Genomic DNA, 144,179 nt, shown 5'->3' on the forward strand with positions numbered 1-144,179 from the left:
ATGCTACTTTCTGTATCACCTTCACCGCCCATGGGACAGGGGACTAGAGTAGTCACTCCTTGAAAAGCTAAACCACCCCCAAAAACCAACTGACTCACGTATGTTGGGGATCTTTTGATGAAGAAGCCAGAATGTTGGCTTGGTAGTAAAGGCCACTTCCAAGGCCACCCTCTACACACACACACCCACACACACACACACACCTTCCAATCAGTTTTTAATCGAAAGCCTCACTCTTATATATGAATAAACAACTCAGCATCATAAGTGCTTGAAAAGAAAGACTTCAACATAAAAAAGTAAATTTAAAACCAATAGCCCAGAAAAATAAAGTCGAGTAAGTAACACTCCAAACAAAGCCAATTGCAATTAATATCACTGGAGAGCTTAGATAAAGAAAGCACCTGTAAACCAAGAAGAGAATAGTATTTTTTTAACCAAGCAATAAGCAGAAGTTCTTAGAAATTAAAAATATAGTAACTAGGTTAAAACACTCAATAAAAGTGATAGAAATCCAAAGAAATCTTTCAAAGAGTATAACCAAAAAGTAAAGAGTTAAAAAGATGGAAAAATATTTAAAAATTAGAGGACCAATCTAAGGAATCCAATATCTGACAACTAGAGTTCTAAAAGAAGAACAAAGAAATAGAGGAGTGGAAATTACAATAGAAATAATATTAAAAGAAGGCTTTCAAAATTAAGAGTGAGTCTGAAGACTGAAAAAGCCCTCCAAACACCAACTTCAATAAATTCTTCTAAAAAAACTGCAAATCAAATAGTCATAAAGCCAAGTTCTGGGTATAAAAGAATAAGTCATAATTGCTCGCATCAGAATAGTATATGACATCCCGAAAGCAACACTGAACATGAGGAGGAAGTGGAACCCTGCTTATAAAATTCTACAGGGAAAGAATTTTCAACCTATAATTCTCCCATCAAACAAACTGGGTATCCTTGTATAAACACGTAATAATAACGCGTATGGCCACACGAGAACTAAAACTAGGTTGCTTCCCCAAAACACTTTCAAGGGAAGCTCCTACGTAGGATGTAAGAACTGAGAGGGAAGATTGAGAGGAAAACTTAGGACACAAAAGGAAAGACTTTTCTACACACAGCATCATGAAAGGGAGTCTAGGAGCAAGAGGATGGCTACAAGGAGAAGGTGTGACAAAGGATGGAATGTTCTGACGGTTTTGAATGTTTGACATTTTTTCCTGGGTGGCTGACAAATATGCTGAAGTATTTAGGAAAAATAGGTACCAGTTGGTACATTGAAAACTAAGAAATACAAAAGTGGGACAGTTGTTAATTATGAGGTGAATTATGACACAAAGACACAATCGTAGAGCAGTAGTTGGTTCGATTGTAAACCATCTTATAAAGTCAGGATAATGTAGTTCCTAATTAGTGATTTAAGTAAATATTATGATACAACTAAAGAGGAAGTGGGAGTGGGAGGGAGAAAGGGGGAGGGACAAGGAACCCACGACTGTAACAGGCAGTTATTCACTACTGACTAAAATCAACCAGTAGAGGTGTATAGTTTAATATGTGGAGACAAATATGAAAAGAAATAACTAAAATTGTTAAAAGTGGCTGCCTCTAGGAAGCACCTAGAACAGTGGCCAGCCTATTGTACATCAATCAGAGCTATTTCAGTTGCAAGTGACAGAAACTCAAACTAGCTTGAGCAAAAAGAGGGTTGTATCAGCTTATATACCTTAAGCAAAATCTATGGATCGAGATAGCTGAAGTTCATCTAATGTGTGCAAGAAATTGTCTCTGGTTCTCCATCTCTCAACCCTGCTTTCTTTCCCCTAGGTAGGCTCCATTTTTAAGTCAGCTCTCCCTATTCAGGGGCAAGGATGGCCCCGTGAAGCTCCAGGTTTACAGGCCTTTAGCACCCAGCCTCTGAGGATGAGACAAAACCTCAGTCCTGGGGGTTCTAACAGCCATCCCAGGCAAGGTTCTCATAGATCTGGATTTGGGTGTATGCCCACCCTTAAAGCAGGCTCGTTGGCCAGGATGAGTTGACGCCATGACTGGCCATACCTGTGTGGCATGCTCACTCTTGCTGCAGGAAACGAGGCCAGTCCCTCCTGATACATGTGGAGTAAGGGTTGGGAGGCCAGTTCTCAAAAAAAAAAGTTGGGGTACATGATAATTAATTCTTGATGTCAACTTGGCTAGGCCATGGTACCCAGATACTTGCTAAACACTAGTCTACATGTTGCTATGAAGTTATTTTAAGGCAAGATTAATATTTAAATCAGTAGACTTTACATAAAGCAGATTTACCTCCTACCCAGTATCCTCACCCAATCAGTTGAAAGCCACACAACAAAACGAAGAACCTGACATCTTCCTCAACTACATCTCACTGCACCTGAGAAACAGGGAAGTCTGCCAGTAGACTGTCTTCAGACTCAAACTGAAACGTAAACTCTTCCCCGGTCTCCAGCCCGCTGGCCCATTTGGTACTCACCAGCCTCCAACCACTGTGTGAGCCAATGCCCTAAAACCTCTCTTGAGGTAGAGAGAGCTAGAGATACCGGACTGGTTCTTTTTCTCTGGGGAACTCTAACTAATACAGGATATTTTTTTTACTTAAAGGAGGAAATAACCATAAGGGAAAGAAAAGGCAAAAAAATCACATCTATCCCTTGATAGATTAGTTTATTGCTACAGGAAGCAAACTGCTAGATTTTGGGAAGGAAGTTATCATTTCTACCTTAGACAGGAGAACAGGACACACGAGTGCTCATAAATTCTCAATAACAAACGCCCATGCAGGCGTGATTCATCCAACACGAATAAACAAGTATTTGTCTTTAAAATCCAGTTTTTGATTTTACTTCCAATAATGGAAGATAAAGTCAGGTTAGAGACTTCACCAGACCAGGAAATGGATGAAAGTGGGTTAAATGCACCTCATGGCTGACCAGAGACCTCTGAACTCCAAAGGGCCGAGGCTGGCCGCATAGACGCCGAGGGGGCTGATCGGATTCCCAGCCCCATGGAGGGTTCCGCGGCAACCCCAGTGGCACTGAACTTCCAGAGATCCTCACAGACAGACTTCATGGAGCTTTCCACTGTTCTAATCTTCCTCCAGCTAAAATCTAGTTCTTGTTTGGGTTTCTTTGACGAAACAACAGCCAGCATCTTTGCAAGTGAGAAAATCGCTGTCAACATTGTGGGTACCATGGGAACAGATTTATTCCAAGTCTTTGGACAAGAACCCAAACTGTTCGAAGTGATGCAGGCTTCAATTAACCCCGACCACTTCGGTCTGTTACAGAGATCACACAAACGAGGCTTGCTATGCAGAATCTCCCCAGGGCAGCTAAGAAGAAAACATTCCTCACCCACCCTAAACGACAATAATAATGATTTGTCTTCTACTTTTTTATTAAGATTGTTTTTCAACTGAAGTTTGCATTTAACATTATTTTGTACTAGTTTCAGATACACAGCACAGTGCTTACAGATTCATCTACTTTACAAAGTGATCCTCAATATTTGAAGTCTCCACCTGGCACCCTACATACTGATGACAATATTGTTGACTACGTATATTCCCTATGCTTTACTTTATTTACATCCCTGTGGCTATTTTGTCATTACCAGTTAGTGCTTCTTAATCCCTTTACCTTTCCCCCCAGCACCCTACCCCCAACACTCCCCTCCTCTAGTGTCCATCAGTCTGTTTTCTGTATAAGTCTCTTCTTATTTTCTTTCTTCATTTATTTTGTTCTTTAGATTCCTATATAAGTGAAATCATATGGTATTTTTCTTTCTGTGCCTGGCATATTTTGCTTAGCATAATGCCTTCTAGGTCCATCCTTGCCGTTGCAAATAGTTGAGATTTCATTCTTTTTTTTTTTAAATATACTAAGTAGTAGTCCATTGTATACATGTACCAGCATTTTTTATCCACTCTTCCAGTGATGGGCACTTGGGCTGCTCCCATATCTTGACTATTGTAAATAATGCTGCAATAAACATAAGGATGCCTATATTCTTTTGATTTAGTGCTTTATATTTCTTCAAATATATACCCAGAAGTGTAATTGCTGGGTCATAAGGCAGTTTCATTTTTAATTTTGGAGGAATCTCTATACTACTTTCCACAGTGGCTGCACCAGTCTGCATTCCCACCAACAGTGCATGAGGATTCCCTTTTCTGCACATCCTCACCAGCACTTGGTGTTTCTTGATATATTGATGATGGCCATTCTGACAGGTGTGAGGTGGTATCTCATTGTGGTTTTAATTTGTATGTCTCTGGTGATTACTGATGTTGAGCATGTTTTGATATGTCTATTGGCCATCTGTGTGTCCTCTCTAGACAAGAGTCTATTTAGGCCCTCTGCCCACCTTTTAACTGAGTTGTTTGTTTATTTGTTTGTTTGTTTTTGGTGTTGAGTTGTGTGAATTCTTCACAAATTTTGGATATTAACCTCTTATTGGATGGATCATTGTCGACCATTTTTTTCCATTCAATAGGTTGCCTTTTCATTTTGGTGATACTTTACTGTGCAAAAACTCGTTATTTTGATGTAGTCCCATTTGTTTATTTATTTATTTATTTATTGCTTCCCTTGCCTAAGGAGATATGTCTGAAAATATATTGCTAAGAAAGATCTCAGAGATTTTACTGCCTATATTTTCTTCTAGGAGTTTTATGGTTTCCAGCCTCACATTTAAGTCTTCAATTCATTTCAAAATTTATTCTTGTATTTGGTGTAAGAAGGTGGTCTAATTTCATTTTTTTGTGTGTATCTGTCCAACTTACCCAGCACCATTTATTGAATAGACTATCTTTACCCCATTTTACATTCTTGCCTCTTTTGTCATAGATTACTTGCCCATATAGGTGTGGGTTTGTTTCTGGGCTCTCTATTATGTTTCATTGATCTGTTATTATGCCAATACCGTACATGTTACCATAGTATTATACTATTGTTTGGTATTAGGTATCAACTTTGTTCTTTTTCAAGAGTGCTGTTACTATTCTGTGTTTTTGGTCTTTCCTTACACATTTTTGGATCATTTGCTGTAGTTCAGTGAGAAACACCATTGGTATTTTCATAGGAATTGCACTGAATCTATAGGTTGTTTGGGGGTACTTTGAACATTTTAACAATGTTAACTGTTCTGATCCATGATCACAGTGTATGCTTGTAATTTATTTGTATCTTCTTCAATTTTATTCTTCAATGTCTTGCAATGTCTTTTAACTCCTTAGTTAGATTTATTCCTAGGTATTTTTTGTGATATAATTATAAATGGAATTGTTTTCTTAGTTTCTCCTTATGATAGTTTATTATTAGGGTATAAAATGTAACCAATTTCTAACTATTTATTTTGTATCCTACTACTTTACAAATTCATTTATCAGTTCTCTTAATTTTGGTGGAATCTTTAGGGTTCTCTATTTATGGTATCATGTCATCTGCAAATAATGACACTTTCACCTCTTCGTTTCCAAGTTGGGTATCTTTTATTTCTCCTTCTTGTCTGATTGCTAGTGCTATGATTTCCAGTACTATGTTGAATAAGAGTAGTGACATTATGCCGGGCGTGGTGGCGCGCACCTGTAGTCCCAGCTACTCGGGAGGCTGAGGCTGGAGGATCGCTTGAGCCCAGGAGTTCTAGGCTGTAGTGCGCTATGCCAATCGGGTGTCCACACTAAGTTCGGCATCAATATGGTGACCTCCTGGGAGCGGGGGGCCACCAGGTTGCCTAAGGAGGGGTGAACCGGCCCAGGTCGGAAACGGAGCAGGTCAAAACTTCTGTGCTGATCAGTAGTGGGATCGCGCCTGTGAATAGCCACTGCACTCCAGCCTGGGCAACACAGCGAGACCCTGTCTCTTTTTTCACGCAGCAACATTTTTACTGATATGTCCCCTAGAGCAAGGACTATAAAGGAAAGAATAAACAAATGGGATCTCATCAAAATTAAAAGCTTCTGCGCAGCTAAAGAAAACAGCATTAAAATAAAAAGACAACCAGCTGTATGGGAAAACATATTTGCCAATGATACCTCAGACAAAGGTTTAATCTCCAAAATATACAAAGAACTCACACGACTTCACTCTAAGAAGACAACTAACCCAATTAAAAAATGGGGAAAGGACTTGAACAGACACTTCTGCAAGGAGGACATACAGAGGATCCAGAGACACATGAAAAGATGCTCAATATCACTAGCTATCAGAGAGATGCAAATTAAAACTACAATGAGATACCACTTTACACCGGTGAGAATGGCTATCATAAACAAAGCAATAAACAACAAATGTTGGAGAGGGTGTGGGGAAAAGGGGACTCTGGTCCACTGTTGGTGGGATTGCAGACTGGTACAACCATTATGGAAAACAGTATGGAATTTTCTCAGAAAACTAAAATTGGACTTGCCTTTTGACCCAGCAATTCCACTGCTGGGATTGTATCCTAAGAACCCTAAAACACCAATCCCAAAGAACCTATGCACCCCAATGTTCATAGCAGCACAATTTACAATAGCCAAGAGTTGGAAGCAACCTAGGTGCCCGTCAGTAAATGAATGGATCAAAAAACTATGGTACATATACACAATGGAATTTTATGCTGCAGAAAGAAAGAAGGAGCTCCTACCTTTTGCAACAACATGGATGGAACTGGAAAGCATTATGCTGAGTGAAATAAGCCAGGTGTTGAAGGACAAATACCATATGATCTCACCTCTAACAGGAAGCTAAACAACAAAGCAAACAAGCAAGCAAAATATAACCAAAGACACTGAAATAGAGAACAGGCTGACAGTGACCAGAGGGGAGAGGGGAGGGAATTTCAGGGGAAATAAGGGAGGGATTTAGAGGAACCTATATAAAGGATACATGGACAACAACTGAGAAGGGTGGAAATGGGAGGGAGGGGGGAGTGTGGGGGGTGGGCTGGGATGGGAGTAATAGACAGAAAACTGTACTTGAAAAATAATTAAATAATAAAAAAAAGAGTAGTGACATTATGGTGATTTTTAGTATTATATACGTCTAGACTTTTACTGAGGCACACACAATTTTTTAAAGTAATAATGACAATTTTAGCAGTTTGAAGTTACCGGCCTTCTGGTCATCTTGTAGTTCAGTCCATACAGAAAACACTGACATGCCGGCACCTTGCCCACACTTGCCTGAGCAGAGCTCGCTTCCCATAAAACTTCCCCCAGAACAGCATATAGTGCAGAGTTTGGGTATCAAATAGCTCTCGAATGAAACATGCTTTTTATTAAGAAAATATAAACAGGGAGCTGAGGTGATGGCAAAGCAAGTCCTAAAAACTGGTACAATCAATCTAACTTGACAGTAATTTTCCTATACCAAACAAAAATGCAAAGAGTTCACCCAAAATTCAATGTTACTGTTTATAAAAATGAGTACCTATGAAATGACCAAAGTTCAAAGATAGATTGCTTTAAAATGAAGCCCGATTAAATAGACATATTAAATCAAAACAATGATAAAATGGTAAACTAAGAGTGTTAAAATGATGAAAATGAGCAATAGGTAAGAGAATACCTTAGAAGAACTAAGAAGTATGAGAATAGTTCAAAATAGAAACAAATCAATTAAGAGAATACCAGGGGGAAAAAGATAAAATTACACTGGTCCTAGAAATTCAGAAGTCCTGTGATTAACACACCATTGAAAAGTAATTAGGGTCTCTTGTGGCAAGATGATGGATGGTTCTCCCCAAAGTTGAGGTCACTGCTGCATTGTTGTGAGGCTTGTTACCCCCAAGCAAATACCTTTAAATAGATGCAGGTGGTCCCTTGAGTGTGTCTCCAAGTAAGGTTGGTAGAACATATTTCCAACTACTAACCAAAACTAAATCATCACACCATGGATACAACACCATCTCAGAAGCCAAGCAAATTCTTGGTAGACTGCTTGGGGAGGAAAAACAAGACTCTATCAGCGACTTGTCTGAATCCTTAAACTCCTCGAGGGCTGGATCCCCAGTGTGAAGCACAGAGCCTGAGAGTAACCCTCTGTTGAACTGGACAGGGCTGATCCAAACCATAATACATCTCTAGCCTTATCGAAAGTTCATGCTAATGACATAATTAGGATGTCCCTTTCATCTCCAAACACCTCCTTAACTCCATCCTCTTCCTCATCATGGGACATGGGAGGCACCTTATCACCAGCTGTGAGCGCAGGGTTCCTTTAGGTGTTCAGCACCTCAATGAGGGTAATAAGGACAGAAATTGGGAGTGGACTGCCACATACTGGAGTGAGCTTAAGCAGGGGATATGGAGTCGTTCTTGGAGGGGTTTTTCAAAGTAAGGTCCGTGGGCCACCTTCCTGGAATCTCTGGGGCTGCTTGTTCAAAGTGAGACTCCTGGGCCACATTAGACACCTAACACCTCAGAATCTCTAAGGTGCAGCCCAGGAGGCTGCAGTTGGAACAAGCTCCACTCCCCACCTTCAAGTGATTGGTACTGACTAATGCTAGAGGTGTATTAACTTCAAGGGAAATTGGAATCAGGGAAAATGGGAGTTAATAGGCCAAATAATGCCTCCTCTGGGCAGGAGCAATGATGGAAGACAGAGGTTATAGGGGAATCTAGCAGCAACAGCAGGGACACAGAGGACAAGGCCACAGAACCAGAAAGGGGAAGTCAGAGTCTCGGTACATTTTCTGGGCCTGGGTAGCGCCTCTTTGGTGGAGCTGGAGCCCCCTTTTCCCCCAACAGGCATGCCTCTGCAGCTATTAAAGCCATGGCATGCTGACACATTACAGCTCCCTTACTAATTAAATCATAAATCTTGTTTCAACTGTTTAAAGAAACCAAAGACACTAAAATGCAGGTAGCTCCCAACTAGACTAGAACAGATGTCTTTATCGTGAAAGAACACAGCACCCCGACCAAATCTACATCAGAGGGGCAGCCAAGAGTCCTTGAGAGCTGGAGAAGAGAGCTGTTAGCGTGACAGAGTGCAGCTAAATGGGACCAGGACGAAATGTACCGAGCAGAGCCCGGAGTCTCAACAACAACCTGAACACCTCTCCAGATTGATAGCCTACTCAGGAGGTAGGCTATTATCCACTGCCTCATCTCCAACACTGTACTCAAGTCTAGACGTCTTTGAAGACCTGGGAGCCTCACATTGTTGAAACCATAACATCAGTGTTCCTCCAATCCACTAATGGAGGACAGTAATGTAGAATCACAGATTAGGAGGTTCCCAGAAGAATGCAGTCATACACATCGTGTTCATGGAAGGCAAGCTGCTTGCTTTACCAGCTCATGCTAGGGACTCAAACACAAATGGTCCCAAGACTGCTTTCGCCCAGGTGTCAGTTTCCTAGGGTGAGGAAGAGGAGTGACAAGTGTCTGACTCGGAGTTGGTGGGGGGCAATCTTAGCTGGCGTTAGGATTCGATGGGACGTCATCAGTGTGGTACGGATGACCTCTGCTCCCACACATATTTTATCCCGTGGCGGGTGGGATGATTCATACGACTCGTGTGCACTTCCACCTCATGTCTTATTCCTCTGCCTGCCCACAGAGAGCTCTGGTCTGGTCCTCCATCTCCTTAGGTTTACAGAGAAGCCCATGGGTTTCTAGCTCTTCCTAAACTGGTAGGTGAGCTCCCCTGGTGTGGGGATAAGGAACTGGGGAGTTTGGGGTTTCCTCAAGCCCACGCCACATTCCCCAAACTAGTCTTTATTATTAATAAAGGTTATTCAAATTCCATTTGCCTTATTCTTTCTCTGGCTCTTCATTGATTCAAAACTCCATAGAAACGAGAGTGGAATGTATGTTGGCTGTTCTCAAGTCTCCTACATACAGTTCCTACTCTCAGTCCAGAAAAGAGTGAGTAGAAACCCCTCTGGTTGGAGAAATGGAGGGCTCCCTATACCCAACCCTAGTGATTCAGACCCAGGTGGAGAATGGCTTCCCAATGTGGCTACAGTATTTACGTTTCAGGGTGGTTGTGGGTAGAAACACAAACGCAACCCCAAACTGTACCAGCTGCATAGGACTTACGTAGGCACCTAGGTGGGGATTTCTACTGGATTGTAGGTGCCATTGCTCTGTAAACACCCCTCCCTTTGTGGTTCTGGAGGGACTCGATACAGTGCCCCGTTTGCCATTTCCACGGCATTCGATATTTTCTCATCTCTGCAGCTTCGCATGAGCTATCCCTACTTCACTGGCCTCTCCCCTGGCCCCACCTGTGGTCGTTTGGGAAACTCCTGCTTATGCTTAAAGATGTAATTCACATTCCACTCATCCTGATCTTCGCAGACAGAGTTAAATACTTCTTTGTGTTGCTGTCCCATCTTGTTTATATCTCGACAAATTGCTATCCCTATACCTTCCATGGCATTTCCTTGGAAATGTTGTCCCCATCCCGTGCTGGCAACTCTGGAAAGCATCAACTGTCTTCTTTGTAATCTTTATCGTCTCCAAGCCCTAATCCAGTGCCTGGCAGGTGGTAACACGCAATAAATACGCAAAGAGACAGGCAGATGGAAAAAGAAAAGAGGAGACAGAGAGCTGTGAACACAGCAAGCCAGATAGAAGAGAGAAGGAGATGAATAGGAACCAAGACACACAAAAATACAGACCAGGAAAGGGAGGAGAAGCCATGGAGAAGGGAAAAAGGGAAGAAGAGAAAGATTCAATCATGAACTTAACTGCATAGCTTCCCTGCTCCCCGCAAAAAGATTAGCCCAATGCCAACTGAATGCCGACCATAGCTACCGATGGGAGAAAGCTAGACCGCACAACCGGGAACCGTGGCAGACACAAGTGATTAAAAAGCAAAGCCGTTGCTTTGAAAAACTATCTAGGGTCTATCTAAGCAAACCCGCAGAACTGGGTTCTTATGGCTGGTCAAAGCGTAGAGTCGATCGAGAGTTTACTTGCTGAAAGCATCCATGACCTTCCCACGAGTGGAAACTTTCTATTTCAACTGCTGTGAATAAATGACTTAGCTGTGGGCTAATAGCATTTCCTAATCCTTTGTAACTGGTGTCATTGTTTAAGTAGAGAGTTTAAAAGGATTTGTTTTTAATTTTGACCTCTAAGCCACATGGCCTGCTTGGGGGACTTTTAGGAGAGCATTTAAACCTTAATGTTTGCAACTTAAAGCATTTTTTTTTTCCTGCGGGCCCACTGTAAATCTGCAAGATGACATGATTCACTCCCATATGAGTTCGTATGTGACTATGTAAGCATTGCCAATAATGAAAAAAGTTACCAGAAATGATGGCAAAGAACAAATGAAAGCAGCTGTATCTCTGAAAATGTTACATCTCCGCGTTAAAACAAAAGATGGTCTGTGTATAGAGGAGTCATGTAGAACAGTGTATAAGCAAATCAACATTTTTTAGACAATGATCAGCTATGACCATTGGTATATGACCACATACCAAACAGGGAAAAAAAAAAACGTAGCCACATAAACAGAAAGAACTCATTAGAGATTCTCCTCTTTATACTATTTCCTCTGATGAGTTGGATCATTTCTTTACACACGAGGAGGCCCATGGCACATGCAAAGCATTGCCTCTGTCTACCTCGGTGCGTCCACATCAGGCAGCCGAGTCCCAGAAATTAAGGACCAAAGCAATTCCTTGGTTAGCACTTAGGACAATAGCATAGGTACACATCAATGGGCTTTTCTGTTTCTTTCTTGTTGTTACTGGTGGTGGTCGTTTTGGGGGTTGTTGCTTTCGTTTTCTACGTATTGTTTCCAACTCCATCGACCTTTTGCTGAGTTCCGTCTTCATTGGCAAATACTGTGCTGAAGTGGGCAGACAGGTTTTAAAAAAATTCATAAGATTCAGGCCCTCTATTCGAGGATCTCATAGGTCTGTGGATTTGGGTGGAGCTTCAAGCCCATAGACAAAGACATTCTACTAGCCTGGGTGCCCAGNGACTACGTAAGCATTGCCAATAATGAAAAAAGTTACCGGAAATGATGGCAAAGATCAAATGAAAGCAGCTGTATCTCTGAAAATGTTACATCTCCACGTTAAAACAAAAGATGGTCTGTGTATAGAGGAGTCATGTAGAACAGTGTATAAGCAAATCAACATTTTTTAGACAATGATCAGCTATGACCATTGGTATATGACCACATACCAAACAGGGAAAAAAAAAAACGTAGCCACATAAACAGAAAGAACTCATTAGAGATTCTCCTCTTTATACTATTTCCTCTGATGAGTTGGATCATTTCTTTACACACGAGGAGGCCCATGGCACATGCAAAGCATTGCTTCTGTCTACCTCGGTGCGTCCACATCAGGCAGCCGAGACCCAGAAATTAAGGACCAAAGCAATTCCTTGGTTAGCACTTAGGACAATAGCATAGGTACACATCAGTGGGCTTTTCTGTTTCTTTCTTGTTGTTACTGGTGGTGGTTGTTTTGGGGGTTGTTGCTTTCGTTTTCTACGTATTGTTTCCAACTCCATCGACCTTTTGCTGAGTTCCGTCCTCATTGGCAAATACTGTGCTGAAGTGGGCAGACAGGTTTTAAAAAAATTCATAAGATTCAGGCCCTCTATTCGAGGATCTCATAGGTCTGTGGATTTGGGTGGAGCTTCAAGCCCATAGACAAAGACATTCTACTAGCCTGGGTGCCCAGATGGCCTCCGGGAGACTTAACAGAGCGAGCACGGAGGGCCAGTCTGCCACCCTCTCTCGCTTCCCCATGAAGCCTGTCTCACTGGGTTCATACCGCTCTTCCAGCACATTCCATGTGTCTCTGTGTCAATGCCGTTTATCTAACCTCAATATCCTCTTGGTGGATCCCAGGTGTTTGGAGTATAAAACTAGGTCTCGTTTTGGTGTCATTCAAAGCAAGGAGCCTGGATTAGTAAACTATTTTGTCTCATCTTCCTAATGGCACAGTGAGGTATCTGAAAAGGTGAACCACGCCTGTATTTTTTGGTGATAGCCAAAATACCCCAGGAGAGCACACTTACATTGTATACTTCCAGGAGAGATTTGTTGAATGACCATGAACTACCCAGAACAGAAGCACATCTGTCTGCTAGCCTAAGCCCATTCTCTTCCGGCGTTGGCATTTAGCTCTGCTGTTTTGTTTATTCCTCAGTAAATAAGAATGGTTTTTTATCTCAAAGTGTGTCAGAACCATGAAATCCTCTGAAGCGCTCTGCACAGGCCTGAACACTCAAAGATAGCGCTCCATTGTGGTAAATGTTATACAATGTAACTCTCAAGAGTAGAGGATTCCTCTTAGGTAAAGGAAGATCCTTAACTCTTACTCTGAGGGGTGAGAGGAATTGAACCCTTGTGTTGTGACCTTTAATGTTTCTTCTCCCTCAGAAAGGCTTGATTTGTCAAATCTGTAGATGGAAAGTGAAGGAATTTCCCAAGATCTATACAAGAGCATGGCAAAAGAGTGATTTTTAGCGTTAGGTCTATAAAGGAGCTTCAGCCAGCCCATTAACTTTTAAATGCACATTCAAAACACATGTGTATGTATGTATGTGCATTTGTCTATCCAAGGATTATGCAGCTTTGATGGGATGTCCAAAGGCATTGGCGGCTCAAAATAAAATGAAGACCTCCTGCCATTAAATATGCATAAGTTCTGCTTTTCCCTAAAAATCAACAGAGAGAATATTCTTCTACGAATTAAAATGTCTGGGAGGATCTTTGCCCCCAGGTCAAATATCATACTTCATAAAACCAAAGAATTAATCATGTAAAAAAAAAACCAGAGACCTGAGGAAGAAGATGAATATCGTATAATCAAAGGCACAAATAGCAATATGGCCTATGAGACGATCCAGTGCCAGGATTAAGACCTGACACATGCTCGCTTCAACACCTGGGCTTGAAATATATTAGAAGGAAATGTCAGAGCAATTAATAAGCTTCTGCCTCCTGCCCACATTCATTAGGAGAAAAATAAACAGAAGTTTAGCAATTATCAAAATCAGAGAGCAGAGTTTTTTTCCGTGCTGCAAGAAAGTCCCAGGAAAGCATATTTCTTTTTTAATAAAATATATACCGCTAGCAGCCAAAAGATAATACCGGGGCAATTTTGTGGCCATTCAAGAATATTATTGCACGGGGCCAACAATGTCAGTCTGATTTCAACACTTTCAGGTTTCAAAGATTCCTAAAATGTATTCACAGACATTCTTTGATCAGTTTTACTATTTCTAAACTGTCTGTTTCCTTAACTAAAATTCTACCACTCCTTCCCATGCCATTCAAATGACCAGAAAATATCACACCTCCATAAAGGAATGAGTGCTGATCTACAGCTGGGAACTGCCCTGCCTGGTTTCAGGAGCTGAAACCCCCCAGGGCTAAGGCTGAATGAGAGACCTTTGGACCATAAGCTACTAAGGAGACAAAGCTTATCTCCCTGGCAGGAGTCGCTGCTTCTGCTCCTTTTTCCATAACTGGCCTCCAGTGCTCTGTCGGTTAGCCAATGACGGGTAAGGCTCCTCAAGGGACGATTGACCTAAGACAGGCACAATCACATGGAGGCCCCAGGAAAGGACTTGGCGGCTATGGAGAAAGGGGGTGATGGACCCTCACCCCTCAGCTTTGATGAAGCCTGAGTCCTCCGTCTGTGTGCAAAAAGTCTCCGAAAATTCCTTGGCTATCTGCCTCCTCTGCCTGACTTAAGTCTGAAACAATGACAGAGGGCAGTGCAGCCCTGTGCTGGAAAGGGCGGGCCCCCCAGGTGATCAGGCCTAAGAAAGGATTATGTAAAATCCTGTGAAACCTGCTTTGCTAAAAATCCTCTTAGTTAAGTGATAAAGGCCCGAGCAGGAAATGAGTCTGTTTCCCAAAGTTTTGCAGCCTTTTAGCTGATAGACCCTGACTCAGAAGAAGCCCTAATAGTTCTTTGTATGCTATCTACTGTTTGATCCTTACTGTCTGACAATACAGCTGTACCTGTATTCCTGCACAAATTAAACCCAATGAAAGCACGTCTAGGCTAGGGTCAGCGTGCTCTCCCCTTGAGAAGGTGGCCAAGCCACTCCAAGGTGTTCCCCCCCTTGAGGGAGTAGCCATGCTGTCCCTTTTCCTCCACAGGACTCAGTAGTCCATGTGAATTTGTCTCCTATCTCATCCATGATGCCTTGGGCACCGCAAGCCACTGTCAGTGTCAATCTATTATCTTTGTAAAAACTAATTCATCCGGATGTCTTCTTATTCATAAGGCAAGTTGAGCCAGGCACTGTAATCGGCACTAACGGTAGACAAGCCAATAAAATAGATGTTGACCCTTACATCAGGGACCACTCAGTGCAGAGGCGATAAAGGTAAGGGGGGGTAATCATCAAATAAATAAAACAGTTTAATAGTTGTTTGTTGTATTTAATGCTGTTATGCACACAAGGAAGAGGCTTAAGGCTAGAATAACAAAGAGGACCTTCTGGCAGGCGAGGAAGACCTTTTCTCAGAAATGCCATGCAAGCCAAGATGAAAAGATAGACCAGTGTTTGTACACGGAGCCAGAGAAGAAAGAATGTAAGGTTAAGAAAGCAGCCTATGTAGAGACATCGCAGCAGGAAAGATCTTGGCGTTTTGAGAAAGGAGAAAGATACGGTGAATCCCACCCCTTGAAGGGGGGAGAAAGGCAAGAGATGAGGTTGGAGGAGAAGCGTCAGGTCGTGCTGTGGTTAGGGGTTCAGACTTCATTCTAACCTAATGGCAAGTCACTGAGGGTTTTAGGCAGGGGTAGGGGAGTTGACCTGATATAATGTCTGCATTCACACTATCACCTTGAATAATAGGCAAATAGGGAACTGGCTTGGGAAGACGAGAAGGTGCTGACTTGGAATAAGTGGGAGCAGTGGGGTTGGAGGGAAGAGAGACCGGGATACAGTTAAGAAATAAGAGTTAACAGAATTGTGTGGCAGACTAGACACACGGGAGAAGAGAAGGAAAAGAATGAAGTATTACTCTCTGCACTCTTGGTGAAGTACCCGAGAGGGTGGTGAGCCATTCCTGAGATTTGGGGATTTACACCAGGTGCCAGGAATCCCTTGGGAGCCCCCTGTGTGGCGTTCAGGTGGAGCCGTCACCTAGGAAGTGACCTACGTGTCAGCCTCCACGTCTGGAGTGCCGATGAGGGGTCAGAGCCGGACGCACTAATGGGGTCTGCAGCACGTCCGTGCAAGAAACGTCCAAACCGGGGAGAATTTTTATGAGTTTATTTGAGCCAAACTGACGACAATTGCCAGGAAGCAAAATCGCAGCGGGCTGAGAAAATTCTCCAGAGAATGGCAGTTTTGCCTCTTCTTTTATTCAGTACAATCAAAGGAGGAGGCGTAAGGGGGTTACATGAAATCCACTGGTGATGCATTAGGGAGACTTGAGAAAGCCAAGCAGGGGGATCTCTGAGAATGGATAAAAAGTAAAACAAGCCCTGGCTGGTGTAGCTCAGTGGATTGAGCACAGGCCTGCAAACCAGGCGATCGCGGTTCGATTCCCAGTCAGGGTACATGCCTGGGTTGTGGGCCAGTTCCCAGCAGGGGACCCACAAGAGGCAACCATACATTGATGTTTCTCTCCTTCTCTCCTTCCTTTCCCCTCTAAAGATAAATGAATAAAATCTTTAAAAAAAAAAGTAAAAGGAAAGATGCTTCTTTTGCATAGGCGGGTACAGTTAACAGTCAACAATTAACAGATAACAACAAACAATGAGGGGATTTGTGGTCCCTGCTCTGAGGCTGGTGGCTGTGCCCTGAAGGGGTAGAGTCAGACAAGGAAATCGCCCAACATTCCAAAGCTATGTTATCTTAGATGCAAAAGACAACGGACAGGCTCAGTGAAGGCAAAGATTGACCTTTGGCAGGGAAGACACCCGCCTAGGATGGGACTACCCACCATGACTTACTTTTCGCTCAACGTTTTCATTTCAGATCATCCTCTATGGTTACCTTAGGTCTCTGAGTTTGTACGGCCGCCTCCCAAGACCTCCCCAGAACTTGTCAGGTTAGCATGTGGCCCTTTTTCATCTACAAGCATTACAACAGTATTTGGATCCCTCAAAATGGATGAGATTCATCTAGGGAGAAAATTTGTAAGGGGAAACCCCTTCAGAGACCCCCCCCTCCCACCCCCACTGCAAATAATCAGAGGATGAGTTGAATAGGAGAAGCAAGTAAGGGGGTCTAACAAGGGGTGGGCAACCAGTGAAGTAGGATGCCAACGAAGGAAAGAAAAGACAGTAAAAGAAGAAAATGCTCTTTCTTCTAGTTCTAAATGTTACGCTCCAAGAAGCCTTAGCTAGAAGTCCAGTTGCCTCGGGCACATCAGCTTGTCGTGGTGCCCAAAGCTGATTTGACTTAGAGCATACAAACACTTAAACCAGTGTTTTCAAACCTTTTACATCCAGACGTTGCCGGAAATGATGACCTGTTTCATGGCCCGGTCTTCTTCGACTATACAAATGGATCCATATGGGGTCTTTTGGTTAAAACCAATAGGAAACCACCTGAGCCCATGTAAGCAAAAATCTGGAGAGTTTATTTCAACAATACAGGGGTAACACAAGGGGACACAGGGCTGGAAATTGGCCAGGCCAGGAGAAGGATTCGAGTGAAATGAGAAATGGAAACTCATCGAGCAAAAAGGACTCCTCTTGCATGTCTCATTGCTGCTTCTCTTGGTAACTGCTTTGTTATATTTTCTTGGCATTGTAGCCATTCTCTGGTACTCTATACGTACGGCATGCGGTCACCCCTCCCAACTTCAGAGGCACTTTCTCTATGTCCCAAGTCCAGGTTCCTGGGGAAGGCACTGGAGCCCAGCTTGAACCAAGGCTGCACACCTAGTCTGATCGACTGAGGCCAGAGGAAGAGCGTGACTTTCTGAAAAATGGCCACTGGGGAAGCCCTAGAACACAGGTGGCAAACACAAGGCCCTCAGTTATTTTGAATGCAATGGCCACACAGTACACATGCTCACTCAACAGCATCTACCGTCCCCACTGACTAGCACAGTGAAGTGGTCCTTGTTCGCACATGCGCATTCCAGTCCACTCTCCTTGGCTGCTGGGTTACATTGATGTCGTGCAAACCATTCTCGTTATGTTAACAATGGCTCCAGACAGAAAAGGTTGGCTTTCTCTGATGCCTTTAATTGCACTCATTGTCTGATGAGTGACAGGCAGTCTTCTGCATACACAATAGGTCTTTGTTTCAATGTTTCAGTATGGTGTAAATGTATTTAAAACTTTTTTGATGGCTTTTTACAATGACACTTCTAAATGTAATTTAAATGAGATGCAGCCCTGGCTGGTGTAGCTCAGTGGATTGAGCGCGGGCCTGCAAACCAGAGGATCGCGGTTCAATTCCCAGTCAGGGCACATGCCTGGGTTGTAGGCCGGTTCCTTGCAGGCCAACTACCAGCAGGGGATGCACGAAAGGCAACCATACATTGATGTTTCTCTCCCTCTCTCCTTCCCCTCTAAATATAAATAAATAAATAAATAAAATCTTAAAAAAAAAAAACGAGATGCACCCGTGGCGCTACCAATGGCGCTAACTCGACCGAGGTGAACACCTGCCTCCTGTACCGGCCAACGCTGGGAACATTTCTCTGGCTGCACCTGGATGGTCTCTTTGGAAAGGGGTTAAGACATGTCCCAATACCCGAAATCTCAAAATGTGGAAAATGTACGTCTTGCCATGGTATTCTTTTTTCTGAGACTCAGTATGTGCCAGACCTTTTTAACTAAGGGCTTCACATGGCTTAACTTATTTAATCCTCATAACAATCTAGGAAGCAATAGGTCTTATGTCCATTTTACAAATGAGGAAATGGGGTTGGTAAGATTAAGGGATTTCCCCAAAACCACTGAACTAGAACAATAATCAAGCCAGGGTTTGAGGCCAGCCTGCCTGACTTCAAACCCCGTGTATCTAATCGGGGTTAGATGTGCTTCCTAATTAAAAGGAAGCATTGTATCAAAACGCTTCCTAATTAACTTTATGGTAGCAAAAGTCATGAGATAAAATTAATAAGCAAGATAAAAATAAGATTGATTATCTAAAGTAACCCATCTTGCTAATTATTCAATTAGCTGAGCTATTGCTTATATGGACAAGGCTACGAAGTGGTCGGTGCATCCCATACGTCTCCGGTACCAAGTTAAATCACTGCCCATGGCTACTTGCTTTTCTCGTTTTGACATTCCGGGGACCAACTCAAATGATAATGACAATGGATGGACAACAACTGGAAGTTAGGGTTTCATGAGGTGCTGAGCTCTTTCCCTCTTCTCTTCGAGCCCAGGTGTCCAAAGCCCAGAACTGCGGAGTAGCTGCCTGAGCCGGTACAAGACAATGCCATCCTCACCATCACTTTCAAAGGACAAGAGTCAGAGCAAATGAACACAAAAAACGTCCTGCTCCCTTTGGCCCCGATCCTTTCATGTTGGGGTTCCACCTCTGGGAACAGCACCAAGGGGTGGAGGGCGCGACAGGAAGGTGTCTCCTCAAAATGTTTGAGGGCAACCCAAGGCCCTGCAGCTCTCCTTGGGAACATTAATATTGTCCAGGAGCCCATTTCCTTGATTAGGACACAGGGTTGCTTCCTCATCCTCACTTACCAGGATTTGGCAAGGACACCTTGTTCTAGTGCAACCAATAGCAAACTTCTTGCCTATTGATTAAAAGTCAGTTTAAAAGCTCTCAATTCATACTACAATTACAGCCAGAGGAAAACTGGCGGTCTGAATGAGGTAACTCCATCAAAGCACCAAAGCCATCAGGGGATTCCCTTCTCTGGTACTGAGAAAATCACCCTGAAAAACCCTCTGAAGGCTGTGGCTGGGGTTTTTTAAATAGATTATTTGAGGGACTGAAGACGAGAAACTCATTATTACTGTGTAGAAGACTAGGTAGCAGGCACACAGACATTTACAACAGAGGTTTTTAATGTGTTTGCTTTGCATCTCACTTCCTCCTGTGACTTTCGGGCTCAGGGGTTGCCTTTATGGCTTCCACCCCATTGACCTTATTTTCATTTCCCTGCTGCTAGTTCTGTTCATCTAGGTGGCTTTTAGGTTAAAATCGGCCACCTTCTGGTTGATTATCCTCTCTATTCATTCGGTTTTTTTTTCATCCATTTATACTATGAATGTGTTAGTACAGATACTAGCTTAAAAACAAACGCAAAATTTAGTTCTGCCCATCCCCAAAATCACAGTTGGAGGGTTCTGAGTTCCTCCTGGGGGGGCGTTTAGAACAGAACGGAGATCGGCCCCTCTTTATCATCATCACAGTGATTGAAGGGGAACCTCAGCAGTTGGGAGGCTGGGGATTTGGTCACTGGTCAAATCTGGTCTAAATTCTACGCCACTTACCAGGTATGAGACCAAAAACAAGTTTGCTAAGTTCTCCAAGTTTCGGTTTCCTCATTTACTAAATGGGACGATCACGTCTATCTTCAGGTTTGTTGGAAGGTCTAGACATGTGATTGTAAGTAAAGGAATGCAAAAGAGTCCATCCCTGTTACTTCTCCAAGTTACCCCTCTCCTATTCAAACCCCTTTCCTATTTACATATTCATCTTATTTACATCCTGTTACCTATTCATGCTGTCTAGTGAGTGAGTTCCTATTTCGTGCCAGGCTCTCGGAGGACACAGTGGGAAGTGAAACCCACAGCGAGCACATCCCATGGGGCTCATTGTCTGGTGAAAAAGACAAACTCTTCACAAACGAATACAGAGTTAGCCGTCTCGCTCCTGCAACAGGATAGAAGAGAAAGCCAGCTCCAGAAGTTCCGACTGGGAAGGGCTGAGAGGCAATCTGGGCAGAATGGAGACTTGCCTTCAGGTTTTAGTTGCAGAGCAAGCTGGCTTTTTGCCAAGCTCTGTGGGCATGGGGTTGAGGAGCGAGGATGCTAATGGCCATCGCACCCCTCGCCCACCTGCACCAGCCAAACGGCCAACTCTCCTGGCAGAGAAGGCCTCCCCCACCCCCAGACCTGAGTGGTCTTGGCTACGACAGGCCTGCCTCTGCACTGCTGCCCCCAAGGTGCTGTGTGTTAGGCAACCCTCGTGTGACCCAGGTGGAAGGAGGGCTCCACTGCTTCCCACACCCTGGTCCAGAGGCCCCAGTTCTGCTTCCAAACTGACTCCCCACAACGCAATTACTGTATTACGCAGTGTACAAGTGCACTCCCACGTAGCATGGGCACCCATGTTTTGGGCCCAAACGTTCAGAAAAAAATCTTTTGTTTTAACTTTTTAACTCAATTTTTTTACTTATTTATATTTAGGAACAAAACCAATTGTCGTATTCCAGGTATTATTTTGTATACAGATATTACTCTTTCTAGAGTTGTGCATTTAATGCCTAAGCATAAATAAAAGAATTTAAAACATTTTTACAGATACAGAATTAGCACTACCCATGTATTAATGGGTATGCTTATTTTTCCCTCAAAAATCTGGGCAAAGAAGTGAGCATTATGCATTGGCCAAATACAGTAATTTCTCTGCTCACTAATTATGTGTTTCTGCCCTGGTTCTCCAGAATGTGACCTCAGAAGCCAGCTTCCTTCAACAGCTCGAGTCACTGAAGTCACCCCTTCCAGTCCCACTTCCATTGCTTATAAGCCGCCCTTCCTTCATTTACTATTGGTGACAAAACCCTTCTTTATTTCCTTTGTGATGCGTTTTCCAGTTTGGAAGTAAAACAAACATATGGGTATACAGTGCCTGTTTAGTGTGTTTAGGCCACCGCTCACATAGGTTATTTCATGTAACTGATACAAGGACACCAAGATGTAGGTATCATGACTTCTCCTATCTGGGCAATTGAAGAAATCAAATATTAGATTAATATGTAGGAAGGGTCTTTAACTCCACATGCTCTTCCCATCACCCCAATATCGAACAATTACTATGAATATTTTGCAAACAAATTCATAAACGTAAGGGGATCTGAAAAGCAGTATTGCAATGGCTGATGCCTGCACTGAAGTTGCCTTCTGTTTTCATGGACTAGGTATTCGGCTCTACGCACTTAGGCATCTTCCCTAGGGAGCAGTTGCATCTAAATTTTGAAATACATTATCTCAGCTAATTCACCCCTTTCGGGGGCTATTTAGCAGTATATTTTCTTAGGCACCAGTAGGCCAGAGGACCCCATAAAAGCAATAGGATATAACTGTTGCCACACTCATCAATTCATCGTGTCTGTATTGCTTATTTACTGATCGAGCCCCTTTTCCCCCAGTGTCAGCACCGTATCGTTAATGTAGCTTTAGAGAAAAACTGCATTCTCTGCTGACTCACACATCACTGAGAAAATGATGAGCACAGATCCAATTCTCAATTACAAGCACAAAATAGCCCTGTGTTTTAGCATATATCAAGCCCAGACAGTTCAGCTGCTCTCTGGCGGTGAGATAGTTCATCAGGACGGGCCAAATCATTAAAAGACCTTCTATGTTCCCTCAAGATCATATTATTAGGTTGTAGTTTTCTTTGAGATCTTCAGCTTTTGCCTTCCCATCCTACAGTCAATAGTGCCCAGGCCTAGCACAGATTTTCTAAGGCAATGTTCTAAGTGAAATTCATACTTCACCTATTGAGGTGGGAAAACATCACCAACGTGGTCTAGAAAAGGGCCCTGATTTCATCGCTCAGGTTTCCGGGGGCAACCAGCCTGCCACTTCATTCTCTTCCCCCTCGGTGAATATTGAACAATGTAGCAGATCGCAAATGTCACAATATGAAGGCCTGCCTTGGTCGGCTCAGGTTGCTGTAACAAAACACTGTGGACTGGGTGGATGAAACAACAGATGCTGGGATGCCAAGGTCAAGCGCTAGCACAGTCGGGCTTGGGTGAGAGTGCTCTTCTTGGCTTACAGATGGCCACCTCACACAGCAGAGTGTGGGCAGGGGTATCAATTTTAACACAAGGGCTATGTGCCCTCCTGACCTCCTCTAAACCTAATTGCCCCTTAAAGACCCCACCTCTGCTACCATCACATTGTGGGGTTAGGACTCCAACATACGAATTGGGGCGGAAGGGCATAAACACTCAGTTTATAAGGATGCCCTCGTTCTCTGTGATGTAATCCATCTAAAAGCCCTTAAACTGCTGCTTACACCACTGGCTTGTGTGAATAACCCTACCCGTAGCCAAGTAGTATTTTGTTAATCATAATAGCAACCCAAAGCCAGGGTATGTTTGGGGAGGGACAGTAGAAGAGGGGAATAGGTTAGACTAACAAAAAGAATAGACGATAAAAAGAATAGACAGTTGTGAGTCCAGTGACTGGGAATCTTCTACAAGCTCTGCTAGTAATTCTATGACCTTAAATGGTATCATTTCCTCGGGCTGCATCTTGCTTACCTGAAAAATGAGAGAGGCTGGAGGATCTCAAAAGAACCGCCGGTTTTAATAAATAAGTAAAGGTTCTGTGATTGTGTGAATAATGCATGTCCTGAAACTGCCGGGGAAACTCGCCATAAACATCATTGAGAAAAACCTGACACAGAATGAATGGGAACGAAGCAGATCGCTGCAATGGTGATCTTGGTAGCAGCTTACCTCTTTCTTTTTTAAAGGGAATGGGCCTAGGTGAGATCAACAGAACTCTTCTGTTTAGAACAGATTAACTCTTTAACCTATAAAGCATGCATTTACAGTCTATAATACAAATAATGCGTGTCATTCATTGGGCGGCCACTCTGTTCTGTGCGCTTGGAATGCCTAGCTCACGTAACCCTCCGCCACCGCTGCCGAGCAGACCTCCTAGCTTCCTCCTCCTTTGCATGCCATCAACACTGGTTTTCTGGTGGTCCCTCAGGTACCAGCTCACTCCCACACCCCCGAGCCCATCCAGGCACCTGGCTTCTCCTCACCATTTGGGTCTCAGCTCAAATGTCACACGTCTTCTGAGAGTTTTTCCCTGGTCTTTCGGACTAAGTAACTCCTCTGCTCCAGTCTGTTTTCACACTGTTGCCCTGCGTTCTCTATGCCACGAATCACAATGTGAAATTACTTTACATGTATTTTCTCCCTCCGAATTCCCCACCTCGGTAGCCATGTGGGTTCTATGAAGGCAGGCACTTAGCTGGCTCATCTAGACCCCCAGCACTTAGAAATAGTTCCAGCTTAGTTAATACGTGTCGAATGAGTCAATGTCATCCCCACTTCACAAACGCAGACACTGAGGCCTAGAGAGGTTCGATGACTTACCCAAGGCCTCAGACTAAACTGGTAGAGCCAGGATTCAAGCTCAAGGTTGCCTGGCCCCAAGGTCCTTGATCTTTTCAGTATTTCCCAAACTGGCAGGTGTCTGAATGAATACTCCTGACAAGAATTATTTTTAGTTTTGTGGTTTAGTGTTTGCGATCATCTAAAAGTCAAAATGTCCAGAGTTATATTGAACCTCACCTCACCACTTTGCAAATGAATACTGTCTCACAGTCCCAGGGCCTGTTTGCATTTGCCATTAGCTTAACCCTGTCAAAGCAGGTACATAAATAAAATCATCTAGTGTCCCCCAGTGAAAACTAGATGATTGTGATGTACTATAGGAAATAAGTTTTATAAGGATTCAAATAGAAAAAGAAACTGTAGGAGAATGGTGTTATCGCGTAGCTATGGTGACTTACACATACAATGTTCAAACGAGCCTGTGTCACAGCAGGCAGCACTGTGACTTGGCAAGCAGAATTGCCTGAAAATGACCCTCTGAACTCGCAAGCCAGTTGGAACTGCACCGCACTGAGTTTGGTGGCTGTCTACCAGCCCCCAGCAGGAAAGTCCGAACCCAGACCTAACTCCACAAGGGCCCCCAGGTCCCTGGGTAGCTGTATTTCCCAGACAAGGCTTTTAATACCAGAATCTAAATCCGGATACCCCAAGTGTTTGAGTACGCCTTTTGTCTCACTTTTAACACGGCCGCATCCACGGCGTGTCCAGCCACGTTTGCCAGTTCTAACCCCCGTCCCTCCACAGGCAGCCCTATATCTCCTTCGCTGACTTGTCTTGTACGTTTCCCCCCACCAAACCCGCTCCCCATTCATTCGGGCTGGCACTAGGAAATTGTTTTTCAGCTTTACTGCAAGACCAGTGGTGGTCGTGAAAGGACCCGTCTCCAATAACGTGGCAGCCACGAAGAGATTCACCCATCGTTCACATGATGGAATACTGATGAAAGGTGGTACCAGCATGAGAGAAACATTATAGATTTGAGTCTGTTGGTTTGGTAGGCTGTACATAAGTAGTTTGTGGATTTGATTGGGGCCTGAGAATAGTTATGTAAGCGCTACACGCATAAAGTGTTTCTTTCTTTATGCACATTTAATTAATGTTTTCACAAAATAGTTTAAATCAGCACGGGACTGGAAGACACTGTTATGTTCGGAAGTTCTAGGCTCTGCTCAAGCCAAGGAAATCCCAAGCCTTTGACAAGCCGCTTTTGTTTTCCCACGGAAAGAACTACCTACAGGCAGTGCATCCAGGTGAAACGAAGTTTTTGTTGTCCCACACTGGCTGTTACCTAAGCAGCGCTCTGGACATTTGGGTATGAGCAAGCCTGAACAGGGAAGGCATTGCTAACCTTCCAACATCAGAAAATGTGCCTTGGGCCGCTGTTCCCTCTGCCATCATGAGTTGCCTTGAGTCACACACGCTCACTCCCTTCTCCTAGAGGTGGATGGGAGAACCTCTTGAAATAGAACTTTTCTTAGCCCTGAGCTACTTAGGCAAATTCTGAACTTACCAAAATTAATGATTCGCCTAGGGTACAGGAAGGAGACATGTATCCCGCCCCCTTACTGGAGGACTGAAAATACTTCCTGAAGTTTCCTTATGGAATCAAGCAGTCCCGGGCCCACTCTGTGACATCAACACTGAATTTATGCAAGAAACTTAGAACAGTGAGTCATATCAGACATCAGAACCAAACTGAATATACAAAAGTAAGAGAATAAAGTCCCTGTACACACGCAGTCTCTCCTTCATCGGGGTTTGTCTGTTGAATCTACAATCCCGAGTCCGATTTCCACCTCTCCCTTGGGGGAGCTATTGACAAGCAGGTGATCTCGTGGACATTAAGCCACAAGGATTGCATCTCTAGTCAAGTTCAATGGGGTCGTGTTCTCCTTTGTCTTTCCATAAGCCACTTGAACTTTGAAGTTTTCCAACAAGCATGATTCATGAGTCCATTTGCTGTTGAGGTGCTCAATATAATTTTAATTCTATGGTTTAATGAATTGGCTTATAGCAGTGTTCCGACGATACCAAATTTCACAGCTGATCCTGTCTTGGTATGAGGGGTTCACCCTACTTTCTACCTCGATTTCATTCTTTCAGAGAATTAACTCGAGTCAAAGTTTCAGGAGAGAACAATATTTCAATATTTAATCCCAGTCTTCTTTGTAACTTGAAAAAATTGCAGTAATTGGTTTTGTACAAAGAAGCAGCCAGTTGTAATTTTAATATAAATTATAAAAACTTATATTTTTACTATGTTGATTATTTTATTAAATTCCCAATATTATCAAATATGTTAGTGTTTACATGCATTTTAAGTTAAGGATCTGTTTTGCACTCTTTTAGGAAAAAGTTTTTATTATTAATTTCCTGTTCTGTATACAATTAGACTAAATAGACTAGGGGAAAGTTCATGAGAACTATTCAGACACTTGAGGTAAGAGCTAAAAAATAGAGCTACACTTTCCAGTGTTTGTTAAAAAACATTTCCCATAAGATTTTCTAGGGGAATCATTGGAAGAGCTACAGCAGTTTGGTTGTATGAAAATGAAGTTTTATTAAAGAAAGAGAGAGGGAAAAAGATGTTACCAAAGACATGGAATTTAAAGGGAAATTTGAATTAAAATTTAAACATAATTTAATGTCACATGGGATTCTTAAGAAGTTTTAGTCATGAAAATGACTAAAAATATGATGATAACATATTGAAAATATGACGATAACATCCCAATGACCCATCACACCCAAACCCCCCTCCGTGACCCCATTACAAGGTGCTCCCACCCCCAGCTCACACCCTTCATTTGAAAAGGCCCACGGGAGAAGACTGAGTCTTCATACCCTCTTTAAGAGTGTGAGCGTGTCAAAAAATGCCAAAGTGTGTTTCTGAGGATTTTATTTCTGCGTGCGCAGCGAGCTTCGTGAAAGAAATTGAGATGGACTATGTCACAGTGAGGGAAGGGAAGGAAGCAAAGGCTCTATGACCAGGCGAAACAAAACAAAACACCCCGCCAGAGATAGATTTAAATGTTTTTCAGAAGGGACATATACATGTGTGTATATGGATATATACATGTATATGAAGGTATATGAATATATATACCTTAACCCGTAAGAATACACAGACATACATACAGAAACTGAGAGGGTATGTGCTTTCTTTATGAAGATTCAGCTAAGTTCTAGTTTAATCTTTCTGTGCATAACTATTTAAATACATATTATACATTTTAAAGGTCATCTATGAAGCTATCAACATTGATAGCAATATATGTATAGAGATATATTAACAGCAGCAACAGAAAGATTTTTTAAAAATACCTAGGAATAAATTTAACTACAAACGAGCAGAACCTTCCTGGAAAAAAAAATTTTATATCTCTACTGAGGCCCATAAAAGAAGACTTAATTGAATCATATAGCCTGTTTTCAGATAAAAATCTTAAAGTTGTAAAAGATCTGATGTCACTTAGATTAATCCATAAATTTAGTCCAACCCAAGGAAAAATACTGGAAAAGGCTTTTAACCTTGTCAAATGGCCTTTTTTCCTTTTGCATAGTTTTATTGGCCGATTCTTTTAGAACCAAACGCAATAATGATGAAATTTTTATCCTTATCCATTGCTTTCACTCAAAACACTTTTCACCATTAGGAGTTAGGCCTACATTGAGTGACACCATACATGCATGCTGTCATTGTTCAGTTATGCAAAATAAACTCGCCACTTGTATATTCTCATCTTACTAAACTTCTTCGAAGCAACCAGCCTAGCTTCTCTTTCCACGTCTTCCCTGGGGCCACCATAGCTTCCTGCCTCTCCTTCACGATTGTCCTTTGCTGTCTGTGTCTCTTCCATCTGACATCTCAAAGCTGGAGGTGCCTCAGAGCTTCCTTCTACCTAAACTCTTGTCCGTGTAATCTCATATGGTCCATCTACACAATCCTAAATTTAAAAAGCCAACCTCAGCCTCTCTCCCAAGCTCCTTCCTCATACATAACTGCCTTATTAACAGGTCCACTTGGGTGTCAAATTGGCATCTCAAAACTACCATGTTTAAAACTGTACAAGGCTTACAAATCAACATTCCTGCTAAATTCTGGGCACGGGTAGCTATACCTGGAGGAATACGTTTGCACGTAGCTTCTGATGACTAGCGCACAGCTGAAGAGAGTTAACCATGGAGTAGTGGACGCTAGTTTGGGGGTTCCCTTGCCTCCCTTTTCTTATTTCTTTCTTCATTCCCTGCTTCCCAGCCCTTCATATTCCCTGTCCTGCCCTCAAGTGACCCTTCACCCCGCACCCCCAGTAAAAGCAGAGGTCACTTGGTACCCCTCACCTACTCCAGTCTGTTACACATTAGCATAAGTGACCCACGGCTCATGGCAAGCCTTTCTAATTTCAGCTTTCATAAATATTAAAAAGAAAAGAGTTTTGTTTCCTACCAAAGGTTTAAGGAAGCTTAGGAAAAGCCTCCATAGCCACACAAGGTATTCTTTAGGTAAAGTGTATCTGTTCTTCAAGGATAACGTGCAAATCCAAGGGTCCGAGAACACATAGGTAAACATCTCTGCAGATGGTGGTGGAACGGGAACTGCAGATACATGGTGACTGGATTTGTCTCCTGTTACTGCTGTGACCAATGACCACCAATTTAGGGACTTAAAACAACACACATTTATTTTCTTAGAGTTCTGGAGGCCCAAAAGCCAAAATGGGTCTCACTCGGCTAAAATCCAGGTGTTGGCAGGGTTATGTTCTTTCTGGAGGTTCTAGAACAGGGCTGTCCAATTCATGGCCCACAGATTGCACGCATCCCAGGATGGCTGTGAGTGTGGCCTAACACAAAACCGTAAATTCATTTAAAACGTTACTTAGTTTTATTACTAAGTTTTATTACTCAGATATATACATTTTCTAGATTAGTGATCACAAACTTGGGACGTTCTCAATCATTAAAAGGTTATCAAAAGGGCCACTGCATAATTAGGGTTATCACGTGAGGCCTTTTTTTTTTTGCTTATCTGTGGTGGCGGATATCACGAACATTATGCACAGACCTCTTTTTTTGCTCACCAGTTTTCATTACATTAGTGTGTGTGTATTTGCCGTGCGACCCAAGACAATTCTTCTTCCAGTGTGGCCCAGAGGCGCCACAAGGCCGGACACCCCTGTTCTAGAGAGGAATCCGGGGCTCGTTCCCTCCTGTTTCCAGGGGCTGGCAGCCCTCCTTGGCTCTGACTCTCCTTCCCTCCCCGAAGCCAGCAACCTCCCGACTCCACCCTCTGCCCTGTCCTCCCCAGCTTCTCACGAGGACTCTCCTCCTTTCTCCTTTTAATTCCAAGGACCTTTGCGATTACACTGGAGTCTACCCAAATCATCCAGGATACTCCCTCCATCTCAAGATCTTTCATTTAATCACATCTGCAAAACCCCTTTGGCCAGGGCCTCCAGTTCCAAGGATTAGGGTGTAGAGGTCCAGGGTGAGCCCCACCCCCCATGTGCCTCTGTGGGATGTGGATTATTTTGAACTGAAGGTTCAAGAGAAACTCTACCCTCTTCCATTAGCTACCCAGAGGAATTTTAATTAGGGGCCTTGACCGTAATAAGAAATAATAAGATCACCTTTTTGGCCTTACCGATATGACAGGACAAACTACTAATTACTGAACACATGCTATCCCTCCAATGACCTTCGCCACCCCAAGGTGCCCTGCTGCATCCCTAGTTCAAAATATCGTGTATACCTTGTGTTCCCTTCCTGTCTGTGAACCTTTCATGTATGTGGGATATCTGACTCTCTCATGGATGTGGGGTCCCCCCGCACGTTACAGTCACCTAAGAAGCCTTAAGATCTCCCAATACCCAGCGCACACCCAGACCAAGGAAGTCAGAATCCTCAGAAGTGGGAAACATCAGGAGCTTTTAACATTCCTCGGGTAATTCCAAACAAGCAGCCAAATTTGAAAACCCCTGGTGTAGGTACTTGGTGATTAGTGAAGGCCCCTTCCCATGCGTGATTTTGGTTTTTTTTTTTTAAGGAATTGTTAGTAATGATGAAGGGACCTGGAGCTTTCCTGGTTGGCGGCCCTCTACTTCCACACACTCTTCACCGCCCCCCCCCCCTACTGTTTCCTCCATTCCCTGGTGAGAGGCATTCCCCCCCCCCCCATTCACTCTCTCCCAGGTCTCTGTCTCCTCATTCAGACCCGTGTCTCCAAGCCACCAGGATCCGGTACACCATCTCACTGAGCTCTCACCCTACCTCACGCTAGAAGCTGCTGCCTAAACCTCTTCTGCCCCAGCCTAGCCTCCTCCCGAAGTGGGTATCTGTGCTTTTGTTTTCTGGAAAGATTATTCCCACTTACTCGGTCCAGTCTCTCTTTTTGGCCTCCGGCACCCAGAGTACACAGAGCAGAGCAGTAGAGGAAACACTCAGGACTCAGTGACAGACTCCTGAGTGGAAGTGGGGACGTGGACTGAGACATAGGAAGGAAACAGGTTCACACTGAACTATAAGAACTGAAGTTACTTCCAGAGGGTCAGAGAGAGTGAGAGAGAGGAAAGAGGGGAAACTCCATGTGTAAAAAATGTCAGTGGTTCTCATTTTGAATAACTAATGGAAAGAAAAACTGTGACATTTTGTTTTGATTCCGCAATAAGTAATGCCAAGTAATTTTAATGAATTGCCTGTCATTTGCATATTTGTTCTGCAGCATTAAAATGATTCTATGTATCATTTTGTGCTGCATGAATGTACATGTGTATAAATTTATAAATTTTATTTGAGAATGATGCTTACTGCTTGCTGCTTATAATACAGGTTATAGGGTGGTAACATCATATCAGAAATGTTGTTATGTGAGGTTTAGCTGAAAATCTGTCGTTTGATCTATAATGTATCCAATTAGTGAAAACTGAGTCCTGTTCTAGCCAGGGTTTCCTCACGGAGATTTTTACAATATTCTCTCCAATAAGGCCTCCCTTTCTCTGTGACCTGGTGTAGCCGCAGGAGTGATTAACTGAAATATTTTCAGTACACCGCTGGTAGCTATACATAGTGCATGCAATATCCATTCTTCCAGCAGGGGGCTCTCTCGCCATTAGAAGAATAGATGAAAAGAATTCATTCATTTACTGATTTCACCAATTTATCATTGAGTTCTTACTAATTTCCAAATCCTGTTATTTTTCCAGAGATTCAGTAGGGAGGACTTTGTTCTCATGGAACTTAGAATCTATCCAATTTTTAGCTACTTCAACTAGAAATAATCACTGTTTCCTAGGTAAAAGCTACTGTTCCTAGGACACTCATTTAGAGAGAAGGTGATGCTGGCTGCAGAGAAAGTAAGGTACTTTGGAAAAGACTTTGGGGGCACGGCAAATCTGATTTCATTCTCTGCGCTGTGAGGGATGTATTTCTAACTGCAAGTGGAGGAGAAACTGTACCTCTGACAGCCTCTTCTGAGATCTAACCAACGCTGGATCCTAACATAGATGCCAACAATTGCAAACTTCTAGTCTCAGGACCTATCATGCCCCGAGTGACAAGGAAACTAGAAACAATATTCAAGTTGCAGAGACCCCAAACCTCAGCTAGAGCAATGGTAATCAAAGTTTTGTACAAGGACCAATTCGAGATAATTTGTTTCTCTTCCAAATATAAAAGGGACATCATTGCCTCCGGTGGGAGGAAACCACTCTTACAACCTGGATTATCCCCGTTAATGAATTTCTGAGATGTCAATGAGAAGTTTGGCACTGTTTTATGAACCCCTAAAATGTTAACATCTGAACACACACAAGAGGTGGTGGCAGCTTCTGCCGTTTCTCCTTCACATTTCAGGCTGGTGCCCTGCAAAGGCCAATGGATGTGCTTTATGGACCTAGGATCCAGCCGTCTCAGCCGGCAGATGAAGGGGTCTAGAACCCCCAACGAGGAAGGACTTGTCCGTGGTCACACGGGGAGTTCTCAGGGCACCTTATTTCAGGAATTTGTCTTAACGATTGTGAAATCATAGCAGCCTGGAGTTAAAATGAATCATAGGAAGTCAAACATCCAACCTTCTACCCAAAGTAGAAACCACCCCTGAAAGGACATCTCCCCCTCAGGGGGACTTCCTGCATCCTGAGAATTCTCACCGTGTAAAAGTTGAACATCAGGCCCAAAGATAGTTTCTCGTGGCTTCTGGCTGTGTTGCCAGCATCTGTGTGAAGAGCTACACTGCAGGTATTTAAGAACAATGCTCATAACACCAGCTGTCTTCACCACACCCAACATCCTCAGTTTTCGGCTGTTGTCCTTATGCCGCAGTTTCCTGTCCCATCTTCAGACCCCATCCGGATCCTAAAGTGTGATGTCAAATGTGAAATTCTTGCAGACGAATTGGACAGGCAGTGAGCACAGTGGGATACGCAAAGATACACAGCCGGTTCATTTCCCAGAAAATGGATTTTATCTGCAGATGAGAGAATAAAGAGCACTCACTCAGGGCACCTAACAGAAAAATGGCCTTTTGTGCCATTTCCCTCTATAAAAGGCTTTTTCAGTGTGGCCACCTCCCTCATCTGAAGAATGAATTAATTTTGAAAAGAAAAACTGAGACACTTGCCTCATCCAACCGCAATACAAATCAACCAAGAAATTCCAAGCACCACTCACTTCTCCCCCCCCAACGCCCCAGGGCCCGGGCTCCCTGTGAACTGGGCGGAAGTGGGTGAATGAATGTCTACGGATTCAGCACTCTCTCGATGACGTATCACATTGTCATGCAGCACATTTTCTCCAGTGTCCAGAGATACAACTGTAAGGGCTCTTTGGGTTCAAATAATAAGCCTACCAAGAAACCCACCAAGGAGCCCACCATGCAAATGGCTTCCATTAAGAAATAATTTATGGATGCATTTATGCAAAGCAGTGACTAAAACATACCCATTGCAACCATTTTCAAATAATTTTCAAATAATGTCCAGTTCCTCAAACCACTGTTAGCTCACTGAGCATGCTAAAAACCAATCCACTGTCCTCCATCCTGCTGAAACTCCTGATGACCCTTTGCATGGCTCAGCAGTCACTCCAAGTGGTCCTGGATTGAGGCCAGAAAGTCAACATAGGCAAATGCTCTGATCTTTACACCAGCCTTCAGCAATTTACAAGTAGTGTCCTGTGTGTCTTTTCAGCCAGAAACCTTATTTTTGATGGGTCGTGGGAGGACTGCAGAGACTTAGAATGACCATATCTCCCGATTCAAAAATAAGTTGATTTATGCAAACCATGGCACAGAACATTTGAATTAGTATCCTCTGAAAATGTAGAAGTCAGATTGCCCGTGCTTGTCCCCATTTGGACATGAGTTATGGTCAGTTTACTGAGATCATGTCCCAATGCCTAAGCTCTTAAAATATCTTAAACTCACACAGTGGAATTTCTTTAGAGACATTTCAGCCCCCAATTGGGGCATGAAGATAATATCTAATAATAACACCAAAGGCAATTTGGGGGGGTAGCTTTACATAAACAATTTCATTCAGCATCCATAAAAGACATCTCCTCACATAGGTGCTTGATTTATTTGCATACTGCAGATGAGGAAGCTGAGGTTTAGAAGAGCGCATTCACTCGGCCACGGCTGCTGAGCTAGGAGCTGATAGATGGGACCCCCGGTCTGCCTACAGAGCTAATGGCAAGCACCACCGGTCTCAGAGTATGCTTCCCACTAAGGGAGAGAGGAGCTGGGTGATGGCTTGGAGTCTGCCCACCAGAAAAGAGCAAAAACTACCTGACTTCCTGGGGAGGACTCACGTCCTTGTTTGCCACTTTCCTAAACACCAAACCAAATATCTATCCCTACTTCCTAAACACTTATTTTTGAAAATCCTAAAATCACCTCTAACCCAAAGCTGAGATCCCAAATCCATTAGTTTCTCTTCATCTGTAGCTCCCCCCCCCCCCCCCCCCCCAGTAGTTCTTCTATACGAGGCAGCTTCATGCAATGACAGCTGTACTGAGTTGGAAATCAGAACACAGGGTTTCAATTTCAACCTCACCATCTACCATTGTGGGTAAGTCGTTCCCTGGAATTTATTCCCTTAACCCTAAAATGAAAATAATGATGTTCTCAACTTCCCAGAGTTCTTCCAAGTATTAACTAGGAATAATAACATGTGAAAATATTTCTCAAATCCTATGCAAACATTATAATTATTATTATGCTTTGTGTTTGTTGATAAAATTTTCCACTTTATTCATAAGACGGAGCCATCTGGAGTATTTTCCTATTTTTACCATTATTATGGCTAAATGACACAAAGTGTCAACAAAGTGAAGAAATTCTCACAGTTTGCCAAACATACAATAAAAATGCTTGAATGCTAATGTTCCTATCATTTTTCTCTATGTGTTCTAACAAGTACGGAGAATAATCCATTTGGCTAAAATGATCACAGATTAACTTCTCTAGCACAAAGTACTCAACTTTTATAATATATATGGAGCAAGTAGTAAGCACTGAAATACCTAATTGCTTTTTAAGAAATATTTGTTTTCAAGCCCTGGCTGGTGTAGCTCAGTGGATTGAGTGAGGGCCTGTGAACCAAAGGGTTGCTGGTTTGATTCCCAGTCAGGGCACATGCCTGGGTTGTGGGCCAGGTCCCCAATAGAGGGTGTGTGAGAGGCAACCACACATTGATGTTTCTCTCTCTCTCTCCTTCCCTTACCCTCTCTAAAATTAAATAAATGAAATATTTTTTAAAAAAGAAATATTTGTTTTCAATTTAGGTTTCAGAGAAATGTGGAGAACCAAATTATATTATCTCTAACGGCCTTCAGTATAACTCCCAGTACTGAATAGATTAGGAACAGGAAGTGGAGTCTCAGAAAAAAGAAAATGAATTTTTTAAAGCATTGGACCTTGAACTCTCATTATTTCATAAACCATAATGAGGACCACACAGTTTATTACTGAAGTAAAATTATCAATCACATTTTGTCATATTTTTATACAGTTAGATGTACTCTGTTAGAATAGTTTTAAATGTAGATTTTAATCCAAGCTTGTTTTTTTTTTTTTAAATAAAATGCATGGGTTCATTTTGATGCTGACATATCACTGAATTTCTTCCATCTCTGTATTTTCTTATCTTCGTGTATGAAAAAAATATATATTATGTTTAAGAAATGCTGTTCAGTTTACTCCTTCCCAGCCCTGCCATCTGATCTACGTGTTTGGGTGCTTCGCACCCATTTCCTCTGTTTTGCTCTAGTCTGGAACTGTATTCTCAGCATGTCCTTGCTTGAAGCCTGCTGTTATTTGTGGTATGCCTTACCCCAGCTGCATTCCAGCTGTTTGCCCTGTGCACACAGTTATCTGCAGGCCAGAGTTCTCCCTTCCTGGGACTAATAAAAGCCCAGGCAGACAGGATATCAGCAAGCTCTACTTTCAAAATAACACTCCGGCTTTGAAAATAGTCTTAGAATGCCCCCTGTGCAAAAGCAGAAATGCCAGGTGGTCCTAGAACAGCCAGCTGTGCAAGTGTTCATTCATTTAAAGGTGATGCAGCAAAATAGTCTCTAGAACAGCATCCCGTTCCCAACTCTGCCACGTATCAGCTGTGTGACCTTGGGGGACTTACCTAACCTCTCTGAGCCTCAGTTTCCTCATCTATAAAATGTGGCAAATGATTATACCTATCTCGTAGAGTTGTTGCAAGAAGTAGTTGATTTTATATGTGTGAAATGTTTAAACAGCGCCTGGTGCACAGCAGATACCCAATGTGTTTCCTATTAGTGTTACCACTGTTTTTGTTATCATTTATTCATTACAAATTTACTGGTCTCGCTAGTGCTCTTGCACTAAGCATTATAATACAACGTTAAACAAAGCAACTACAGACAGCCCTCATGGAGTTTACAGAGACAAACGCCATCTACCAAATAGATAATAGACGTGATACAAACACAGGAGGGATAACTGCACTCCTAAACACTGTGGGCCTGCCTACCAGGTTTCTTAATGTCTGCAGTCCCTCTGTTTTCTCCAGGTGACAGGAAGGAGTCTGCTCTGTTACCACAGTCAGCGAACCAGGAGGGCCTTGCTCATCTGACTCCTCCGTGTCCATCTGCCCTATTTCCAAGCAGAGACCTGTTTCCCTCTCCCCCCGACCCCCACCTCCGTCCCATTTTTGAGCAGCTTTGTTCAACAGTACAATCCACAGCTCCTGCTCCCACCATCCCTGTGCTGCCCCTTTAAAACACAGCCCAGGCCCTGATTCTGTTTCCTTTTTTTTTTTTTTTCCTGATTCTGTTTCAATCAGCTGTCCTCTTGGGCTCCTCTTGGGCTCCTCAGCTTGGATGGCTGTTCAGTCTTTTTTTTCTTTCCAGTTCTATTTTTTTTTTTTTTTTTTTGGCTGTTGAGTCATTGTTTGGCATACTACTGCAGCTTCTGCTTTCTCACGTTGCGCATACTCCTGCTACCTTCTACCCCGCCCACTTCAGAGTCACTGAATCTGGCTTCAAATGCTGCCTTGACTGCTTATTAGCTCAGTGAGGGTTGCCAAGTTATTACCCCACCTTTCTCAGCCTTTGTCGTCTCACCTGTAAAAATGAGAATAAAAATGTACCATAGAGTTGAGGGGCCTAAATAAGATATAACCCCTTAAACAACATTTAGTGTCCAACACTCAATAAATAAATGTCTTTATACAATGAATATTTATCCCCAGGCACCAGAGATATTTACCCAACAGGTACTTATGCCCAGATGCTGAAGATATAAGGGTCAACAAAATAGGTAAATTGGTTTCTTCATTTGTAAAAATTATATTCTATCAGGAGAGGTACCCAAATCACATACATTATAATAAGTACAATATAGGAAATAAAAAACGTGCTGAGATAGAAAAACTAGGAGGACTTATTATATGTCCACAGGTCAAGTTAGGGGGAAAAGGCAGTCAGAGGAAGGAGCATGCTCAAATATCCTGAGGTGGAAAAAAATTAGCATGTTTGAAGGCCTGAAAGCCCCCAGTGGCTAAACCCTGGTGAGCCAGGAGTGGAGCAGCACAAGACGAGCTTGGAGAGGTGAACCGTCTAGGCCTCCACCCAAATGGTCTGCAATTTTCTTGTAGTGTAGTTTCTCTTCCTCCTCCCACCATCTCCAGCCCCCAGCTGCACTTTAGAAAAAATGAGTAAGTACTGCTACACAAAAGTCAAGTTGATCTCTGTCTCAGGAATTACTCTTGTTACTCCAAATCCAGTGCTTTATGAAAAGAAGGCAGAGAGGATGACTTGTGCAATGTTCTTCCATTTTCTTCCTTCTCTTCAAACGCTGGTATGCCCTGGGGGCTCAGTCCTGTCTCTGAACTTTCCCTCTAATCTCCTGCAGTCCCAGGACTCTAGGCAGCATTCACATGCTAATGATTCCAGTGTTTATCTCAGGCTTCGACTTCACGGAGCTCCAGATGCATATCTACTTCCGGTGTCCAGCAGGCATCTCGACCCGGGAAGAGAGCCATTCGTTTTTGACCTCCAAACCTGGTCTTCCCTCGGTCTTCCCTACAATCATCCAACCTGTTCTTCAAATCAAAATTGTAGATCGGTCCTCGACTGCTCCCTGTCTCGTGCCCTCCCCCATGCAATCCATCAAGTCCGCAGTGCGTCTAAAATAGACCCCTCCTTTGTCTATGTTTCTATCTCAACAGCCATTCACCTCCCCAGGGCTGTCTACAATCCCCTGGGCTACCTGGGCTGCTGCCACAGTCTCCTGGGAGATCTGTTTCTCTCAGCAATCAGTTGCTGATGGTTACCCCCAACGATCAGTTCTCCACAGACCAGCCAAAGGGATAGGCTGAGAAAGCAAACAGAAGTCATATTGGGTTAGACCCTGGCTTAAAACCTGCAAAGCTTCCCACTGCACTAGGAAAACAATCTAAGCCCCGGACCTGGGGCCATGAGACCCTACGTCACCCAACCCTCAGCTTCCCTCTCCTCACTCAACTCCTCCTCTCCTGTAGCAGTAGGATCGCGCCACACTGTCCTCAAAACCACAATAGTTTCCACCTGGTGGTTTGCAGGCATCTTGCTCCCTCTGCTTCACGTCCTGCCTCCAACTTTGCGGGTCTGGCTGTTTCTTGTCCTCGGGGTCATGCCTCTCGGAGAAGCCTCCCCTGGCATCTCATTGTAAAGCCCCCCATTGCCCCGGTCATTGTCTGCGGCAGCACCACCCAACACAACTTCCCGAGAGGGAAATGTTCTGTAATTAGTGCTGTTCAACGCCGTAGCCACAAGCGAAGGCGCATGCGCCTAACCGAGCACTGGACATGTGGCTACCGCAGCTAAGGAACTGATTTTTTATTTTGTCTCATTGCAATTTATGTTAATATAAATAGTCCCACGTGAAGATAGGGGCTACCCTGTGGAATAGAACAGCCCTATGACATCATCATATTTTATTTGCCTCCAGAGCATTAATAACTATCTGAAGTTATCATGCTCATTTCTTTCATCAGTTCCATGAGAGCAGGGACATGGTCTTCCTAGAAAAAGTGCTGGACACACAAAAGGTGTTGTGTAGGTTACCTATTGCTGCCTAACAACTTATCACAAACTCAGCAGCTGAAAACAACACTTGTCTGTGATGTCACTGTCCCTGTGAGTCAGGAATCCTAGGCGTGGTTGAGCTGGGTGACTCTATCACAGGACTTTAATCAGGGTGTTGCTCAGGGCTAGGGTCTTTCGCATTCGAAAGCTTGCCTGGGGAAGGGTCTGCTTGCAAGCTCCTATGGTTGTTGGCAAAGTTCAGCTCTCTTAGAATGAGGGAGTCAGTCCCCAGCTGGCTATTGGCTAGACACTGCCTCGAGTTCATGGCCGCATGAGGTTCTCCAACACACAGCTCATTCCACACTTGTAAGCCAAGAGGGAAATAGTTTGCTAGCACAACGGAAGTTACAACCTTATGTAAACTAATCATGGAAGTGATAGCTCATCACATTAAAGGTCATTTTAGGAGGCTGACTGCCACAGCTGGTTACTAATAAACCTTCACTAAGTCAGTGAGGGAAGGAAGACTCCTCTGGCTGAGCAGTGCAACTGGTTTTAACACTTTTATTCTCCACTGGAGAAAGGAAACCTCTTGAACTAGATTATCAAGGGAAAAAATAGGGGTTCTGTCTCTGAAGAAATATGGAAAATCAAAAGACCAATGGAAAAGGAAGCTTCTTAGCAAAAAAGGCAGGTCTCCACTGGAGAACGATTCAAAGCATGAGCCCTGGCGTCACCTTGCTCAGATTCAAAGCCCCGCTGTGCATTTTTCCCAGTCGTGTACTTCTCTGCACCTCCATCCACTACAGGATTGTTGTCAGGATTTAATGAATTAATAAATGTGGCAGACTGGGAACCTGTGCCTCTGAGAGCGCAAGCTCTCAAGAAGGGTTGACTCTTATTGTGACTACCACGCCTGTACTGACTTTTGTGTTGGAAACAAGCTGTCTGCTTCTATTGTTGTTGACGTGGTTCTTCTAAGTTAACGACTGTACCTCTCCAGGTTCTCAGCTGCAGGCAACAAAAAGCAAGTCCAGCTAACAAGCAGCAAATGGAATTTATTTGGAAACATGGGTGTGGATCCCAGAACCCCTGGAAGAACTGGGCGACGGGTATGGGGCTGTGCCACCGGTAACAACGCCGGAAATTGGAAGGCAGGACCTGTCTGGTGAGACCTACCAGTCTCCTCTGTCCCTGTTATGGCCATTGTCATGTTGGAACCTTTGATGTTATGGTGGGTCTCACCACTGATGCTCCCAGGCCCAGATGCTGCATACGGCCAACTGCCCTAAGTACCTCAGCCTTCCTTCAGCAGTTATCACCACGGAATTGGGGTCTCACAGCTGCCCCGTCACCGACTCGGGGTTCTCAGCCGGCACCACCTGACGGGTGAATGCTCGGTCTCAAAGAGATGCTGGGACAGCAAGGATTTGGTGTTTTCTTTGTCTGTGGTTGCCTCTGTCCAAGATTCACTAGAAAGAGAATTTTTTAAAAATATTTTATTTATTTATCTTTAAAGGGGAAGGGAAGGAGAGACGGAGAAAAATATCAGTGTGTGGTTGCCTCTTGTGTGTCCCCTGCTGGGAACTGGCCTGCAACCCAGGCATGTGCCCTGACTGGGAATCGAACCCTGGTTGTTTGGTTCCCAGTCCCGCACTCAATCCACTGAGCTACACCAGCCAGGGCTAGAAAGAGAATTTTTAAAACATAAAACGAGCTTTCCAATGCTGGACAGCTAAAATAATTTTTAAGGGTGAAAGTTCATTAAAGTGGTCATTAATGATTCCTCCATGGGAAGTGTGATGTTTTTCATCCATGTATTAAAAATTCAGTGTGTTCCAGTAGGGAAGTTCTCTCAAGGATTTACATCCCTTATCGTGTGCCTTCCCAGGTTGAAGGGACTCCTGGAGCTAGAATGAGATATTGGTAAAATATTAGGTGTTTCACTGCTTTCTTTGCATCATTTTTTCACTGATGGACTTTCCTCCACCAGAAAATCATTCATTGCATATTATATTTCTTCACCAAGCCTTGTGTTCTTTCAGGCACAGAAGCTGTGATATCACAGGTGTCTTGCTCTTTAAAAATGAACTTGTCGCTATTCAGGATCTTCTTGGAAGAAGTTCAAACTGTTCTTGCCTGTGGTACTTTTATTACATTTTTCTAGGAAACCATCATGAGAATTTCACGAGCAGTTCCATAAGGGCAGCTCTGGGCCCTTGTCACTTGGTACCAGTGAGCTTAATATGACGTAGAAGCTCCTCCGCTCACTTGAGAAGGAGCCGCTGACACCAAGGTCAAGGCCAAATGGTCTTCCTAAAGGACTGTACCATTTTGCATGCCTGTATGTAATTCAAAAGAAGAACACTTGGGAAATTTCTGCTTCGGGTGATATTCTATTACCACTGTGTGAAGAATCTGGAATTTTTCTCTAGTCTTTTTCATGAGACCGTAATTGCCCCTTTTATTTCGTCCCGATACTACCCATCTATAGAAGTTTGCTCAATAAGCATAGATTTGGCAAGTTAGTCACATTGCTTTAAAAATACAACCATGTGAGAAGAAACACGGGGCGACGCAATCCCTGTGCAGATTGGGAAACTCGCATTATACAAGCTTGGTTATGTAATTCAGCTTCATTTCTCTTAAACAATGGTTCTCAACCAGGGGGGACTTTGCCCCTTGGAGGACATTTGGCGGGGTCTGGAGTCATTTTAGTTGTCCCAGTTGGGACGGGGAGGGCCAATGCTACTGATGTCCACTGGGGAGAATGTTGCTCAACACCCTACAAGGCACAAGACAGCTCCCCACAACACCTAATTATCCCGCCCAAGATGTCAGTAATGCCGAGGCTGAGAAACCCTGATGCGAACACGACTTTCATTACATTTTCAGTTTTTTTCCCCATGTCTCCTTCCCTCCCTGGCCGAGGGGCATCGCTTCCAGTTCTGGGTCTTTAAAGAAGCAAGATTCTTCCGGAGGGGCCTCCCCAGATCTCATCCTCAGACCTGACTGTGGAGGATGAGAAGCCACGCCCTGGTCCCCCCCATTCTGAAAATTCTTTGAACAGTTTTCCCTTGGTAAGTCTTTTCCAAAAGGCTTGGTTGTGTGCCTTGGTTTCGAGCCTTTTCCAAAAACACTTCCTTCCCATGATGGGCACTTGAACCTGGGGCTTTAACAAACCCAGCTCTAGCTGTCCCCGCTCTGTGCACCCTGAGCCCCGGTTTTTCTAAACAGTGTGGACGGAGAGCCCCCGTGGGCACTGAGTGCCTACACGCAGTCTATGCAGCCTTAGGAAGTCGCAGAGCCTCTTCCTGTCTCAGTTCCACGTTCCGTAAAATAACGTAATAACACGAACTTCACAGGGTAGTTTGAGCAGATGACATAATGCAAACCCTTTCAATTATCTACGAAACAGTAGAATGCTGGTTTTTACTATTATTATCCTCTTTCTCCCCAACTCCTTTCTATACCCTGCTCCCCTAAGGTGTATAGGCAGGCCTCCCTGATGAGGGTGTCACACATCCAACCAGGGAAGCATTTGCTTCTAGCCAATCATCGTCTCTCTAACATACATTTTCATTGAACTTGCCCCCACCCACACAGAGAGCGAAGCCACGTAGTCACGTATTGTGAAGAGTAGGGAAGGCATTTGGACTCTCCCTAAATTTAGCAGAAAAAAATTACAAGTGGTTCAGGACTTTCACTTTATGGTGCCTGGGTATGGAAAATAAAATAATGATAAATTACCTTACTTTCTCAATAAGAACAGTCTCATAATGTGTTGTTGGGAAGAAAGGGCATCAGATAAATTTAAAAAAGAATAAACTCCTATAATTTTAAAAATAGGAATATACTTCAAGCTATAGAAAATAAATATAAATGTGTTGCCCATCTTGATACATGCTATTTTTGTGAGTCTTTTTTAAATATATTTTATTGATTATGCTATTACAGTTGTTCCATTTCCCCTGCTTTATTCCCCTCTACCCTGCACACCCCCTCCTACCCGCATCCCCCCCCCTTTAGTTTAAGTCCATATGCCGTACATATTAGGTCTTTGGCTTCTACATTTCCTACACTATTCTTAACCTCCCCCTGTCTATTTTCTACCTACCATTTATGCTACTTATTCTCTGTACCTTTTCCTCCTCTCTCCCCTTCCCCTCGCCCACTGATAACCCTCCATGTGATCTTCATTTCTGTGATTCTATTCCTGTTGAATTGTTTGCTTAATTTGTTTTTGTTTTCGGTTCGGTTGTTAATAACTGGGAGTTTGTTGTTATTTTACTGTTCATATTTTTTATCTTCTTTTTCATAGATAAGTCCCTTTAACATCTCATATAATAAGGCCTTGGCGATGATGAACTCCTTTAACTTAACCTTATCTGAGAAGCACTTTATCTGCCCTTCCATTCTAAATGATACCTTTGTTGGATAGAGTAATCTTGGATGTAGGTCCTTGCCTTTCATGACTTAGAATACTTCTTCCCAGCCCCTTCTTGCCAGTAAGGTTTCTTTAGAGAAATCAGCTGACAGTCTTACAGACACTCCTTTGTAGGTAACTGTCTCCTTTCTTCTTGCTGCTTTTAAGATTCTCTCCTCTTTAATCTTGGGTAATGTAATTCTGATGTTCCTTGGTGTGTTCCTCCTTGGGTCCAACTTCTTTGGGACTCTCTGAGCTTCCTGGACTTCCTGGAAGTCTATTTTCTTTGCCAGATTGGGGAAGTTCTCCTTCATTATTTGTTCAAATAAGTTTTCAGTTTCTTGCCCTTCCTTTTCTCCTTCTGGTACCCTTATGATCCGGATGTTAGGACATTTAAAGACGTCCTGTAGGTTCTTAAGCCTCTTCTCATTTTTTTTTTTTTTGAGTTCTTGTTTCTTCTGTTCTGGTTGAGTGTTTCTTTCTTTTTTCTGGTCTACTCCATTGATCTGAGTCCCAGTTTCCTTCCCATCACTATTGGTTTCCTGTACATTTTCCTTTATTTCACTTAGCATAGCTTTTATTTTTTTATCTAATTTGTGACCAAATTCAGCCAGTTCTGTGAGCATCCTAATTACCAGTATTTTGAACTGTGCATCTGATAGGTTGGCTACCTCTTCATTGCTTAGTTGTATTTTTTCTGGAGCTTTGATCTGTTCTTTCATTTGGGCCATTTTTTTTTTTGTCTTGGCACACTTGTTACATATGAGGGGTGGAGCCTTAGGTGTTCACCAGGGTGGGGCAACCACGTTGCTGGGTTGTGATGCTATATGTGGGGGAGGGGTCTGAGAGGGAACAATGCTGCTTGGTCAGCTCTCTGCTGGTTTTTAGTCACTTCCCCTGCTACCCACAAGCAAATTGGGCCCTTCTGGTGCTGGTTCTCGGGTCGGTGAGCTTGTGTGCATTCTAGGACCCTATGGGTCTCTCTAACAAACTCTCCTGTGGGGCTGGGAGTATCTCCTGGCACCTCAACCCCCACAGGTGTTTTCAATCAGTGGTTTGAAGCTTTATTTCCCCAGTGGGGCCCTGGGTTATGTGGTCTGTCTTGCTCCCCAGTTGTTCCTCCCGGCTCATCTGCACCTGAATGTAGGACCACCTGGTCCACCAGCTGCCACCTTGCCTACCCCAGTCCTCCAGCCACTGCCTCACTGTGAGTACTCTCTGCCCAGCTGCCCGTCTCTGCCCCTCCTACCAGTCTGGATGAATGTGTCTCCTTTAACTCCTTGGTTGTTGGACTTCTATACAGTTCAATTTTCTGTCAATTCTAGTTGGTTTTCTTTTTTATTTGTTATTTTCCTTCTTTCGGTTGTGTAACGAGGCACAGTGTGTCTACCTATGCCTCCATCTTGGCCAGCAGTCACCATTTTTGTTAGTCATCACATGCATAAGGTTTTTTTATTGATGACTTGGATAGTTTACATTTATGAAAACACAGCTCATGGAAGTTTGACTTGTTATCCTCTTTTTCCCTTAGTCAATTTCCTTAAAGTTAGCAGAAGTAATCAGTCTTTCCACCTACGTGGAAGGACCTGGCAATGTGGAAACCGTTATTTATAAAGTCACTGCAGAGTCTAAGCATTTGCAGCTTTCCCAAAGTAAGCAAGCTCCCCACTGTCTCTCTCCTGCATCATTGAATGGCAGAGCAACCCACACAAGGACAGCTATAAAGAAATGAGTGGTGCCCTGGCTGGTGTAGCTCAGTGGATTGAGCGCGGGTCTGCGAACCAGAGAATCGCGGTTCACTTCCCAGTCAGGGCACATGCCTGGGTTGCGGGCCAGTTCCCAGCAGGGGACCCACAAGAGGCAACCACACATTGATATTTCTCTCCTTCTCTCCTTGCCTTTCCCTCTAAAGATAAATGAATAAAAACTTTATTTAAAAAAAAAGAAATGAGTGGCATAGAAACAGTTACAGCCCTTGGGCTTTACTCATTAAAAGGCATCCATGAGTTGACTATTGATGAAGTACAGAGTTTAATGAGGAGCCTGTCCCTGAGACACTCTTGTCTCCTGTCCTCCCAGAGTCAACAGCATGAGACACAACTGTAGACACTTTGGAATGAGTGAGGCTATTCACAACAAAGTGAATTAGTAGGTGTTAATTATAGGGTCACACACACACTACTATCTGTCTGTATTTTCTAGTAACCTACCTTTCAGTTTTACAAACTATGGTTCCTTCCCCCTATACGTGTATAGGAAGGAGGGCATTTCAGAGTTATTAGAGTTGGGAATGTTATGAAGGCAGACATTTAGATGTGTGAATATTGCATCAAGAATCCATCCCCTCCAGCGGGAGACATGCTTTTGGAAATAATTCCTGATGCGTTGATCAGACTTGATACTGTCTTCCTAAATTTCCAGCACTGGCAATTTACTGGGGCCTGCTCCAAAAGGCAAGTGGTGATGAATAGTCCAGTGAGATTTTGGCTTCTGGGTCTTTACTTGTTTAACAAACTCAATGCAATGTGTCAGGCTTTGCAGGCTGAGTCAGTCTCTTAACCCATCCAGTCTGGTACAGTTCCCTAAGGGGCCGCTTCAGCAATTGCTGTCCCTTGTGACAGTGTGACATTTGCCTTTTCTATTACAGGTTCTATGAAAGTCAACACTTTAGAGACTATTCATTTCAAGCCAGGGATGTGACCTAAACCTCAGGTACTGCCAAAGGTGAGTGATGGGGCCCAGCTCGGGAATCACAGAGGAATGGGTCAGTAAGAGGAAAAAACCAGCAGGCTTTCAATTGACAGTATTTTGTCTCAACAAGACATTCGTTTCCATAATCAAGGCGATAATGATAAATCATCCTCAATCATTACATCTAAAAAGTGACATGTAATTCAGAATGAGGAAGAAATTCAAACTTTTCAGTAGAGTAAATTCCCACCAAAAAAGCAACTGCAACACGTCAGGATTCCCCCCTTTTCACGGAACTAAACTGTTTTGTTTGGTTAACTCACCCCCTTCCTGAAATGGCTCATCTCCTCTCGTCAAAGCCAGCCACCCTCTGAGCCTGCTGCTGTCTCCATGACCCAGGCCTCAGGTGAAAGTTTCTGAAGGATCGGAGCTGCCATGCCCTGCCCCCAACGTTCTTCACCTTCCAATGCTGAGGCCGGTTAAGCCCAGCCCACTCCCATTCTAAAATGAACCTAGATCCTCTGACACAGAGGTACCCAGGGATTTCTGGCACCAGACTCCATCCAGGTGTGCGCGCAGCCCAAATATCGTGGCCTCCCAGATCTATGGCCACCCTCCCCGCACACCCATGCACGCAACGTGGCCTACAGGCCTGCAGGCTGCCCCTCCAGCCCAGCTCTGGTCCTTGACTATTATTGCTTATTGACCCATCAGTGCTGACACCCTACATAAATTTTGGAGGGTTTCATCAGAGCCTGATGAAGAACAGGATTCCTTGCAACGTCATCCTGAAATTGTTTAACTGGAAAGGTCGTAGCTGTTCATGACAGTGGGTCTGCACCAGGCACACACCCTAAATGAGAACTTGAAAGATCCCAGAGAAATGGGCAACTGAATTTTGTACCTGAGTAGACTTTCTGTGTGCTATTAACGCCAGCTGAGCACTGCATTGTTCTGACAAAATTGAAAAAATTTGTCAGTGATATTCTATAGGTCATACTTCCTTCTTCCCTAGAAAATTCCTATGACACATTCAGCAAGTCCACAATATTGTCAGGACTTGCCCCGATTTTTCCCTCACACATTGCTACAAGCTGAGCCCAACCAATTCCTGAGTCTACCAAGACTGGACTTGCCTTGACCTTTGCAATTGCTGTTCCTTCTGCCTGAGTGCTCTCCCTGCAAAAGGTTGAGTGATTCCTCCTTCAAGTCTTAACTCAACTATTCTGCTTTCCCAGAGGCTGCCTCTGACCACCCTTTCTACCTAACGTTGCTCCCCTCGACAACATTCACTGAATAACACCCTTCTCTGGTTTCTTCATCGCTCAAAATACTACCAAAATGACCTTATTAATTTACTTATTACCTGTCTCTCCCGCTAGAATATTTACCTCCGTGAGAACAGAGATCTCATCTTAGTTACTGCTCTCTTCTTGATCCTCAGACAGTGTTGGGCCCTGAATTAACACTTTTTTAATTAATTATTTGTTGTAGAGTTACATCCACTTTATCACTCTTTCTTGTCCCCTCGTCTTTATAAGCTTGTTGCAATGACTGAAACTCCTTCTATTGAATTGGACATAAGTTCTGCTCCACACAGACACAGGACTTAAAATAATGTTGCCATTCTAATTCTTAAATGAAGACTTGTTAATAGAAAATTTAGAAAATATAGCGTAGAATGTAGGGAAGGAAACAGGAAATCAACCATACTGCTGCGACTCAGAGATGGCATGAATTCATTAATGTGAGATTCCTTCTAGAAATTGTTCTAAATATCTGTATTCATGTATACATATATATATACACACACACAAACACACAAAATCAAGGATTCTATACCCAATTCTACAATGTGTGCATTGCGGGGGAGGGGCTTCCCACTCCAGGAAGCTGTACGAGAACACCAACCAGGTGTCCTACCCTTCAACTCAATTCTGACACAAAACGTGGAGGACAAGGGAAGAAAAATCCCTCAGCAGGTAGGAGGTAGAGCTAAGGAACACAGAATGCAAGCCAGTGAGGGACAGCCTGCTGTGGGTCAGAATTGGGGCCTAACCGGGGAATATTCCCACTCCAGAACAGAGCCCCTCACCACGTCTGCCTGGTGGGATTCCAGAATTGCCACAGATGATTGTTCTCTGGATTCCCTGCGTCTCTCCTTTTTGAATGAATGTTTATGGGGCTCCTCCCGTTCTTACTCTACCATTATGCAGTAGGTATGGAAAGGGTGGGTGAACAGAGACATCTGTTTGTTTATAGTTCGTGGGTCTCCATATCAGAAGATGCTACATCCAGGCCCCACCACTGTGAGCTCATGAACTTTGAACCTGATACCGTGAGAAGACAGAACGTTTCTGGTTATTTCCCCAGAAAAGAGTTTGCATATATTTTGCATGGAGGAAAAAAGGTAAACCTAATAGCTAATGATCAGAAGGGCTGATGGTGGCAGTCACTAGTCTCACCTGTTTATGCTTCATCCTTCGGGGCACTTTCTGGACTCCTAGTGGGTGGTGGTCAGGGGGAGCATGTGGCTAGTGTTAGCAAATGAGTTATGAACGTAAGAGAACATTTCTACATGTGATTGTCATTGTGAGTTCCTCCCATGTACTTTTCTCCAGGAAATAGAGCGGCAACCCTCAGCCTGGGTTCCTAAGCAATGACGGTGCCCTTGAACCCCATAATCGACAGGTAACATCAATAAGAAATAACCTTTTTGTTTTCAGCCACTATGATTTTGGGGGGTTGTATGTTACTGCAGAATATATTTTGTGCAGAGTAGCCTGTACAAAATACCTGTTTACTATCTGCCTCTTGCATCAGAAATTAGGCTTAGTGAGGACCAGAATCTTGCCTATCTTGCTGTAAATTATATGCCAAATATTTATCACCTCGCTGGCTCCTAGTAGGTGCTCAATAAATACTTCTTGGATCAGTGGAAGGGTGGATTCTCTTAGCATAATTGAAGTTTTTGCTCTGGTAATAGCTCGCTCCTGACAAAAATTTCTGTTATCAGTCAAGGTTGGCTTAGCATGGCTGCAGTAATAAACACTACAATCACAGTGACTCAAAAGACAAAAATCTTAATTATTATTTTACCATACATCCGCTATGGGATGGCAGGGGAGTTCTGCTCATTCTAGTCCCTCAGGACCCCAGACTGACTGTAGCCACTGTCTGTAAAGTTTCGGGTTGCTGTAGCAGAGGAATTAAAGAGCCCTCTAGGGTCTCACACTGACTCACAGTCTGCTCACAACTCATGTGACTCATACTACTTCTGCCCGTAACTAACAGCCCCAAATTAGTTACATGACATTACTCAGCCACAAGGAACCAGGAAGAGCAGTTCTCTCTGGTGTCCAGGACGGCAGACGAAAGGAAATACCTCTGGAACCGCACAAATACATAATAAAATAGATCAACAGAAAATAATGAAAATATTTGTGATAAGTGAGGGGAATGGGGAAAATAAAACTGGGCTGTATGGTAGAAGTCATCGAGGGACCTACATAAAGTGGGTGGTAATATTTGCGCTGAAACCTCAAAGGTAAGAAGGAGTAAGCAAGAATCGAAAGAATATTTCAGACAGGAAATAATAAGCATAATGGTTCTAGGGTGGAATAAGCTCGGTTTTTCCTGACCCTGGCAGAAGATGAGATCTCTGGGAACCAAAAAACCAAACAACATAGGTGGGAGGGGCATGGCAAGACAGAAGAGAGATGTCAAGGTCAGATCGTATTGAGCCTGGAGAGCCATAACCCGTAATCAGGATTTTATCCTAAATGCAATAGGAAGCCATTGAAGGGTATATGATGAAAAGTATGTGTTTGATTCATGTTTAAAAAAATCAGTTTTGGCTATGCGGGGAATTCCTTGGAAAAGGGTAAGAGTGTAAATGCAGAGACTGACTTGGAGGCTATTTCAGCGGTACAGACAGATGCTACGACCAGGAAAAGATATACGTGTGGCAGTGGCGGTAGTCCGCATGAAGATGGCAAGAAGTGAACAACGTATTCTGAAGACTTACTGGTGGATTGAATAAGAGGGAATGGTAGGAGTTATTTACGCCTCTCACTGTCAAAGATAAAGAAAGCCAGACACTAGTTTTTATCAGTAATAACTACTCAGGGAAGAGAGTCCACTGTCAACTGAATTCAACTTTCATTGATACAGAGGTGACTGGATGTTTTAAAGGAAAAAATGAGGGAATAGGATGAGCAGGGTCTCAGTTAGGTCAGGGAAATGAAAATTTTTAAGTGGTTAGACAGTGTAAATGCAATTCCACCCTCCTACAGAGACAGGCAGACAGACGCCCTATCCTCAGGCGTTGGCGGAAACAAATGGTAAAAAAAAAAAAGGTAGCTTTGAGTTTTCTCAAGCAGGAAGGGCCATTTTAGGAATGTGGCCTTGAGCTGTTAGGAACTATTTTAGTGTTTGTTCAAGCCTTTATAGACCCAGGTTGAGGCCTAGTTGAGAAGAGGGCTCAGATGAGGCTGGCTAGAGTTTGGTCAAGGGGAGAATCTTTCTCGCCAAGCTTCTGGTTTTAGTTTTAGTGAGAGGGTGATTGGTGGTGTCATTCACAGAGACAAGGAAATCTAAGGGGCAACAAGGTTTAGAATCTAGAGGAGACTTAATCCTGTGTTGGATATGTCAAGTTTGAGTGAGACATTCAGATGGGTGAGAAGTTAAACATAAGACGAGATCACACGGGGAAAGTCTGGGCTGGAGCTATAAATCAAGAGCTGTCAGCGTTATGTAACTAAGAGATCACACAGGTCAGAGTGGGAGTTAGAGGTGAGAGGGAGGCCCCGGGATTTGCCTAACAAATTCTCCTTGAGATCTGTTTCCAGAAAAGTATCATCGTTAGGTCAATGGTTGCATTTCTAATGGTCATGAAATAAAATGAACAGAATAACAGTGTTGCTGTTAAATGTTTCAAGGTTTGTCTTTTGATTTCAAAATCAATTTCTACTTGCTATAGGCCCCAAATTACATTTATTGAACACTGTTGTCATCCCCATTTTATATGGAAAACTGAACATCCTTATGAGTCCTGGGAAGGAAGTCAGTGTGCCCAAGGTGACAGAAAATTAGTAAGGGTTGGGTCCTCTATTCCAAACTAAGCAATGTGGTTCCAAACTCTGTTTTCTGAGCTGTTATACTATATGGCAGCAGGCATAGTAAAGTGTGGTTTGTTTATTTATTTAATGGGTCATAAATAACAGACTTTACATATGTAACCATTCCCATAAGAGTTTTATGGGATCTCTATGCCCATATGTGCATATCTTGATTATTAGGGTTGAAGCCCTAATAATTCATCTGGTGGCTGTGCCTCAAGGTACTAGACAAATTCTAGGTAAACTGGCTTCACGGCACCAGTCCTGGAGATTTAAACCCTTCAAATCAAATGAACACACATTTTTTCAAAATGCAGTTGTACAGGACACTTAGGTTTGCGGTGCCCTGTGGCATCAAACTGAAGTCCTAGTCCCGGACAAGATCAACTGTCGGGGAAACGATAGTGTTTCCCACTGTTACAGACTAAAGCATTGTGATAAGTGAGGGGAATGGGGAAAATAAAACCGGGCTACTGTATGGTAGAAGTCATCGAGGGACCTACATAAAGTGGGTGGTAATATTTGCATTGAAACCTCGAAGGTAAGGGAAATATATATATATATAGGGTTGACACTAAATTCATATGGTTGCCGCAAGTATTAAAGAGTTCCTTCAGCACAGGAATTATTCTAGTTCAGCTTATTTTTTTAAACCATACCCTAGCGATCTTGGAGCCCCAGGGATACTTCACAGCCCAGAAAAGAGGGGTGATGATAAAAGAAGGAATTAACATCAAACCGTTCTACTGGATACTTTTAGGTGAGCACGATGCCCTTCGAGGGCATCTTGATTTTCTGCTTTTGTTTCGAAGTTTTTCCCATTTACGGTGTGCAGAAACGTCCCGATCCCACCTTACATACTGGTAACTTTCCTTTTCCTCGCCCTCTCCTTTCCTGCCCTCTGACCCCCTTCCCTGGTCTCTGCCCGCCCGCTCCTCCCAATCCAGCCTCAGCCCCCCAGCCCCGCAGGCCTAGACACTGCGCGTGCGCACACAGGTAGCCCCGCCAAGGGCCCTCGGGGCGGGGTCTCAAACTGTGGGAGGAAGAGGAAGAGGAAGTTGGGGAGGGTCCTAGTGGGGAGTGAACCGGAAGTGTAAACGCTCCAGCTTCTCCGCTGGACTGAACCTGCTCGGTTGGGCCCGGTGGCTGCAAAAGAACTTTCTCCCGCCCCAACGGTTGCAGCGGCCAACTGCCTCGCCCGCCTGGCAGCCTCCCCCGCCTTCTCTTCTCCTCTCTGGCTCCGCGCGGCCTCGTCTCCCTCTCGCCCGGCAGTATCCGCTTGCTCCTGCCACCACCTCCTCATCTGCCCGGCTAACCGGCCCGCCCCGCTGCAGTGATGTGCGACAAGGAGTTCATGTGGGCCCTGAAAAACGGGGACTTGGATGAGGTGAAGGACTATGTGGCCAAGGTAAACGGTGGCGAGTGGAGTAGGCAGGCATGGAGGCGGGATGGAGAGGAGACTGAAGCAGCTGATGGGCGCTGGGCGGGCGTGGGTGGGGGTGGGGGAGGAAAGGCAAACTGGAGGGAGGTGGCCCCGAAGAGAGGGGAGGCAGGGAGTCTAACCTGGAAGAAGGGCCCCGATAACACGGTCCTGTTCCAGGTAACTGCTGTGTTGCTACAGCCAGGCCTTTCGGGTTCTCCCGACCCCTTGGGGAAGGGGAGGAGTGGTAACCGGCTCTTGTAGCCTCACTTTTGAGTACTGATCGTTGGAGTTTGGCCCTTTGCTAAGCCAGAGTTACTTAAATCTTTCTTTGGATGAAGCGATTCTCCATCTTGAACTTTTTTGTTACTGAATGAAGTGACCTAAGTGATTCGAATCAGAAGAACTTTTTGTTCATTTGTTTTAACTGTGGGCCTGTTGATGAGTTTAACGTATTCATTGACCGTGAAAAAGAGTACCCAAAATAGCAATGGTTAAAATTTTGAAACTTGGTATCACTTCACTGCCGAATCTTAACTTTGGGTGTGGCCTTTTCCTGTCCCCCTAGACCACAAATACTTATTTGCTTCAAGTGGGGAAGCTTATCAGTTAGCATCTGAGTGTTTAAGATACCTGAGTAGTTTACAAACACGCATGTTAACTTCAGCTACTCCATCTTTTTCCTTGATTCCATCTGAAATGCTTACACGTGTAATAAACAGTAATGCAAGTTGAGCCACAGTGTAGTTGACGGTAAAACCATGATGAGGACAGCTCATCTCAAAACTAAACTCACAATATAAGACTGAGTCCACCTTGTGGTAGGTTGGCAAAAATCCAAGTTGGCCTGCCTTTGGACCCTAAAACTGTGCCTTTTGTGATTAGGGGAGAACTCACACGTGATTTTGATATGATGATAATCAAAAATCTTCTACAACAAAAGTATAACTTTGTAACATAATCATGAAGGTCATTTGGCTCACCAGAGAGAGTGAGAACCGAGTCTAGGTTTTAGTTCTTCAGAGGGCGTGACCCCTAATGTGGTGCTTGTTTCTGCTTCAGAGATCTGGGTTAGGAAGCAGAAGCAGAGTCTCTTAAAACTTCAAGGATTGTGCAAGGCAAACTACTGACAGTTTTTAGTCTCTTTAATACCATTGTCATTTTGCCTTTTTGCATGCAATTTATCCACTTAGTTCATTTAAGTGGCTCCTTAGGACACTGTTCACTGCCTTCTCTGCTAGTGGAAGGAAGCCTGCAACTTGACTTACTGCATGTTTCAGTGTAAGGTTATAGGGAAGAGCTTACTTGGGACACTTCTACCAATGTTACACTTTTCCAGTGGTGGGACACCGCAGTCCGCTGGAAGTGAGTGGCCTTTGTTTCTTTCTGTTATTATGAAACCTTAAAATACGAAAAGTTGGTAAGTACTAAATGTACAGTTTACAAAACAGAATACAGTTTATGTAGTGTCTCCCTGGCACATTATTTTTTTATCCCCTGTGAGCCTTGTGAAGTACGTCCTTTTATTACTCCCATTTTACAGATCAGACTACTGAGATGCAGGGTACTTAAGAAAAAAAAATCCAAAATCACAGAGATTCAAAAGAAAAGAAAAAGGAGGATGAAGCCAGAACTAAACTGCCGACTCCAGAACTCGGAGTCTCTAACTGCTCCACGTAGTTTCTCACAATCTGAAATGTAGTTGCAAAGCAAGTGATACCAAGATGTTTGGCAGGACATTCCCAAGGTCCACGTCCAGGCAGATAAATTGTCCATAAAAAGCTGCCAATCGCATGAGGATGTTTATGAAAAAATACGTGCCAAGAACGATGGGTTGGTTGGTTTTCAGTTTTTTAAATTAGGTCATTCAGTTTGATTTCGCCTTTTTCCTATTATTACCACACTGCCTACCCTCATCAACAAGAGAAACGCGCCCAGAAGGGAGGGCAGACATTCAAAGAAAAGTAGAAGGAAGTAGTAAGAACTTTTGATCTGGAAAGGCTAGACGATAATGTAATCCTGTGAACAGATCATCGAGCTTTTTCCTTTGTTAGTTTTCTGGGTTTTGGGTGTGGGTATTTTTTTAAATTTTTTTTTTGGTCCTCAACTGAGAACATTTTCCCCATTGCTTTCAGAGGGAGAGAGGAAAGGGGTGAGAGAGAGAGAGAAACGTTGATGTAAAAGAAGAACATTGATTAGCTTTCTCCCGCGTGTTCCCTGCCCAGGGGCCAAACCCGCACCCTGGACAAGGACCCTGACTGGGGGCCCAGCCCACAACCCGCTGGTCTGTGAGATGACATTCCAACCAGCTGAGCCATACCAGCCAGGGCTTCTTTCTTGGTTTTTATTGGGCAACTGAGTCTCCTAAAATATTTTTTGCTTTGTTATTGAAAAATAACAAAAAAGAACCCCAAACAACCAAAAACTTGCACTCCATTTTCTGTGGACTGAGCTCCCTCACTGCCCGTCCACTCTCCAGTCCGTATGACGTGGCTGCGTCTGCTGGCGGCCATCTTCCCTACGTATTCCTCGACTCATCACCTTTTTCATCCACTGATTTATGAGCACTCGCTACCATTTTCTGAGTTTATGTAATGTGCGTTTATCTGAGTGTGTGCAAAGAAAGTGTATTTTAAAAATTGGATTTGTCTAGTTTCCCTCCTAAGGCATTGGAGTCTTTAAAATACTGTCCTCTGTTCTCCTGGGATGATCTCTCCTTGTTAACATAAGTATTTTAGTACCGCCCCCTTTTAAAATTAATATTTTTAAAAAGTAATTGTAGTTTTGTACCTGCTTCTGGCCTGTATACAGAAGTCTGAAGTATGGATAAGCAGAAGTTGTTGGTTTTGGGGAATTTCTGAACTCTGAAGAAATCAGTTCAGAACTCCCACACCGTTCAGAACTCCCACACCGTTGAAAATTGCATGGTTCTAAATGGAAAAAAGAAAAGAAAAAACAACATGTAAAGAAAACTTTAGGTTACTCCTCATTAACTGTTAATCTGTAACATTAAAACAATATCTGAAACATTTTGGCTTCTTGACTGACCTGAAGACCATGTTAAGTTCATTTATTGGGTCCCTGACAGTCTCAGTCCCAGGCACTTCGCTAGGCCTGGCATCATGGTGAAGACGTCGGACAAAGTGCTTGGGAAACTTGAGCATCTATATTCAGCAGACGTATGTGAAAAAGCTTTCATCCTTTCAAAGGAGTGTACAGGTTCTAGGTAACATCTCACACAAAGTTCAGCTTGTCCAGTTGGAAAAGAAATGAAAACCAGAAAGAAAGATATTCATGAGCAGTGGTAGTAGATATTCATGGCCCCATTTTCAGTCTGTATGCTGCTTGTAGGTGACATTATTTTTGCCTTCATCTTCCATTTCTGCCTTTATGTTAATTTCTCCCGTTGGAGTTAATTCAGCCATCACTGGAGTTCCAGAATGGATAGCTCTGTTCAGATAGATCCCAAATTGAGCACCTGTTTTCTTTTCAAAAATTAATTTGTGTTGTGTCCACTTTGTCTAATGGTATCATGACCCAAGCATTTGCCCAAACTAGAAATTGGGGGGGTCTTCCCAAATTTCTGAGTGTTATTGAGACTACCTTTCTTCGTCTCATTTTCTCCTTACTCTCCATTCTTTTGCTTCTACTTTAGACCAGTTGTTGCCTCTCTCCTGCCTGGTCTGGATTTTCCTTGGCAGTAGTTTTCCCCTCTCGCCTGGTCAGCTTGCACCAGGACTTCTCTGTAATGTGAATCTGAGCATGTTGTCCCTTTTCAGCCAACCTCCTTCACTTTCTTAAAATATGTTTGTGGTTCCCCATTATTTTTAAATGGCCAACTCCTCCTTGGTTTGGCAAACGTGGCCGATCTGATCTGGCCTTGCCCCTCTTTCTAAACTTGCCTTCGTATAAGCTGCACTCTGCTCCAGACCCGGCCATGCCCTGCGTCTTACCTGTGCGTCTTTCCACTGTCATCCCCCTTGACCGAGTCTGCTTGCCTCAATCCCTGACTCCCAACCTGGTGAGCTCCTGTTCATCCTCTTAGCTTTAAATACCGCCTCTTCCAAAGAACGTTTTGTCTTCCATGGTGTGCTGCTGTTTTTAGTGTTTCACTTATCAAACTGCTCTGCCTTTGTTTACGTGTCTGTTTTTAATTAGGCCCTGAGCCTCTGGGGGCTGGATGCTATATTCTTTTTCATCTTTGTATCTCCAGTGTAGTGCCGAGGAATTTCACACATTAAAAGCATATGTTCTGAGTAAGAAATTCTTTTTATTCGTGACTTAGCTACAGTGACAACATACTTCGTTAGTTACAGAATGGTAATTACCATTGACAGGATGACTTACATGGCCAGGTACTATAAAGCACTCTGGAAGATTATTGCATAAACTTTCATTTGCTTTTTACCACAGTATTTTAATGTAGGTAATAGTATTCCCATTTTAAGGATAAGGAAATTGAATTTAGAGAAATTAAGTAACTTAACATGGTCACAAAGTAAGTAGCACACTGGGATTTGAACCCAGAACTGCCTGAATTTACAGCCCATGTATTTTTTACTGTATCAGTCTGCCTTGAAATGGTTTTCTGGCTTCTTAGCTCACAGAAGGTTAGCATCAGCACATTAGGAAGATGAGAAAGGGGCTTGCAGAAGACAGGCACAAATTATCTCTGACTATGAATAAAAAGTAGAAAGATGGCTACGATCAAACATTTTTAATGTAACAATTTGAAAATAATTAGCACAGAGACAGCAGCTCTGTAAACTTTAAATCTCATCACAGGCTATCTTTGCTCAAGAGACTGACAGGTTGTAGAGACTGTTTTGTGTATATAGTTACACATAGTTTTGGGTTATTTGGTTTGTAATGGTCAACATTACAGGATTCCATACAGGACAAAAAAGTGAAATTGTGTCTGTTTGCCTTAGGAAGAAACAAAAGTAACTAAAGTATACAGTTACCTTCCAGACTTGTTTGAATTAAATAAATAGCACTTTTTTCCAAAAAGTATGTTTTTAAAATCATATATATTTGAGTATTGTGGTGCTGTGTACAAGTATAACATCATTTACTTATCACATTGACCCATAAGCATAACCTTGTTTTAGAGATTTTAGAGATGAACAGACTAAGATTAAATAATTTGCCTGAGGTCATAATCTTTTGAGTAGTGGAGCAGATTTTAACTCCGTCTCTCTGACTTCAAAGCTGCTTGCTATTACACTTCAAACCACTGACCCTCCTTTCTCAGTAACGCTGGTTAACTCGGGGTACTATCTAATTGAGTATAAGCGTTAACAATAATCACATCAAGGGGGTAATTATTCATTGAGACTACTTAGAGGTGAGTTTTGTGGGCAATTTTAAGGATGCAGGTCTCTTAGAGGTGAATGCTTAGGCGTTGTATGGATGCTCAGTCCCATATTATCGCTGGTAGGTCTGATGTACGTACCCTTTTGTTTACCATGTGCTTCTGTTTCACTTGCTGTGAAATACTATACACCAGGTCTCCAACTTCCCTTTCTCTGTGGTTTCCTTTCCCTCTCCAGCCCCCATTCTAATTACATCTGCCTTTGACATGCTGATAGGTTTGAAAAGCAACAATTGTGTGCCCTGTGAGAGGATAGGATCTCTTGAACTTGAGAAAAGTATCAGCTCTAATCTTTAGAAATTGCAAGACTTACTGGGATCACTTTTCACATCCTAATAAAATAAGCATTTTAAATGGGGTCCTGATTCAGTCTCTCTTGCAATTATCAGTTTTATGCAATTTCCTTTTTTTTTTTGTTTTTGAAATTACCCATTTCCATGTCAGAAAAGTTTGTGCTTTCCACAGCAGAGCTGGCAACCCAGTCAGAGCGGGCATCAGCTTGTATCAGAGGTCGGTGCCCTCAATAGACACAGGGAGGTAAATACGGATTCCATTCTTTCTGTGACTCGTTCACTCTCTATTTTTTTTAATATAAAATAAAAGAATATGTTTTTTATATTGGAAGGCAGGTGTTCAACTCAGATATCCGTGGGGTATACATAGGGTTTTCCTTTGAGATTTTAAACATTATCCTTACACTAGTACAGATAGTTAAAATGTAATAAACCTGATTTAAATCATAAAAATAATACATGCTCATTATTTAAAAGACAAAGTTGCACTGAATAGAAATAAAAATGAAACCAGTGTCCGTTGCCCATTCCCCTTACCCAGGAGTATCTGTCCTTAACATATAAAATGAACGGGTATTTTTAAGACAGAAAAGCATAGAAAAAGATAAAAATTAGCCCATGATTCTTGAGGGTGTTGATGAGCAGGGCAGAGGCAGAAGGCGCAGCCTCAGTCTGGGCCCATCTGTTCTGGCTGGTCAGTTTCACTGTGATTCCCAGACCCTTCCAGTCACCAGTTGCTTTGGGGATGTCATTACCAACCTCTTTTGGAGACACACCCAGGGGGCCGATCTTGGGGGCCAGAGCAGATGTGGCACTGACCTTCTCACTGGTGCACCTCAGGTGTACGGCTTTGATCTCCATGGGGTCAGACGTTGGTGGCGTGGTGAAAGCGGCTGATGTCAGATGAGCCTGGATTCAGGATGATCGAAAAACGTTATACCTCAGCTGCCTTTGAACCACAAAGTGGAAAGCTTATTTTAGAATATCAATTCAGAATTTTTAAAACCATACAGTCTCAGTAAAAGATAGTTTTCATGCTGGTTTCCTTGTGAAGAATATGAATCATCAGTGCTTTTTACTGTTAGTAATGAATAAATATTAAAAGCTGTACTTAACACCACGTTATTTATTACAGTATAAAAGCATGTGGACCATCAAGCCAATAAAATTAAAAGCTTTCTAGCTGCAAACTAAGTCCTCGGAAAACACCTTTATTATGTGTTTTTTTTTAAGCCACTTGTAGGATAGTAATTACACTTTCACCTTAGATTCCAGTAGACTTGGGTTTGACTACCAACCCTACGACTTAATAGTCTTGGCAGAGTTATTTAATTTCATCAGACCTCAGCTTTCTCATCTGCAAATGGGGATTTTAGTAGTACCCAATTCATATGTCTTATCTGATTTTTTTATTTTATTTACAGTTTACTGTATTTTATTTAAAATACAGTTTTCTATCTTTTACTCCCATCCCAGCCCACCTCCATATCCTCCCCGCCTCCCTCCCATTCCCCCCCCCCGTTTTTGTCCATATGTCCTTCCTTGTCTTATCTAGTTTTTGAGAGAGTGGATGTAAAATTCACCAAGTAGTGCCTAACACATTCTGACTGTAAATATCTGCCATTTGTGTTGTTTTATGTAGATCGTTTCCTAAGAGATGGATATTGTGATGGAGACTGTATGGCTTTGTGAGCCGTGTCTGCTGCTGTGCAGAAGCAGCATAGATGACATGTAAGCAGATGAGCGTGTCTCTGTTGCAATAACACATGAATCACAGAAACAGGCAGCTGGCTGGATCTGGCCAGTGGGTTCTTGTTTACTCTTTTCTGCATGATATTGAAGCTGCAAAAACTGGGTTCTGGGATTTCTTTTCCCTCAAGTTCTTGAAATCAAAAATAATTTAAATAGTGTGATCAAATATAAAACTTATTTTGGGGATCAGCTTCTTTCTGGCTGAAAGATACAGAACTGTAAGGAAAACAAAGGCATAGAAAGCCATATGTGGATGGGGGAAGAGAAGGAGGTTGATAAATATCCGTAAAAGAAAAAGCCTAGGATCTGTACAGTAAAACTGAAGCTCAGGCAAGAGACCTAGATTATTTTGAAAATTAGGAATTGTTCCTTGTAGATACACAAACAGGAACTAATTTAGATCCTTAAGCTGAAGGGGACCTCTACAAAATCTTTTCAGCCATCAGAGGCCCTCCTTCCCCACAAACGCTCCCTGGCCCTGACCTCAGTCCTGTAGCCTGGCCCGGTTAGCAGCTCCAGAAGCGAAAGAGATGGCAGTTAGCACAGTTTTCATTCATAATTCACCCAGCAAATAGCAATTGAGCACCTCCAGTGCCTGACACTCTATTCAGTAGCCATGGAAATGCAGTAATGAGTACTTCTAAGAATGTTTTCTTTGGTAGGTTCAGTTAAAAGGATGCACAAAACAAACAACAAATAAGATAGTTGTATGGGTTCTGAATAAATCATTTTCTTATTTAATGGATGGCATGAATAAAACTCAGGAACAGTACAGCTGTGTTAAGAAAACATACAACTGTGTAAAAAGAATAGACTGCTTACAAGAGCCCCCCCCCAAAAAAGGCGTATGTGGTTGCAGTAGAGAAAATCAACACCAAATCAAATTCAGATGGAAATTTTAATAGGAGAAGCAATGCCAAATCAGTCAGATTCAAAGTGGAAGATAATGGGAACTGAATGCTTTCTTTTTGAGTATTTTCGAGTACTATAATGCCAGATACAGTCCTCTGTGATAAATTAATATACATGCAGATATGTGTGCAATTTAATCCTCACAACTACCAGGTAGGCTCTCTTCCCGTTCTATAGCTAGGGCAATAGGAATTAAGTGACTTGCCTGGGACCTACAGCCAGTAAGTGGAAGGACAGGATTTGATTTGGGTCGTTCCAAAAAAGGAGCGTTTTGATCATTTGCATTGAAATGTTTCAGAGCTCTATGAATGAAGTACATAGGTAAAATATTGAAAATTAAGTATTACAGTAGGTGACCCATAGAGATGGAACTAGCAAAAGATAAGGAAGAGCATCCCAATTTTGAACTAATAACAGAAATAGAAGTTTTCTGAACTGAGAAGACCCAAGATTGGAAACAGAGGGTCTCCACACTTCTAGTCAAAAATTAATAAGCACAGATGAGGAGCAAGACACACCCTAGCTAAAATGATAAACTACAAAGATTTTTTTTTAAACTTTTGGATAAAATAATTTCAAGGAGTGAAATTGACCTACCTTTAGATTATTTTCTATGATAGTACTGGAAAACATTGAAACACGCAGTTCTGCTAGGAATAAAGATGTGGGAAAATATATTCAAGGTGCCATTCATGTAGGGTGGCAACAAAAAAAATCTTAAAAATACAGGATGGGACAAAAGTAGGTCTTCACTTGTGAGTAGGTGAAACAGTTCGTTCTTACATTACGTACTAATGGTATTATTTTCCATATGAACAAATGTAAACCTACATTTACATTTGTATATCTGTATATCTGTCCCACTTCCCACTAAATAGATTGCTGCGGAGATCACATCTGAAACTTGAGGGACTGAATTTTTCTTTCTCTCTTTCCTCTTTTGCACGCACCCCCCCCCCCCCACCACCACCATCCCCTTCCTTTTTCTCTCTTCCATTCTCTCATGGGTCTGTTTACAGTTACAGCCTTTAGGAATGTAAACCATAGGATCAGGACATGAGGTATTTCCCAGACTACACAAGACTTTAGGAATAAATCCCAACTGTGGAGCCATGAATTATTTTCTGGCAAATGAAGCCACTTTTTGATCATATTGATCTTTTGCCCAAATTAAAATACTATTATAATGTTTTGAATGGACTTTCTCAATTTTGGTAGTTTTTCTTTCTGTAAATACATTTTATTAAATTAAAATTTTAACTTTATGCCACCAGTAAAAAGTTTTTTTAATGCTTCACTATTTTCTATTACAAAATACCTGAAACTAATTGCTTTTAAACTTTCCAAAGAAGAAAAATAAAGTGTGCATTTAATAAGTAAAACAATTACATGAAGCTAATTTAAATCACTAAAGTAGTCATTTTAGGGAGGAAAAGCTTAGGGTAAAAGTTCTATGCAGCTGAATAGATGGGGAAATATACCATAACATTTGGGGCCTACGAACTTCCATTTAAAATGTTTCTTGTTAGTAAGAAATGGAGTTGCTTAACACTTTATTTCTTAACAGTACTTACAAGGAGTTATACATTGCTTTTGCCTTTGACATTTTTGTAGTTCACATTTTATTGTTTGATTTCTATTCTGCATGATAGTGGTAGTAAGTAAATAAATGAAAATGAACCTATAATTTGTAGGTTTTTCAGCACCTTGAGCGGTCCTAGGTTAAGAATCCCTGAGACAGAAATACATAGTTACTTGTATAACTGTGTTAAAAACATAGGATTTTATTTTGCAGTTTTCATTCTTAATATATGTACTTTGCTTTTTTTAAAAATTTTAACCCTTTTTAAAATTTTTTGCTGGAGTCTCGGCCATCACGGCCATTCAGGCATGCCTGGCAGTAATTTCATCAGTGAAAAAGAACCCTCAGTTGGGCGTGTGTCTGACGTGACTGACTTGTTGGTTTTAGGTGATCACTTTGTTTAGGATCAGCCTAGTACGGATTTTAACCTGTAATAAAAACTTTTCTTCAGAACACATTTAAAGTGTTTTATGAGCCTGCATTATCTTATGTTTATTAAATAGGTACTCATTAAAGAACTGTTAAGGATATTATTATTAACTTGGAAGTAAATTCATATACTGAGTGTTGGATGCATTTGCTGTTACAGACCTTTCATGTTAACTTTGTAGAAAATGTGTAGAGTAAGTTGATTTTATACTTCTCAGATCTTCTACCTTTCTCTTGTGCCAACTATCTGTTTTTCTCTGCATTGTAACGTTCCAAATAAAGTGTTAAAGTGTTATCACCCGTACTGCTTTGCCCCTCAGTAGTGGATTACCCGTTAGAATCCACCACCGTGTTGTAGTTTAGGATCTGGTTCTGTTACTCATTCATGTCACCAGTACGATGAGAAATGATCCTTTTGGTGAAGTTACATCCCACGGTAAGGACGTGACCCTTGAGGGCCAGGGTAGAGAGCGGGCCAGAGGGGGGATGGGACCACAGCATTCCTTTGATTATCAAAGATTTCTCATTTGAAAAATAGTAAACATAACAATGCTAAGTAATTCTCAGTTCTAAGTGGGGGGTGGTAATACTTAGCTATAACTGAATTACTGGGGACATAGAGTCAACTATATACAATTTGTTAAATGTAACAGTTTTGTTGCATTCTGCTATCGCTCAGTTGTCGAGTATTTACTTGCTGTGCTACCGAACGGTCACACACATGCTAATTCAGTCTGCTGTTGGCTGAGCAGCGTTTGAGGACACTGGTTCCTTGTGATGACAGCACAGTGTGTTCTTAGGCCTTAGAATTCGGCCGCAGCAACGTGTACATATCTTGGAGATCAAAGGAAGAGAAATGTTTCTTTTCTCCTGAAGAATGGCTTTAAAAAAAAGTTCTCTGCGGGAATCAGATGACCGGTTCATTTGGAAATGGTGTAAAGAATGCTGGGTGTTTATTATTCAGAGGAGCCAGTGTTGGGTCATAGAGTCCTGTGAGAAGTACTGAGTCTGGCAGTGTCCCCACCAAACTGCACTTTGGAGATACATATAAAAGATTTTGTCCTTAAGGGCAGGAAATCTGAAACTACTAAAAATATACCTCATTTGTAAATATGTGTTTACTCCATGTTAAAGCTATTTAGGAGAATAGTTTTAGAAAAAACTATTTGAAGATTGGAAACAGCTGGGGGAAATCTAGTAAAAGGAAGAGGAAGATACCTAGAAAAATAGAAATACCAAGTACACTGGACTCGTCCTGACCTACTGTGTACTCACATTGTCGACGTTTGAGCTGCTAATGCTTCTTAGCACAGGACCCCTTGAAAGGAGGTTTCTTCCTTCACCAGTGTGTGCCCGACCTGCTGTCCCCTTGTTTGCCTTAGGTTTCTGGAAGCTGTATTGCAGGGATGGTAACTACAGCCCACTAGAAGAAAAGTCAGTGTCTGGATGATATGAGCGATTACCATAATAATGTCATTGTAATAGAGGTGAGGCAAACCAAAGACCTACTACTTGCCCTGTGTTATGAAATAAACATAATAATAATGATATTCTGATGGCCACCATTAATGTTATTTGCTGAGTACTTTGACTACATTTTCTCATTTGTCATAAAAAATTGTTTAAAAAAAAGACATGAAAGATTGTTTTTGCAAATGATGTGAATAAGATACAGAGAAATTCAAGAACTTGGCCAGGTTAATGGGCAGAGCCAGGATTTGACTTTTGATCTGTTAGATTCCAAAAACCATTCTTAATTCTATTCCATGGAGTACTTTTTAAAAAAATTATTTTTTATTTACAGTTTATATTCAGTATTGTTTTGTTTTAGACTCAGGTGTACAGCACAGTGGTTAGATAATCATACACATTACAAAGAGTTCTCCACCCTCCCCCATATTTCCAGCCCCCACTGGCACTGTAAGAGTTATTACAGTATCATTGACTGTATTTCCTATACTGTACTTAATTCCCTGTGACTAGTTTAACTACCCATTTGTTCTTAATCCCTTCCCCCTTTTCACCCCGTCTCCCAACCCCACTCCCCTCTGTCAACCATCAGTCAGTTCTCTGTCTCTGAGTCTGCTTCAATTTTTATCTGTTTTGTTCTTTAGGTTTCACATAAGTGAAATCATATGATATTTGTCTTTCTCTGATTTATTTCGCTTAGCATAGATATCCCTTCGAACCATCCATGCTGTTCCAAGTGGTAAGATTGCACTTTTTTTAATGGCCAACTAATATGTCCCACTGTGTATATGTACCATAACTTTTTTATCCATTTATTGGCATATGGGTTGCTTCCATACCTTGGCTACTGTAAATATCACTGCAGTGAACATAGGGATGCATATATTCTTTCAAATTAGTGTTTTGTGTTTCTTCAGATTCACCCAGAAGTGAAATGGCTGGGTCATAGGGCAGTTCCATGTTCAGTTTTTTTGAGAACCTTCTGTACTGTTTGCCACAGTGGTGGCGCCAATTTGCAGTCCCACCAATAACGTAAGAGGTATATCCTTTTTCTCCCCATCCTCACCAACACTTGTGTGTTGATTTATTGATGTAGCCATTCTGACAGGTGGGACTATGATAGCTCATTGTGGTTTTAATTTGCATCTTTCTGAAGATTAGTGATGTTGAACATCTTTTCATATGTCTATTGGCCATCTCTATGCCCTCTTTGGGGAAGTGTCTATTCAGGTCCTCTGCCCATTCTTTAATTGGATTATTTTTTGGTCTTGAATTGTATGGTTCTTTATAAATTTTGGATATTAACCCCTTATCAGATGTATTATTGGTGAATATCTTCTCCCACCCAGTAGGTTGTTTTCTTGTTTTGTTGATGTTTCCTTGGCTGTGCAAACATTTTTTAGTTTGCTGTAGTCCCATTCATTTTTTCTTTTGTTTTCATTGCCTATGGATATAGATCAGAAAAAATTCTGCTAAGAGAAATGTCCAGGATTTTACTACCTCTATTTTCTTCTAGGAGTTTCATGGTTTCCAGCGTTACATTTAAGACTTTCATTGATTTTGAGTTTATTCTTGTATGTGTAAGAAGACAGTCTAAGAAGGTAGTCTCTTTCCCTTTTTTTTTCCTGGCGTGAAAATGAGTACTTTTTATTTAAAAAATTGAGCAGGTGGAGCCTTGGCCAGTGTGACTCGGTTGGAGCGACGTCCCATAGCCAGAAGGTTGCCATCTGATTCCCTGTCAGGACACATACCTAGGTTGTGGGTTCCGTCCACAGTGAGGGCACTTACGGGAGGCAACAGGTTGATCCTTCTCTGTCAGATCAGTGCTTTCTCTCTCCCTTCCTCTCTCTCTCTAAGCAATTAAAAAATGTCCTTGGGTAAGGATTAAAAAAAAGATAGAGCACGAGACGGAGGAACGGAGTTTCGATTTCTGTTTGTATCACTTAGCACAAACATATTGTCAAAAGAAACTCTTGGAACCTCAGTGAGCATAGTCCAGCTCGTGCTGAGTGTGTTGCAGCTGTGACTGGACCTGATAAACTTCGTCCTCTTTGTTCACGTCTGTGTTTCTACCTGGAGAACAATGTCTAGCTCATAGGAGGGGCTCATAAATTGTTGCCAAGTGAATGACTGACCAAATAAATGGCTGGTTCATGAAAAATTCTTAAGATCTAGAACTGTGTATAAGCGGATAGGAGGAATTTATAAAGAAAGAGCCTGCAGTTGTTCATTATATGCAGAAGGTAAAATCAAGATCTGATTAAGTAGTATATCAGGTCGAAGTGAAAGTCTTTGGCAAAACTTGGAGTCTAAATGGCAGGCAAAGAAGATTGTCCAAAGCCTGAACAGGAAAAAGGGGGTGTTGGTAGAGACAGAGTCTAGGTGAACCGGTTCAGCTTCATCTTGGCCATTAGCAAAGTGGCAGCAAGGGGGTCTGGGTGGGGGAGGCGTAAGGACATCACAGGCTTCTGGTCACCCAGGACTTGAGGGGGGTTTATGTTCTCAGGCCCTACTAACCACTTGTGTGATATAAATGATGAGATCAAGTAAAAAAGATGCCAGGTTTCTTTGAGTTAATCATGTAAAAACATGGTTCATCATTTCAAGCTTCATAATTTAACTTATATCATTAAAAGGCTTCTTTCTCTGCCCTTGACACAGAATGTTATTTTTCTTCCAAATTTGTTATTCAAGAGGAAGCGATCAAATTCTTACCCAATACCACCAAAGCCAGATGTTAGTGCCAGTTTTAAGATGAAAGATGAATTCAGCAACTAGTTTGGCTCCTAGACTTTGACTTGAAATACTAAGGCTGATTTTTAAAAAGAAGCTTGGACATTTTCTGCACTTGTCCTGAAAGTACTGTATGTTGTTTTTCTTTTGTTTTCATTCTAATAAACATTTTTACAGGGATATATTTTGAACACTGTTTGGTTTGGGAGTAATTATTCTATTGGAATAGTAATGGAGTAAATATGTGTGTATGTGTATACGTATTTTATATTATGAATATTGGGTTTTTTCTTCAAGCATTGAGAACTGTTAAATGCACTCTAAATGCTGATTTTTATAAAACTTCACAAAACTAGAAAAATAGTTCTTTGAATTTGAATTCAGACATTCTGAGTTTAATTTTTTTTTTGGAAAGAAGGTAAAAGAGATGATGTTTCTATACAGAAATTTTCAGTGGATTTTTAAACTTGTAAAAATCATCATGAAAAATTATCAGAATTAGTATACTTAAAATTATTTTTTGTTATTGCAGGATGAGACAAAATTATAAATGTTTTCAAAGTCTAGGGTAGAGTAAAAGAACTATGACAGACATTAAAGTAACTCTCAAAAGCTCACTTGGTTTTTCAGTGTTGACTCTCTCCATAAGTAATATTCTTACCTTGAGTATCATATTTATCTTTATTTTCAAAATAATGTATACTTCTAATGTTGAGGTTTCTCTTTGCTCCGTCAGTCATTTAGGACATTTAGTATTGGTTTGGTTGTGTGTTGTTATTTTTGTGACTTATTCCTTTGGGTTTTTTATTCTGTGTTGTACTCATGCTAAAGCTTTTGGTACTGATTTGCAGTGTTACCGCACTGGGTTTAGGGCATGGGCTGCATAAGACCTTAAACTTGGGAATGTATTGAGGGTTTTGGGGTCTATTATGAAGTTTTGAGTAGAAGTAGGTGTACTTTCCATAGAATCCAAAGTTTCATATCTATTAATTTAGTCTCATTAATCAAGCCTGCTATATCCTCACCTGCCAAAGATCGAGATTATTATGATAGTCCTTAACTACACTGCTTTGTCGGTTTTTTGTTTGTTTTGTTTTTTGCTATTCTTCAGATACTGTTTCATGAGTAACTTACACATTTGTAAAATGTAAAATGAACTGTTGCTTATTTTTCCCCATTTACTTTTTTTGTCTTTGAATTCTACTTTGTCATATATTAATATTAGTTTTATTAGTTTTTTTAGACATATATCCCTGATATTTTCTTGCCCATTTTATCTTTTTCACATTTTCTTGTTCTGGGTTTTCAGTAGCAGCTTCTGGTTGAATATTTGTTGTTTTTTGTTGTTAAAAAATCCAAGATTCTTTATCTTGAAACCTGAGAGTTCACATTATTGTCAAATGATAATTTAAAATTTTCTGCTTTTATACTTTGAATTTACTTTATTTAAGCTTTAATTTAGGCATCCCCCCCCCTCCTTCCTTTAGGTTTAGGTATTTCTTTTCTTGGCTTTTTTTTCCCCCTTGGCTCTTTCCCCCCCCAGGATTTGAGATGTATTCATCTTTTTTAGGTCTACTGGCCCTTAAATTTCGTCAGAAAAAAAATGTTTGAGTTTAAACTTTACTAAGTTAACAAATAAGCAATAGCTTTTGCTTTTAGTTTTTCAGTACAAAAATATCTGGATTGCTTTAACTGATTATAAAAGTAATGCATGTTCATTTTAAAAATATATAATGTTATTGAAATTCAGAAAGTGAAAATATCCTCATAATCCTGTTCTCTAAAAATGACTACTAACAAATTTGTTCTGTACATCCTTTGAAATTTTATGATCTTCTATGCAGGCATATGCTGCTTCTAAGTTTTGAACTTTGGGGCAAGTTACCTTCCCTGTGCCTCGGTGTCCTTGTACAGTAGTGGTAACATCAGCCTCCTAAAGCTTTCGTGATAATTAATGAATATTTCTGGAAAGTATTTGTAACAATGCCTGGCTCATGATAAGCTTTCAAGGAGTAAAACCTATTTTTATTTTAAGTGATTCTGCGTAATATTTCACAGAGGATATGTCATCATCATGAAAAAACCTTCAGCATCCAGTATTTCGTGTAAGTGGGTCACTTGGTCAGGCCCTATGTCTGACAGAATCTACTATGGTTTTTATGTCCTCATCCGCCTTTTTTTTTTTAAATTAAAGTATTTGACCCAAACTGACAACGTACGCCAGTGAGCAAGATCTCAAATGCTCCCCACTGCTTTCTGTTATAAATAAATGCATGATTGTGTGTGCTTATTAGGTTGTGTATCTCCACTCTCAAAACTTATTTTTGACATCTACATTTTTAAACCACATTTGCTTAAGTAAAGACTCACTTTTCATCATTAATTCTTTTATGCCCAGGCTCCCCACTCTGAGTCCTAATGTGACTTCATAGCTTTTGCTTCCCTGGAGCAACAGGTCTCAGAGAGCTGTAGATCTCGGGGGGCGGGGGGGCCCTGAGACCTTTTCAAGAGGTCAGTGAACTTCATACTGTTACACTAAAATCCACCAGTCCAAATAATGCTGCGAATGGATCTATTATCCGTTCATGATATCCAGACTATCTCTATGATATATGAAGACTATTTATTCTTCTCACTGTGATGATACTTACTGATGGTGCAAAAGTGAGTAAAACTGCCTTGTGAAACAGAGCGGTGACACCAAGCTGTAGCACTGCTGGTCGTCGCGAACTTAACCCGTGTGTGCAGTGAAAAAATATGCCCGATGCACGTCAGAATCCCCTTGATGAAGCCACTGAAAATTCGCTTTTATTACAGTAAGTCCCGCTTATGCAGTACATTCCTTTAATATTCTGTTTGAAGAGATTGAAATGTTCTTAAAGCCCATCTGCAGTTGTTGGAGTTACACCTGAACTAGCCAGTGTTTTTTTAATGGAACACTTTTTATTTGAAAAGAGAAACAACTGACAAGCTGTAAATTTGGATATTCAGACTTGAATACTTGGCCGACATTTTCCTAAAAATGAATTTAGTGGGCCTGTTGGTTTATGGAAAACAACTGATACTTTTTATTTCCAATGGTAAAATTGGAGCTTTCAAGAGAAAATTCAAATGTTTATATCTGCCATTTTGGGCCTGCCAGCTTCCCAGTACTACTGCCTTTTGTGATGTGGTATTAGAAGTGACATCAGTGAATGCGATTGTTTTGATACTGAATTAAAGAAATTTTTCAACACCTGGAAGATTCATAACTCCTTAAACCAATATTTTCTAAATGACCAATATATAACGTTACAAACTCGTGCATGGATAAAAGGTCCATTCAGGGTGCAAGTAGACTGATAGGTTTTAATTAACAGCATGAAGTTCATTGCTAGTTCAGATTCCTCACTGCAAGTAACCTTTAACAAACTACCACCTACTGCATTTTGGGGTAATGTCGAAGAAGAATATCCATAATTAACTGAAAAGACAACTAAAAATGATTTCCTAGTTCAACTAAATAATCTGTGGGAAGCCAAATGTTCTTTCTACAGTACAGCCAAAACAATATATCAAAACAAATTGAATATGGAAGCAGATATGAGAATCCAGCTGTCTTCTATTAAAACAAAGATTAAAAAGATTTGCAAAAAGAAAAAAAAAGTAATACAGAGCCATCCTTGTCACCTTTTTAGAGGAAAATACAGTTATTGCTTATTTATTAAAAATAAGTCAATTATGTTAACATGTGCTTCTTCCTAAATGTTATTTCTAAATGAATTGATATATAAACACCCATAGCTATAACCCATATAAATTAAAAAACCGACATTCTGAGACTGAAAGGTGGAAGAATTATTTAACTGCAGTACAAGTCTGGAGGTGTTCCTCGTTGCCACCTCCCAACCTCAAGGGAGTGTGGCTGGTGTATTTTCTGATTTGCTGATACCCAAGACTATCCTTACACTTGAATATTGATTTACTTGCTGTGGGATGGACAGATCCTAATTTATTCTTTCCAAATTATACATCAGAAATTCTCTACCTTCTGCCTACTTCCAACATATTTAGAAGATACTTCACACCATCTACTGTTAGTGGAAGTGTCAGTAACTCTCCTTAGAGGATTATACCTGATCCCAGGCCCCAGACATCATCACTATAGATAGTTTCTCTCTCTCGTCTTCTGGAATTCAGTGTTACATGAGACCAAGGTCATTTGATTTTCTGTTGTGGTAATGTCTTTGTTACTTTTTCTTCTGTTTTTGCTTGCTTCATCCTTGTAAAACAAATTGCAAAGCTGTATTAACAGGTGGATTACTACTAATTTTTATCTGTAATACAGTGAGCATTTATGATATGCAGACTAACGTCTTTGCTGAGCTGAAGTTTATAACTTTCTGTTTTGTTGGTTCTAGTTCATTTATAGGTTTGAACCTCACACTTGTTATAATAATCTTTTTTAAATCATTTTTTATCACCTTACTATTCTGTGAGAATATAAGTTTGTTCTCAGTTCCTGGGCTTTCTCATTTGAGTATTGTTACCCACCTCTACTGGGTACACCTCTACTGCGTACCAAATGTGTACTTTGGTACACATTTTTGCAACTGCAGTTTTAATTTCCTTGCTGTATTTTACTTTCTCAGCCTACTTGCTCCCTTTTCTGATTAGCCTGCATCTCATTTTGTTCACTTGATATGTTTGCCTGTTCTCTTAAGATACTTTCTTCATAGAAACCATGTCTTTTGGATTCCATTTTCATTGTGCTATAAGTACTTTTAAAATTAACTTTCTTGAGTTTTCAGTTTAATAATTTTTATTTTGCTGTATGATTGTCGGGGCTCCACCCGCAGAGCTCCCCTGGGCCACCACGGAGGAGTATAAGTCTACCAAGACATGATCTGCTTGGGGAGGAATGGTTGACCAGTCTCTCAGAGGAGAAAGGTCTTGAGCCTCTTCCTCAATGGACTTTTATTGGGTTTAGTTTGCATAGGAGTACAGGGCGCATACATAAAGCTCATCCATCATTGTCAAGCAGTAATGATCAAGGAATAGATATCATTCAAGGAACTATAAGGACTTATTCTGAGTCAGGGCCAGATAGAGTGAGTCAAAGGGCCATAAAACTTTGGGAAACAAACTTGTTTTATGCTTGGACCCTTACCGTTTAAATTGAGGGTAGTCCTTCCCTGATGGCCCCTTTGCGGTGGTGCTTGTCTTAGGTTGTTCCTTCCTTGAGGAATCTTAACCTGCCATTGACTATCCAGCAATGCTCCAGGGGCCCAAGCAGGGTGAAGTAAAGGGGCAGAGGCTGCGCCCCTTCCGGGAGGATAAGTTTTGTCTCCTTAGTGCCTTATGGTCCCAAGGTCTTTTTACTCAGCCTTAGCCATGGGGGGGGGTTACAGCTTTTGAAACCAGGCAGGGCAGCTCCCAGCATATAATGCACCCATATTGTTTTTCTTTGGCTTTTCTGTCTTTTTCTGCTTGTTTTCCCAGCAGTTGGGACAAGCGTATCAGAGAATGCTTCTCTGAGAATATGTTACTTAAACAGGAGGTCAGTTTGCTTTCTTCAGTTTGTGGACACTGCTTAGATAAAGTCATAATTTCCAAACAACCAGTATTAACACTAGGGTTTAATGTGTTTCTGTTGGTTTTAATTTATTACATAGTTAAAAATATAAAGTATTCAATTTAATATTTAATTTCCAAACTAAAATTTATTGGTGGCACACTCACCCAATTTTAAAGACAATAATCAGGTCTTACTTTCAGTGAATTTCACGTTTCTGTGTTCTCTGAATGATCTAATTCTGTACTTCATACTTCAGCATCTTGACCCAGACGTATACAAAGTTTCTATAGTAAAGCCAGGCATAGGCAATGACTGTTAGTATTTTTACAAAGCACACAGTGAACCTGTAAGTACACTCACCAAGGCAGTGTTAAGGGTTTTTTTCTTCCTGTTTTGTGACTCAATTTCAGAGATGTTAAAATACAGGAAAATGTGTGCTTTAGAATCAATGAAATATGGTATGTTCTATAAAATAAGAACTTTAATGTTACAGGGCATTTGGTATTCATCTTTATGTCCAGAATTAGGAGGAAAATTAAGTATTTACAAAATATTATATAGCTTTCAAGAATGACAGCAAGATATCTCATGCTATTGTGAATACTAAATAGTGTCATAACTTTTTTAAGCAACTACTTTCATAGAAAAAAACAAGTACAGTAGGTAATAATAATGGTGACATTTGGGGTGGTGGGACTGACTAGAAGAAACATCTCTTGCTTTCCAAATTTGATCTAATGCACATGGTACTTTCTCTGTGTGTGAGACATGATGAGCTTGGGGAAGAAAGGCTGACCAACCTCTCAGAGGAGAAAGGCCTAGATTTTATTTAGTGGGGTTGTTTGTAACACTTAAAAGGACATGCTTGGAAATAAGTCCTGCTGCACTAATTTTCTTTTTTGCAGTTCCTAGATTGTTAGATAAGAAAAATCTCAAACATTCCATTGGAATTTGGATGTTTTGATTTTATGCTCGAGGGAATGATGGGAAAAGATGATTGGATGAAAGTGTCATGGACTAGACTCTAGACTGTTTAAGTGGTAGTACCCACACACACTGCCCCTGTATACAGTGGACTGAGGGGATTCTCCTGAACACTGGTGGGGCTCATCTTTCAGTCTTACCTGATTTTTTTTAGAAATACCTTAAGTGGCCATGATGAAGGTAGGTAAGGTGCAGCTTGGAGGTGGGGTGGGAAAGATAAGGACTAACAAATTTATTTTAATAAGAATCTGGAAAGAACGTGCAGCCTGGAAAAATAAGATGACCATTATAAGATGAAATTTAATATAGTTAATATGATGGTCCTACATATATACTCCGAAAATTGGTAACTGAAGTTCGGGATAACAGCAAATCATATAGAAAAAAATACATTTTAATTGCAGTGTGATGTGGCTGCTAAATATAATTAATAATCTAATGTGAAAATAGGGACTGCTTGTTTCATGTGTCCCCAAGGGACAGAACCAGAACCAGTAAACAGTGATTTTCCAGCATCTAGAGCAGGAATAGATTGATCAGTAAGGTCTTGAGTTGCCTTTCTTTAGAGAAGTTCAGCTGTAGATTGGGTATACACAGGCAGGGATTCAAACGCAGAATGGGTGGTTGAATTAGATGGCATTTGGAGTCCTTTTCAACACTGAGATTCTGTGGCTTTTCAGAACACTCAGCAGTGTTACTGAAATACCTCTTTGTGAAATTGTAGTTGTCTTGATAAGCAACAAGTGACATAGTATGACAAAGATGGCATAAATAACTACATTAATTAAGTTGGACTGTTATGCACGAGTCGCCCATAGACATTGTGAGTGATGTGTATAAATAAGGCATTGTCTGTTCCTTAATGGAGTTTCCGTTGCAGTTCATATATAACAAATACTTAATTGAATAAAGATAAATGTAGTAAGAGACATGGAAACAAGGATGAGAATTAAAGGAGCAATTTTTTTTATCAAGAATATCAGGTAAAAGATTTATAGAAAAAATAGATCTTGAAGAGTAAGTAGAATTTCAGTAGATCAAGACTCGGGTGGAAGTTGGGCATCGTGCCAGCGGAAGACAACACGAAGTTTGCCCAAAGTGGGAAAGCACTGGTGTGTTGGGAGCAGTGTATGAATGAAAATAAAAAGGCCAGAAATGCTGTATTGCTGTTCAATTGGAGCTGATGTGAGTGTCACCATGAGGATTTTCTGTTCAACAAAAGGGGGCAGCTGAAATTTTTCACATGATCACTTACTCTTTAGTAAGATTGATCCACTTGATTTATATGTGTTGAAATGCTGAAGGTAGAAAAATTGGGTAGGAAGCTATTCAAGTGAAAACCAGTGAGGCCTCTGATAATAATAATAGTGGTTGCCATTTATTGAGTGCTTTCTACACACCAGGTACTTTACATTATTTCAGCGAAGCCTCACAACAAAACTGTGTACTAGATACTTTCCAAATTAGCACCTCCTGGATTTCCAGTTGCCCTGTGAGAATTTCACACACCATAACATATTGGTTGATTTCTTCAGGCATATTGTCTTGCATTCATGGTGTGTACATCACTCTCTCCAAATCAACAGACACCATGTTGAGTACTGACTTCTTAATTTAACATTTTATGATATGCTATCAAAATTAGTTATCAATCAGAGAGTACCACAATTGGCATTGTGAAATGTGATTTTATTTAGAAGTATAAGATGTAGTCTCTGACCCCTAAGGACCATTAAAATTTAATACTACAAGATATAAATACATGAAAAGCTAAATTGCAATAAAAGATGAATTATCAACACAGTCATTGATCATTCCCTTTACTGAAGCTCCTTTATCTTCCCGAGTAGGCAGGCAGCAAATTCATCAAGTCAGACCTTCCTGTTTTATTCCAAACACGTAGCACAGTGCCTGGTTTATAGTAGGCTCAGTAAGTGTTGGATTAAATCTATAGTAAATAGTGTGTCTTTTTCTAATGCTGTGTTTCTTCAACTGTTTTTTAAAGATTTTATTTATTTTTAAAGAGCTGGGAAAGGGAGGGAGAAAGGGAGAGAAACATCAATGTGTGGTTGCCTCTTGCCCCTACTTAGGGGCCTGGCCCACAACCCAGGCATGTGCCCTGACTGGGAATCGAACTGGCAACCCTCTGGTTTGCAGGCCTGGGCTCAATCCACTGACCTACACCAGCCTGGGTTCTTCATCTTTTCAAATTCATACCTACTTTTGTTAGTAAAACAACTCAGAATAATAATAACTTTTTAAAAAATTGCCTTTGAAAGATATGTACACAATTTTTTCACATTGCTCATGCTATATTAATCTTCCTGCTCAATTCCACTTTGTGTGGAAGGTTAAGTATATTGTAAGGGTCATTTTCAATATCAAAACTCCTGAACTGTTTTGTTCTCATAGCCAGAAGTACAGAAAAACCTTTTTTCTTGGTCTAGAATATAAGAGCAGGGTGGGGGAACAATTGTAGACTGACGTGATCACCAGATGTGTTTAACCTATACAAGTAAAGGCCACGAAAACTAACTGTAAAAGACTTCCGAGGTTATCTTCTCCAGCCACTGATTTTCCAGGGAGGAAACAAGGTCTGCCCAGCTGGTGGGCAGCAGAGTTCACTAGAGCCAAGGGCTTCGGTGTTCCGTCCACGCACTGCTTAATACCACTTCTCATCATAAAAGTAGAGCTTAAGCAGGCAGTGAGAGGTAGGTGAGACTTAGAGACCTGGGGAAATGCATTCTGATAGAGGAGAGGGTTAATAACGTCCCAGGGCTCGTGACCCCCTTTGAGAATCTAATGAGCAGTGACATGGATTCTACCTAGAAAATTATATATACACACGCAAAAGAATTTGTAGACTCTTTGAAAGTTGATTTATATATTATCTAGTGGCCTGTAGATCTCAAGAGGAAAGGTACAGAATCAGTAATATCACACTGTATCACGGCACTAGAAATAGGTGAGACCACATTAGATTTTGCAGCATTGTGCTCTTTGATAGTCAGGTGTGTTTCTTCCAAGGCGGTACTCTTAGGCTGTAGGGTAAACACGGGCCAAATTCCTGAAGAATCTGTGGGTGGTCAGGAGGGGAAAAATAGCTATGGATTTTAGATTGTGGTTTTTATATTAAAACAAATGACACATATGTGCATATTCATGTGTATATATATTTGTATGAGTTTTTAAATGGCTATGAATATCTTACCTGGCTAGTTCAGAGAAAGTAGGATCTTTTCTACTGATTCAGGGAAGCGTGTATTTTTTCTCATTGTTACTTGCGTACTTCAGTGAAAGAAGTTTGAGAAGTACTGGGTAGGGTTAGTGGGGCAGGCTAATTTTGTATTTTGTGAGGGGGTGAGATATATAGCAATTACTACTCGTTTTGTCAAGCAAGTTTATCAGTGAAAAGTAAAGTTTTTGTGGGTAGAGACCTACAATCTTACATTTTTTGTATCCTTAGCATGCCCAGCAAAAGGCCAGGAACCTGGTTTCTCATTATAGTTTGTACTAAAAATAGAAGTAGACCATTACACCAGTAAGTTGCTTGTCAGATAGGAGAATTTATTGCTGTAGCTGAGGCTTTTGTCTATTTAGCACTTGAGAAATGAAACATGACTAGCTTTCTCAAATGCCAATAATGCCATTTAATTTTCCAAAAGTTGAAAAACTTGTCCAGTGTCCAGCCCTAAAGTATCATGCTTTGGCATTGCAATAAATCACAGTATAATTATTAAAATCTCCTCCCAACATAGAACTTGCCAACTTATTGATGTAAGCTGCTAGTCATGCGTTATAACTCCTTTTTCCTTTTTTTTAATTCTAAGAATAATGCTGGTTAGGACTGGTAAAGCTCAGAGGAGCTAATATGGAGCTGTTAGAATGTAGAGCCCTCTTAGGACTCTCCGTGGGTTCCGTTTGATTTTCCGTTTCACGCAGACTCCCTCCTGCCCCCTGTAATCCAAGCCCCCTTCTCATCTGAGAGGCGCAGAGTGGTCACCGAGTATTTAAACTCACCAGAAAACATGAAGTAATATTATTTCATGTCTGCAGTATTACATACACATTACATATATGGAATAGACCATATTTAGAGAAAATAAGAATAGCTTCAAAACAACTTACAAGAAAAATACGATAAAATACAAATTTAATATAATAAAAATTATGTTGTGTATTTAACGACCCACAGGCTTCATGTTGCAGTGAAAGGAAGGAGAGGAGAGTGAAACTGGACAAATTATTCTTGGTGAAAGGGAAGGGTGAAGCCAGAACAGGCCTGGGATGCGGGGACAGGTTAGGTTTGTCAGCCTGCTTTACCTCGACTGTGTGCGGCAGACAGAAGCTGTGTGCGGAGTCGTCTGTGGCCCGCCTGGTTATCCGTACACATACCAAAGTAGGGATGTTACTGCTGCCAGATTCTGTGGCACATGTCACTGAGTGGTGTCTTTAAAAACTATTGTATAAACTTTATCCCTAAACAAGTATTATTACTTAAAAGTTCTATAATTGACATATTTCTATGGAGATACTATTACAAGACTGTAAGGACAACCAAATTTATCAACTATTTGAATTCTGTACGATGACTAAGATTCCAAAAATTTGTCTTAAAGATCTCCAAGAAGTAGATGAGTCAGGAGAGGAAACAGTGAAGCCCCGGGCAGAGAGTAGGAGGAAAAGTGCAAAAATGTGGCCGCGCTGAAACCAGGGGAAAGAGTGTTTAAAAGGGAGGGAGTAGTCAACTTGGTCATTAGTCACAGCCTGGAGGTCACTGACTTCAGCAGAAACGGTTGTGGTACGGTGTTCAGGGTGGAAGTCAGATTAGAGTGGAAGGTGAGAAATTGGAAATAGCAATTACAGATGATGCCTTTTTAGAAAGTGTAGGGGTGAAAGGAGAGGAAAGAGAACAGTAGCTGAAAGATGGGTGTCAGGTCCAAGGAGAGGTTCTTGTGCTGCTGTTTGCTTTTTTAGTGGGAGAGCTGTGAATAGCCTGTGCCGGTGAGAAGGGGCCAGTAGAGCAGAAAGAGTTGAAAACACAGGCAAGAAAAGGAATAAACAAAGGGGCAGGCTTTCTAAGAAAACAAGAAAGGATAGTGTCCAAAACATACAGGTGAGAGATGGGCCTTCAAAAGGAGAAGATGTGTCAGTGGCAGGAAGGTGTGGTAGAGACGAGTTCCTGACGGAGTTGCTGTCTGAGGAGTGTTCTGCAGAGGGAAGGGTGTGAGGTTATCTGCTGAGAAAGAAAGTGTAGGAGGAGGTAGAGAAGTTGAGGATTTATAAATAGTGGAAGAGATTTAAATAGTCTCCATGGAAAGTGGGAGAGCGAGATGAACAGGAAAACCTGGTTAGATTGTCATATTGCTAAGAGAGCTGTTGAAATTGTGCGGAAAATTTCTCTTCCCCAGCCTGGGGTTCTGGGGTACAAAATTAGGATTAGATTTTTCTTTGCAATTGGTCGTATTTCATGAAGTTAGAACCAAGATTACAGGACGGGTATCTAACATCCTCTCTGGTTATATCACTTAATGCCTAGAATATGGGTGGCGGGTGGGAAGAAAGGACCTGGATGGAGCATTAACTTTCCTGTTTCACCACCACTACTGAAGTTACTGTGCAATCCAGACTGCTGAAGCCCCATTGAAACTGTCATTCCAACTCTCTATGTTGGTGAACATACCATTGCTCTCAAGTTACTGCTGCTCTTCCTAGATAACAAATGCCTTATCCACGTTTGGTTGATGTCATATATGACCTACTTCCAAGTCTTTTGCCAGAGCAACTTAACCATTTGCTCAATCAGAAAGCTTCTATGACATAAATGTTTACTGTGTGTCACAAACTATACAAAGCACTGGAGCTGCAAAAGTAAATGGAGACAGAGTACAGGCGCAGGCAGTCTGAGTAGAATATTGTTATGACACAGGAAAGTACAAAGGATTTTGAGCACACCTGTGAGGGTCTTATTTCTCAAAGTTGACACGGTTAGAGGTTACTTTCCAGGGGAAGTTTTGTTAAAGCTTGATTTTGAAGGGTTGGTAGGAGTTAGCTAAACCAAGGAAAGAGGGGAGGCCTGCGGGGGGATGGAAGTTGGAAGGGGCTTGATCCGGCTAAATCACTCCAGATCTCCTAAGCTAGGTTTAAACTTGACCCTCTTGGAGCAGTGGGTAGTCGGGAAAGTACATTTAGAAAGGGAATGATGCATCCCGTTTTGCATTTGGAAATACCCCTCTAGCTGCAGAGTAAAGAGTGGAGTAGGCAAAATGGGGCTGGAAGTTGGGATACTAATTGAAAGGTTTTTTCCAGCAATTCATACACTTGTTTTGATCTTTGAAGCCCACCCAGCTAGTAGGGTTCACACTGAACCTCTCTCTCATCCCATTTTAAAGTGTGTCCTGTGCAGTTAGTTGAGTTACAGTATATGTAAGTCGAGAGTTTTTCCTTCAACACTTTAACAGTGAGGGAACTTAATCTCAAATAGCTTTTTGCTTGTTAAGTTCTCTCACGAAGGTACTATTGGTCACCCCAGGCTCCATCCTTCCTCAAATACCGATCAGTGTCTCATATAAGAATAGAGCCACGAAATTTGATTTCAGAAAAATCTGTATTATTGAGGTATAATTGAAATAGAACTGCAGATATTTTAAGTATACAGTTTGAAAAGTTTCAACATGTGCACACCTCTGAAACCATCACTATCAAGGTAACATATCCATTACACTCAAGTGTCCCTCCGTAGCCCCTCTCTCCTGTTGCTCTTCCCACCCCCCTCCTCCCAGGATCTGCTGCCTGTCACTATAAATTTGAATTGTTTACAGTTTTATGACAGTGCTACACTTTGATTACTGCAGTTTTTAATAATTACTGAAATCAGGTTGTGTTGGCCTGGTTCAGGTTCATCTTGTCCTTTTTCAAAGTTGTTTTGGCTATTCCAGATTGTTCTCATTTCTATATGAAATTTAGAGTCATTTTGTCAATGTCAAAAAAAAATACCTGTTGGGGTTTTGACTGGTAGTGCATTGAATCTATGTGTTAGTTTGGGGAGAATTGACATCTTTTTAAGATTTCATTTATCTTTAGAGATGGGAAGAGCAAGAGAAAGAAAGGTAGAAAACATAAATGTGTGGTTGTCTCTCATATGGCCCCTACTGGGGACCTGGCCCATAACCCAGGCATGTGCCCTGAGTGGGAATTGAACCGGCAACCCTTTGGTCCCCAGGCTCACGCTCAATCCACTGAGCCACACCAGCCATGGCTAAATGTCTTATATTTTTAATACTATTATAAATACTATTTTTATTTTTATTTACAATTATTCATTACTAGTATAAAATGTAGTTGATTTTGTATATTAAGCTTTTGTCCTGCAACATTGCTAAAATTACTAGTTCCAGTAGCTTTTTAGTAGATTCCTTTGGACTTTCTACATAGACAGTTATGTCATTTGCCAAGACAGTTTTACCTTCCTTTTCAAAATGGATGAATGGACAGTTTTACCTTCCTTTTACCTTGCCTTATTATACTGGCGGGAATCTCCAGTACAACATTGACTGGAAGTGGTAAGAACAGATATCTCGTCTTTTTCCTGACTTTTAGGGGGAAAGCATTCAATCTTTCACCAGTTAAGTATGATGTTAGTTGTTGTTTTTTGTAGAAGGCTCTTACTAGGCCAAGGAAGTTTCCTTCTTTTTCTACTTTACTGAGTTTCTAGCAGGAATAGATGTTGAATTTTGTCAGATGCTTTGTCTACTTAGTTGATCGGGGTTTAGGGGGGGGGGCTTGGGGGGCGTTGTTAAAATGGTGGATTGTGTTAGCTGACTTTTCAAATATTTAACCAACCTGGTATTCCTGGGATAAATCTGACTTGGTGATGGTATATTATTCTTTTTATATAGTCTCAGGTTCCATTTACTAAAATTTTATTCATTTTGTGTTCATGACATATATTAGCCATGACGTGTATGTTCTTTGTCCTCTGTTTTGGAATCAGAGCAGGGCCGACCTCATAGAATGAGTTGGATGCTCCCTGTTTTCTGGAATAAGATGTAGAATTGCTGTTACTTTTTTTTCTTAAATGTTTGGTAAAATCTAGCAGTGTAGCCATCTGGGGCTTGAGGGTTTCTGGGTGTCTTACCTATCTGTCTGTCTATCATCTCTCTATCTTTTAATGATAACTCTGGAGAGAAATTTAGCTTTTGATTTCTGTTATTTTTCTGCTTTCCATTGCATTGATTCCTGTTCTGGTTTTTATTCTTTCCTCCTGCTTACTTTGGATTTAAGTTGTTTTTAAATAGACTGTTTTTTAGAGCAGTTTTAGGTTCACAGCTGTATGGAGCAGAAGGTACAGAGACTTCCACATACCTTCCTCTAGTTTCTGGAAGTAAAAGGAGAAATGTCCTTCCTTTGAGACCTTGCTCCGTTTCCAGTGCAGGCATTTAGTACCATAGATTTTCACGTGGGTACTGCTTCGCTAAGGCCCCGCAGAAGAGGGCCCTTTCTCTCCTGTCAGTGACACAGAACCTGTCCAATGTTGTCACTATTTGTCCGCTAAGATGAGAATTATGAAGTCGGTGTCTGCGGGAGAGAGGAAAGAGTTGCAGTGTAACAGCTCCATTTTGTGCGCGTTCTGCATGCTTGTACTAAGCAGGAAAGGAAGCTGCCTGGTATTTTGATTCAGGAAGAGCTCTTTTTGACAAAGGTATCCTATTGGTTGCTCACTGCACGTATTTGTTCGCTTTGTTTCATTAAAGAGACCCATCCAGTTAATGTTAATAATGGAAAGGAAGTCTTCATGATGAAAGTTAAACTTTCATCTGTGGATCATTTAAGCAATATCTTCACTTCAGAGCTTCATATTTCTGCAGTTGTAAATAAAGACTAAGGTGGTGTACTGAATTGCCCTTACTATTTAAATTTGTTTCTAAGTATATTACATGAAATCATATCTGCTTATATTTCAGCTGTTATGCAGAATACTGCCTTGACCCAAGTTTGAATGGTCTTTTAAAACTAGTATAAAAACAAGAGGGGTCCACAGAAATCATAGTTAATCTTGTATGTTTTACCCTGTGTCAGGCCCTGTGTTGCATACTTTGCATGAATTATCTCCTTTAATGATACACTAAAACCCCTTGAGATGTATTTTCATTCCCATTTTACAGATAAGGAAACTGAGGTTTAGAAAATAGTCCAAGGTCTCACAGCCAAGAGGCATAGTTAATTACTAGGGGTTACCCAGTCTCCAGTGATCTACAGCCCACAAAACACCTTCCTTCTGTGTCCGTGTAGCACACACCTGAAAGAACGACTCGTAACGGGTCTGAAATGATAGCACTCTAAATATCTCAGTTCGGGAAATGCCTTGATGAGTTGACCAAATAAAGCTAGGTGAATAATCCAGTAGTTAAGAAAGTACATTCTTTCAGATGTTTTGCTACTCTGTAAAAGTCTGAATTTTTTCCTTAAGATAAAATGGGTGAATACTGACTTGGAGGCAGTGCAGTGGTAGTTTTTGGGTCTAGACCTCCACTCTGTCACTTACTGAGCCACTTTAAAAAGTTGTTTAAACTCATTCAGCTTTCTACTTTAAATACGAGAAATAGGAGTTTTCTCCTTCTGGGATTCAAGATTAGAGGTAATGCGTGTAGCACAGTGCCAAATCTTTTGTAGCTGGTCAGCACAGGTGGTAAATTATATTTATTACTGTAAGAATCTCTGTTAATCCTCAGTGAATGAAAACTGATTTTTGAGGCCTTAAGTTCATTTTCCCAATGCTACCCCTCAACCCTGTCCATCCGTCACCAAGATTGTCATCCTGTTCCAAAAAGTGCATGTGTAGCACTGAGTTCCTTTTAGTGCTGTGAGAGTTCCTTTCCCTCAGCAGTTACAGTGTGAGATTCGTTTAACCGTGTGGTTACACCGGATGGTGAGCTCTGTGCAGTCAGAGCCATGCATGGCTTTGCTCACCGTTGCCCCCGGTGTACAGTGCCCACCATGCAGTAGGCCTGCCATGAATGTTGAATCGATGAATGAATGAATGAAATGAATTCATAATAGCCAGTAGTGATTACCTTGTGATAATGGTGTCTGACCCCATTAGTGATGATTTCTTTGAAGAATTAAAGCACATGCAACATGATCTGTGTCAAAGTGTCAGTATTGGAACTGATCGGTCTCATGCGGCCACCTCTTGACATTATGCTGATGGAACTTCTTAGAAATGGAGCACAGTGATATATTTTATTACATGCAGCATTATTGCATATTGTTTTCAGCTTGACAACTCACGGCTTGAGTTACTGTCATACTGTGTGCTAACTGCTGTATTGTGCAGGATTTCATTTGAGGTCTGGCTACTTACTCCACTTTGCAAGAAATTCAGTTATTTCATGAAACTCTTGGAATTTTAAGAAAGTAAAAATATCAAGTGCCTTCCCTCCTTCCCTCTACACCCCATGTAAATATTGTTTTCTTTGGCTTCCTTTATAAGGGAGAAGATGTCAACCGAACACTAGAGGGTGGAAGGAAACCTCTCCATTATGCGGCAGATTGTGGGCAGCTTGAAATACTGGAATTCCTGCTGCTGAAAGGAGCAGACATCAATGTATGTAAAGAGCATTGCCATTCTCAGAAAGAGCCTATTGTATGCTTTGGGTGATTGTCTTATATGGGTGTGTAAAATAGTTACTGTGGAAACCTCATTTTAAAAATACAGTCTGAGTTGATGCCAGAATTTCTACAACTTAAAATATATGTTTGGGATTTTTGAGAATAAGCACAACAAACTGACTTGCAAGCTGAGGGTCAGGATGTTTCTCCCTTGGCTGGTGGCTTTTCAAGTTCAAATGCAACTTCAGAGTTAGCACTACCTGTTGGTAGCAAATGGCTCTCGCCGAGTGGAGCATAGAACTCTGCAGCCATATGATACACGATACATCATGTATGTATTGGTACATCTAAAATGCATGTCTGGACAGAGGCCAGCAGGCAGGTGGTCTCAGACGGAACCAATCATCTCCTCATTCTTGCCTTTTGTGGCTTCTGCACTTCAGAGTTTTAGAAAAATGTTTAAATAACCATGACAGCAAGTGAGATGAACGTTTCACATTTCGGGGAACACCATGTCACCTGGCCCGGCTGCGGCAGTATTTTATTTTTCCATTGGCTGTGTTCTTCCCTCGCAGGATCTCATTGGCATTTTTGTACTAGTGGGGGGTAGAGGCTCAGAGAGTCAGTAAGTAGTCGCACAGTGAGTGGCAGAGCCCAGCTCTGAACCCGGGTCAAAGCCCTGCTCCCTGAACTTCACTCTGAGTCCCAAGGGGAAGAAGCCTTGTGGGCTTGGGCATCTAGAGGGCACCTGTCTAGAGGCTAGAAACGTGTAGCTGGGAAGTGATTTTGTGTAGAGAGGCAAGTAGGTAAACATTGACTTTAAAATAATCACAAGTGGCCCTATGTGGCTCAGTGGGTTGAGTGTTGTCCCACAAACCAAAAGGACCCCCCTTGGGGGTGTGCGAGAGGCGCCCGCTACATGCTTCAACCATTGATGTTTTTCTCTCCCCCCTCCCTAAAACTAAATAAAATGTCTAAAATAGTTACAAGCATTTCCTAATTATATCTAGAAATAAGGAGTGAAGAGTGGACAAGGTGGTTTATCTCTCTATTGTTTCACAGGCTCCAGATAAACATCACATCACCCCTCTTCTGTCTGCTGTCTATGAAGGGCACGTTTCCTGCGTGAAATTGCTTCTGTCAAAGGTGAGGCCAACTGAGCATTTTCACTGCTTTTTTCATCACTGTGTGACTGTTTCACCTAAGTATTTGGTTAATTTAAGGTTTGTTTCACCTCAGGGGCATAAAACTAATAGAATCCAAAATTGAGGCCTAGAACATTATAACCCAAAATAGTTGGTCCACCAACTATTTGTTACTAATCCATGATGGGTAAGGAGCCTGGGTTAGAACATAAAACAACACAGTCTCCTCCTTCGGGAATAGCGTGCTGTGAATGGCCTTGGCGCAGTGGTTCAGCTGGTTAGAGTTCGTTCCGATAGGCCAAGGTTACAGGCTTGATCCTCAGTGAGGACACGTACAAGAATCAGCCAAAGAATGCATAAACCAATGGAACAACAGATTGATGTTTCTCTCCAAGTCAACCAATAAAATAATTAAAAGCAACAGTTTGCTGGGGGTAGGGGAAGCATCTGAAATAAGCATTGTACTTAATGGATATAAAAGATGCTGTAAACTAGATACACATTCGTGGACCACGCTGTGAGTAACCCTGGTTTGAAATTGTAAACCTCTGTTTCTGTAGTATATGCTGAGTAAGGTAGTACAGGCAGTTTGCTTTAAGGGCTTTCCAAGTCATCTGGTCTCTTGACTTGACTGAGATCATGGTAAACCTGGAGCTTTCCAGTGTTTTGTCTTTGCTATTAGGTTATTAGATGGGGGTCAGAATCCAGCCTCGGGAATTCACACACCATTTGCAGCCATCTAGCTGTACTAGACAGGGCCTGCAGATGTGGGGGGACGAGAAATCTTAGTAAAATAAGATGCTAGTATGAATCCCAAGCTTATAGTTTCGTGACCATCCTCTGGAAAGTGTTATTTATAACATTTGGTATTTTCAAATAAAGCCCTGCTAAAAGAAGAAAGAGAAATTAAATGAGTAAGTGTATGTAAAGCATTTGGCCACCATGCCTTGTACATAAATGCTTAATAAATAGCTTTATTATAACTAAGACTGAAGGGGATTTTATGCTTCATAGAGTCGGCTTCAGGAAAATTTAGAGAAGATTGGGAAAGAAGGGAGCATATGTCTTGAACTTTTTAAAAATACTGTTCTGGAGGCAGTTCATTCAGGTCCTCTAAAACTCCGTGTTAAACACAATTACTGGATGTCTTAAAGGTGTCGACTTGTGAGTTTGGGGTGGGGGTGGTTATACACCAACAGTAGTTCCTAGATACCACACACCATACTGAGTTCTCCAAAAGACAAAGTAAGTCTCCATTTACTTTGTCCCCAAAGTAAATTGACAAACTCTAACCAACTGAACCACTGCACCAAGGCCGTTGACAGCACACTATTCCCGAAGGAGACTGTGGTTGAGTAAAAGTAGAATCCATTCTCCAAAAGACAAAGGTAATGTTTTTGCCACTTAGTGGATGCAGAATCTGGTAGAATGTGCTCACAAAGATTACTGTCTGTTCCTCCCACACTCATGAAAACATTAAAAGGTGCCTCCGTAAACTGCTACATAATTTCATCCCTCTGGGTTATTTTTGCTTACTATATTTGTGTATTGTACTCAAAACTGGTTGTCACAGGCTATAAATACTTATTTTCAGTTCATGACAGACTTAACAGAATCCCCACGTTTTGTTAGTTTGGACCCTATACTGCAGATACCTAAACCCAGCTCGGAGAGGCTTAAAGAGGTCTTGTTGACGCATGAAACTCAACAGTTGAGGCACAGCCCGACCCTGGACTTGAGCCCCAGGACCAGGGTCTGGTTTCTCTCTGCCTGTCAGTTCTCTCTCCCTCAACGTGGACTTTATTCCTCTGGTGTCAGCCTGCCTGCTAGGTGTGCAGTCAGAGACACAGTTAACAGCACTGGATTGTACGTTTGGAAGTTGCTTAGAGGGTAAATTTTAAAAGTTCCCCTCACACACACAAGAAAATTGGTGAGGAAGAGAAGTGACAGACGGTAACTTACTGGGGCAGTCATTTCACAGTATGTACAAACACGTCATTGTGGTGTACACCTTGAACTAGTGCACTGTTACATGTCAGCTATCTCAATTAAAAACAAATTCATAAGCCAGAATAAAAACAAAAAATGATTCTTCCTTTATCCCCTCTCCATGACCTTTTCTACCTGCCAAAAAGTGTTCTCTCTGAAATAAAAACCTTCATAGGATCCTTTTTGCCTTAGGTCCTTAGGCTCTCTCTGGTCATTTACCAAACAGGATGCCCCCTACGGGTGTTCTTTGTAGCCATATCTGAAACTCTGTATTTCCTCCTGATACGCGCCTCTCCTTCCTATGAGACCAACAGAATAAGACATCATTACTTTTATGCTAGAAAAGACCCGAACCATCTCCCATTGTTCTCTGTCCTTTAGTCCTAAAAAGTGTTCCAGGTCCTTGAGAGGGTTCCACCATTTCAGACAATTCTGGCTTGATTTGTATACACAGTAGGCCCTAATCTGTTATCCTGGAAGGGTCTCCATAAATAATGTATTCTGTTGTTAAATTCCTGGTTGTAAGTCGTCTGACTTTTAACCAGCTTGTTTTTCTTTCACTTGTGCCTGTAGCACTGTTTTCACTGTGTTGGAGCCTCGATTTCTGTAGCTAAGTTAGAGACGTTCGGAGATGGCTCTGTCGATGGCAGATGGATTGTCCCCATGTAGCACTGCTACTCCTTCTGGATGACAGTTCTAACCTTTATGAAAGCAGCCCTAGTAAAATCTAGTTCTGCTTTTTCAAAATTATTTACTTTCATTGTATTATTACATAAGCCTCTGTGATGGATACCCTATGGTTTTGCTGGCCAGTTTTTTTGTTATTATTGTTTAGAACTTGATTGCACTCTTTTAAAAATCCGTAGTTGCTAAAATGAGGGCATTTCAGTGCAAGCGTTTTTGCATTACAATCAGTGTCTGTATTATGAAATCTGGTTTGTTCTGGTTTTTATAAAAAGTAGAAACCCTATGGATTATTATGAATTCATTTTTAAAATACTTCATTTAAGAAGTTTAGCAGATTCGTTGACATTCTTAGTATATTTTCCACCTGGGATGTTTTATTAACATAGGAAAAGCACCAAAACAGTAAACAGAAATTGGAGAGCTCACTATGGTCACAACTAATTTGGGGGGAGGGTCACAAAAACGAAAAGAGAAGATTGCTAGACTATTTTAAATTAAACTATATAATACTTACTGGACAACTATTTTTTAAATTTAATGCAATTGAAGATGAAATGTAGGGTGTAAGTAGGAATTTAAAACACATAAATCTTAACTATCCACATAGCAAAAGAAGAAACTAACATGGGTGGAAAATCTAATATGTATTCAGCACTTGGTGTATATAATCTTTAATTTCCGTCAACCTAAATACACAGGTCTATTCATCTCATTTTATGGATAAGGAAACCATTTTTCTAAAGAGGTTAGTAACTACCTGAAGTTAATCAGAATATAATGGAATCAAGACTATGACTCAAAAGCCAATGTTTTTTTACTACTTAAGATCGCGTTTCAGAATTACTGTTAGGGACAGTCACGAGAAATTGAACATGTGTATTTGTTTCTGTGTGTAAACGCTATTTGGACTGATTTTTCACTGGTGAGCTGTGTTGTAGCGAATGACACGTGGGGCTTATGCTTCAAGACTAGGGTCTGAGTGTAGACCAGTGCCCCCTGCCCCCCAACAGAGACGATTGTTCTAAATAGATGAAGCAGTATTTGGTTTGGACCGTAAGAAGGGGTTCATGAGACAAGAAATTATAATGAGTCAGCCCTTGAGACACAGAAAGCAGGCAGGATAGGGCTGACTTTCTAACGTGAGCCAGAGAGTATGTGTTGCACGTGGCCAGAGCTGACCCCGGGCTGCTGCGGGCGCAGTGCCCCTGAGCAACCCAGTGGAGAGCGGGCCGCGCCCCAGGGAGAAACAAGCCCGGAGCGCCAGGCCGAGGTACAGGAAGGGTTGTAAGCAAGAAATCATGATGTTATATGTACTAACGTTATTATAGATAGCATTAACATGTGTAAAATTTTTATGCTTACTAAAATCCCTGGTAAGTTATGTAAGGCCTTGTAATTTATAGAATTGATAATAAGGGGTTTTGAGAAGTCAAGTAGCCTTCTTTCCTAATCCTAAGGAAAGCATTTCTGAATAATCCGCTGTAGCATACTGTGGGGGGAAGCGAAAGATTTCAATGTTTACGTCTTTTAAAGATGGTAAGTTTGCCTTAATTTAGAATTTAGACAGATAAGCTATGTCAAGTGTGTGTTGTATTTTGTCCTATAAAGGTATGTGCTGCTATTAAAAATGACTGTACAACTTTCTATAATAAGAGCAAGAATTCTTTTAAATGGAAAGAGTTGTACCCAGAATGAGAAAATCAAAATCTCATGAATTGAAAATTTAAGTTTTAAAACATTATAATTTGTTTTAGATTCAAAAAAGGTGGCACATTTGAATGTTTACTATAAATTGTTATTTATTATATCTGAGAGGAAAAGTCCAAAAGAAACTTTGCTTTTTTGTTTTCCAATCTTTCCCTGCTTCACACTGTCAAAGAATTTATCTCCTTAGGAAGTCTACTGTGACCTTATGCAGGGTCCAGCACAGGTAACACCCATTTTTTGTTACAACTCTTCTCTTACAAAGTCAAAAACGTGTAATTCTGTAACATAATATCACACTCAAGCATACCATATGATATTTTAGGTGAAACATTTGAAATAAAACTATAAGTTATTACACCCATATTATCACTGTACCGACCACACTCAAGCAGGCGTTACTTCTGCCGGACCCTGAATAACCAGTGACTGTTGAGCAACACTAATCTTACTGACTAATCACTCTGGTTTGGGGTAAGTGAGCAAGATACAGAACAAAGCTTACTCATCGCCTTCTGTAAAAGTGAAAATGTTTAATGTCTTATGTGCAATTGCTATAGGGTAAAAAGTACTAAAAACTAGTCAAAGAAAATATAGAAAACCACCTTATCTGATAGGTTCATGTTTTGTTAAATATTATCTGTGCTATATTTTAAAAAGTCTAGCAGCCATTTAATGATAAGACATGAACACCCCTCTCAGATATCAGCACTGTCAAATCCTCCAAGTGGCTGTGGTACCGATTTTGCTATTTGAATTGAGAATCAAATGTGATACTGTTCCAGTCAAGATGGCAGAGGAAGTAAACACTGCTCACCTCCTCCCGTGGTCACATCAAAATGACAACTAAATCACAGAACCACCACCACTGAGAACCGCCTGGAGACTAGCTGAGTGGAAGCCCTATAACCATGGGTATAAAGAAGAAGCCATGTTGAGACTGCTAGAAGGGGTGGAGACAGAATAGGCAGGTTCCCATACCCTTGGTGGGGAACATAAGAATTGGGAGGGGTATCTGGGCTGTGGAAATCCACCTGAGGACCAGGGACCACAGCTCCGCGGCGGGCTTCCTAGCTTGGGGCTCCAGTGCCAGGAAGACAAGCCCCGTGACATCTGGGTGTGAAAACGATCCCATACTGATATGCAACCCAAGGAGATTGCATATCAGTACGAGAGAGGGGGCTGCTGGAGTCCCAGGTGTTGGTTTCTCCTAAGGGGCTCACACAGACTTGGTGACTTACAGACTTACTCACCCTAAGCCTGCAGGGGTAGCAGTTCAAAAAGCACCAGAGACATATGGGATAAACTGAACTGACTGGCTTCAGGGCAGGGGCTAGAAGGGCAGGGTGCTCTCTCCAGGGTAGAATTGAGGGCGAGTGCCAGATCGGAGCTCTCCCTTAACCTGGCTAACACCATCTCCTCTGCCCTAGTGATTCCCTGAGAACCTGTCCCCATGCCACTTCTGGTGGCTTTTGCACACAAGCAGCCTGCCTTGATTCACACTGCGGACTTTCCTAAAATCTCTCCAAGGTCCACAAACCCCAAGCAAGCAGCAGCTGCCGTCGGCATGTCCTGTACCTCTTGTTACGCAGCCCCAAGTTTAGCACAAGCATCGACCGGTCTCAGCTTGTACTGCAATTCCCATCGGTTGTCCCCCAGCCAACAGAAATGGTGGCTAGCCTCGGCTCACATCATGGCGCTCACCAAAGGGACCCAAGCCTGGCACCAGAGGCAGCCAGCCTCAGTACACTGCATAGTCTCTCCTAAGGACATCCAAGCCCAGCACAAGCAGCAGCGAACTGCAGATGACTTTGTAGCTTCTGCCAGGTGGCCCTCAGCTGATCACAAACAGCAGCCAGTCTTGGCCTACAGCAGAGCTCTTCCTCAGAAGCTCCAGAAACAACATACCTGTTGGCTGGTTTCATACCACACCACCAAATACCTCCACATCAACACACATGAAGGGTGGATTTGGCTGGCACCAGAGCTCCAGGAAAGAGACAGCCTCCAAATAGCAGCTTGTCTGCTATAGTTACTGCTAGCCCCACCCACTGATGTGCCAGCAGCAGTTAAGGCTCAAGAACAACAGGAGCACACACTCAGGTGAACAGGGAGACTGTGGCACTGGCCTCATGGGACACCTGCTACGTAAAGCCACTCTGCCGATACACAGGAACAAACAGGGCGAAATAAAGAGACAAAGGAAGGTGCCCCAAAGTACAGAACAACACTTCGAAAAAGAACAAAATGGAGACAAGCAATCTACTAGATACAGAGTTGCAGATACTGATTATAAGGATGCTCAGAGTACTGAAGTCAGTGGGAACTTCAACAAAGAAGTAAAAGTCAGTCAGTCAGTCAGAAATGAGGAATATGAGAACTGAAATGAAGAATACTTCAGCAGGAATCAGCAGTAGATTAGGTGAAGCAGAGGATTCAGTCCGGGATCTGGAATACAAGGTAACAGAAAACACCCAATCAGAACAGAGAGCCAGGGAAAGGGTTTTTAAAAATAAGGATAGCTTAAGAGACCTCCGGGACAACATTAAGCATTTCAACATTAGCATCATAGTGGTACCAAATAAAGAGAAGATAGAGCAAGAGATTGAAAACCTATTTAAAGAAGTAATGACTGAAGAGTTCCCTAACCTGGGGAAGTAAATAGACATACAAGTTCAGAAAGTACAGAGAATTCCAAACAAAACCGAAGAGGCCCACGCCAATATACATTATAATTAAAGTGCCAAAGGTTAAAGACAAAGAAAATCTTAAAAACAGCAAAAGAAAAGCATTTAGTTATATACAAGGGAGCTCCCATGAGACTGTTGGCTGATTTCTCAACACTTTTTAGGTTAGAAGAGACTGGCATGAAATATTTCAAAGTAATGAAAAGGCATGAAATATTCAAAGTAATGAAAAGCAAAGACCTCCAACCGAGGTGACCCAGCATGCTATCATTTTGATCAGTAGAAAGTTAGGATTTCCCAGACAAGAAAAAGCTAAATAAATTAATCACCACTAAATTACTACTACAAGAAATGCTAAAGGGTCTTATTTAAGTTGAAAAGATAAAAATACAAGTAAAATACAGGAAAGAAAAAAATTCCCACACAGGTAAATCCTTAGTAAACAGTAAATCAAGCAACCGTAAAAGTAGTACAAAGCTTAAAAGGCAAAAGTGGGTAAGCCGTGTTATTACAACTAAATTAAGGGATACACACAACCACAAAAGGACTTTTTAAAAAATGACAAAAAACAGAAATGTGGGGAGATTATGTATAAATGGTGGTGATTTTAGAATGGTTTTGAACCTAGGTGACCAGCACATTAAAAACAGAATTCTGTGAACATAGTTTGACTAACACAAAGCTGACGGTAACCACCAACCAAAAAGCCCACAAGAGTTTTACAAGAAAGGGAGAAAGGACTCCAAACACAGCACTAGAAGGTCGTCAACACAAAAGGGAATAAGGAACACAGAACTACAGAAACAGTTCAGTGGGAGTTAACTAGACAGCTACCAATAATTATTTTAATGGAAATAGACTAAATCTCCAGTCAAAAGACATAAGGGCCCCTGGCCAGTGTGGCTCGGTTGGCGGGAACATCAAGTAAGGATTTTAAAAAAGGGACCTGGGGCTGGATGGGTTAGAAAAGTTCACCTGAGCTGCCTGTTAGAGTCTCACTTCAAAATGAGAGACATACAGACTGAAAAGTAAGAGGCTAGAAAAGGATATTTCATGCAAATGGAAATGAAAAACTAGCAGGGGTAGTAATATATGTATCAGACAAAACCAGGGCTGCAATAAAAGACAAAGAAAGGCATTTCATGACGATAAACGCATCCGTTGAATAAGATCAACTCATGAACATCACACACCCAACGTAGGAGCACTGAAATGTATAAAGCAAACACTGAAACACACAAGGGAGAAATTTGTGTGTTACAGTAACAGTAGGGACTTTAACGCCCATTGCCATCAGTGGGTTGATCGTCCAGACAGAAAGGCAGCAAGGAGACGGCCCTGATGACACATGATATCAGAGTGACTCCACTGGTATTTTTAGGACATTTCACCCAAAAGCCTCAGAATATACATTCGTTTCAAGAGCACATGAAGCATTTTCCAGGAGAGACCACATGGTAAGCCAAAAATAAGTCTCAGTTTAAGAAGATTGGAATCATACCAACCATCGTCTGCAATCACAGTGATGAGAAACTAGAAATGAATTGCAGGAAGAAAACCGAGAAACGCACAGTGATGTGAGGGCCAAACGCACGCTACTAAACAATGAATGGGTTCACAGTGACATCAAGAAAGAAGTCAAAAGATACCTTGGAAAAGATGAAAATGAAAACACAGTGACCCCAAGCCTGTGGGACCCAATGAAAGAAGTTCTGCGAGGGAAATCAAAACTCTACTAGACCATTTAACCTTGTACCTGAGGGAACTAGAAAACAGAACGACAAACAAAGCCCAAAGTGAGTAGAAGAAAGGAAATAATAAAGATCAGAACAGAAATAAACAAAATAGAGGCTAAAAAATAGGAAAGTTCAATGAAACTCAAAGGTGGTTCTTTGAAAATGTAAACAAATTGATAAACCCTTTAGCCAAACTCACGAAGGAAGAGAGAGGGCCCAAATAAGTAAAATCAGAAATGAAAGAGGAGAAGTGACATTCAACACCATGATATACAAAGGATTATAAGGAAATACTACAATTATATGCCTACGAATTAGACAACCTGAAAGAAATAAATTCCCAGAAACATACAGTCTCCAGGGCCAAATCAGGAAGAAAGAGACTTGATGAACAGACCACTAACTGCTAATGAAATCGAGTCAGCTCTCAAAAAACTCCCAACAAACAAAAGCATTGGATCAAATGGCCTCACAGGAAAATTTTACCAAACATTCAAAGAAGGGTTAATACCTATCCTTCTCAAACTATTTCAAAAAAGGGAATAGGGAAGACTCCCAAACTAATGTCATGAGGCCAGCCTTGTCCTCATACCAAAGTCGGACAAAGACACTCCAAAAAAATTATAGGCCAGTATCCCTGATGAACATAGATGCAGAAATCAACAAAATATTAGCATACTGAATTCAGCAATACACCGAAAAGATTTTATACCATAATCAAGTGGGATTTATTCCCAGACTGCCAGGTTGGTTCGGTGACCACAAAACCATTACTATGATTTACCACATAAACAAAATGAAGGTTGGAAAGCAAACAATCTTAACAATAGATGCAAAAAAAGTGTTTGACAACATCTGGCATCTTCTTATGATTTTTTAAAATGTCGGCAGAATGAAAATAGAAGGAATATACCTCACCCTAACCAAGGCCATATGTGATAAGCCTGGCAGCTAACATCATACTCAATGGTAAAAAGCTAAAGTGTTTTCCTTAAGATCAGGAACAAGACAAGGAAGTCCATTTTCACCACTTCCATTTAACTTGGTGTTGGGAGTTCTAGCCACAATAATCAGACAAGAAAAGAAAAGGCATCCAAACCAAAAAGGAAAAAGTAAAACTGTCACTGTTTGCTGCATACAGATACTGTATAGAGAGAAACCTAAAGAAGCCACCAAAAATTTTTTTTAGAATAAATAAATGAGTTCAGAAAAGTAGAACACAAAATTAGTGTTTGGAAGTTGGTTGTATTTCTACACACCAATAAGGAACTATCAGAAAAAGAAACTAAGCCCTGACCAGTGTGGCTCACTTGGTTGGGTGTCGTCCTGCAAAGCAGAAAGTCACCAGTTTGGTTCCTGGTCAGGGCACATGCCAGACTTTCAGGTTTGGTCCCTGGTCAGGGCTCATAGGAGACAACTGATCAGTGTTTCTCTTGCATGTTGATGTTTCTCTTTTTTTCCAACTTAAAATTACATCAAAAAAATAAAATACCAAGGAATAAATTTTGCCAAGGAGGTGAAGGACCTGTACTTGGAAAACTATAAGACATTTAAGAAAGAAACTGAAGGAGATACAAACAAGTGGAAGCATGTATCATGCTCACATATAGCAATAATTAACATCATTAAAATGTCCATACTATCCAAAGCAATATATAGATTAGTGCAATCCCCAGCAAAATACTGATGGCATTTTTCAAGTAAAACAAAAAATTCTAAAATACATATCAAACCACAAAAAACCTCAAAGAGCCAAAGTAAACCTGAGAAAGAACCAAATGGGAGGTGTCACACTACCTGATAGCAAAGCTCTAGTAATTAAAACAACATGGTACTGGCATAAAAACAGAAACATAAATCAATGGAATAGAATAGAGGCCAGAAATAAACCCACGCTTACATGGTCAATTGACCTATGACAAAGGAAGCAAGGACACAGAATGGGATAAAGACAGTCTCTTCCATAAATGGTATTGGCAGAAATGGACAGATACATACAAAAATATGAAACTGGATTGGTTTTTACCATATGCAAGAAAACACTCAAAATGAATTAGAACACTTAGACAAAGCCATACAACTGCTAGAAAACATAGGCAGTAAACTTGACATTGCTCTTAGTAATAATTTGTTGGATATGTCTCCTTTGGCAAGGGAAACAAAAAAGAAAAATAAACAAATGGGACTATATCAGACTGAAAAGTTATTGCACAACCAGGAAATTATCAGCCATCTAGTTCTATGAAAAATGAACAGACAACTTATTGAATGGGAGAAGATATTCACCAATGATACATCCAGTAAGGGGTTAGTATCCAAAATATATAAGAAATTCGTAGAACTTAACATTAGAAAAAGATAATACAAAAATAGGCAGAGGACCTGAGTAGACATTTTTCCAGAGGAAGTACAGTAGACACGAAACATACTCAGCATCTCCAGTCACGAGGGAAACGCAAGTCAAAAGCACAGGGAGGTATCACCTCACACCTGTCCGAATGGCTACCATCCACAAATCATCAAACAACAAGTGTGGATGAGGGTGGAAAAAAGGGAACCCTCATGCACTATTGATGGGAATGCAGATTGCTGCAGCCACTATGGAAAGCAAACTGCCTTATGACCCGGCAGTTCCAGTTCTGGGTATGTACCTCAAGAAACGCAAAATGCTCATTTGAAAGTACACCGCTGCATTCATTGTAGTGTTATGTACAATAGCCAAGATATGGAAGCAACCCACGTGCCTTCCAATAGATGAGTGGGCAAAAGAGTGGAGGTGCATATATACAATGGGGTGTTACTTGGTCCTGAATGAAATTTTACCTTTTGGGACAGCATGGATGGACCTGCAGGACATTGTGCTCAGTGTAGTCAGATATAGAAAGACAAATGTCGTATGAGCTCACTTACATGTGGAATCATTCATTTACAAAATAAACAACTCAGAGCTAGATACAGAGAACAAACAGATGTTTGCTGGGGGGAGGGGCTAGAGGGCTGGGTGAAAAAGGTAGAGGGATTAAGTACAAAGTGGTAGTTACAGAGTAATAATGGGGATGTCAAGTACAGCACAGAGAATATCATCAGTGATACTGTAATAACTAAGCCTGGTGCTAGGTGGGTACTTGAAATATAGGGGATGGGAGTGTGGCTTTGCAAAATCTGTGATTATCTATCCAGTGTGCTGTGCACCTGAAAGTAATACGAAATAAATACTGAATGTAAACTGTAATTGAAAAATAATAATTTGAAAAGATACGTGCACTCCTGTGTTCATTGCAGTGTTTGAAAGTGTTTGGAAGATGTCACACTTTCTGCCATGCATGATTTAGAAAAGAAACAGAAATATACTATGCAGGTGGGTTGGCATATGTTCAGAAGTTTATCGACAGCGTGGGGAGATGTGGTCACCTTCCAAAGCGTGACACCTTCCAAACACTTCCTAGACCCCTAGAGCGGTCTAGGCCTGCAGAGAATGGGAACTGCTCATGTGTCCCATCTGTGTGATGCCACAGAAAGAAATGAAGGAGCTCCAGCTTCTTGTTCTGTCTCTGATTGCTCCAACCAGTATTCAGAAGCCAGAAGCCGGCGTCCTGCCTGAGTCAAGTCAGTCGTTGACACTTGACAAGGAAAGTGCACAGCACCTTGAGTTACAGTCCCAGGGCTCCATACCGCGGGCCAGATTGGTTGCCCACCGTGAAGTTAGGGTGCAGTTATCAAAAGAAGGGAAATGAACTCTGGGAGCTAAAAAAGCAGATGTTCATTAAAATATTTAACTTTGTGTTAGTGCAGAATTATAGTTTACAATGCCAGTCATAAAAACTATTAAAATGAATCATTTGTTTTGACTGTAGGGATCCTAGTTACCGTCACATAACCCATGTAGGAGGATTTAGCACATTGGAGTTCTCCCAGATTTCTGTCCCACTTAACTGAGTTCCCTGCGTTCCATAAAGCAGTGAAATGGGCAAGTGAGGAATGAGAGACTTACAGTCACATTGAAGAGGACTTTGTGATAGTTTCACACTTCCTAGAATCCGTCATCCTCTCCTTCCTGGTTTACCTAATCGTCTTGTGCTAATTCATCAAGACTCAGCCCCCGGCATTACCTCAACCAAAAATGGATTTCTGTCTTTACTTGTATCCAATTCTGCTGTTACGGTTCATATTGGTAGATTTGTCTCCCACCCACACCAGCCAGGCTGGCAGACTCTCTAGTTTGTCTTTGATTCTCCAGCCCCTTACTTAGTGTCTACACACCAAACACTCAGTAAGTATCCGTCGACAGATTGAATGGACTTGCCAGAGAAAAGGGGGAGGCATTCGTGTGGGAGCCGGCATGTAGAAAGGCACGGCGGGTGGAGGCTCAGGGATGGCGAGGGACTCCGTAGGGTTAGAGCACAGAAAGATGAGTGGGAGAAGGGGTGAGTTGGACCGGAGTTGGTCTTTAGCGGACTGCCTTCACCAAGTTTCAACAGCTCTGTAGCCTTAGGAACAAATAATGAGATTTGGCAAGGGGAGGCGGCTAGGACACTGGAGACTGGCGACCGAATCCCGGCTGGGCAGGAGCTAGCAAAGAGAACCCTCGGGCAGGGGATACTGCTGTTTCTGGGGGTCAGAGGTTCAGGGAGCACACTCACATGCCACGCGCTAGTGGGCAGTTCTCTAGGCACTGAGGACATGGTGGTGAGGAACATGGCCTACTCCCTCCTTTTTCTTTTTTGTTGTTAAGGTTTTATTTATTTTTAGAGACGAGAGAGAGAGTAACATTGATGTGTGGTTGCCTCTTGCACACCCCAGCTGGGTACCTGGCCCGCAACCCAGGCAGAAATCGAACTGGCAACCCTTTTGTTTGCAGGCCCACGCTCAATCCACTGAGCCACACCAGCCGGGGCTCCCGTGGGCCTTTTATTCTACTAAAGGAAGGCAGACGAAAACAATAGATGGACACATAGGTCTGTGTTCACAGGCTCAAACCTGAAACACGGTGCGGCAAGTAAAATGGTCCAGGGGAAGCGTCGAGAGCAGGCTGGAGGGGTTCCCTCCGTGTCGCTCGGAGCCTCCTTCCCTAGCCCACGTCCCAGCCGTTACTGCGAAGTGTTTATGAGGATAATGATCGGTGTTATATGTGTTCTTGGGGGTTTATCTAAAATAAGAGTTTCGTGAGCTTTGGATCTCAAATAATGTGAGCACTTAGGTACTCTGCAAAAAGTGTTGCAAAGAGAAAAAAAATATATCGACATTAACTTTCTTCTTTAGCAAAGGTGATGTCTTTCTATTTTATACTACACCTACAGAGATTCATTTTTAAAGCTCAATTAATTGCATAAATATTTGCTAGGATAAGTAAGAACCAGTCATCGCCAATGTTATTGTCAAGTTGTGTGTGTAGTTTACGATTTTCAGTGCCTAAAAAATAATCTGATGTTTTTATAACTTCGTCCATAATCTTGGCAAGTGTTCAGGGGTTTTTCCCTCAATAGAATGAACTCTATTTAAGTAAAAGTCTTGATTCTAGGAGTAAACACCAGCACGTGCCGAGAAATGTAGTCTTTTCGCTCTCTTCTCTCAGTTTGGGCTCATTTGATGATAAAGGCTTTCTCCGCTCTTTTGCAGGGTGCTGATAAGACTGTGAAAGGTCCAGACGGACTGACTGCCTTTGAAGCCACTGACAACCAGGCGATCAAAGCTCTGCTTCAGTGATGGGCAGCTGGGCTGACTGCCCTGGAAGAACGCCTCTCCCGTGGCCTCACACTGCTGCCTGTCTGTCTGTCACTCTCTATCTGCCAGCTTCTTCAGCTCAACACTTTCAGAGGGGTGAGGGGGGAGAGAAATTCATAACAAATTAGATTACCGGGAAAAACAATGTTTCAGAGGAGAGGAAAAAATCATGATCAGGCTTTTACTAGAATTCCTGATCAAGTCATCCTCTTTTCCATTTCCAAAAAAAAAAAAATACACAGCTTATACCCAAGGGAGAGCAAAGACAAAATATACCATAACATTTGACCTTCTCAGCCCCCTAGCTAACTTATTAACCCGGTTGTGTCGAGGGTCTGATTCTACAAAGGCCAACCATCGTATTTGGTAGCCCTCACTGCGCGCAGTAACGGCTGCTGCCATGTAAACCTAGGGTGCTGAGATTAGCAACTTGCTCTAGCCTTCTGCCTTAAGGTGCACTCTTCGGGACTCTCCTGGTGTAGTTCAGAGCGCTGCCTGTGGTTGGTGACCAAATCTCCCCTCGGTGACTCTCCTGAGCGCCACGCGAGAGCTCGCTTCAGGTCAGGAGGGGCACACTCCTAAACCGCTCGATGACTGAACTTTGGATTTCCTCTCCCCTTTCACATGGATTTCATGTATCTTTAGGTAAAACTGACTAGTTTTATTTATAAAATCTTAAATTTTGGAAGTCTATAGGAGAAACCATTCCAATATGCCTATTTTTTTTTCTCCTCTAGATTCACACATTTATATAACATTGAAACACTTTTAAACTCCTGCTGGTCGTAAAAGGGGATGTAAAAGTAGAATCATAGCCATACGCCTGTTCATGTCATGCAGAGCGAGAGCAGCTGTCTGAGGGCCTGTGGGTGTGTTTCCCTCACTGGCTCTCGGAATGGCGTGGTCTCGGTTCTGTGTGGGATGCGGGGCCGAGGCCGCTGCCTCTCGGACCATCTTGGATGCCTGTTCCTCTCTGCTCCAAAGCTCCCAGTGGGGCGAGGCTGACTGTTGGGACACATTTAACCCCATCTCCTCAAAAATGTGCTTGTGACCAGGTCTCCCCACGTTGTCGATAAACTTCTGCTGAACATACGCCAGCCCACCTGCATAGTATATTTTTGTTTCTTTTCTAAATCATGCATTGCAGAAAGTGTGACACCTTCCAAATATATTCTGTGTCCTTAAATACCTGCTCTAAAAGGTTCTTACGACCCGCAGAAAATGTTTAGACACATTTTCATGTTTATTTCATGAACAGTATGACTAATTAAAACATATACCCTTAAATTTGGCTGTTTTGCATTTAAAATACTAAGATTCCTTTGCCACCCATATAAGCTTACTAAAAATATTAGGATTTTTCCTTAGCCACATCATGCAATAATTGAATGTACCTCAAATTTTTAAAAAGAGAGGAGGGTGAGTCAGGGACTTGTATCAGATTGTGGGTAATAGAGAATTATGGATTTTTTTTAAGGCAATGTAGCATTCAGCAACAGAGTTAAACTATCAAGAACAGGCAGCCTGGCTATTAACAAACCTTACCAATCAGTTGCTGATTGGTTGGTTGGGGGGGGTGTGTGTGTATTTTTCCCTATGAACCCTTTTTTTAATCCTGCAGCTTTTTTCACTTAACCACTCACCTAACCCTGTAATTTTTCTGCATCCAAGAAAACAATCAGAAAATGGTGGCTTAAATACTTTGATACATTTGGCTAATTCTGCTGCCTTATTGCAGCCTGTCAGAGTCAGGTTCAAAGTCAGTAGTCAGTATTCCATTGCATCCCTGAACTGAAACCTGGAGCTATCCTCGCTGAAGACGGAGGGCACTCTACCAGTCTTCGTCACGTCGTGACAGGGTGTTTTGATATCTCTGTTTTCACCTCTTGGCTTATTGAGATCTAGAAGGCTTGGATTTTACCCTCGACATGCTTTTTACCTTCACGTCCTAAGCGTTCTGTTGCAGTTGGGCCATTGCAGAGAGTGCACGGTCCCGCCATTCCTAGCCTGGTCTGCTTTCCGCAGTCGCCCCTGCAGAAGCCCCGTGACCGTGACCGTGTCCACAGCTCCCCACGCTGTTCCTCGTGACGCAGTAGAGGCTGCTTCGCCTTCTTTATCAGCCATTTTGTAAACCCCTAATTATGAAGAGGTTGCTTGAGAAAATAACCTATAAACATAGAATAGACTGACCAAGATGGTTTACAATTTTTTTTAAGCTAGGTTATTTATAATGTCATTTCAGAACCACTTGGCAGAAAAATTCACAACACTTAATGTTCGTATTTTGAGTACAGGAAGTTAAAACCATGTCTGCTTTTTGGTACTACACGCATTAGTGAAAGGTTAAGTCACTTTTTTTCCTCCACTGAAGTTATATTTAACATCTCAGCAAAAACCTTGCATGTTCTGTAGTTTTTGTATCAAGTCAGTCCTTTCGTATGCACTATAGCAATGAAAACAGGTGTGTGAAAGCACCTGAGTGTTTACTATCCTGGTAGTATACTCACAGGTTCCCGCTTGCAGCTTCAGACTGGTCTCGATAGACTCGGAGTTTAAACACAGCACCGAGTGCGCCTGAGCAGTCCGCCTACGCAGGGCTCGCCTTCCAAACCCAGCGGGGCATGAAGGAGGTGGAGGGAGGTCGGTGTGGAAGCTGCAAGCAAGTAGCCCCTTTATTCATTCATTTCTTTCTCCCAGATAATGGAGTTCAAATCTGTATGTACCTGTTTGTTTTTTCCCTTAAACCTTCAACTGAGCTGCTGTTTTCTTCCGTGCAACGTTGTATACTCGATTGTGTATAGAAGCTGGTGAGAGTGCCCTCCTACATAAGCAATTGCAGTGTTTTGCATGCAAAATTTTAAAAATTTAAATGGTCCTGATTCTATTTTGTAAATGGAAAAACAATCATATCTTTCTAAGCAGTAACGGAGGAAGACTAGAGCTTTGTGCATTTTGATATATTTGAGTTCGTTTTTTCCACAGCGTAATACTTTGGACACCGTTGGGTTTCTCATATTACTCTAGTTCATGTACATCAGAATGCTCAATAATACTGTGTTTAAGTTTTGTGTTGCAAGAACAAATGGAATAAACTTGAATTGTGCTACAGGTCACGTGCCAGCAGCATCTTTCCCCCCGCCGCCCCAGGCTCCGTCACCGTCCTGTTCCAACGTCTCACAAAGGGACCAGAACTGTGACCAACTCAAACTTCTAGTGGAAATTTTCTCCGAGTCCCACTGCTGGGGGCGGGGGGTGGGGGGGCGGCGTGGATAGAAAAATAAGGCACAGGAACAATTTGATTGGAATAAACTATTCCAATTAAATTTTGAGTCAGTCTCCTGATACAAATTGTTTTGTGATAAATGGTCGGTCACAGTACAAGGCACAAGGCAACCAGCACGTCTTGGGGTGTGAGGGTCTAAGTAGTCGTTAAAGCCAGTTCTTTCGTACATGCATCGAAGCTGTTGCATGTCCCTGAGGGCCGCCCGTTTTCCCCAAACTCCCTCGACCTGAGCCCTTGTGTAGGTGCCCTTTTTAGTATGAATGTTCTGACTTAATAGTAAATCACTTTGAACCTTAAAACTGAACAAGACTCTATGTAAAATTTGTGATTCTGTTGTAATCTTGTCAACACCCCAAAACTGCTGTGTAGTTTACTTTTGAAAAGGCCCACTGATAACGGGGAAAATGTACAGATGCTAAAATAAGAGTAAAAGCCATCTCAGAACTTTCCGGAAGTGTGGCTGTAGGTGGGAGGGTCCACGGGAAAGTTTGCAAAAGCATTGAAGTGCTCGTTTTAAGAATTAGGGTCTGTAAAAGTAAGCTTGGCTCCCATGTTTTAAAGGGGACGAGAGCCCTCCTGTGTAATAATGAGGAGCAGCCCAGTGTCCGCCAATGGAAGGCACACTTCTGTAAGGAAGCGAGCAAGCGTCGGGTGAGTCTCTGTAGATTCTTCTGTGGTTAGAGAGCCGAATCCTGAGAACCCAACAGACATGCCCGGCCTGGGTCTACCTAATCAAACTCCGGGGCTGGGCCCAGCAGTCCTGGTGCGGCAGGGTGGTTCTGGTGTGTGCCCAAGTTTGGGGACCAGTGTACAGGCCATAGAGGGGCAAAGAAATACTGGTCCGAGGGCCCGGAAACAGGATGTCATCAAGGCTGGCTTCCTAGAGAGAAAGTGAGTGGAAGCCTTGAACCCGGGAGACGTAGCAAAAATTCTGGCTGCATCCCGAAGCTCTGGACACACCCGAGAACCTCTCAAGATGATCTTCAAAGTTATGTTCAGGGGAAAGGAAGTCGGGGTAACAGGCAACAGTGGCTCCGAGGAGGGAACCATCAGGGAATTGGGAGAAGCATCCCGTGTCCCCTTATCACATGCTTGCCACGTCGCAGGTCAGCCGTGGGATTGCTGCAGCCGCCCAACAACGTCCCTGCTGGCCTCTGCCGCCCGTCCTGCAGCCACAGGGAGCCCTTCTGCCAACAGCTTTGTTCTCAACCCTGCTGCCCTGTGCTGGCATCAGAGCTGTGACTAGGACCTCCCCGCCGCGGGAGGACCTGTGCCAACTAGCTGTATACTGTTTCGGGTCAACTGTCCCAAACGCTAGCCAGATCACCACGCCCCAGCATTAGGATATTTTTTTCCAGGCTTTTACTTCACTGAAATCTAATTACTGATTGAAAAAAATTATCAGCAGCTTTAACAGCACCCGGCACACGGTAGACATTCACAGTATTTTTTCTGAACCACCGAGGTCAAACCGTCAGTCAAATGCGAGATAAGCTTTGTTTCTGTGAGTCCTGGCCAGAGGGGGACTGGCTGTTAGAAGCACGGGGCCTAAGTGTCATTGGACCCAAATATTGGCCACGTAGCCTTAAAGGTACTACCGACATTGCAAACTGAAATCAATGAAGTATAAGATAAATATCGCAGAGTCACAACAATTCGTTGAGAAAATGCTGCCCGTGGGGTCAAATGCAGGTGGCTGAGCTATTGTCCCCTATCCCAAAGCACAGCTATAAACAGCAGCAACACGGGGTTGTCCAGCCGGCCCAGCAGCTTCTGGGCTTTCCACAGCGTCGGCAGGGAGAGTCTCATTCACGGGGTCTGGACAGAGGATGGCACGCAGTCCGGCAACACTCACCGCCGTGGCACCGCATCACACAGAGGAAAATGATGTCAGACAATTTCCGGCCTTGGGGTGCCAGGGTGAAGGGTCCTACTAGGTAACTGAAATCATGTGTGAAAGCCATCTTTTTCTAAGAGCTAATCAGTCGAAACGTGTTATATATCTGCGCTTCCCTTCCTGACTTCCAACGACATTCCATGTGTTGTCCCCTGTGAGAGCCCACCAAGCCTGGCTGTGTTGCCTCCACTTGTGATTTGCTGGGCACATGTCAGGAGGCTGGAAAGGACTCTGATCTAAGCTATGTCATTTTGCAACTGAGTTTTCAGATGAACATTTATTGTGCTGAGAACTTGTATTGCCTTACTCAGTGGCCCCAGTAAAGAGATGTTAGAGAAGTTAAATAACTTGCTCACAGCCAATAAATAGCACATGAATGGTCAAATGGGTTCTGTCCTGTTTTAGAGCCCCTGGTCCCACAAATCCAGTGAAAATGAAAGCCGTTCTCACCCAGGTGGGCAGAACCAATGCCCAGACCTACACCCCTGCTGGACGCTGCTTCGATCTACGGAAAGCCTCTGCGACACAGTGCTAGCTTGTCTTCTTGACCAGTGGAGCTCCAGAACTTACTAAATCTTCATACACTTGAACCAACAACCTCCCCACTTCCCCAGCCCTCAGTCACCGCCATGCTCTGTGCTGCTGTGAGTTTGAGCACAGCCCACCTCCTCCGCGGGGGACATGTTCCAAGTCCGCCAGTGGGTCCCTGAAACCATGGGTAATACTAACCCCCGGAGGTTCTATGCTGCTTTCCTATACATACCCAGCTCTGACACAGTTTACTTTATAAATTGCAGCAGCTAATAATAAAAACAGAACAGTTATAACAATAGGCTGTAATAGAAGTTGTGTGAATGACTTTGGGGCTCCCTGGTAAAACGAGGGAGACTTGCACACAAAGCACTGCGATACTGTGACAGTTGGTTTGATAACGGGGATCCCTGCTGAGTGGCTAACGGGCACAGAGGCGGGGAGATGATTCATAACCCGGAGCAGGACGGCGGGAGATGGCACGCTACTCAGAACGGCCCGCAATTTAAAACTTGTTTATTTCTGGAATTTTTCATTTACTATTTTTGTGCCACAGTTGACGGCGGGTAACTGAAACCTCAGAACATAAAACCACAGATAAGTGGGGGACTACTGTCATTTCAGTGTCACACACAAGTGAGATCATGCATTATTTGTCATGTGTGTGACTCATGTCTCGCAGCAGAATGCCCTCAAGGGCCACCCCAATCGTCCTAAATAGCAGCGGGTCCTTCTGCTCTAAGGCCGGATAATGTTACATTGTATGTAGATAGGGTAGGGCAAGAGTAGGTCTACAGTTCTAGGAAAAAAATTATTAATAAAGAATAAACTCCGTTTTACATACTCACAACTGTGAACCTACTTTTGCCCCACCCTATAAACCACATTTTCTTTATCTGTACATTGATGAACATTTAGGTCATTTCTGTGTCTTGGCTATTGTGAATAATGCTACAATAAACAAGGGAAGGTAGATCAAACTTCTTCGAGATGGAGAATTCAGTTACTTTAGATAGAAACACAGAGATGAAATTGTAGGAAGAGAGAAAACCCTAAAGAATTCACAAAATAATAGTAATAATAAGACTATTAGAACTACTGCATGAATCCAGTAAAGTAACAGGATACAAAATTAATTCACAAATTGTTTGCCTTTTTAATAGGCCAAAAAACTATCAAAAAGAGAAATTTAGAAAATAATCCAACTTGCAATTGCATCAAAAAAAATAAAATACTTAGGAATAAATTTAACAAAGGAGGGGAAAGACCTGTACTCAGAAAACTATAAAACGCTGAAAAAAAATTGAAGAAGATACAAATAAATGGAAGCATATACTGTACTCATGGATAGAAAGAACACTGTTAAAATGTCCATATTACCAATGGTATTTTTCACAAAACTAGAACAAATAATCCTAAAACTTACATGGGACCACAAGACCTCAAATACCAGAGTAATCTCGAAAAAGAAGAATAAGGTTGAAGGCATCTTGCCACCTGATATCAAAGCATGCTACAAGGCTATAGTAATCAAAACAGTATGGCACTGGCATAAAAACGGACACACAGATCTATGGAACAGAACAGAGAACTCAGAAAAAACCCCACAGCTATATGGTCAGTTAATCTATGACAAAGGAAACAGGAACATGCAATGGGGTAAAGACCATCTGTTCAGTCAACGGTGCTGGGCAAACAACAGATGCACACAGAAGGATGAAACTGGACCATTTTCTTACACTGGGTACAAGAATAAACTCAAATAGATTAAAGACTTAAACGTAAGACCCAGAACCATGAACCTTCCAGAAGAAAACATAGGCAGTAAACTCTCTGACACCTCTTTCAGTAGTATTTTTGGGGGTATGTCTCCTTGGGCAAGGGAAATGGAAGAAGAAACAAACAAATGGGACTCCATCAAACGAAACCATTTTGCACAGTGAAGGAAACCATAAAAAAAGAAGACAACCTGCTGCATGGGAGAAATTCACTAATGATACATCTGATAAGGGGTTAATATCCCAAATGTGTAAAAAATTCATACTACTTAACACCAAAACAAACGATTCAATTTTAAAAAATGGGCAGAGCCTGGCTGGTGTAGCTCAGTGGATTGAGTGCGGGCCTGCAAACCACACGATCGCGGTTCGATTCCCAGTCAGGGCACATGCCTGGGTTGCAGGCCAGTTCCCAGTGGGGGACACACGAGAGGCAACCGTACATTGATATTTCTCTCCTTCTCTCCTTCCTTTCCTCTCTGGAGATAAATAAAAATCTTAAAAAAAAATGGGCAGAGGACCTGAATAGACATTTTTCAAAAGAGGACATACAGATGGCCAGCTGAAATATGAAAAGATGATCAACATTCACTAATCATTCAGAAAATGCAAATTAAAGCCATAATGAGATATCACCTCACACCTGTCAGGATGGCCATCATCAATAAATCAACGAATAGCAAGTGTTAGAGAGGATGTGGAGAAAAGGGAACCCTCATGCACCGTTGGTAGAAATTTAAACTGTATTCCGATGCAGCCCCTGCGAAAAACAGTACGGGGGATCCTCAAAAGGTTAAAAATAGAACTCCCCTACAACTCAGCAATTCCACTTCTGGGTGTCTATCTAAAAGAAATCCAACAGACATATGTGCCCCTATGTTCACTGCAGCATTTATTTATAGTAGCCCAGATATGGAAGCGTCTTAAGAGTCCGTCAACAGACACATGGATAAAGGAGATGTGGTACATACGTGGGTATGTGTATATACAATGGAATATTACTCAGCCATAAAAAAAGAATGAAATCTTACCGTTTGCAGCAACGTGGGTGGACCTAGGGAAATAAGTGAGAAAGGGACAAATACCACATGACTGCACTTACATGCGGAATATAAAAAACAGAAACAAACAGATACAGAGCACAAATCAATGGCTGCCAGATGGACGGGGCAGTTGGGGGGGAAGGGTTGGGAGAAAAAAGGGAAGGAATTAAGAAGCACAAATCGGGCCCTGGCTGGCGTAGCTCAGTGGATTGAGCGCGGGCCTGCGAACCAGACGATCGCGGTTCGATTCCCAGTCAGGGCACATGCCTGGGTTGCAAACCGGTTCCTTGCAGGCCAACTCCCAGCAGGGGATGCACAAAAGGCAACCATACATTGATGTTTCTCTCCCTCTCTCCTTCCCCTCTAAAAATAAATAAATAAATAAAATCCTTAAAAAAAAAAAAAAAAGAAGCACAAATCGCCGGTTACAAAAACAGCTGTGGGGAAGTAAAGTCCAGCATAGGAAATACAGTCAGCAATGCTATAATAACTATGTATGGTGTCCGTGAGTACTAGACTTAATGGGGCTGATCACTTTGTAAGTTCTATACATGTCTAATCACAAATTGTATACCTGCAACTAGTATGATGTTGTACGTCAACTATAGTCAAAAAATAAAATGAAAAACAGAAATAGGACTGCTAGATCAAGGGTTACCTCTATGTCACATATTTGGGGGACTCTCTCTACAAGGTGGGGCAAAAGTCGGCTTACAGTTGTGGGTACACAAAACAGTTTGTTCTTGTATTGTTATTTAGTAGTTATTGTGTTCCTTTCCCTGGAAACAACTGTCCCGCCCAGTCCTGCTTTCCTTAGTGGCTGCACCATCTGCCCCCCCACCAACAGAGCACAGGTGGTCCCCCCTTTCCCCCACACACCCGTGCCAACACTGGTCCTTTGGGGTTTTTCTGCTGAGAGCCAACCTAACAGGTGTGAGATGATACTTCACTGAGGGTTTCATTTTCACGTCCCTGATGGTTACTCACATTAAATACTTTTGCATATATCTGGTGGACGTGTGTATGTCTTCTTTGGGGAAAAAATGTCTTTTTCAGTCTTTTGCCCATTCTTCAATGAAGTTCTTGAATTTGGGGGGGGTTACTATCAAATTATAGGAGTTCTTTCTATATTTTAGAGATTACCCACTTAGCAGATACATGGTCTGCAAATACCTCCTTTGGTTTTACAGGCTGCATTTTTGTTTCATTGGCACTTTCTTTTGCTGTGCAGAAGCTTTTTAGTGTGTTCTGGTCCTGCTGGTCTCCTCCTGTGTTTGCGGCCTGTGCGTTTGCTGTCGTATCAGAGACATCATTGTCCAGTCCGATGTCAGCAGCTTTTTCCCTGGGATTCCCTCGAAGAGTTTTATTTTGTCAGGCTTTAAATTTAACTCTTTCATCCATTTTGAGTTGATTTTTGTATATGTTGTGGCATAAAAGTCCACTTCTATTCTTTTGCATGGGGATATCTAATTTTCCCAACACCATTAATCCAAGAGACTATCTCTCCCCCATTGAGTATTCTTGGCTCCATTGTCAAATATGAGTTGATTGTATATGGGAGGCTTATTTCCGGCTCTCCAGTCTGTTACATTGGTCTATATGTCTGTTTTTATGATGGCACTAAACTGTTTTGATTACTGCAGCTTTGTAATATGTTTTGAAATCAGGGAATATGATGTGTTCTCCAGCTTTATTCTTGTGGCTCAAAATTGCTTTGGCTACCTGGAGTCTTTTGTGATTCCAAATGAATTTTAGGACTGTTTTTTCTATGTGCATAAACATGTTATTGGGATTTCGTTAGGAATTCCACTGAATCCATAGATCAGTTTGGGAAACATGGACATTTGAACAATATTCTTCCAATTCATGCCCATGAGTTGCCCTTCCCTTTATTTGAGTCACTTTTATTTCTTTTGTTAATGTTTTATAGTCCTTATTGTAGAAGTATTTCATCTCCTTGGTTAAGCCTATTTCTTAAGTATTTTATTCCAAATGATGTTATCGGAAATGGAATTGTTTTCTTAATTTTTGTTTTTGGATAGTTGTTAGTGTCTGGAAATGCAATGGATATTCTGTATCCTCTGACTTCACTAAATTTATTTATTCCAACAGCTTAAAGTTAAAATTAAAAGGTCTTAAAACTATGCCGCAACACTGTGAACCTAAAAACTATGCCCCTGCTTATTAAAAATTACTGTTTAAGGGAATTAGAGTTTTGTGACATTTTGATATTTGTTTCACCACTATAACTGAGCATTTACTATGATCTGGGCATCATTCTAAGGCGTTTTTTTTTAATGTGAACTAATTTAGTTTCACGAAAACAAATTGAATTTGTATAATAACCCTATGAGGTAACACTACTGTAATCCCTATTATCAGGGGAGAAAACCAAAGCTCAGAGAAGTTAAATTGCCTGAGGCCACACAGCCAATTAGTGGTAGAGCCAGGGTTTGAACCCAGGCATCTGACTCTGAAGTCTCTGCTCTCTACACCATATTACGCTGCCCCTCCCACTTTCACTGAACCAACTCACCGCATTTCAGTTTATGAGCACTGCTTTTACCAAGTTATGAAAAAGATAATTAGAAAAAGATGTATGGATTCATTTATGATTATAAACAATTAGGTGACAAAATTATGTAACGTGCATCTAGCCATCGCTTCTCTTGATGAAATCAAATTCTCCAAAGATGACATTTAATGTTCCAGTTTGACAAGTAGCAATACTTGAGTGTAATGTGCATTTTGTTAGCGGTCTAAAATATTAGGGTATAGATCAAGAATCAGCAAACCATGGCTCACAGGCCAAACCTGACCTACTGCCTGTTTTGTAAATAAAGTTTTATTGGAATACAGCATGCCCTGTTCTCGTACATTATTGTCTGTGGCTGCTCCCATAACTCAACAGATACAAGTAGTTGCAACAGATGATATGGCTCACAAAGCCTAAAACACAGGTGGCAAACCCCAGGCCAGTGGGCTGAATCCAGCCCCCTGCCTTGTTTTATCCGGCCCCGCACCTTGTTTCTACCCGGCAGCAGTGCTGAGCTCTCGCTTAACTGAAGGAGTAGTTACACTTACACAGTCCTAACATTCCATTCAGCCCTTTGAAGGCAACCGCGAGGCTGATGTGGCCCCCGGTGAACATGAGTTTGACACCCCTGGCCCAAAATGTTTACTCTGACCCTTCACAGAAGTAGGTCCTGATGGGCGCTGGGAGCAAATGAGCAAACCGAGCTAGGACACATAGGAGGGGGTGGCAAAGAGGACCTCCTTGCTCATGGAGGGCAAGCACCCATGTCTTATTTGGGTGGGTGCCTCTCTTGTGACGTTGGCGCATCCTCGTGAAATGATATGCAAAGCTCCACACAGTTAGACGTTTTCCACTTTGCAGTGTATGGCGTTGTGTAACCCTGATGCAGGCTAAGACACAGGAGGGAGCATGGAGACCAGTGTAGATGCTGAGCAGGCCCCCTGGGGCATCACCTGGCACCCCGCTAATGACCCTGCACCCCTGGGCCATCTCTCAGTGCTGTGTCCACTCCCTAATAAAGGACCAGCCGCAGGCCCCACTCTGATGCCTTCTTCTCCAGAGCCCCCTAACCCTGTTTGCCCTGATGGGGAGCCCAGCTCTCTCTGCAGGGAGCTTCCAAGACCAGGTAGAGGCTGGCCAGCATTTCACTCGCAGTACAAAGCAGGCATGGGGTCGCCAGGCTTGCTCTCCCCAAGGAGGCTGTGCTTCCCCGTATCTACTCCTTGCCCTAAGCACCAAAGCATGTTTCTTACTCCTTCTCCTCCTGAATGTACCATTATAGAAACCTTACAGTTCATCTCATGACACTATGAGTTTAAATCTCATTGCATGTCAATTCTCTTCATAATGATAAGAATCAATAAAAACCCCAACTAAAACCTGGACATCCGCCACCCCGTTGCCGCAGCAACTGAGCCGCTCGCCCAGGAGGCGTGGCTGTGGTCCAATGGTGGGAAGGAGGAGCAGGAATTCTCTGAGGACGAGCAGACCAAGTACACAGGTTCTGGTTGAGCGACACATGTTGGTTACCTTCTAAAAGTTGAAATGCCCTCATCTCAGAAGGACGGGACTTTAAAAGGAGTCATACTGATTAAATATTACAGTGTCAAAAAAAAAAAAAACAAACCTTGTACCTCTGACCCAGAACGTTTTCATTTGATTAAATTTATTTTTTTATGAAATAGTCACTATTTTATTATGAGTCAAATACATGACTTAACATGCCTGCTAAAGTATAGAGTGCTAAACATAAGGACAATCTATTATTTTTCTCTTGCCACAGTCATTTATTTGGGTTAAGGAACGCCTTGTGCTTCCTGACATATTTTAGAAAAGAATTATGTCTAGAGTTTTGCATGTCAACTTGACCATCTTTTTTTGGCCAAAAATCCTATCTATCATTTTGAACTTGAACCCTACATGAGCATTCCAGGTTTCTCGAGCCCCCGCTGGGCTGAGCTGAAATGTGTCTGCCGGGAACCCACACACGATTCCGACACCCATGACCGAGGTCCTCGTATCCATAAGTAAATCAGCCCAAGGAAAACTGAAGGTCCTCATTGCTCCGTCCTGCTTTCTCCCCTGCTGATGGGCCCAAAGATGTTCAGTGAAGACCACCCAGGCCACCACAGACAAGCATGAACAGCCGATGGCCAGCACAGGTGAGCCAGGCGTAAGCAAGACTGACTAATGGAGTCAGAAACACTTGTGTCTCATCAAGTGAGCAGCGAGCACTGAGGGCCCTCATCTAAGACCCATCGGCAGCACAGAACGATTATAAAATGATTCAAATGTTTAAAGACAGGCACTGTTTTCAGAAAGCAGTTATGCCAGGATTTAGGAAGTCTGACAACATCCCATTTCTAACCCCAACCGGTGAGGGGACCAGCAGTTCGGAGGCATAAACAAGAACACCCTGGAGACAGGAAGGGGAGAAGTGGTCCTCCTGCATCCTAACTCCCACGGCACCTTCGCCTCATCCTCAAGGACCCAGTCCCCCCAATAAGCCCGTCACGCCACCCACACAGGGCACCTAGCATTCGTGTTACACAGAGTTCTGACCCCACTGGAGACAGAAGTCATCCACAACTGGAAGATGCTCAATGTCAAAATGAGAACCACCGGTCCAAAAGCCTGGTCCTGTACACAGGGACCCGGGCAGTAACTCGAGGGCTCCAGGACACCTCTTCCCGCCACGGGAATGACTCCCACACCTACCTCGTTCTTGAAATCTCACCCCAACTCTGGGCCCTGCCCGCCTACTACCTTCTACACCCAAAACTAAACTCACAACCTTCACCGCACACCCATTCACCCAGAGAAAACATTTCTTTCCTTCCAAATAGAATGCTTATCCGAATCAATTTCTTGACCATATGTCACAATACCATCCTTTTAGTCACGTGGATTTAAAGCCTAACCAAGCCTGCCAGATGGTGCCCTCAGTTTCACCTCCCCCTCCATCATTCCTTGCAGGGCCAAGCCGAACTCCCCACACTGCTGCCCCCTGCAGGCCTGGAGGCTGTCATGACCACTCATGGAAGGCCCAGCCCATCACCAAGCTCCACTCAGCCCAACCTTATCAATGTCCCATTTCCACCAACTCGCCGGTGGAAGTTAGGGGTTGACTTGCCTCTTCCCCCAAACATGTTGAAGTCCTAACCCCCACACCTCAGGGTTGGAAATAGGGTCGCTGACGTAATTCGTTAAGAGGAGGTCATGCTGGAGTAGGGTGGGCCCTTATTCCAATGCCTCTGTGTCCCTAAGAAGATAACGTGAAAATAGGAGGGGAGATACCATGGGAAGAGCGAGGTAAAGACCGGAGTGACGTAACTGTGAGCAAAGGAATGCCGGGATGCATGGCCACCACCCGAAGCTGGGAAGAGGCGAGGAAAGATTCCACCCCGGTCTCAGAGAGCACGTGGCCCTGCTCTCATGGATTGCTGGGATTGCTGACTTCTCATCTCCAGAACAACGGGTGGTACCTTTCTGCTGGAGTTGGGGTGGGTTTGGTTAGGGCAGCCCCAGGACACAAATACCGCCCCCTTTGCTTCTAAGGCCTTCCTCAGTGGCTTCCTATTCCCTCATCATGTCACGTTCAACGTTTACATGTCCTGGCTCCTCAGCCTTGCACTTCACCATCTCATCTCCCTTTAGAAATGAATCTCCCACTGCCGACTATGTTTATTTCTGCCTACTTTACCAGTCCTGGGCCTCTTGAGAAATAAGCTATGGGTTTTTTTTAAATCCCACAAACACTGCAAGAGTACTTACAGATTGACTGACCTTGCAACCTTCAGCTGTTGCCCTGGACCTGGAACACCCAGGCAGGCTGTGAGCTACAAGCCGGTGACCATTGTTTTAATTTTCGTGATCCCAGTGCCTAGACCAGTATCTGGCATTTCATAGATTGTCAATAAATCTTTTACTTAATGCACTTTAAAAATCCAGCCTTCGGGTATATCTGTGCTGTGCCCACGCAGGTAAAGCTGTACGTGCCTTCTCATCAAGAACTTGCTAACCGAACACCTTGAAGTTCTTCAGACATCAGTGGCTGAAGAGGGGGTAAAAATCCATTCTCTTTCTCAGTAGCCTCACTGAGATGTCATTAGAAGGGCCCAGCCTGGGGCTCAGGGAGCCTGTGGGGCCTCCGTGACCCCTCTCCCTCCCCGTTGTCAGGCTTTCTGTTTATTAATGCATGGTAGGGCTTCCTCTTCCGTCCCATTGTTACCGGTGTGGCCGGAGCCCTTTGAAAATGTAAATAAATTATAACAGGCAGGGCTCCTTTCCCCAGGATTTTCTCAGTGCTGAGAACCCTGACTGCTTCCCACACATGATTTGCCTGCAAATGCCAAGCGGGGAGCCCCTGTCCTCCCCCGTGCACGGAGGTGCTGGGTAACTCAGTGTCGACTCCTCCCGACAGAGGCAGGCAGACTCCTGTGCTGTCTCAGGTCCCCAGGTGATAGAGTTGGGCAGGACTTTTCAAAGAGCCTGAGGCTTCTGCGCAGGGTGGAAGACCTTTGCTCAGCAGGCTAGTCGCTGGGACCTCCCAGATGCCAGATTCAAGAGCCTGCTGGGCCACCGGTGACTGGGGATCAGGTCTGGGAAGGAGCGGAAGAGGGTGCTGGTTCCCACTGTGCCTCCCATGGCCCCTCCCGCAGTCTCACCTCTTCTCCCCACGTTCTCTTCTACCTGTCACTCTCTCTGAGAAACAGATATTACGTCGGCCTTGATTTTGACCTTCCAGATACAAATCCACTGGATGTTTAGAGGGGTAGGATGGGGCAGGAGAGGTGCCGAGTAGGTGGCTAGGGTCAGGGGGAGTCCAAACTTGAAAGGCACCTAGAAGCCAAAAAAGAGAGGCCTCCAGTTTCCAGTTCCGCGCGCTACGGAGCTTAGGCACCGCTCTATCCTAACGAGGAAAAGCTGAACAGGCTGAAACATCAACCCCTCTGCCTGGATGCAAAAGGGAGGGGAGGCCACAGGGCAAACTGCTGGCCCCAAGATCGGAGAGACACATAGAGGCGAATAGAGGGAGTCAGGACTTACCGGGGAGAGACTGGGGAGCAGAGACATGGGCAGGAACCACGCCGGGCTGGAAAAGCCGAACTCAGCCGGGGACCCTTGCTGGCAGCCCAAAGCTTCAGGATGACCCGGTTACAGGAGCTCTCACACCAGGCAGGCGCCCTTCACAGATGTTGTGGGTTTTGCAGACTGGGGGCAAGGTCCCCCACCAGCAAAAAGATTACAACCCTCGTTACTGCTACACTCCCTTTACTGCGGTGGTCTGGAACCGGACCCACGGTATCTCTGAGGTGTGCCTGGACCGTGAAAGTTCCCTCCTGGAGCTCAACCCGATTCCCACAGCAAAGAGCTGAGTTAAGTTCCCCTGAGGAACCTTCCAGGAGGGAGAAGGGAGAGCCACTTTTTGAAATACTCCAGAGCAGGAGGGCCTACCCTCAGGTGAGCCGTAGTTAATCAGGGGCTGACCCGCTGATTTACATAATCAGAGCCCAGTTGACCTTGCAGGAAGGGAAACACCTGACTCCCGCTGGCTCTGGGCAGCCTGCCCCACAAATGGGGAACATCTGCAAACCACAGAGTCCGGAGCCATGAGTTCACTAAACTTCCGAGACCTGATCATACGACTGGAGGGGGCTTCCCCTCCCCCACACCTCACCACCACATCACCGAAGGCCTATTTACAGCTGTTCCTTTCCCCTGGCGCACCACGGCAGGCTATCAGGAAAAAATTATTGGGCATATCAAAAACTCAATTTGAGTAGACAGAGCAAACGGCAGAGGCAGACATGCCAAAGATATTCGAGTTATCAGATTGGGCATTTAAAACAACTCTGATTAATTAATATGCCAAGGACCCTGACAAATAAAGAAGGCAACATGCAAGAACAGCTGGGCAATGTAAGCAGAGAGATGGAAAGCCAAAGAAACCACCAAAAAAGTGCTAGAGATAAAAACCATTGTAACAGAAATGAAGAATGTCTTTGATGGCTAAGGAAACAGTCTCTGAGCGGGAGGGCACATCAGTAGACTTCTCAGAGACCAAAATGCAGAGAACGAGGACTGAAAAAAAACCACAGTAGACTATCCAAGGACTATGAAACGGCTACAAAAGGTGTAACATATGCGTAATGGGAATATCAGAAAGAGAAGGAGGAGAGAAACAGAAGAAATATGTGCAAGAGTAATGACTGGAAATCTCCCCAAGTTAATATCAGACTCCAAGCCACAGATCCAAAAAACTTGAGAACAACAATAGGATAAATGCCCCCCACCCCCTGCAAAAGCACTTACCTGGGCATATCATTTCAAATTACAGAAAATCAAAAATAAAGAGAAATTCTGAAGGAAGTCAGAAGGAAAAGAAAAACTTTACCTATGGAGGAGCAAAGACAAGAATTACATCCAACTCCTCAGAAACCATGCAAGCTTGAAGAGAGTAAAGTGAAATATTGAAAGTGTTGATAGAAAACAATCTCCAACCTAGAATTCTGTATCGTGAAAAAATCAACTTTCAAAGGTGAAGGAGAAATAAAAACTTTCTCAGACAAACAAAAAGTAAGGGAATTTGTTGCCCCACACCTGTCTTGCAGGGAATGTTAAAAGAAGTGCTTTGGAGAGAAGGAAAATAATATAGGTCAGAAACTCAGATCTACATAAAGAAAGAATGAGCCTGGAAGAAGGAACAGGTGAAGGTAAAATAACTAGTTTCATTTTTCTTATTCTTAATTGATCTAATAGAACAGTGTGTTAAAAATAATAGCAACAATGTAGTCAATTGTGTATACTTATATATATAACTTATGTATATCTGTATATGCTTATGCATGCTAATATGTAAATTAAACATATAACAGCAATAATACAAGGGACAGGGGAAAATTAGGGTTATTATGTGGCACTTGCACAACCAGTGAAGTGGTATAGTGTAATTTGAAAGTGGAATTGGATTTGTTACAAATGTATATTTTAAACTCTCTCAGGCAACCACTAAAGAGTAAAAAAAGCATGACCGATATGCTAAAAAAGGAGGAAAATATAAAATGCTCAGTTAAAACCAGAAAAGGTAATGTTTTTCACCTGAAATGAATATAACATCATATGTCAAGGATAATTTAAATTTTTTTTAATTTTAAAATAAATAAATAAAACTAAAACCAGAAAAGAGTGGAAGACAAACAGTGACAAAGAATGAAGGCAACAAATGGAAAACGGTAATGCATATAGTAGGTATTCATTCATCTATATCAATAATTGTTTTGAATATTAATGGTCTAAATGCATTAATTAAAAGGCAGAGATTGTCAGAATGGATCAAAAAATATGTCCCAACTCTAGTTGTGGACAACTATTGTCTACAAGAAACTCACTTTAACTGTGAATACACATATAGTTAAAGTAAACAAATGGAGAAAAATATACCATGCAAACATTAAGAAGAAAATGTGGGACAGCTGTAACTGAATAACATTAAAAAATATTTTTAAAAAAGAAGAAAGTAAGCCTGAGTTATTGGAAGAGTTTACAGTTGAGCACATGCACATGAGAGAGAAGGAAGGAGCTGAGGTCAATTAAAGGAACAGAATTATATGAATAGGGCAAATAAGGAACGGAATTTTGCAAAGGAACACATTTTATTTTATTATTTTTAAAATCTCCACCCAAGGATATGTTTCCATTGATTTTCTAGAGAGAGAGGGGGAGAGAGACAGAGAGAGGCATGTCCATGTGAGAAACATTGATCAGTTGCTTCCTGCATGTGCCCAGACCAGGGATCGAACCTGCAACCTACACATGTGCCCTGACAGGGAATCGAACCCACAGTCACTTTGGTGTGCAAGATGTTCCAACCAACTGAGCCACCTGGCTAGAGCAGATGCACATTTTAGAAAGCGGACATCTAGGCCTATGGTGGTTTAAAATAAGTTATGAAAATAAGTTATTTCCTAGATGTTTTTGCCGGTTGTCTACAACTTTCTGACCCAAAACACTCAAAATACTTTCTATATACTCATAACAGAGAGTGAAAAAGGGCTACTCTCTGTTTTGGGGATGCGAACAGGTGGGGTGAGGGTTGATTAGGCTTCAGGGAAATTCATGAGTAAACTCTCACAGCCACTTCCTCTTCCATGTTTCTCCCCATCACAATGCCCTCGCTGTCCTCAGGCACGGGCTGCTTCTGAGTCCTCAGGCACGGGCTGCTTCTGAGCCTCCACGAGGAACCTGCTTCCCCCTGAAGCTGCATCATCAGTCACATCATCCTACAGTCCAGGGATGTCTTCACTCTACCCGGGGACTAAAAAAACTTCCGGACATAACAGTCCATCACAGAGGTGGCCGGAGTGGAGTGGGACACCTTCTTTCCGATCACGAAGGTTCCTAGAAGACTCAGAATTTCAGGCACTGTGGCAGAGTGCCTGGAAATATTTGCAAGCCAATATTTGCGAGCAAAGAAAATGTTTTTAGAAAGAAAAAATGTCCCTTTATCGCAGGCACCCCAGTAGCAATGCGCATGCCCAGCAGTCAGATCTTGCTTTTGAAATACCCCTCTCTAACCAAAGGAACCAGGGCTCCTTGAAGTCATTGAATCCAGGTGTGGGCATAAAGAATATAGGGTGACTCTGGAGCATTTTGGGGTACCAGAAAGCAAGGAGATGTTCAAAAAGGATGAAAGAGCAATGGAGCCAAATTGAAAGAGTTCCCAATAGCCGAAGCTAGAACAGTTTGAGCAATAAAATAACCAACAATACTTCGTTGTGATCCTAGAATAAAATGAACATCCACAAGTCTATCCTGAGATTTAAAAATAATTGAACAAAGAAGTAAACTGGCAAGAAGAACTCTAATTAATAAATGTAGAAGGAAATACAAAATCAGCCTAAGAGCCTCATCATAATGAGTACTATGGGCAAAAACTTACCAAGGATGCTAAAACTAGTGGGCAAAGTTGGAAGAAAAACAGAATATTCAAATAACCTAAAAGTATCTGCCCCCAAATATTTATTAATTATACAAAGAGACATAGTACAACTTCACAGCAGGGAAAAAACCCTCCAAGCACCAGCAATACGACCTATTGCCATCATGTACCTCTTGCTCTCAGATTACGGTCCCACCTTTGTTTGAACTTTATTACCTCCTACAAGTTCTTCCAATAGTCAGTCACCTTGGGGTTTTAGGGCTTCGATATATGAATTGGGAGCAGGGGACATAGTTTAGCACTTGCCAAAAATACATAACCACAATCTAATCATGAAAAAAACATTACACCATTCCAAATTGTCTATAAAATGGACCAGTATGCTTCAAAAGTGCAAAGGTCATAAAAGACAAAGAAAGGCTGGGAGCTGTCATAGATTAAAGGATGCCAGGATATGGTACATTTACACAATGGAATTCTATGCTGCAGAAAGGAAGAAGGAGCTCCTACCCTTTGCAACAGCATGGATGGAACTGGAAAGCATTATGCTGAGTGAAATAACCCAGGCGGTGAAACACAAATACCATATGATCTCACCGTTAACAGGAATCTAAACAAGAAAACAAAAAAGCAAGCAAAATATGACCAATGACACTCAAATATGGAACAGGCTAACAGGGTCCAGAGGGGAGAGGGGAGAGAATCATAGGGGGAAAGGAGACGGACTCACATGAACAAGTATAAAGGACACATGGACAATAACTAAGGTGGGAGGTAGAAATGGGAGGGAGGTGGGGAGCACTGGGGGGGGGCAGGGCTGGGAATATAAAACAGAAAACTGTACTTGAACAAGGATTAAATAAAAATAATTTTTTTTTAAAAAAAAAGGATGCTGCCTGGCTGGTGTAGCTCAGTGGATTGAGCACAGGCCTGCGAACCAGACGATCGCGGTTCAATTCCCAGTCAGGGCACATGCCTGGGTTGCAGGCCAGTTCCCTGCAGGCCAACTCCCAGCAGGGGACGCGTGAAAGGCAACCATACATTGATGTTTCTCTCCCTCTCTCCTTCCCTTCCCCTCTAAAGATAAATAAATAAAATATTTTAAATTAAAAAATTAAATTAAATTAAATTTAAAAAAGGATGCTAGGAGACAGGACAACTTGAGGTCTGCCATTGAATCCTGTAACCAAGAAAGGACGTTAATGGCAAAATGGGTGAAATCAGACTAAAGCCCATAGTTGGCTATTGGCATGATTATCAATGCTATTTTCTTGCTCTTGATCATCTCACTATGTTTTTATACGTGTTAACATGAGGGCTTTGGGGTGAAGGGTATCTTGAACTGCTCTCGGCTATTTTTGCAGCTTTTCTCTAAGTCTACAATTATTTCCAAATAAAAAGATTGTTTTAAAAATGTCCCTGCATATCACACTCCCTGCCATCGTGGTGGAATAAAGAAATNAAGAAGGAGCTCCTACCCTTTGCAACAGCATGGATGGAACTGGAAAGCATTATGCTGAGTGAAATAACCCAGGCGGTGAAACACAAATACCATATGATCTCACCGTTAACAGGAATCTAAGCAAGAAAACAAAAAAGCAAGCAAAATATGACCAATGACACTCAAATATGGAACAGGCTAACAGGGTCCAGAGGGGAGAGGGGAGAGAATCATAGGGGAAAAGGAGACGGACTCACATGAACAAAGGACACATGTATACTCAATGTATAAAGGACACATGGACAATAACTAAGGTGGGAGGTAGAAATGGGAGGGAGGTGGGGAGCACTGGGGGGGGGCAGGGCTGGGAATATAAAACAGAAAACTGTACTTGAACAAGAAAGAATTAAATAAAAATAATTTTTTTTTTTAAAAAAAGGATGCTGCCTGGCTGGTGTAGCTCAGTGGATTGAGCACGGGCCTGCGAACCAGATGATCGCGGTTCAATTCCCAGTCAGGGCACATGCCTGGGTTGCAGGCCGGTTCCCTGCAGGCCAACTCCCAGCAGGGGACACGTGAAAGGCAACCATACATTGATGTTTCTCTCCCTCTCTCCTTCCCTTCCCCTCTAAAGATAAATAAATAAAATATTTTAAATAAAAAAATAAAATTAAATTAAATTAAAAAATTAAAAAAAGGATGCTAGGAGACAGGACAACTTGAGGTCTGCCATTGAATCCTGTAACCAAGAAAGGACGTTAATGGCAAAATGGGTGAAATCAGAATAAAGCCCATAGTTGGCTATTGGCATGATTATCAATGCTATTTTCTTGCTCTTGATCATCTCACTATGTTTTTATACATGTTAACATGAGGGCTTTGGGGTGAAGGGTATCCTGAACTGCTCTCGGCTGTTTTTGCAGCTTTTCTCTAAGTCTACAATTATTTCCAAATAAAAAGATTGTTTTAAAAATGTCCCTGCATATCACACTCCCTGCCATCGTGGTGGAATAAAGAAATATATTATCAACCACATTTTTCTTGGGGGTTGGTGGGGAGGGTACAGGAGGAAGTGACTGCACAATTTCTCCACTGACAGGAAGAGAGAGGGGGTCAGGGGTTGGCAGATTTCTTTCATTCTTTTTTTTTTTTAGAATTTTTTTAAATTTAATTATTGTTCAAGTACAGATTTCTGTCTTTTACTCCCATCCCAGCCCACCCCACCCCCCCCAGTGCTCCCTACTTCCCTCCTATTTCCACCCCCCTTAGTTTTTGTCCATGTGTCCTTTATACTTGTTTCCATAAATCCTTCCCCTTTTCCCCTGAAATTCCCTCGCCTCTCCCCTCTGGACCCTGTCAGCCTGTTCTTTATTTCAGTGTCTTTGGTTATATTTTGCTTGCTTGTTTGTTTTGTTGTTTAGGTTCCTGTTAAAGGTGAGATCATGTGGTATTTGTCTTTCACCACCTGGCTTATTTCGCTCAGCATAATGCTTTCCAGTTCCATCCATGCTGTTGCAAAGGGTAGGAGCTCCTTCTTTCTTTCTGCTGCATAGAATCCCATTGTGTAAATGGCACATTACAAAGTGAAAGGCACGTTTTGAAAGCTGGTTTCATGGAGACCGATGTGGGACACAGTCATCCGCAATCAGGGAGATGGGGGCTGGCCTATGTCCAGGTGTCCAGTCAAAAGCAGGTCAGGTGGCTTTACTTTTAAGACTGTCAGCTGTCTGTGTCCACAAAAGAGAATGAGAGGACTCTGCCCCCCCTCGAACAGCCCAGTGGACACCCTCCCTGCCAGATGATTCCGAGGCTCTGAGAGCTTCGAGGCTGATTATTGGAGGGATTGGCACCTGGCAGCCTGGGCAGCCCAGAGACTTTCTCCCATTCGGACGGTCAACCCCCAGTCCCTCAGGCATCTTTCAGTCTTGTGGTTCTAAGCATTTTTATTGCTGTTCATTTTATAAAGGTTTTTTCATGTTTACTTTGTTTAAGGCATCGATGAGCTATAGGAAATAGGAAATAGCTCTCGGGTAGGTGTGGAGCACTGACACACAGTGGACGTTCACGAAAGAGCGTACTGATCTGCTCTGGCCGGGTGGCTCAGTTGGTTGGAGAGTCGTCCCATGCACTAAAAGTTTGCAGGGTCCACTCCCTGTCAGGGCACACGCCTAGGTTGTGGGTTCAAGCCCTGGTCAGGGTACACGCGATAGGCAACTGACTGATGTTTCTCTCTCACATTGATGGTTCTTCCCCTCTCTCCCTCTACCCCTTCCTCTCTCTCTCAAATCAATACATGTAGCCTCACATGAAAACTTAAAGGAAAAAAAGGATCTTGCTGGACTGACTCCAGTGCCCCCGATGGATTACACCCAGAAAGCTTCTCTGCACAGACTCTGGTGTTTCTGATTATCCCCGATCTCTCTCTGCACGGTAGCCAGAGTATAATACGAATGGCTAGACTGAGAAGCAGCTGCAAGCATTTCTGAAGATACACTCTTTCATGGGATGAGTCCTCTACGTACAATGTACCACAAACCTTGGGTTAAAAGTAAAAATAGAAGTAACAATAGTAGCCAGGTCTCACTGGGGGTTTTACTTTAGTATGCACCATATCCGTAAACCTCCTGACAGTCCCACGAAGCAGGAGCTGTTAGAGCGCCCAGTGGGCTGACAGCTAGTAAATGGCTGAGCTGAGATGCAGCCCAGGTGCCCGGACAGGAGTCCACGCCCTTAACCAGCATGTTCTCCTCCTTTCACAGCCCTCCGCTCTGGTCCTGCCTCACGGTGGGTCTTTGAGCAGGTCTTCAAAATACTCTGGGCTCCTCACCACCTGCCCGTAATGCGGGGGTAACAATCCCATTTACCTACTTCAAAGGGGTCCCTGACACAAGAGAACATCTACAAACACTGAACATGGGGTCAATTACAAAAGAAAAAGTTCCCTAAAATTTCGTGGACTCTATAGAGAGACCACAACTTTGGCCATAATGCAATTAAATCAGAAATCAACTATAAAAGAAAAGATAGTCAAAACTTGTTTAAACAAATATATTCATAAATAAGTATGGGTTACAGAAAGTAAGTCTCATTAAAACAGCAAACTGATCTTTAAAAAAAAGATATAAATCCACAAAATTAAATTCCTAAGCTGCAGTGGGGAAGACTGAGAGGCAGCTTACCTTTTTACTTCAGGACTTGCAAAGGATCTGAACGTTATAGAAATCAGGAGGCCCTGCAAGCAAGGGCAGAGATAGGTCTGAACATAGGAGGACTGGGTGGAAATGGGTGCTGGAGGCACTTGGACCCCAGGGCGCCTTCCCCTCAGCACAGGTAGGCATCCCCCCTCCCCCCTCCCCTCCTGGCAGCCTGGACAGGCATTGTCTGGAGACAGTAAGCCCGGTGTCCAGGGAACACCAGGCACGGCTGAAAGCTGTGAGCATACTGACAGCAGTCAACTCCGTGGAAACCCACACTGACTGTTGACACGCTCTCGTCCCACACTTCCTCCCTCAGTCCCAGAACTGGCCGTCAGGGCATCTGCGTCAGACAAGACCTTGAAAGAGGCTTCACTGGGGAACCTCAGTCTAAAGGTTCTGAAATCCAGGCTCCCCCAGAACTCCGTACAGGGACCTTCACAGTTAGTACACCCTACCAGTGGGCTCAGGGTTTCCCATCACCTCCCCCTATTCCCCTCTATTGTAAAATACACATCACAGAAAATATGCCATTTTAACCATTTCTAAGTTTATAGGTCAGTGGCGTGAAGTACACGCACACGGTTGTACAATCACCACCACTATTTCTATTTGTCTTCGCCCCAAAGTGAAACTCTGTCCTGATGAAGCAATAACTCACACTCCTCCCTCACCTTCCCACCGCCCCAGTTGTTGGTAACTTCTAGTCTCCTTTCTGTCTCTATGAATTGGCCCCTTCTAAATGTTTCGTAGTAGAATCATACCATGTTTGTCCTTTTGGGTCTGGCTTACTTCACTTAGAATGCTATTTTCAAGATTCATCCACGTCGTAGCATGTATCAAAATTTGATTTCTTTAATGACTAAATAATATGCCATTGCCTTCAAAGGCCACACTTTGTTTACCCGTTCATGTGTTGACAGACCCTTGGGTTGTTTCCATCTGTTGGCTATTGTGAGTGAGGCCGCTGTGTCCATCGTCACGCCAGTATCTGAGTCCCTCTTTTCACTGCGGGGTATTCTGACCACGTTATAGTTCCTCATAGTCAAGGATCACCAGACCTTTGTAGTGAAGACAGAACACAACAGAAGAAAAATCAACTTGGAAGAAACAGAGACTGTTCAGAGAGAAGGAAACCAAAGATAATGAATATCCTAAGAAAGATAAAAAGATGTTGCACCTATAAAATAAGAAAAGCATGCTCTAAAAGTGAAACTTTCAAAGAACAAAAAAGTAGTTCTTTGAAAATAAATGTATGAGAGCAGAAATAAAAAGCCCAATAAGTAGGCATGCTAAAAGGTAAGGAAATCCACCCAGAAATCAGGAAGACAAATGAAAAATAGGAGGGAAAACAGAAGAAAAACAGAAAACTTGAAGAGGTTTAGCCTCTGAACACATATAAGCTCAATAGTAAAGAGAGAAAAGAGAAAATAATAAAGTAACTAAAATAATAATAACGTAATAGAAAATAAATTACAATGATTATATTCAAGAAAAGGTCCCTGACCCTTGCACACTATGGATGAAATTATAAACTGGCCCGGCCACCATGGAGAACAGTATGGAGGTTCCTCAAAAGAATTTTAGGAAGGTCTACCACACAGCCCAGCAGTTCCAATTCCAGGTCTATGTCCAAAGGAAATGAAAACAGTTACCAAAGGGATGTACCTACGCTCCCGTGTTTATTGCAGTGTTGTTCATGATAACCAAGATATGGAAACAACCTGCATGTCCATCAACAGAAAATGGGTAAAGAAGATGAAAATATCACATCTTCCACATATATATAAAATGGAGTGTTATCCAGCCATGAGAAAAAGGAAATTCTGCCATTTGAAACAGCATGGGTGAGCCTTGAGAACATTATGCTGAGTGACGTAGAAAGACAGATACGAATACTGTATGATATCTCCTACGTGGGGGGAAATTTTTAAAATACCGAAATTGTAAAAACAGAGTAAAATGGTGGTTTTTAGGGTCTGAGGGGTGGAGGAAGGGGAGACATGTGATGCTTACGGGTAGCTATTTTCAACTAGTAGAGACTACAGATAAGTCCTAGAGACCTGAGTCCACAGTACCACGATGACAGGCAATGACACTGCGTTATAGCCATTCGACTCGCTAGGAGACTAGATCTGAATTGTTCTCAACACTAGAAGGAAGGATAATTATGCAACCCTACAGAGGCGTTTAACATTAACGATGGCAATCGAATGGCAGTGTAAGTGCATCAGATCAATAACATTGTACACCTGAAACTTACACGATGCTGAAGGTCAAATATATCTCTATTCGAAAAAAAGAAAAAAGTCAAGACAATTCCCTGGAGCTGACGCAGGTGAGCAAGGGCCCGCCATGTGCTCAGTCTGAAGGATGGACCCTGGCCAGTCGCCGGTACGACGGCGTGGAACTGCAGAAGGCTGAGGACGCACAGAAGGCCCTGCAAGCTTCCAGAGAGAAGGACACGAGATCACTTAAAAAGGGTCTGCAGTCAGGGTGATTTTTTTCCCTTTAATCCTCACCTGAGGATGTGTTTATCGATTTTAAAGGGAGAGGAAGGGAGAGAGACCAACATGGATGTGAGAGAGAAACACCGATCGGTTGCCTGCGACCTGTGCCCAGATTGGGGATCAAACCCACAACCTAGGTATGTGCCCTGACCAGGAATCGAACCCGCAGCTTTGTTGGTATACAGGACAATGCTCCCACCGAGTGAACCACCTGGCCAGGGACGTCACAGTGACTTCTGACTTCTCCTCAGCCACTCTGGAAAGTAAAACATAATATCTTCAGAATTCTTGGGAACAATGACTTCTAACCTAGGTCTCCAGTTAGTAAAGGCACTTACACTCCACGTCCCCAGATGCGAGATTGCACGGTGGCTTTATTTCTGCCAAAACTCAGTCATTCACATACAGCTCTCACAATTTTCTTCCCATAACCATAAATGGCTTGCACTACTTTTTACTAATGTGTTTCTTAAATGGAGTCACTTTGTAAACTTATTTAGGGAATTCATTATGAGAAACCAGCTATCACTCATGATGAATAAAAAGTAAACATGAAAATAAAATAAATATAAAAAAGCAATGATTTCAAGTGCTGACTGGCTCCTGCTGGCTTCCCAAGGCTCTGAGCGTGGAGTTTCTCTCTGCATGAGAAACCATAAAAGAGGTGGTAAAGGCCAGCACCCTGGTGTGTTTTTTGATGTAATCAAGAAGACTGAACGAGATTTGAAAGAACTAATTATCTCTATGACTGTAGAGATAATGTGGCCTCAATGCACCAACTGCACCCCAGGCCCCTGACCATCCCACCAGCTCCTCTTGGAAATTCTGCACAGAAAGAACACTCCCGCTCACAAACAAGTCTTAGGAACGATTGCCCTGACCACTGTGGCTCAGTGGCTCAGCAGATTGGGCGTCATCTTGCAAACTGAAAGGTCACTGGTGCAATTCCTGGTCAGGGCACAGGCCTGGGGTGTGGGCCAGGTCCCAGGTTGGGGCTGCTAGAGAGGCAGCTGACTGGTGTTTCTCTCACACATCAATGTTTCTCTCCCTCTCTTTCTCTCTCCCTTCCCCTCTCTCTAAAAATAAATAGATGAAATCTTTTTTTTGAAAGTCTTAGGAATGACAAGGTGGCCTGTGCCCACGTGTAGAGAAGCACTAAGTAATTTTAGGCATCACTAGACTCAGCAGATAAAATCAGGCAAGAATGCTAAGCCTTGGTTTGATTTTTTAAAAACCTGTCTGCTCTTCAAAGCTCTGAAACCAAAGGCCCTTCCTGCCAAAAGGCAGGTTTCCTCTTGTGGGCCAACACCCGAGCTTGCTTCAACCAACCCTTTTCCTGCATCTCCAGGTTTATTTAATCATGTCAACTTGCCACTTCAAAGTGGCTTCTACACGCTCTGTCCCTGCAGGACTGGGCTAAACTAAATGGTAGTAGCTTCATAGCCTTCTCCAGGCCTCCCCAACACTTGTGACTTTCCTCTGTGTTGTACAACCACTGAGCCTGGTCCCCAGAGACATGAAGACTTGCTCGTTCCCAACTAAGACGGGCAGCCTCACAAATACGTGTGCTCGGCGTGTTCAGCACACTCTCTGGCTAAGGAAGCCAGGTCTCAGACTCTGAGAGTATGTGAACGACACTGTCTGCCTTCCACGACCCACTCCAGCCACGAGACAGGTGTGAGCAGGTCTGGTAGCCAAGAGGCCAAGGAGAGGTTCTGGAAGCTGCGGTTCCACTAAGCCAACAAGAAACCAAAGAAATCCCTCCCAGTCATTATGAACAATAACGGCCTTGGCTAAGGTTAGAATGTGGAGGCCCCAGAAGAGCGTGACTCCTGGAACTCTCCTCCATCTGAATTGGTTTCTGTAAATATTGGAGAACCCCGGATCTCGCCCTTAGATAATCTCTCCTTTCACATTTACCCTCTGTAAACAGTAATCTCTCCCTTGTCACATCGTCCATTCTCGAGGTTCAAAGAAAATGTGTGTGCCGATGGCTCCCAAACTTCTGTCTCCATCCCAGGAGCTCTCACCTGACAGCCAGGCTTGCATACCACGTCGTTGCTCTGGGTCTCCATTTGGAATGTTACAGGCATCTCGACCCTCGCACAGCCCAGAGTGGGCTCCTCATTTCCCCCCAAAGAACTCTCCTCCAGGCTTCCTAGCTCAGTAGACGATCAGTCCCACTTGCTCGGGCCCCAAACCTTGCAGTTAGCTTTGACTTTTTCCCTCACACTCCATCCCCTACTGACCCAGCAGTAAGTTTTGTCAGTTCCTCCTCCAAAACCCATCCAGAGCCTGAGCACGTCTGAGCACACCCCCGCCCCCCTTTCTGGTTACTGCAGCAGCCTCTGCTTCTGCCCGACCCCACTCTGTCTCTGTCAACACAGCCGAGAGGTGCTGTAAGTTAGACCATGTCGCTCCTCTGCCTTCCATCTCCCCCGGAGAGGACAAACTCCTCCCAAGGGTCTGCCCTGATTCCTCTGACCTGATTCCCTGCCCCTGTTGTCCTTTGCACTTGGCTCCGGCCACACTGGCTTCCTTACTGTTCATGAAATAAGCCAGGCACGTTCTCACCTCAGGGCCTTTGCACCTGCTGTTCCCTTTACCTAGAACACTTCTCCCAGACAGTCACATGCTAGTTTTCTCACCTCCTTCGAGACTTTATTCAAAACTGACATGTCAATATGACTTTCCCTTGCCACGTGTTATGGGCTGAATTGCGTCCCCTCGTGAAATTTCTGTGTTGAAGCCCTAACCCCTCGTAGCTCAGAGTGTGACTGTATTTGGAAACAGGGCCACTAAAGAGGTAATAAGGTTAAATGGGGTCATTCATGTAGGCCCGAACCCAATAGGACTGGAGCCCTTACAAGGAGAGGAGATTAGGACACAGACACACACAGAGGAAAGACCACGTGAAGACACAGGGGGAAGCTGCCCATCTCTGAGCAAGGAGAGAGGCCTCAGGAGAAACCACCTGTCAACCCGATCGCAGCCTTGCAGCCTCCAGAATGCTGAGAAAATAAGTGACTGTCGTGTAAGCCCCCGGTCGGTGGTACTTTGTTACGGCAGCCTAGCAACCCAATACAGCCCCCCACCTGCAACGTCAAAAGTCCCTCAGGACACTTCATGTTCCCCTCCCCTGCTTTATGTATTTGCCCTAGCCTTTGTCACTGTGAAGTGTACTCTAGATTTTTCTTACTTCGTTTGTTGGCTATCTCTTTTCGCATTAGAATGTGGGCATTCCAGGAAGACGGAGATCTGTGTCCGTTCTCCTCACCACTGTGTCCCTGGGACTGGGACGGAGCCTGGACGCAGTAGGCGCTCTGTCACGTTGAATGAATGAGTTTTCCCTGCTGCCTGCACCCTGTGAGTGAGCTTGTGTTTGCCATGCAGACAGATGTATGTCCATGACCAGCTGGGCCACTCTGGGGGTGGAGAGGAGGGCACTGACTATGCATTTTACAAGGTTTGCTGAGCACCCACTTTTTGGAAGATGGGCACTTAAAATTGAAGGAGAAGGTGGCCACAATTTGGTGAGAAGAATGAGTCGGTATATGGAGCAAATATTGACATAGAAATAAAGAGCTTGGTCTCTGCTTCTGATGGGAACAGATAACCTTGACCGAGAACTTGCTAATAGTGTTCTGTACACTGGGCTGCACGCTTGGATATTATGTCACTTTATTCCCTCATTCACTTACTGAAGTGGTTTATTATCATTATTATTATTGCCTTTTAGATACACACACACACACATACACAAGGAGCCAGGGTGAGAGACGGAGATTAAGTAGCTTGCTCAAGGTCGCACAGCTAGGAAATGACCAGGTCAAGTGCTAAATTGGACTCCATTTGCTGTCAATGCCTGTGCTCTTAACCACTTCCCCAGAAAGATGTAACTGCCTGTTTGGGGTCTTACAGCAGTCTGGGATCATCAGCCCATTGGGCTGTCCTTGGGTATTCTGTTCTAACGGAACCTTCCTTCCTTCCCAACCCCATAAAAAGATCCAGCCGAGCTTCGGCTCTGGGAACAGCCTCCTCACTCCGGGCCCCGGGGCTGGGCTAAGCAGCATCACTGCCTCACCCATCAGCCAGCAAGGGTGGTGAGCTCTGGCCCTGACGTCTACAGCAGCCATCTGGTCCCAAGGCTGTGCCAAGCACTCAGAGCCAACACCGAGCCCTGGCAGAGACCGGGGACCAGAAGCAGAGGCATTTGTAGGATTTCATGGTGGCTCTGGGGGAGGAGGCTCCCACAGTTATTTTGAAATAATCTTTGCTAATATCTGTGGCTAAACCCACATGTTATGGCAAGAGGTGCCAGTCACCAAAAGAAGTGTGACTTTCAGAGCCAGCAAGGGCTGTTGACACCTTCTGTGTGTCAGTCAACAGTGAGAATGAGTCATGCCTGGGTACAGGAAATAGTGTAGGGGCACAGAACATGTATTTTATCTCTGTTGACTCTTAACATTTTATTTCTTTAATTAATTTGCTTATTTTTATTTTTACTTAAATCAGCAAAGAGGGGAAGGGAGGAAGAGGAAGAGAGAAAGAGAAACATCAATGTGTGGCTTCCTCTTACACACTCCCTACCAGGGACCCAGCCCACAACCCAGGCATGCGCCCTAGACTGGGAATTGAACCGTCCACCCTTCGGGTCACAGGCCGACACTCAATCCACAAAGCCACACCAGCCAGGGAGACTCTTAACATTTTAAAGGGAACTAAAGTTTCATGAGGGCCTGTAACACGCCAGGTACTGTGTTGGGGTGCTTCACCTCCATAACCTCATGAAGTGAGAGCCTCACTTTGCAAATGAGAAAAATGAGAGCTTGCAACTGAGACCCAGGTTCAAACAGAGCCTGTCTGCATTCTAAGCTCCCTATGAACTCTTCACTGCGCAAATGTGCCTTAGGGAGAAAGAAGAGCCCTTTAACTCAAGGAGAACTTTCTATCTCGGGAAAGTAACATCTTTCTAACCAGATATGACCACAGTACTATCCACGTTACCAAAATAACTTCCCTATCTGTAAAAACAAACAAATAAATAAAAACAGTATACACTGGAGAACATTCAACTTGGAGCAGAAGAGTGGCCTGGGTGGGGTGTAAAGAGGTGGTCCCCCCTGCACAGTGGCAAGAAAACTCTTTCCACCCTGGCCAGGTGGCTCAGTTGGTTGCAGCATCATCCTGTAGACCAAAAGGTCATGGGTTCGATTCCCAGTCAGGGAACCTACCCAGGTTCCCTGGTTCAATCTCCAGTCCAGGCACATATGAAAAGGTGGCCAATGGGTGTTTCTCTGGGTCTCCTTCTTTCTCTCTCTCCCTTCCTCTCTCTTTAAAAGCAATTTTAAAAATGTCCTTGGATGAGGAGGAAGGAAGGAAAGAAGTTGAAAGGAAGGAAGGAAGGAAGGGAGGGAGGGAGGAAACTCTTTCCCACTCTAGAAAGCTGCTTCAAATGTCTTTCTCTGCACTCAGGAGGGTTCCTTTGGGTTATTTAAGATGTTTATGACTGCAAGAGTCTGCAAAGTTCTCATGGCCAGCTACCCTCGGGGCTGATCAATTTGGTTTCTACCCACTGTGGCTGCTGGTAGGGTCTAGAGCAGTTCCGGGATGTGGCACACGCACCTTGACATCTGAAGTAGTCCTCAAAGTTGGTCTTCCCACACTTTATAAACGTGCCTGTTCACAGCTCTGCCATCAAGTCACCAAGTCACATTTCTGTCTCAGTTAATGTCATGTATCAGAACCCCTACCTCCAGATGGGAGAATTCACCAGCAGCCATCTGGTTTACCTGTCCCTCCCCCACTCCCAGAGGCCAACACTCTTTGGGCGGTAAAGCAGGAGGATCCCATTCTTCAAAGTGGTTTCTCAGCTCTGCTATAAGCACTTCCCAGGATTGCATTGTCCCACAAGGACATTCTTCCCTAGATACAATTTCCATTTCTCCAGGGAAACTCCAGCTCATTTTGTTCTCTGTGAAGACTGAAAATCCTTTCCACAAAAGTTTTAAAGATATTCAAACAACATTAATAAATCAGGAAAGTCTGTAAAACGTTCACTCATAATCCTACCAGCGTACTTTAAATTTCGTTTCTGTCTATCTGCTTCCAGATTTTATCCACTGGTATAAATATTTGCAATGACCTTAATCCTAGCATAGGCACCATTTTATAGATTCCCCTTCTTGTTAAAGCACAACTTCATGCACTAGCTGATTTTCATCTCCATCTTTCAGGCAAATCCTCCCTGCACAGATTATTCCTGGAGTCCTCATTCGTACTCCAGAAAAGATGCAATGGGTGCTTTTATTTGAGGGGTCTGTGCATCTGTCCATTAAGAAGATGGGGCTCACTGAGGGGCTCCTCTGGTCTTGCCAGATTCCCCATGAGCCCAAGAACACTCACAACGAAGATGGATGGTTGAGGTTATGTCAAGGATTAGTTACCTTTGGGTAAGTGTCCTTGTCCCTTGTCTCCCAGTCAACCTACATACAGACCTATAATTTACCTGCAGGGTTTCCAGGTGACAGACCTTAGTGGCTGCCCCGTGATGTCCTGGGAAGGGAACAAAGCACTGCAGGGCTCTACGTTACACCAGACTTCCTGCCCAGGCCTCAGTGCTTGGCATCTGCTAATTGAACTCTATCTTGATATTGCAGGTCTGCTAAACCCCTGAGTCTATTGATATCTCAACTTCATTGAGGAACGGGCCCTAGCTGACTCTGGTGTCCCCCTTACAAGACAGAATATAGAGAGAGAACACNGTGCGTCTGTCCATTAAGAAGGTGGGGCTCACTGAGGGGCTCCTCTGGTCTTGCCAGATTCCCCATGAGCCCAAGAACACTCACAACGACGATGGATGGTTGAGGTTATGTCAAGGATTACTTACCTTTGGGTAAGTGTCCTTGTCCGTTGCCTCCCAGTCAACCTACATACAGACCCATAATTCACCTGCAGAGTTTCCAGGTGACAGACCTTAGTGGCTGCCCCTTAGTGGCTTCCTGGGAAGGGAACAAAGCACTGCAGGGCTCTACGTTACACCAGACTTCCTGCCCAGGCCTCAGTGCTTGGCATCTGCTAATTGAACTCTATCTTGATATTGCAGGTCTGCTAAACCCCTGAGTCTATTGATATCTCAACTTCATTGAGGAACGGGCCCTAGCTGACTCTGGTGTCCCCCTTACAAGACAGAATATAGAGAGAGAACACCATTTTTACTTCAGATTCTTGTGGTTCGCACACAGCCCATGGCCAGAGGGTAAGACTGTTCCCATTATAACTCACTGGCTTCTGCAGAATTGGACCTATGACCTTCCATAATGCTTTCAATTAAAGAAGACTGAAACATGAGTCCCTCTCTGAGCATAACCTGGGAATTAAATTTTTTAACAGAAGCAGAGAAAACCAGAGTACCAGCTCCCAGAAACTGCAACAAGAGATGAAGGCATACCTGGAGGACAGAGGTGCCAGCCCAGAATAGAAAGCTGACTTTAGTTAACGAGCATTAAACGAAATAAGAGAGACTCTACTGAATATAATCTTGAACCCCACCCCACTCACAAACTGTCTTCCATCTGGCACACGGGAAAAGACTCTCTCTCTACTTGGACCACTTCTTATTGGCAATCTAATCTCTGAGTGTCATTGTGTGCCCTCCTACAAGCATACAGGAATGATGCCTTTCTGGCAGAAGGCCCGGAGAGAGTTATCAGACATCCTGACAAATGGGAATCATCCCTAGTCTCAGTGTTTGACCGCACATTTCAATGCCAATCTTCTATAATTTTCCGATGTCCACCCTGACCTTTCCCAGTAGCCAGGCACAGAGCCAAGACAACGAGCCAGTGTCTCTTGCCCTCACCGTGTGAGGCCTGCTTCTCTCAGGATGGACAAGGAGGCTTGTCCCCAGCGGTGTGCTGAAGTTGTAGCAGCTTGTGAGAGCTGCTGGTTAAATGCCAATCCTGATAGCAGGGAATCGGCAATGATGAGATTATGTACATCGCAGGAATCAGCAAATACTACACATCAGTAAGCCACTGCTCGTTATTAAATCCCTGGGATTTTGTAGACACTCGGAAAGGGTCAGAGCTGGAGCATTTTGTTTTTTTAATTATCCCTAGAAAAGACCAGGAAAGATGGAAACAGAGAGTCCTAAAATGCTGGGATTACAAGGGGTGCTAGAAGACATCTAGTGAAAATACGGTGGCCAAGAGAGGTGACAAGAATGTCACACTGCCAGTTACAGACAGGAGGACAAGACTCAGTTCTCTCGTCTCCGGGTCAATGTTCTTTGCCACGTCCCACACAGATTCTACAAAACCTGTAACAGCCAAAGATGGTCGGGCCACTCTGACAAAGCTTCAAGGGCGGGGTGGCACATAAACAACAGACATTTATTTCCTACAGTTCTGGAGGGTGGAAGTTCATGATCAAGGTGCCAGTGTGATCGGGTACCAATGAGGACCCTCTTCCAGGTTGTAGACAGCTGACCTCCCAAATGTCCTCACATTGTGCAAAGGGAACAAGACAGCCCTCTGAGGTCATTGTACAAGGACAATAATCACATCCATGAGGGTTCCACACTCATGACCTAATCACCTCCCAAAGGTCCTACCTCCTAATACAATCACCGTGGGGGTTAGGATTTCAACGTATGAATTTTGGAGGACACACATTCAGCGCACTGTGGGGCTAGTTAAGGTTGCTGGAGTGCTAAGAGTGAATATCAGAGAGACACCTCCGAGTTCAACACTGAATTCCTTGAGGGGGTAAGATCCTGCCCCTTCTTCTACTCCAAGGTGACCTGGCAGTTGTCCTCAGTGGTCTGGTGTTGACTACTGTTCCTTGAAGATCCCCGAGTGACCAGGGTGGGTACCGGAGAAGCACACCAGAATGTCCACTGGCCAGAGCCCTAACCCTTCATCCCCTGGGGGCCCAGAGGGCTGGGTGGGGAATGACTGTCGGTCCCATTTTGTGATTTGTGACAGAGAAGGCACAGCAACTTATCCAAGTTTATAAGAATGACGAGGCAAAACTAGGAACTTTGGGCCTTATGGATGTACTTAGCCTGAGAAATCATTAAGAGCATTTCAAAGAATAACAGGGAAGTGTTAATGAGCTAATTAGCACTTGTGCATGGCTTACTAATAGTTCAAATATGAACAGAGTACCTGCCTCTGATACTTAGAAACTTGCTCTCAACACTTAATTAAACAGAGTATTGACTATTCAAAGGAAAAAGTTGGGTGTTAGGATATAAGGTGACTTTATAAAATGTTACGGAATATTCTATAAGAGAAGTACATTTGAGTCAATCCCATCTGAAACGAGTGATGCTCTAGTTTTTATGCTTGAAGTAAATTTAACCACTGGTCCTCTGTTACTTTAAACTAATGTCACCAGCCACAGAGTGACAGACGCTTTCAAAGCATCCACAGCATCTAGTAGGGTTTAACCCACCTCAGAGAAGCTAATTTCATGACTTGGGTCTATTTCAGGAAAAGGAAATCGCTGTTGTGCTCTGAAGGAGTCTAGACTGGATGGCTGGTTCTATCCAGCTCAACATTCAGTGAGTGCCTACTGCACCCAGAAAGTGAGCCGGCTTCTCACGCCCTAAGGTGGGTCCCCTAGAGATTCCAGGGGACCTCCAGACTCAAACAAGCTCCCAGGTGATGCCTGTGCTGCTGGTCCGAGGACCACACTTCAAGCAGCAAGGAGCTGGACCATGGAAATAAAATGATCAACAAGACAGCCCTGGCTGGTATAGCTCAGTGGATTGAGCACGGCCTGTGAAGCAAAGGATCACGGTTCGATTCCCAGTCAGGGCACATGCCTGGGTGGCAGGCCAGTTCCCAGTGGGGGACACATGAGAGGCAACCACACATTGATATTTCTCTCCCACTCTTTCTCCTTCCCTTCCCCTCTTTCTGAAAATAAATAAAATATTTAAATTAAAAAAAAAAAAACAAGACAAAGTCCTTGTCCCTTAGGAGCTTATTGACACAAACACACAGAGAATTTCAACACAATGTTAGTACTATGACAGAGACACCAAATGTCCAGAGAAGAGACAAGGAATGACTAGAGAGAGAGGGGTGCCAAGGAAGTCTTCTGGAGAGAAAAGCAGGAACACACCAGGGGTGGCCTTGTACGCCTGGCTGCAGTGTTTAGAACTTATTTGACAAGCAGTGAGGAACCACCAGGGGTTACTGGTGAATCACGGAAGAAGTATGGCTGGAGTTGTGTTTAGAAAATCACTCTGGGGCCAGTGATGGAGGCTAAAGGAGACACCCCTTATTCTTTCCTTTCAAGTCCTATTGATTCTGTATCAAACTACATCACAATTCCACCCACTTTCCATCTTCACCGCTACCCCCTTGGGCCAGCCATCATCATTTCTTACCTGGAATCATTCATGCACCTCCTGACCACTCCCAACCACACCCCAGCAACCTGTTTTTCATGCAGCAGCTAGAGTCGTCTGCTTGGAAGGTAAATCAGATCACGTCCCTCTCCTGGAGAAAGTCCCCCAAAGGCTCCTTGTTATCTTTTCAATTCCCAATCCCATTCCACGGCCTAGAAGGCCCAACACAACCCGGCCCCACCCAGGTTATTCTCCCCTTCGTCTGACACACTCCATGCAGCGACACCGAACATGGACCTACCTCACAGCCCTTCTACTTGCTGCTCACCCTGCCCAGAATGTTCTTCCTTCAGATCTGCCGGAGGAGGACTCTTTTTCATCAGGGTCCAGGTCCTGGCTGTTCCGACAGGCCTACTCTGAGTGTCCAAGTGTAATCCACCCCCTCAGTCAGCTTCTGTCCGAGTATCTTGTCTTTGGAGCACTTGTGGTACCTGAAATTATCTTATCTAATTTTTTTCAGATGTTAGTTCTAGAGAGAAGGAAGGAAGGGAGTAAAAGAGGGAAAGGAACATCAATGTATGAGAGACACATCAACCGGTTGCCTTTGGCACATCCCTATCTGGGGACCTGCAGCCCAGGCATGTGCCCTGACAGGGAATTGAACCAGTGACCTTTTGGTTTACAGACTGATGCTCAATCCACTGAGCCACACCAGCCAGAGCTGGAATTATCTATGGAATGTAGGTTGAACTACTTAGTCACCGACACATCACACACACTCTCACACATTACCGTAGTGTAAGCTCAGTGACAGCAGAAGCCTCGTCCCCTCTGTTCCCCAAGCCCCAGAACAGGGTTCTGTAAGTACCTGTTCAGTGCATGGATTTGTTGAAAGTAAGATGCGTGACAAAGAGACCTATCGGAAAGCTTTTGAAGTCCTCCAGGCAAGAATAGAGAAAACCTAAATGAAGTATTGGTAATAGAGGAGGAGAGATAATAGGTTGAGGAATATTTAGGAATAGAATCAATAAGAGTTGGCGATCGAAGAGAGATGGAACGTGTGAATGAAGGAGAAAAATTAGAAAGACTTGATGACTTCTGTCCTGTGCACCTAGTGAGTGGCAGTGCCCCTTCGAGACAGGGAATTCTAGACGCAGGAAAATGATGATTCCAGTTATGAACATGATGCATCTGAGGTTCTCCTGAAACATCCAGATGGAGATGAATATGCGGGTCTGGGGTTTCGGAGAGATGCCTGAGCCGAAGGTATAAATTGGGGAATTGTCGGAATCCAGATAGTGGTCAGAGTGCTCAGAGGGAATACAAGGTCTGTCCATAAGTATCCAGCCCTATACTATGAAAAAGAGAGACATTTCTTGAAGAAGATACAAGATACAAAAATATATATACATAGGACAATGACACCTCAGTTCCCTTCAAAGTAGGCACCTTGGGACTCACACAGGTCTCTCAGTGTCTCTTCCATTATTCAAAACTCTCTGTAAAATTTTTGTTGGAATTGCCATCAGCCACACTATCATATTTTCCTTAATCTCAGCAGTGCTCTGACATCTCTTCCCTTTCAAAGGTAATATTAATTTTTGGAAAATCTAGAAGTCCCAGAGTGCCAAATCTGGGGGCTCTAGGGGGGCGGAGTCACCCTGAACGCTGATCTTTGTTGACTGAGGCTCATATGTGTTCAACATTCTTAGGTGTTCTGCTTGTTGCAGGCCTTCCAGAACATGGATCACTTTCAGCAGATCCTTGACCGTCTTTGAAGTGGGTCCACAATTTTACCTGTGCTGCACTCATTGCATCATCCCCAAAAGCCTTCTGAGTCATCCAAAGAGTTTCCATGGAGGAATGTTCAAGCTTAACGCAAAATCTGATGCAGATTCTTTGCTCTTCTTGCTCAGTCATTTTGAATGTGATGGCCACACAGTACACATGCTCACTCAACAGTGTCTACCACCCCCACTGACTAGTACAGTGAAGTTGTCATTGTTCACGCATGCGCATTCCAGTCCACTCTCCTTGGCTGCCAAGTTACCCTGCTGTTGGGTAAACTGTTCTTGTTATATAAACAATGTCTGGACTTTTTCCAGACAGAACTCGTATATATAATAAGATGAATTTACAACAGACAAAACCTTGGGGTACACCAACAACTAGATGGTGGGTGAAGAAAGTGGAGCCCCCCATGAACCAGCCAAATAGAGATAACAAGAACCATAACATTCTCCTATGTGTCTGGAAAGCCAAGGGAATACAAAGCTTCCAGGAAGCAGGAGTGACCGATGGTATTAGATTTAGCAGGGAGGTCAAAGAAGATAATGAAGAGAAAGTACCTATTGGATTTGGCAATTAGGTGCTCATGGACTCCTAACATTCAATAGAACTCTGGAAGCAGAAATCGAATTGCATTGTAATGAAGATTGAATTGTAGGTGAGGAGATTGTTAAAAATGGAGTCTTTCGAGAGTTTGAATGAGAATGGAAGGAGAAAGAATAGCAGCCAAAGAGGACCCAGGGAAATTTGGCTCGGGTATTTTTTAGTGATAGGAAAGCATTAAATACAATATGTTTATGTGCTCAGGTTTAAAAGCCAGTGAAGAGGAGAAAGTTGAATACTGGAGACGAGAGGCAAGTGAGGGAGCAAGAACTGGAGATGGGAGGGGAAAGCCAGAGGAAGGGGTCACGGGCACAGGTGGTGACATTGGCCTTCGGCGGAAAGAGGGATCCTTTATTCTCTGAGTCAAGAGAGAAGGAGGAAGAGGTGGATTGATGTAAGTACACAAACTTGAGTAAGCATAATAACCTTGACTTTCTCAATAAAACAAGCAGTAGACAGGCAGTGTAGACTTTTTTCACACAAGCAGCAACAGAAAAATGGGAGCCGAGAAGTCATGTCCTGGCAGCCTGTGCAAATGTGCTATTGTGAGTGGGCTACAGGCCCAGAGATCTGGGAGTCTTTCAAACCAGCAGGAACTGCAGTAAATAAGAACGAAGAACCCTGGCATTTGGGTACATGCTAGGCAGCGGGTGCCTTCATGACCAGCCCTCAGGAGCAGCCTGGGGCACTGAGTGCGCATTGGAATTCCCTAGGCAGAAATATCACACGTGCCACTGCGTCTCACAGATGAAAGAAGAGTGAGCATTTTGTGACCCTTCATGGGAGGGAGAGAGCATGAGGAAGCTTGCATATGGACTCGTCCAGACTCCGCCTGTGTCTTTTCCCCTTCTGATTCAATGCGCACCTTTATTACATTACTTTAATAAATCTTAGCAATGAGAGCGATTACATGCTGAGTCCCATGCATGCTCCTAACATATCTCTAAACACGGGGGCCTTGGGGACTGCTGAGACATGGTCTATACCTCCTCCCACTTGGGTGTCACCTCCCATTGGCTCTGCCACCAAATGCCATGCAGCTGCATCCACAGCATTCCACTGACACGGGGCTTACCCTGCACGCATCTCTCAAACAGCACTGCACGAGCTGAGAGAGCCAGTACCGTAGATATGCCCTGAGCGTCACTGGGGTGGGCCCCAGCATGGCCCCCCACCCTCTGGATCCTGTACTTTGGGGTATGATTTTGCATGTGTCTCAAGAAGTTTCTTCAGAAACCAGATGGCCTTCAGCGATCAGTCCCATTACTTAAGGGTTAAAGTATAGTTTCCATACCTTCATTGAACCCTGGCTAATGGATTCCAACTCCGGAGCAGGAATCAGTAAGCTGCGGCTTGCAGGCCAAAGGCAACCCAATGCTTGTTCTTACAAATAAAGTTTTATCAGGACACAGCCATGCTCATTTGCGTACTTAGTATTAATGGCTGCTTCAGCACAACAGCAGAGTTAAATAGTTTCAAAAGAGAGCCAGTTGCCCGGAAAGCCTAAAATATTTACTACCTGGATCTTTACAAAACGAAACAACTTGCTGATTCTTACCTTATTGCCTTAAATAAGCAAATTCAAGTTCTGCAGAATAGGACTGGGTAAAGGAGGATGCTTACCATTTACATGTTTGCCTCAGCCTGCATTTTTCAGCCTTATTTCCAATTTTCCTGCATTATTTGGCTCATAGGAGAGGAAGTCACACGCGGCTGATCTCGCTCAAACAGTATGAGCTGCCGCATGTCAGATTGACTCGTTTGATAAATGTCTACAGAGCAGCAAGTCTGTGCGAGGCACTGTCCCAGGCTCTGTCAAGGCCCAGAGATGAACCAGACACGATTCCTGCCTTCCAGGGACTCCCTGCCCTGGATAGAAACCCTGTAAGCCATGGCCTAGTCACCTTTGGATCCCCTAGTGCCTAACACTCAGTGCGCCCAGGCAAAGTAAACACACAATAACTGGTAGAGAGAGTAGTACCTCCCACGCTCTGGCCTTGACCTAGGTCCAAAGAGTTATTCAAAATTCGTCTGTGCACCAAACATCTTTAGATGGAATAAGATCTCTTACACATAGGCTTTTAAAGTTTTATTTAATCCATTTTGAGTACTAGGTATATACTCAATTAAAACCACTACTGAATATGAGTTCTATCAACTGGATGTTTGTGTCCCCCCGAAGGCCATACGTTGGAGTCCTAATCCCCAAAGTGACGGCATTTAAAGATGGGGCCTTTGGGAGGTGATTAGGTTACATGAGGTCATCAGGATGGGGCCCTGGTCTGATGGGTTAGTGCCCTAATGAGAAGAGACTATAGCGCACTCTCTCGCGCTCTCTCTCTCTCTCCCCCTACCCCCTTAGCATGCACAAAGAAGTCATGTGACACATAGTGAGAAGGCAGCCATCTAGTGGCCATAAACAAGGAGTTCTCACCCAAACTCAATTATGCTGACTTTGTGATCTCAGAATAAAAGTGGGGAGAGCAGACATCCTTGCCCGGTTCCCTGTCTTCAGGAGAAAGTATTCCGTCTTTCACCATTAAGTATGATGTCACCTCTAAGTTTTTGGTAGATGTATAGGTTTATCTGAAGTTGAAGAAGTTCTTCACTCTTTCTGGATTGCTCAGAATTTTTATTGCAACGAATAGTAGTTTCATGCATCCGTTGTTTTATTCTTTTCTATCACTATTTGTTGAGTTCTCAATCTCCATCAGTAAATCACTATAAAAAGTGTCACTGGGAAAGAGTTTCGTTAGTCATAGAAGATATTTCATTTTCGGTATTGCCAATATTGTTTCCAGGACTCAGGGTTAGCCGAAGAGTCAAGTGGGAATTTTAAATTGTGATTTAACATCCATACTTTTGCTCATACGTGAGTGACTGTTGTATTGCTTGGTTGGTTTCAGCCATAAGCACTTCAGAAAGCTTTGTGTAGCATTCTGGGAAATAATGGTTTATTAAATGCCAACGTAGGCCCTTCCAAGGAGGAATTCTATTACGAGAAATAGAAAAAGAACACAATTGGATATAAAGAGCTTCTGAGATATCAGCCATAAAACAGCACCAGTCCTCCAGTTTCTGGACAGGGAAAACCTCCCACGAGCATATCATGTACTGCTTTCTCTCCTTTTTTGCTAGCTCATAGAAAATTTAATTCTCACACTCTACCATACCAAAAATTGAGTCGCCCTTGCACAAGATCCAAAGAACCGTGAGGACCTCACGTAAATCTTTCATATTCGCTTTGTTTGGGAGAGAGGGATTGTCTGGGGTCAAAGCAAATATAATTTGATTCTCAAGGAATTTAAATGTATTCCGTCAGCTAAATGGCATATCTAGATTTGGTGCAATGCCTCCTATTGTGCTGGGGCCTTGGTCCACGGGGATTAAACAAAAAATGATTCATACCCATCAGCGTTCGGGAGCCTGCAGAAAGCTTCCACCACAGGAATCCGATGAACCGTCATTTCCTACGGCAGGGTAGTTATGAGAACTGAAGGCCTTGCCCCCATCGGCCCCATCTTCCCTCTCATCTAGGTCACACAGCAGCCCGGTCCAGGGCTCGGCCCGCACTCGCCCGGGGGCTCCGACAAAGCCCTGGGAAGGAAACTTCCTCCACGCCCAACACTTACTCCACCCACTGGCTGATCTGAGGGTGTCACCCATGGAAGCTTTGATGACTTGGGCTGGAAGAGGCAGGAAGGGGAATAGGTCAGGCCAGCCCCCTGGACTGGAAGTCCCCTGGGGCAGGGCTGACAGCTGCCCTCTGACGGCCCTCTGTATCTTTGGGCAGTTCTGATTCAAAAACAGCCATCTTCACACGGGGCAAAAACAAAACCATCTCCCTGTCCGTTTCACCCAGGGATGCGCAATTATCGGCAACGTGACACTGAACAGGTCTGCCTACCCCTTCCCTTAAAGACGTTGTCCTGAGAACGCCAGGCAGTTTCTTCAGGGCTGCAGAATTCTGCCAGCCTTAACCCTTCACTGATCCGCATGGATCCCGTTCGCTCTGGGTGTCTCTTAAAGCAAGGAGTCCGAGACTGCACGCAGAAACTGCCAGGGCGGGGAGATGCCCGGGCAGCCGGGCTGGAATGTGCGCTTCATCCACACTTTACGTTGTGGTCATGTGAATGCAGCTTCTTAAGGCCATCACTTCATCCCATCGATTCCTCTTACAATTAGTGGAGAATAGCCCAATTAAATATATCATTTCACTATGAAGCCATTCTTGCCCTGGCCAGATGGCTCAGTGGGTGGGAGTGTCACCCTGTATAACAAAAGATCACGGGTTCTATTCCCAGTCAGGGCACACACCTAACGTGCAGATTCAGTCCCCAGTTGGGGCGTGTATGGGAGGCAACTGATCGATGTTTCTCTCTCACATCAATGTTTTCTCCGTCTTTCAAATCAATAAACATATCCCCAGTTGAGGATTTTTTTTAAAAAGAAGAAG

General features: G+C 42.9%; 1 protein-coding gene and 1 long non-coding RNA gene across 3 annotated transcripts; both read left to right on the forward strand.

Moving 5' to 3' along the window:
* Positions 1-5,580: 5,580 nt before the first annotated feature.
* On the forward strand, positions 5,581-26,839 carry LOC118989235 (uncharacterized). 2 transcript variants are annotated; one of them, XR_005066966.1, is made up of 4 exons: positions 5,581-5,872; positions 17,865-17,873; positions 18,805-18,811; positions 26,830-26,839. It is a non-coding gene; the product is annotated as an uncharacterized LOC118989235 (long non-coding RNA). The 2 variants fall into 2 exon arrangements; XR_005066967.1 differs by lacking the exons at positions 18,805-18,811; positions 26,830-26,839 and adding an exon at positions 8,118-8,120 and having other exon boundaries at positions 17,865-17,875.
* A 25,238-nt stretch (positions 26,840-52,077) lies between these two features.
* Positions 52,078-102,923, forward strand: MTPN (myotrophin). The gene is made up of 4 exons (XM_037049132.1): positions 52,078-52,437; positions 84,028-84,141; positions 85,209-85,292; positions 99,711-102,923. Exons 1-4 carry the CDS (start codon positions 52,366-52,368, stop codon positions 99,795-99,797), a joined length of 357 nt encoding a protein of 118 aa, XP_036905027.1. The 5' UTR covers positions 52,078-52,365; the 3' UTR covers positions 99,798-102,923.
* Positions 102,924-144,179: the final 41,256 nt, after the last annotated feature.

The sequence above is a fragment of the Sturnira hondurensis genome, unplaced genomic scaffold, assembly GCF_014824575.4.
Source record: "Sturnira hondurensis isolate 20B ecotype Veracruz unplaced genomic scaffold, ASM1482457v3 Scaffold0006437, whole genome shotgun sequence".
Taxonomy (NCBI): Eukaryota; Metazoa; Chordata; class Mammalia; order Chiroptera; family Phyllostomidae; genus Sturnira; species Sturnira hondurensis.

What these genes read in the sequence shown, in the direction of transcription:
- MTPN (XM_037049132.1), top strand. Translation starts at nt 52,366, where the DNA reads ATGTGCGACAAGGAGTTCATGTGGGCCCTGAAAAACGGGGACTTGGAT. An exon ending in TGAAGGACTATGTGGCCAAG is followed by an intron (nt 52,438 to 84,027) that starts GTAAACGGTGGC and finishes TTCCTTTATAAG; the next exon opens with GGAGAAGATGTCAACCGAAC. An exon ending in TGAAAGGAGCAGACATCAAT is followed by an intron (nt 84,142 to 85,208) that starts GTATGTAAAGAG and finishes ATTGTTTCACAG; the next exon opens with GCTCCAGATAAACATCACAT.